The following is a 121,896-nucleotide window of genomic DNA, read 5'->3' on the forward strand; positions in this document are numbered from 1 at the left end:
ATTCACCCAGAATTAGGAATACCTACATACCAGTTAAGGAATCTATATAAAACATTATAGGGAGATCCTGATTTGAATTCTCCTGGTACCCTCATACCTGAAGCCCTTAAAGAGGTCCAGTTAATAGAGGCTGCTTTGACAGACAGATGTTTCGAATTAGTCTGATTGTGCCTTTTATGCTGATTATATTGCCTATTCCTCACTCCCCTACTGGACTCTTTGGTCAAATAGTGAACAATAAATGTCAATCTATTGAATGGCTTTATTTTCCTAACCAGCTTATAAAAAGTCTTCAGGCATATACAGATCAAATGGTTAGGCTAATTCAGTAGGCCCACCACTGCAGCACACAGTTCTTAGGATTTGATCCGGACTTACTATGCTTCCTGTTAAACTTGCACAGTATACTCATCTACATTAAACTTCCCTAGATAGGCAGGTAGCCTTTGCAGATTATATAGGATTAGTAGATAATCATTATCCTTTGGATAAGTTTGTACAGCTGTATTGTCATTATTTGTTTATTTTGCCTAGAAATATTCAGACAATTCTTCTTACAAATGCTTCATCTTATTATATGGATGGATCCTCTCAAGGTTTTGCTGCTTACTGGACAATGAAAAAGCACCAGAAAATTGCTACCCCTGGACTTTTGGCTCAAAGATCAGAATTGGTTGCTGTGATTACCGTATTAGAATGTACTTTGGCAGAAACTGTGAACATTTTGTGCGATTCTGCCTATGTAGTTAATATCACTAATCATTTAGAGACAGCCACTATAAAAAGCACTTTAGATCCTCCTCTGTTTCATTTGTGTTTGCAGTTGCAGGCAGCCATTTGGAATAGGACTGTCTCCTTTTATATAGGTTATGTGCACGTACACTCCAGTCTTCCTGCACCGATGGTAGGAGATCATCACATTGATAGACTCATCCCTTCAATTTTTCAACAGATGAGGCTTTCTCACTCTTATTTCCATCATAATACTTGAGCCCTTCCTCTAGCTTTAAACTTTCCAGATCACAGGTGCCACGTTGTACAGTCTTGTCCAACATGCCAAATTTTACCTACATCAGTTCCATCAGAAGGCTGTAATACCCGAGGCCTTCAGTCAAATGAGCTATGGCAAATGGATGTAACACATATATTCCAATTCATCAGACCTCAGTACGTGCATGTTAGTATAAATACTTATTCTCATTTTATGCATGCTACTTGCCATGTAGGTGGGACTGCAGGGCATATACAGCAAGATTGCCTCTCCACATTTGCAAAGATGGGAGTTCCCAAGAAAGCAAAAACAGATAATGGCCCTGCCTATACAAGCGGGAGCTTTCAAAGATTTCTGCAGTAATGGAATGTTAGTCATTCCGCTGGAATTTCTTATAATCCACAAAGACAAGTTATTGTTGAGCATGCACATTTAACATTGAAACAATTGGGAAAAAAAAAGAGAGAATAATAGGTCATAATAAGCCACAAGCTTGCCTTGATTTTACAACATTTACACTTAATTTTTTTAATCCTGTTGGAAATATAGATAGCACCCCAGTGGAATTACATTGGTCAAAAGTACAAGATATGGGAAAATGGGAGGGACCCATTACTCTGCTGGCATGGGGGAAGGGATTTGCCTGTGTCACTACAGGAAATGGACAAATAGGGTAGTACCCTCTAAGAGCATACAGCCACAGAGCAGTCCTCCCCATGATACATCCATGAAGGAACTCGACTCCATACTCCTCAACAGTGAAAGCCTTCCCTCAGAGGACAACTGAAGAAAATTTCTCAGGAGGTGGAAAGACTTGTTCATTGTCAGCACCTACCCAAGAGGAGAACCTCTGGCATCTATGGAGGACCCACTGAATAGACCCTGGAGGGTTTCTCTGACTGCTGATCACAAGTACACCCTTCTTCAGCAGGAAGTAGTTAGAGCAGTCTGCTCCCGAGCATTACCCTTTCTCAGCAGTTATGGGGTACCTCTCCAAAGGAGGGGACTGCTAAGTTAGTCACAACATAAGCAGTCAGATAGGGCTAGGCCCTTGAAAAGAATTAGTACAAATACATTACAACTAGGGGAGGAGGTATAGTAGTTAAAGTCTAGACCTCAAAACAAAAGATAGATTACTTAAACCTTCATACTTCCCCTAGGGATAAACAACAGTAAATGATACTCAATTGCTATTATTGTAAAACAAAAAGAGGAAAAGGTAGGAGACCAAATAGGAAGATTGAGGCCTAATTGGCCCCCTCAGTGAGCACTAAGAAGAAAGGTGCATGCAACCCTGTTGACGCGCTTACTGGGAAAAGTAAAAACAGCTGAGATCCTGTTGTTTACCCAGACTAGGGCCAGGGCGAGTGGGAGACGGATGAATCCTATGTAACTCTAATTGCTCGTACCCGAGTCTGAGTGAATAAAGCCCAGATATGCCAGTCACTCAGGGTTCTCTGTCAAATGGAGACAAGAGCCCCCTGGTTCTTCACATTTTAACCCTGATTTTGTGTCTCTTTACTTTTTATGCTCATCACCCTTTGGTCAGGTTCAAGCTCATAAACTGGTTCCTGTAAGGAAACCACATAATTAGGGAACAATTACAGCCCAGAGTGATAGCTAAAACAAGGCACCATGGTAGCCAGGGAAGAAGGCAATTGCATATCTGAGAAGCAGGGTGTACAAACTGGGTTTTTGAGGCTGAATAAGAGGTCACCAGGACAAGGCGGGGTAATGAACAGCTGATGGCAAGGCACACAGGTAGGAAATAATCGATATATTTTCTTCTGGAGATGATGTTATTTCCATTATTGGAACAGGGTGAGAGGGAGGTGACTGGTGGGGGAAAAGGCTGGACATGTGATCAGGAGCTAAAAGAAATGCTGAGGACGAGGAAAGAGTAGATATAGTTCATGGCAACATTAGGTTAAAATTAAGTTATGGATTTGGATGTAGGTTAAACAATTTGAATGCAGGTTATCAGTTTAGTCAGTAGCAGAATCATAAAAATGCATATGCTTTGCATGTAATATCTCGTTTTAAGGTCAGAACAAGCCTTCAAGGTCAGGGGCTGTTCTTATCTCCATCTTACACAAGAATAGACTGAGGCACAGAGAGGTCAGGGGACTTGCCTGAAGTCACATACTTGGTAAGAAAGAAGTCAAGAGAGTGCTGGACACAGATTTATGGTCAAATATAACATTTGGAATCAGACTGGCTTCAAATACCTGCTGTATTCCAGCTTTGAGGTCTCCAGGAACCCCTCTCTCTTCACAGAGGTTTAATTCTCTATCAGCAAATGGAAAGGACAGCATCTAACTTATGGGGCTATTCTTATGATTAAGATAACACATAAAGCACCATAACCAGTACCAGGTCTACTACCAAATGTCAGAAATATTATTGGGATGATGACTGGTTTGGAACCAAGTTAAATTAAGGATTCAAGTTCCAGGTGTATTTCCCTTCCACTAGAGTTCTTCCTGGGATTTGGGTTCCCCCATGAACTTAACTTTGCAGAAGTGCTCATGACAATCCTCAGTTCCCCCAAGCAGAGCCTAAATGGGTCTTTCAGTAAGAACAGCCAACCTAAACTATATCATTAGCCCATAATTCAGTTCTTCTCTAAAAAATATTCTGGATACTCTGAAAAGCTCAAAGTATCTGGGACATAAGTGGCAGATACAGAAAGGCAAAAAAAAAAGCTCAGTTTAAACATGGCCAAAGAGTTTGAATAGACATTTCTCCAAAGAAATAATGTAAAATACCAACAAGAGCATGAAAGGATGCTCACCATCACTCATCATTAGGGAAATGCAAATCAAACCCACAATGAGATATCATTTCACACCCAATGGTATGGCTGGTGTCAAAACAAATGAACAAACAGAAAATGAACAAAACAGAACCAACAAATGGTGAGGATGTAGAGCAACTAGAATCCTCATCCATTGCTGATGGGAATATAAAATGGTGCAGCCACTATTGAAGACAGTATAGCAGTTCCTCAAAAGAAAAAATTAAACATAGAATTACCATATGATCTGGCAATTCCACTTCTGAGTACATACCCAAAGAGTTGAAAGCAAGAACTTGAGCAGATAATTTGTATCCCAATGTTCATAACAGCATTATTCATCATAGCCAAAAGGTTGAAACAGTGCAAGTGACCATTGGCAGACTAATGAACAAAGATAATGTACAATAAACACTCCCATGAAATATTTATTACTCAGCCATAAAAAGGAAGGAAATTATGACACATGCTACAGCAATGGATGGACCTTAGGACATTATGGTAAGTGAAATAAGCCAGACACATGAGGTCAAAAACTGTATCATTCCACTTACTTGAGTAACCTAGAATAATTCAGTCCCAGAGAGACAAGAAGTACCAGCATGGTTGTCAGGGGCTGGCAGGAGTTAGCATCTAATGGGTGGTTTTAGTTTAAGAAGATGAAAAAGTTCTGGAGATGGATGATAGTGAGGTTTGGGGTGAATGCACTTAAAGCCTCTTACCTGTACAATTTTATTTATTTTATTTTTTTGCTTAAATTCTTTTATTGGTACATTTTAGGTATACAATACGTTTACATTTATCATTGGGTGCTTGTACCTGTACATGGTGTATCTTGGTTCTCATTTTTTCCCCATTACCTGTGTGCCCTTCACCCCTCCACCCTTCCCTATTTATATACTTCATTTCCATTTTTTTTTCTTTTCTCATAATTTTTCCTTTCCATTCTTTCCTTTCCCCATCTCCTCCCACCACCCCTACCCCTTTGGACCTTTTCCCATTTCAAAGTATCAATTATTAGTTATTAATTCTTTTAATCCTTATCTACACTCTGTTTCTCACAATAGAGAAGCTATTCGGTATTTACACATGTGTCCTATTTATTTCACTTAAGAGTATGGCCTCAATAGGCATTCATTTAGCTATAAATGTCTCTAGTTTCTCATTTTTTATGGCTGAGTAGTACTCCATTTTATAAAAAAAAACACATCTTCTTTATCCAGTTTCCAGTTGATGGGCACTTGGGCTGTTTCCAACCTTTAGCTATTACAAACTGTGCCGCTATAAACATGGGTGCACATATATTGATGTGGTATGATTCTTTTAATTCTTTTGGGAAAATACCCAGCAGGGTAATAGCTGGGTCAAATGGGACCTCCAGCCCTAGCTCTTTGAGGTATCTCCACACTGATTTCCACAGTGGTTGCACCAGTCTGCACTCCCACCAACAACGGAGAAGGGTTTCTTTCTCTCCACACCCCCGCCAGCATTTGTTATTGGTTGATTTCTTGATAGCAGCCATTCTTTGTGGGGTGAGGTGGAATCTCAGTGTTGTTTTCATCTGGATCTCTAGAATGACCAGCGATGTTGAACATTTTTTCATATGTTTATTTGCTGCTCTTACTTCTTTGAGAAATGTCTGTTCATTTCAGATGCTCATTTTTGAATTGGGTCTTTGAATTTGGGGGGTCTAATTTTTTTCAGTTCTTTATATATTCTAGATAGTAGCCCTTTGTCTGAGTTACAGCTGCTAAAAATTGTTTCCCACATTGTAGGCTGTCTGTTAGCTCTGTTGGTGCTTTCTCTTGCAGTTCAGAAGCTTTTTAAGATGATATCCCAGTTGTTGATTCTTTGTGCTAGTTCCCATGCTATTGAGGTTTTGTTCATAAAGTCTTTTCCTATGCCAATGTCTTCAAGAGTTCTCCCTAACTTATCTTCCAGCAAGTTTAGTGTTTCTGTCTTAATATTTAGATCTTTAATCCACTTCGATCTTAATTTAGTGCATGGTGATAGATACGGGTCTAGTTTTAATCTCTGGCAGGTTGAAATCCAGTTTTTCCAACACCATTTATGAAATAGGCTACCTTTCCCCCAATGAGGGTGGTTGGCTCCTTTGTCAAAGATGAGGTGGCTGAGTATGTTTGAAGTTGTTTCTGAGTCTTCCAATCTTTTCCACTGATCCTCGGGTCTATTTCTTGCCCAGTACCATGCTGTTTTTAATCACAGTAGCTTTGTAGTATAGCTTCAAGTTGGGTATTGTGATACCCCCAGCCATGTCTCTGTAGCCCAGAACTGCTTTTGCTATTCTAGGTCTCTTTTGGTTCCAAATGAATTTTTGAATTGTTTTCTCTAGTTCTGAGTCCTATACAATTTTAAATGGTTGACATGTTAAAATTTGTGTTACTTATATTTTCTAAAATAATAATTCTTTTAAAAAGATGGAGAGCAGGGGAAAATGGCACAAAGCATCTGTTTCAAGTGGGTGGGAAGACAACATTGTCCCCCAGGCTAGCCTGTCTGGCAGAAGAGGCAGACACACCCAGGAGGGCTGAGGCCTAGGCTCATATGCCACACACAGTGTGCCTGGCCACATTTCCCTTCCTCTCTAGGAAAGCAGGAAACTGGCTGATTCAAGATTTCTTCCCACTTCTGCATTCTGCTTCTGCCTTATAGACTTCGGTCAGGCAGAGGAAGAGGTAAAAGGGACAGAGTAGCGAGACCTTCACCATCCTGGACCTTTCTAATGAGGCCCGAGGACCCTCTGACTTGATAATTATGCTTGAGAAGAATGTGGCTTAGGGGAATTACTACAACAAGGAGAGTTCTGGTCCCAAACAGATGCCAACCTTAAATTGGGTCAGAGAAGATAGTTTAGCCAAGAGTCTACTTACAAAGATGTGGGCAGGGCTAAGGGAAACAAAAGGGTAGTACAGTCCCCAGGGCTTGCAGCAGCAAGACTGTCATCATACTTAATGCAAAAGAGGTTGTAAGAACCTCACAGAGACCATATAGGAAAGGTGGCCTTTGCTAAGGACAATCCTGCAGGAAGGGAGTGGGAGAGGGAGGGGAGGTACCCAGACCTTTCTTTCCTCTTGCAAGGGCCTCCCAACCGTCAAGCCTAAGGAGAAGCCGGAGGACAAGGAAGCCTGCTAGCCTCCAGGGTCAGAGCAGGATGGTACATGCTAGCAAAGAAGTCGGAGCAGCAAATGGAGGGTGAATTCAAAGTGAGTCAGCCCCAGATCATCTACATGGCCAGGCCAGGGACACTGAGAAGTGTCCTCTCCTGGCTAACTCCCAGCCTCTCTCCACAGCTGATTCCAGACTCAGGGTGGGCAGGAGCCCTGGGCTCTGTTGGGATAGGAGGGCAGTGTCTGGCTTGTTGGAAGAGCCCCTGCTTCCTTGATGTGGGCACAATGGCCAGGGCCTGAGCCTCCTCTCCATGCAGGCATGCATGCATGTATGCATTCATTCATTCATTCATTCTGCCAGCATCTCCTGAGGTTACTCTGCCCAGCCAGTGCTAAGAGGAGTACCTGAAGAAATGTGGAAGCACACCAGCCACCTGTTCAATTTGTCCAGTACTCCTGGAGCCAGAGAGACAGGGGTTCCATTCACCAAGCCCCTGACTCTGGACGCAGCTGTCTGTTGCGTCCTTTGTCAAACTGGATCAATCACCTTTTTCCTTCCCAGAGATGTCCTGAGGATTCAAGGCACAACTTTCTGAAAAGCGCGGGCACAGAGCCTGGGGTAGAACCAGTCCTCCACAGTGGGGAATCAGTGGCCTTGTTAACAAGCACCCCCTGCCCCTGCTCATACTCAGCACCCTTCCACCCTGATGCGTTGCTCTAGGGGCTGGTTTATTCTCCTGAGCATTTGTTGCTGTTTTTCCCTCCCTCACTTCCCATCTGCCAGACTGCAAACCCAGGAGATCGGGTCGCTGGGCTCCTAGTTCTCCCTGAATCCCCACGGCTTGGGGCGGGCTCACAATTACCAACATTTACAGGGTGTTTGGACACTGCCAATGGCAGTGACAGCTCCAGTTGGTAGGCAGTGACACTGGGCCCATTTTACATATAAAGAAACAACCCCAGAGAGGTTAAGCAACTTGCCCAAGGTCACAGAGTCATAAACTGGAGAGCAAGGATTGGAACCCGGAAGTCTAGCTCTCCAATCTGGCGCTGGACTGGGGCTCTCATGGCCAGCGAGCGCGGGAGCGAATCCTCTTGTCAATGAACGGACAGCAGGAGCGAGCCCATCCCCTTCCCCGGCGCGACGTCTCTGCGCGGGGACAAAGGCGCGGCGGGGGCCGGACGTGACCGGCGGGGCGGTGCTGGGCCGGCGCGCGGGGCCCTTTAAGGGGGGGCGGGCTGCGGGCGGTGCGGGGGGCGGGCCGGGGGCGGGCCGGGGCCGGGCCGCCGGGCGGCGGCGGCGCGGGGCGGTGGGAGGACGCGCGGAGCTGAGGGCGGCTGTGGCGACGCGAGTGCTCGTCCGCTTGCATCGCGCTCGGCCCCGGCTCCCGGCTCTCGGCCCGCGGCGCCCCCCGACCCTGCGCCCCCGCCCGCAGAGGACCGGCCATGTCGCCGCGGCGCAGCATCGTGGAGGTGAAAGTGCTGGACGTGCAGAAGCGGCGAGTGCCCAACAAGCATTATGTGAGTGCGGCGGCCCCCACGCCCCCTCGCCCTCCCGAGGCCACGAGGGCCCCGGCTCGGCAAACTTCTGCCTCTCGCGCGGCCTTCCCGGTCCCGCGCCGCTGCCCTGGTCCCCGGGTCCCCGGCTCCTCGGCTCCTCTCCCCTCCCCCCTCCCCCCTTGCCCCTTTTCCCTTACACCCCCCTTTCTCCCGCCTTGTCCCCTGCTCGCTTCTTGGCCGCACCCCTTCCCTTTTCCGTCCCCCCCCCACCACCACCTAGTCCTACTCATCCGTGGAAGTCTAGCCCCAGCCGGTGTAGGGGATCGGGAAACGGAGAAAGGGAGAAGAGACAGGGCACCCCGCCTGGTTCAGAGGTCCCCAGACCCGCGGTGCTCAGCCACAGGTAGCCTCTCTGGGGATCACCAAGTTTGCCTGGGTTCTTCTGGGAGAGCCAGTCCGAGCATGGCATGGATAAGATCACTGGAGTGCCCTCCTCTCTCGAGCAACTTCCTTTTAAAAACGTACCAAAGTTTCTTCCTGGCTTCTCCCTCTTTAAAATGAGAATCTTGTTTGAAGCCCTCAAGGACTTGAGAAATGAGCCAGTAGCATCATTTTGCAGATGGGCAGGCTGAGGCTCCAAGTAGCTGCAGATTCTAGAACACAGCTGCATTCAGGCCTTCCTTCCCTCTGAAACGTGTGCCTTGGATGCCCAGGGACCTGCAGGTGAAAAGGGGCTTCCACAGCAGCTTAGGGGCCATGTCTGCGGGCTCAGGTGGCCCTGGGCCCACCCTAGAGCTTGTAGGTGGTGAGCAGGCCTTGGGGAGGGGCTCCCTCCGGAAGGGAGGGGCTCTGGTGTCTCTGGTGGTGAGTAGTGGGCAGTGGCAGAGCTGGCTGGGAGAAGTTAACCAGGAAGGAAAAAAGAGCAAGAGGGAGGGAAAAAATCCTAACAAAGAAGTGCAGAACAATGACTAGAAAAGGGCGTTGGCTGGCCAAATTCAGTTCCTTGGCCTCCCAGGAAGCCCTCTTAGGATTTTTGATTTTTTAAAGAGACTCCTTTTTACAAAGCAGGTCTCCATGCCTTCCATGATGAACCTATAAAATTCTGAAAGGAGATAGTTGGGAATCCACTGTGCACTCCAGGAGAAAGGGTGTGCTGTGTGAGTCTGTATTGTTATTGGCTGGGCAGCCAACTATTCACCCCTTAGCCAGGCGGTGGGAAGCTATTTCCTGGACCTGTGGCATCTTGAAATAGATGAAGTTTCCTAGTACTGGGCTAAATTGCTCCCCCCTTTTTTGTTAAGTATTTAAAATGCTGCCAAATGCCAAATCATGGTTTCTTGTTGGAGCCTGTTGAGTATGTTGAGTTGCCTCCGTGTATGAGGGCAATTTTCACCAGCATGGCAACAAGAGGAGATGCTCCGTGCTGCCTCCTAGCAGATCTGTGAGCTGTGAGATACAGCCTCCAAGGATGGGCGTCTCTTCCACTCACTCTCTCCTGTCACATGCTTCCATGTGGCAGTGGTTCTTAAGCTCATTTGACAGATGAGGGGACTAAGGCTCAGAAAGATGAAGTCCTGTACCAGATATAAATCCAGATCTGCTAGACCCAAAAAGTGTTCTGCCAGACCACACTACTTCCTGGATCCCTTGCCCTCAGTTTCTCTGGACAGAGATCTCTCAAAAGCTAAGCAACCTGCTGTATCATTGGTGATGAGCTGGAGTGTTTGTTTCCCTGCCATGGGTTTTTGAAAGTTTTACAACTTTGAGGGACGCCTTTCTAAGCTTTCAGCCACTTTTCAGGGGCCCACTGAGAAAAATCTGTTAAAACACAGATTGGGGGAAAAAACACAGCTTGGGGTTCAGACTTGGCTGTGCAGCTTGCTGGCTGGTCTGAGCCTCAGTTTCCTCATCTGTAAGATGGGGGGTGCCCTCTTCCAAGGGGAGTGACCAAGTGACTGGCAGGAATGGAGTCCGTAACAGTTGTGTCCCTTGCCGGCCTGCCACATGATGTCCGCATCACTCTGAGAACACACTGAAATCAGACAAGGGCAGAGGGAGTTTCATCCAGAACTTGTTTTTCTGCATGTGGGTTTAGTCACTCCTGTGATTCAAGGGGCTCTCTGCTAGCAGGCCTTTGGGTTCATCAGATGAGGAGGAACAGTGGTGGTGAACTGAATCATCCATAGAAACAGAAAATTCACTGCCATAACAACAAGGGTCCAAACTCAACCAAACCAGACTATGTCACCCCTCCTCCTCCTGAGCGCCTGGCGCTGTCCCCACATACATACTCTAAAAGGAATGGGAGAGGGGACAGCAGTTGGCAGACCTGGACTTCACCTCCGATATGATGTCCCCCTGTCTAAAGGCACTCTGGAGAGTGAGTAGGGAACCTGAACAGTCCCAGGCTCTACCACTTTCTGCTGTGTCACCTTGGGCTGGTTGCTTTACCTTTCTGAGCTCTGGCTTCCACAATCTGCAAATTGTAAATTCTATTACAGCCATTTGGGGCCAAGTGTCTCAACTTCAACATTGCCGACATTTTGGGCCAGATCACTCTTTGTTGTGGGACGCTGTCCTGTAGATGGTAGGATGCTCTGCAGCATCCCTGGCCTCTGTCCACTGGATGCCAGTAGCAGCCCTCTCACCAGTTGTGACAACCAAACATGGGTCCCAGCACTGCTTGCTATCCTTGGTATTAGTCCATTTTTTGTTGCTATAATAACATACTTGAGGCTAGATACTTTATAAAGGAAAGAGGTTCATTTAGCTCACAGTTTGGGAAACTGAAAGTCCCAAGATTTTGGGCGGCCTCATCCATTTGCCCTCTGGTAAGGACCCTCTTGGCTGAGTCACAACATACTGGATGACATCATGGTGCGAGAGATCGTGTGGTGAGACAGGAAGCTAGAGAGACCAGGAGAGGCAAGTCATGCTCTTATACAACCCACTATCAGGAACTGTGAATGGGTCGGCAAGAACTAAAGGCAGCATCTGCTGACCTCATCACTTCCCATTAGGCCCCACCTCTTAAAGGTCCCTCCTACCACCTCTCACATCACCACCCTGGGGATCAAACTTCCCACACATGAACCCCTGGGTGGGGGACAGACCACAGCAGGGGTCATCACACACCCTCTACCCGAGTCATGGTGCTATAAAATATACAGTTCCATTATGGAGGGTCCTGATCCACACCCCCCACCACCACCACCATTTACAGCTACCTCAGCTGCCACTATCTGCTCATCATTCAGTTTCCTGGGCAGGAACAGTTCCTGGGTCCTATGGGCATCATCAGAGAGCTGCACCTGGATGGAACGCAGGGCTGAGCCACCAGAATGGTGTCTGCACGGCAGGATGACATCCACTGCTGCTCCAGCCCAGCTTCTATCACAACGGGACAGAGACATCCTTGGGGAGCCTCAGATCCTGACAGTGAGGAGGTGTCTGTCATGTTCTGTCTGAAGAGGGCTTCCCCAGAACCAGAGGTTTCGGGATGAATGGGGAGGGGCTTCCCAGTGTGAGTGCCCCAGGGAGACTACTCCATGACTGGTTGTCTTTCAGCTGGAGTGGAGAAAAAAGGAAGGGCTCTGTGGGACCTGGGGGTTTGTTGGGCTGCTGGAGAAGCATGCACAGAACACTTCTTTTAGCATGGAGTCACTGACTGAAGTCCAGAGAAGCTGCTGGCTGCTGGAGAGCTTTCACAATCGAGGGGCTAGCTGGTGGTAGGAAGCACAGCAGCAACCAAGCTGCATCTGTCACCCCAGGCCAGACACTGGATTAGGTTCTCTCTGCATATTTAGTTGTTAGATCAGCCCTTTAACACCACAGGTATTTTTCTGCTTCTATGAATCCAGTATTTCTAATACACAGATGCAGAAAGAATAAAATAAGTAGCTATCAATATGCCATCCAACCCAATGCTGTGGATCTCTGTTTGCCATATGCATTTCAGATCCTTTTACTTTTTAAGAAATAAACCATTAGCCTGGCACAATGGCACAAGCTCATGATCCTAGCTACTGGGAGGGTGAGGTAGGAGGATCCTAAATTTGAGGCCAGCCTGAACAACATAGTGAGGTCCTCATCTCAGAAAAGAAAGAAAAGCAGCAAGGAAGGAAACGTATTATAGCTGTAAAGCCCCCTGTATGTCCTCAACAACATAACCCCTCCAAAACCCAGCATCCTGCATTTGATTTTTATCATCCTTATGCTTTTTGTGGGGGGAGGGGTTACTGGGGATCAAACTCGGGACCTTGCACTTTCTCGAGGCAGGCGCCAGAAACACTGAGCTAAATCCCCAGCCCTCGTTATGCATTTTTAAAATGCAGACTACTAGATGCAATTTTTTTCTTTAACAGCTTTATGGAAGTGTAATTTTAAGTGTACAATTCACTGATTTTTTTAGTAAATTATAGAGCTAAGCAGCTTCACCACAATCTAGTGGTGATTTCTATCACCCTAAAAAGATCCCTGGTACTGATTTGCAATCAGTGTTCTTCCCACTCCAGTGTGGGCACCTTTTAATGTCTTTACCTTTAAACATTCCCCCAAATCTTGTATCATCCTGAATGTTTTTAAAACTGCACAAACACATCATGCTTTTGAGATCTATATTTGATACACATGTAGCTCTAGTTCATTTTAACTACTGTGTAGTATTCCATTTATTGATACACCCCTCTTTATTCAAGCTCTTGTTGGGGACTTTTAGAGTGTACCCAGCAGTTAACTTTATTGGAGCTACTTCTGTGTACACACACTGGCATAAAACAACTGGTGGGGTTTGTGTGTGTTCAACTTTGCATTTACATCTGGGGTCCCCTTTGCTTTGTACCTTGCTAACTCTCTGTCTTAGTAGACTTTAGTTTGTGTCCCTCTGATGGGTATCAAGTTGTGATGTTGTCGCCCTTTTCTTGCTTGCTAGTAAGGCCAAATGGTTTTTTCACACCTTTGTCAGCCATTTGAGATTTCTCTTCCATGAATTTGCCTGGATTTTGGGGTTTTTTTTTCTGGTACCGGGAATCGAACTTGGGTTCTTATGCTTGCGAGGCAGGCGCCAGAACCACTGAGCTAAATCCCTGGCTCTGCCTGTTTTTATCCTTTGTCTCTTTCAGTGTATTTTATCTTCTCTTGTTTTGAAGGATTTATATGTACACCTAGGGTATTCATTTTTCAGGAAGTTAATGTTTCCAGTTTCCCCTTGAGCAGACTGGAGTCTCAGGGAGGTAGAAGCACATGCCTGAGGTCACATAGCAAGGAGTGGCTCCTTGAAGAAGTGAACTAGATGTCTTTGTGTCTGGGACAGACAAAGAGGCCACCACTATGTCAAGTGACCTTGGTGGCTCACTTATGCTGCTTGGTCCCAGTTTCCCCTTACATGAGACGTCTGGGTCATCTTGCACTGTTGCCCATTCTCTGTTCGTTCAGCCTGGTTGATGAAATGCAGGTTGCTGGCAGCGCTTAGCCCTTCTACCTCCAGGGAGGCTCTAGGTCAGTTGTGCCTATGGAGGATGGGTTGGTAGGCCCAGAGCTGCCAGCCTTGCAACCCTCCCACTGATTTCCAGGTTCTGGGAGCCTGGAGTCACTGTGCTGAGCAATCTGAGTCTCAAAGGGTTGATTGTGCCAGTGTTGGGTGTTACCCACATCCTCGTCTCCATTGCATGGAGGGCCTCTGGCTGGTGAGCTCAGTAATCTGGAACAAAACCTGAATCTGCTGCCCAAATGAGCTGCATCCTGTTTTCCAGCCACCAGCTACCTTCTTTCCCTTCTTTGCCTGGTGGCCCTTCTGTGGAAACCCACAGGTTAGGGAGAGCAGTAAGCTTGAGTGGAAAGAACTTGGATGTTGGGGACAAATTTATCTAGGTTCAAGTTTTTCATGGCCTTGGGCAACTCAAGCAGCCCTCAGTCTTGGTTTCTACATTAAGGTGAGTTCAGCAACTCCTGAGATGACCATGCCAGGCTTTGACAATGCCCGCACTCAATCTGTACTCCATCCCTGCTGCCTGGGAGGAATACCAGCCACTGGCACAGTTTTGCTGACCCACTGTTACCTGCATGATGACAAGGCCTGGCTTTGAACCTTCTTGTGCACCCCTGAGCTGGGTGCCTTGCACACATGCTGCTTGAGTGTCTTTAAAATGGGTAGTCCTTGTACTCGCCTCCAAGTATAGGGTGGTTGTCAAGTTTCTGTCGTGACACTCAATGCTAAACCTGATGCCTCATGTTTGAAAGGCATTCAGTGAAGGCTAGTCATGAAAAATGCCATTGATGATAATAGCTGGGATCTAAATCTCTGCCCCTTTTCTGCCTGCTGCCTTGAGGACATGCTGCTGCTGGGAGAAGCCTGTGAGCAACCCAGAGCCATTTCTACCTACTCAGCAGATGGGCTCTTGTCCTGCACCGACCGTGTCTGTGTCACACAAAGGTTGTGTCCCCTTAAGGGCTCAGGAATGGTTTTTTAAGTGGCTGATTTCCTGTGGGTGCCTATCAAAGAAGCAAGCTGTGTCACGTGAATAGCAAGCAGAGGGCTTTTTTGTGTTGATATCATTCTTCAGGATGCTGTGCTAGGATTTCATCAGCTGTGCTGCGTCATCCTCATGTCCCTGCTCTCCTCCGCCCAGTGGCTCATGTCAGTGGGAGATAGCCAGCCTACTTCTCTCACATTCTGGGCTTCTACAGGTATCTCGAGAGGTGGAGCTATTGTATCTTCAAACTATTTAATTAAAATTAAACTATAGTTCAGACTATAGTTCACTATAGTTGAGACTTGGTGTCTGTGCTTCTGGTGAGCAAAGAATGTACATCAGACAGCTTGGGTTCAAATCTTTGCTACCTACCAACTGTGTGACCTTAGAAAAATTGCCTACCCTCTCTGTGCCTTGGTGTCCGCATCTATAAAATGGGATGATAATGGCACCCATTTCATAGATATAAAGTAAGGCTTAAATGGGCCTAGTCTCTAGTCTGGGCTTGAAAATAGGGAGCTAAATTAATGATTTATGGCAGTAAAAAGTTGGTAACCATTTAAACACCCATCAGTAGAGAACAAGATAAATGAAACGTATTATGCCCACATGCTAGAATCCCATCAAGCTGCTAAGAATGCAATCTGTCTTCTGTTGTGGGCCTGGTTGCAGTGTGGTGTGCACAGGCCTATCTCCACTTGATTACCAGTGAGGGCTGGAAATGTGTGGCTGCGAGGGTGCAGAAATAGAGCTGATAAAATATAAGGCTGCTTTTTTTTTTCTCTTTTCCAAATGTGCTGCAGTGAACACATAGCCTGTTTTTAGTAAAAATAAAAAACAGCAAATGTTCATTTTTAAAAAGAAGTAGTGCCAAGCTGTGGCAACTCCAGCAGGTTCCCACATCCTGCCGCCCACCCCTCCTGGCCCTCCTGAAGGATCCTTGCCACACACCTCTGAGAGCCCGTCCTCTGAGGTTTTTAGAGGCGGGCGCCAGCCTGGGAGACTCATTTCCCACTCCCGCCTTGGAGGGAGGTCTCGGGATGTGGCTTCCAGCCGTGAGCTGAAGCAGTGAAAAGTGATGACTTTGAAATACCATGGGGAAAGGCCAGGGCGGCATTTTCCGAGTTACAATGCTCCCTGCTCAGCCAGGCCAGGCCTTTCCCACAGTGCTCGCAGCTGGTAGGAGTGGAAGGAATTGCAGTCCCGAGTCAGGCCGAGACAGCATAGTCTGTACCCTGAGGTCACGCACCAGAAAGGTTGTGCAGGTTAGGGTTGTGTCCTGAACCCCACTTGCCTGTGCATTTCATGCATTCGCTTGTCATCATCCATACACACGCAAGCCAGCAAGCAGTGCAGTTAGCACACTGCCTGAAAAGGACCACGCCATTCAGTTGAATGTCTCGTCTTTGATACTCATATCCTGGTTGCAAATTATACATCCTCTTTTCCTTAGAGGGAAAACCTAGTGGGAGGGTTGGTCTTGCTTTGCATGACTCACTTGTCCCCTTCCCAGCTGTGGGTCCCTGCAGCTGCAGGAAAAGGGAGCTGCCAGCATCTGAGCAGCCGGTTAATCTGCTGGGTCCCAGCAGTGAGGTGACAAAGGAAAAGAAGCTTACTCAGAAGAACATGTGGCTTCTGCAGTCCAAAGCTGGATTCTTGTCTGGTTCTGTCCTTTATTTTCTGTGAGCCCTGAGCCTTCTCTGGAAAGTGATGGCCTTGTTGAAGGGATTCAGTGAGATTTTATGTAGAATGCCTCAGGACAAGCACTGCTGGGACAATTGTCCCTGGAGTTTCCTAGCCTGGGGTAAAGCCCCAAAGCCAAGGGTCCCTTTCTCTAGACCCTTTCCTGTAGCCCTTGGTAGTAGAGACAGCTATACCCAGGGTGGAGCTGGCATCTCTTGCCTCCTGCTATGACATGGGAACCAGCTGATGGAATAGACCCAGGAGGCTTAGCGCTACTACAGTGCCACTGTGAAAAGCCCCCTATACCCCTCCACACACACATACCGTGTCTTCTAGCAACCTACAGATTCCTGCTTTGCTACAAGCGACAATTCCTGTGCCTGGGATCCAAGCTGTAGGGCATTCTCCCCCTTGCTTGCTGGTCCATGCGCATGTCTGCAGATAAGGCCTTCTTCAAGTGATAAAGGGAAAAGGGACTGGAAGTAGACAGTATGGCTGCCTGCTTCTGTAACACGGTCTCAGGCCATCAGGTTGGCCAGTTTAGCAAATGAAAAAACAGGATCCCTAGCACAATTTGAATTTCAGCTAAACATGCAAGTGTGGGACATACTTATACTAAACACTGATTCATCATTTATCTGAAATTTAAATTTCACTGGGCATCTTGTACTTTCTCCAGTGCTGCCAGAACTACCACTTTGGAAACCATCAAAGAAGAACTTTCCTACGTTATGATATCAGCAGTATTAGTTGAGAATTTATGTTGTTGCAAAGGGCAAGCACTTCAAAGTACAGGGATGATGTCTAGATAAGCAAAGTAGAAGCAAGGTCCTGAGAAAGGGAAAAAAGCAGACACGTCATTGGGGACCTAGTCTGGAAGGTGGGGAATAAGCAGAGGCTCATGTCTTTGACTTCTGGGAGACTTGGACTTGGAGAAGGAAGACAGCACCATGGAGACCCGAGGCTGACCTTAAAGCATGGAAGCCATGTTGCCAAGCAGATGAGGGTAAGGGAACTTCAGGCAGAGAGAACAGGATAGCAAAAAAGTGGAAGTGATGGCAGGTTTTATCTTTATTCAGGCATTTAAAAAGCAAGAAATACTTGAGTGATGGAGATGAAGCTCGATGGATGAGAGGAGGAGGAAAGACCTGGGGGCTCCTGTCTGACCTAAGAGCCACAGAAGGCTAAACAGTCCTGCCCTTATCTTCAGGAGGGCCATGGCCCAGGCCAGTACTCACAGGCTGGAGCAAGCAGAGGCAGGCCAAGATGAAAGTCACCAAGAAGTCGAGAGGAGCTGATGCTCAGGGTGATCAGGAGAATGGAGAGGGCAGAGCACTTACAAACTTGGGAGTACCTGCTCAGGTGGAGCGCTGCGCTGCGTGTGGACAGTGGAGTTGAAGTTAGGGAGGGAGGGGATTGGGAAAGCCAATGGGAATTCAGAAATTTGAGGGGAGGGCAGAGGCTTGTTTTGTCCTCAATATTTAATAATAATGTTGTTATAGAATAGCTGTCATTTTTTAGTGCTTCTATGTGTGCGAGGGTCTTCGTGCTTTATGTCACTGAATCAGTGCAGCAGCTCTGAGATAAGGAGTTAAGATTCAGAAGTTTTGGTTACAAGTCACAGAAACAAACCTGGCCACCTTAAGCTAAAGTGAATATATTGGAAAGATGGGACTGGCAGAACCAAGGAAAAAGCTTAGCACTCAGTCTTAGAAAATGGCCAGTGGAGCTGTCTGTGGAATCAGCAGAGGCAGACATCTGCTTCATGCATTTTCGCACCTTTGGCCACTCAAGTCCAGTTCCTGGAAGAAAGCATCTGATTGGCCCAGCCAGATGACCTGACCATCTGCCAAATGGGGTTGAAATATTCGGGTTGACAGGCCCACTGACTGAGAGTGATGAGAGGTAAAAGCAGATTCAGGGCACTGTTTCTGGCAGGAGGAGACATGGAGACAGGGAAGGTGGGAACAGTAGGTGTTTGCCATATGGCTATGGTACCACCCCATTTCACGAATGTGGGAACTGAGGCTTAGATGAAGCAGTTTACCTCGGACTACACTTGTCCCTGCTTCTTATCACTAACAATGAATAACGGTATACCAGCCCCACCCTCACATCCTCACTCCACACTGGAGGGGAAACATTGCCGTAAAGCACATAAAGACGGTATATTAGGTTCTGCTTAATTAAGCAGAATTACATAGACCTCCACCCACTGTGCTGGCAGAGCAAGCTAGAACCCATGCAGTGATGTCACCATTTCCTCCTCTTTGGCCAAGGTGTGAATCAGCAGCCTGTGGCTTTGGGCCACCTCTGGCTTCCAGTCAGTTCTAGAGATTTGAGTTTATTGTCTTCTCTGGGCCAGCCCTGGTTCAAGGCCATAAAGAGACTGAGATGTCCCAGGCACGATCTTGTCCTCTTAAGAGGTCGCTCTCTGTTCGAAATACATTAGTCATAGGGCTAGGATGGGGCTATGAAGACAGGACAGGGATCAGAGGCTGGGCTACCCATCCGCCTCTAGGACAGAGAGGTGTGCTCTCAGCTGGGGTCAGGAGAAGAGGGGAGCTCTGGGATTGGGTGGGCCAAGTAGCAAAGAGGCTCTTAATGTGGTTCCTTGAACTTGTGGGAAATTTACACCTTAGTTTTCAAAAACTTCCAACTGAAGTTTAGCATTGCCTTCTATTATGAATGAAGGCAACAGCTTTCCTTGGTATTATTAATACAAGTGACTTTGTCCTCTAAGAAACTCAATGACATTTTCATTTTACTTTACAGCTGTTGCCTGGATCCTCCTACTTATAAGTATGCTTATCATTGCTTCAAAATTGTGGTGTCATTTGACCTATAAGTAGATTTTTTTTTGTTATTCTGTTGTTTTAATAAAGTATAAATATATTCACAGTTTTGTGTTTTGAAATGTTTATTCATTTTATTTGGAATCCTATGTGTTTTAATTTTAATCATTCTAGGAAGGGGTCCATTAAATTTCACTAGATTAATGAAAGAATCCATGGATCCAAAAAAGGACAAAAGATTCCAGGGTAGAAGTTTCGGAGGTTGGTCTTGGAAGCCAGGTGGCATGGCTTTGACCTGGCTCTTTCAGGTCTTGGCTGTATGACCTTGAATCAGTGGTTTAGCCTCTTCTATGAAAGGAAGATCAGAATAAATCTATTGTGGATTAATCATGTTAAGGGTTGAATGCAGTTTCTGGCATATAAAAATTCTGAATGAATGACTTTCTGTTATCATTATTTGTACCATCATCATCATCATCTATCTGACTAGTAACATACTTTTTTTTTGGTACTGGGCATCATACTCGGGACCTTGCACTCATGAGGCAGGCAGCAGCACCACTGAGCTAAATCCCCAGCCCAGCATACATTTTTAATAAGCAACCGCATATGATCATACAGAAGAGGTCTAGAATGACATTTAAAAACGTACTTTCTGTCGCCTGCCTCACAAGCGCAAGGACCTGAGTTTGATCCCCGGTACCAAAAAAAACCAACCAAACAAACAAATGTACTTTGAACTCGACCAGGACACACCTCTTAAAATTTAAAAGACTCATGTATCGGGTATTTATCAGGGTGGTATTTAACAACGGCTTAAAAGTAGCCCAAATGTTTATCAGTGAAGGTGTGATCGAATAAGTGAGATACAGCTTACAATGCACCATTAAGGATCCTTTAGAAATGGTTTGTCAAAGAATGCTTAATGAAATTAGGAAATGCTCACCGTATGATGCAAATGGAAAAATAAAAACAGGCTGATGTCCTGTATCCATGGGTTCTATCTATATCCTTGGATTCAACCAGCTGTGGATCAAAAATATTTTTCCCAAATACTTTTGAGCCACAAAAAAAAATATTTTTACTGATGTGGTCTATGTAATTAGGCCAATCATGGTTGTGCCTGCAGAATATGTACAGACTTCGTGTTGTCATTATTTCCTTAACACTACAATATGAGAGTTACTTCCTTGCAAAGCATTTACATTGTATGAAATATTATAAGTTATCTAGAGATGGTTTAAAGTGTGGGGAGGATGTGCTTAGGTTCTATGCAAATACTACTCCATTTTGTAGAAAGCACCTATGGATTTTGGTGTCTGCAGGGTTTCCTGGAACAAATCCTTTGAATATTGAGGGATTACTATATATGTTACGATCTTAATCTTGAAAATTATCTCTTGTGTATAGAAAAAGGGCCTGGGAAGAAGTATGGCCAATACATCATCACTGGTGGTGGAAACATGGGCAGTTTTAAAGACCTCTGACTCAGCTGACTGCTTACTAGTTGGATTGAACAAGTTACTTAACTTCCTTGTGCCTTACTTTCCTCTACTGTAGAACAGAAACAGTAATACAGTACAGTTTCATAGGATGGCACAGGTAGAAGGCATTTAGCACATTCTAGACACTTGAATGTTGTTAGTGATTATATTACATTATATTGTAATATATTGTAAATTTTCCCTAGAGAGGAGAGGACAGTGAAAGATAGCATAAAAGTCCACATAGGGCTCTAATTAGAATTGAAGGATTAGTCTCTGCCAAATTTGGAGCCCAGCAAGGCAGGGGTGGCCAAGGGTAGCTATAGAATCTGCTCTTTAATAATCATAAACATTACCTGCAGGGAAAGGGCTTGTTGACAGACTAAGGAGAAGAGAAAATGGGTTAGATCCTGTAGATATTGATCAGTTTTCCATTGCTACAAAAAATATCCGAGGCTGGGTAACTTATAAAGAAGGGTTTATTTAGCTCACAGTTTAGGAGGCTGAAAAAATCCAAATAGCATGACACCAGCTCTGATGAGGGTCCCCCAGCTGTATCACATCATGATGGGAGCATTTTTGAGAGGGAGATGGCATGGTGAGACAAGAAGCCAGCTAGTGAAAAGAGGCCAGACTTGCTCTTTTATACTAGCTCTTTTTATTTTGTTTTTTGTGTTGGGGATTGAACTCAGGACCTTGCGCTTGTGAGGCAGGTGGGGCACCACTAAGCTAGATTCTCAGCCCTATACCAACTCATTCTTGCAGAACTAACCAGGTCCCAAGAGAACTTAATCCTATCCAAGGATGTTCCCCTAATGACCTAGTCATTTTGCACTAGACTCCACCACCTATCACATCACCACGAGACTGCTAACACATGATCCTGTAGAGGATGAGCAGCATCCAAATCATAGCACCGTGTTATATCCTCATCCGGGTGAGCAGAGGGGCCGGGTGTTGGTGAGGAGGCTGCTGTCTGCACTGGGAGTGGGGTAGCCTGTGCCTGAGCTGAGGCTGTGTGATGTAGAGGAGGGAGATGATGCGGACCCAGAGGAGAACTAGGTGCCAGCCCTTCTTGTTCCTCAACATCTTCATAGCCTCTGGGACCTGCATCTCCTCCCCTGGACCCTTGCAACTTGGCAGTCTTTCCTTGACCTCCTTGTTTGGGAAGGTGCCAGGCTTTTAAGATCTCCTGACTCCTGGCTTATAGGATCAAGGTCTCTGTGCACATTTCTTCACCTTTCAACCCGCTGACTCAACTCAGATAGAGAGGAAAGGGAGCCGGAGTAATAACAGCCACCCTTTATTCAGTACCCATGTGTGCCTGGCACTGTCCTTAGAGCTGTGCATCTTGCCATCTCCCCGTAAGGTAGGCAGTATGATCACCCCATTTTACAGAGGGAATCAAGGGGGAGGTAAATATATGGTATTTATATGTTCCTGGCTTTTTAGCTCATTTCATCTGTGCATTGGACTTTCCTGGCTCTGTGCACACACATCCATCACCTCCAACATGTACTTAGAAGCCTCTCTAATGTTTTGAAATACACAACTAATTGTTGTCAACCTATTATCCTCCTGTGCTATAGAACATTAGGAGTTATTCCTCCTATCCAGCTGTACGCCAGTACCTGTTACCATCCTTTCTCCATCCTTTCCTCCCCAACACCCTTCCCAGACTCTGATAACCATTATTCTACTCTGTACTTCTGTGAGATTTACTTTTTTAGCTTTCACATTTAAGTAAGTATATGCAATATTGTCTTCCTGGGCCTGCTTTATTTAATATAATGTCCTCTTCCAGTTCCATCCATGTTGCTGCAAATGACAACATTTCTTTCTTTTTATAGCCGACCATTATTTTGTTGTGTATATATGCCACATATTCTTTATCCATTCATCCGTCGTGGACCTCAAGGGTGTTTCCATTTCTTGGCTCTTGTGAATAGTGCTATGATAAACACGCAAGTGCAGATGTCTCCTTAAAAGATTTGTTTCCCTTTGGTGTATATTCAGGAGTGGGATTGCTAGATCATACAGAAGTTCTATTTCTGGATTTCTGAGGCACCTGCCATACTATTTTCCATAACGACTGCACTAAATGACGTTCCCACCAACAGTGTCTTGAGAGTTCTTTTCTGCACCTTGCCAGGATTTATTTTTCGTATTTTTCACTTTTTGCCAGCATTCTAAGAGGAGTGAGATGACTTCTCCTTGTGGTTTTGAGCTCAGCTCTGCCATTCTTGGAGGAAGTTGGTGCAGTTACTATGGCCCACTCCATCCTTTGTCACCTGGTCCTTCTAGTTAGGCATGGGTATTCTGGAGTCAATCAAGCCAGAGTTGCAATTCTGGCACCCACCCTAACCAGCTTTGTGCCTGTGGGCAAGTGACCTAACCTCTCAACATCATTTTTTGTCTGTTGATGAAATAGGGAGCTAATAGAGTCCACTCCATATCATTTCCTAGGAGCAGAGTGCTGGGGATTTAGCAAGTGCTCATTAGGTGGTCTCCAGCTAGAGAATTCCAACTCATCCCTCAGATCCAGAGCAATTGTTTCATCCCGAGAGCCTCCTTGAGCTCCACTAGCAGAATTATCCCCTCTATAAAGTGCTTGGGTGGCCTATAGTCTGTGAGCAAATCCTGCTGTTGTCTTCTTTGTTAACCACACATTGTGCCTGGCTCTGTGCTGGCCTTTTACATGTGAACCAAGACCAATCTAACCACATATCCTGTGCTTTTCCTCCCATGTCACACAGCCTGTGTTCAGTTCCCAGCTCTGTTATATACTGCTGTGTGACCGTGGGTAAGTCAGTCACCTTCTCTGAGTCCCCAGAACCAGTGATATACCATAAACACAGTATTTAGTGTAGGCACAGTCAGCCCAATATATATGGTTCATTTTGATTCTTGCTTATTGCTTGGAGCACATGTGGAATTGCTACTTTTCTGTCTTGACCAGGTGCTCTTTGAGGACTGCTTTTTTTTTTATTATTAATTGGTACATTTTAGGTATACAATACATTTACATTTATCATTGGGTGTTTGTACCTGTACATGATGTATCTTGGTTATTTTTTCCCCCATTACCTGTGCACCCTTTACCCCCACCACCCTTCCCTATTTACATAGACTTTGTTTCCTTTTTTTTTGTTTCTCATACTTTTTCCTTTCCCTTCTTCCCTTTCCCCTTCCCCTCCCACCACCCCTACCCCTTTGGACCTTTTCCTGTTTCAAATTATCAAGTATTCGTTTTAATCATTTACATCCTTATGTACACTTTCAGTTTCTCACACTAGAGAAACTTCAGTATTTACACATGTGTGTCCTATTTATTTCACTTAAGAGTGAGTATGGCCTCAATATGCATCCATTTAGCTATAAATGACTCTAGTTTCTTGTTCTTTATGGCAGAATAGTACTCCATTTTATTAAAAAAACCACATCTTCTTTATCCAGTTTCCAGTTGATGGGCACTTGGGCTGTTTCCAAGCTTTAGCTATTACAAACTGTGCCGCTATAAACATGAGTGCACATATATCACTGTGGTATGATTCTTTTAATTCTTTGGGGAAGATACCCAGCAGGGGAATAGCTGGGTCAAATGGGACCTCTAGTCCTAGTTCTTTGAGGTATCTCCATATGGATTTCCACAGTGGTTGCACCAGTCTGCACTCCCACCAGCAAGGGAGAAGGGTTCCTTTTTCCCCACAACCCTGCCAGCATTTGTTATTTGTTGATTTCTTGATAGCAGCCATTCTTTGTGGGGTGAGGTGGAATCTCAGTGTTGTTTTCTTCTGCATCTCTCGAATGACCAGCGATGTTGAACATTTTTTCATATATTTATTTGCTGTTTTTTACTTCTTTGCTGAGAAATGTCTATTCATTTCAGATGCCCATTTTTGAATTGGGTCTTTGAATTTGGGGGGTCTGTTTTTTTTAATTCTTTATATATTCTAGATAGTAGGCCTTTTTCTGAGGTACAGCTGCTAAAAATTTCTTCTGACGACTGCTTTTGATTCTTACTGCCTGGGTGTCCTGCGCATAGTAGGTGCTGTCACTGCCTGCTGTTTGCTGTGGGCAGCCCTGTCCAGGCAAGGGGCTCCTACCTTGACATCTTTCATCTAGCTCTTTTCCCACATTGCTGGGCGCCTCTGAGGCCTGGCAGCCTGTGAGATCTCAACAAAGCCCAAGTGCCTGCCCTGGAGATTTTCCTAGAAAGCCAGCCCTCAGGTTGGTTTCGACCGAGCCTGGACTCCAGCTGCCAGCACCTCTACTTGCCATTGGAAAGTTCCCCATGCTGCCACAGGCCAGATGTGTGCGAGTTGGCAGCCAGAGGCACACGCCTAGATTAACCGCTGTTTCCACCAGTTCAGAGTCTCTGGAAGTGTGAACGTGCTCGGCCTGGCCAGCTCTGGGACTCCATCAAGCAGGGGCAGCACTATGCGTGTGGGTACACATGCTCAAAGTGGCTGCCGATGAAGTTTCTCACTGAGTAACATTATGACATTCCTTTTAACACATCTCACGTTGCAAGATTTGAATTGGTCCAAAGGAGATGGTTAGTAAGTCTGACCCTCCAGTGGCTCATCTCTGTGACATGGATATTAGTGATGGCTCAAGCTGTCTGTGACGGGGCAGTGTGCCAAGCACCTGTCAAACATCGGTTCCTTTAATCCTCAGCCAGTTAGCTATTAAGTAGGTACTATTATCACTCCCATTTTACAGATGAGGAAATCAAGGCTCAGAGTCACAGCAGCTTCAGCTGTAGAGCTGAGATTTGTATCCAGATACCCTAAAGCCAGTGCCTGTGTCTTTCTTTTAAATGACATTAAGGAGTTTTTTTTTTTTAATTTTATTTTATGTGCATGAAGTAAGATTCCCTCTTTTGGTATAGTGCTCTGTGATGCTTAGGTTTCTGTAGAGATCACCACAGACAGGCTACAGAACAATTCCAACACTCCAGAGAATGCTCTCAGGCTGTCCTGTCTCTTAAATGCCGTAGGATATGGCTTCAGTGTGGAGTTTAAATTGCTCCTTCCTCCATTATCAGCTCAGAGAAGCCTTGGGGTGGAACGTGGACTTCTCTTCCATCCACGCCTGCATTTTCCTGTGACAAAGCCAGCTCTGTTTCTGGTACCCTTGGCAGCTGAGCTGTTCATTTAGCCATTTCAAGAGCATTGTTGCTCTCCAGACACAGCCTTTAATGAGGTCACCTTGATGTTTGACTGTGTGACCCTGTTTTAGCTTTTTGTTTGTCTTCCACCAGATATTTCCCAAGAGTCCCTTGTTGCCAATGTTGCCAGGCACTGAGGTTGGGGCCGGGGGTGAAGGTGGGTAAGACAGACCTGGCCCTTGCCTCTGGAGGGGTCTCAGGGGAGTAGGGGTGGCAGGCATACAAATGGCCAGTGCCCCCACAGGAACATGTGCTGATAGGGAGCAGCTCTAGCAGCTGTAGGAACCCAGAAAATGGCAGCCAGACCTAGATTTGGGTGTCCAGTGAGGCTTGCATGAGAAAGAGACCTCTTCACTGACACTATAGAAGTGAAGAGCTAAGTAGAAGGATGAAGAGATGATGTTACCCCCAGAGGCTGTGGCCGGTGCAAAGGCAAAGAGAGCCAGCCATCCTGGAGCAGGAGGAGAGACAGATTACAAAGGCCCCCTAAACCCCACTATGCTTATCACCTTCCTTGGTCATGGCTATGTCCCCAGTCCTTGGAAAGGAGCCTGATACGGTACATTCCCATAAGTACACACCGAATGAATGAACAAATGAAGAGTGCGAGGCACAGAGAGCTAATCAGATTTTCTCTTTAGAGAGGATGCTCCTCTCTCCCATCTCCTATCTGACCTCCTGGCCCAGCACACCAGGACTCAGGGATAATCAGAATCCTCAGCCCCACCATCCTCCCTGCCTTTGGCACTGCCACATGGATAAAGAACAGTCAGAACACAGCCCTGAATCTGGAGCGCCTCTGACTGATGCGAGACACCACAAGCACTTTGCATTTGGGCCCCATTCCAAGGCATTCACTTAATTGAAAAAAAGGGAAAAATTGGCCGCCAGCCATCCCCAGTGTGTCACTTGCTGCGGCGCCTGAGCTTGGTGATTCCTGCCACTGACTTGGGGATAGGAAAGCTCTGGTCTGGGGCCAGGAAAGCTGAGGCCTGGCTTTGGGGATTTGGGAAAAGAAGGGACTCCAGAGGCTGAAAGGGGCTGGGATCAAATCTCATGTCATCCACTTTCCAGCTACTTGACTTTAGGTGTGTGTATGGATTTCTTCCTGTCTTACCTGTGGGCAACCCCACCTTGCTGTGGGTGAGGTGTAAGGATTAGACATGGTATATGTAATATGCCTAGTTGGTGACAGTGTGGAGCCAGCAGAACACAGCAGAGTGGGAATCATAGCTCCCCTCTCACCTGGGTCCCGCCCACTGTACCATCTTGGCCTTCCTTCCTAGCACTGTGCCACTTGGCAGCATTTCTCTCCAAGAGTAAATTTAACATGCTTTCATTTAGAAGAGAAATCCCCATTTCTCAGCACTTCTGGTGGCAAGGCTGCTGTGGGGTGTTGGTAAATCAAATAAACTGCAGGGTGTTGCAATTCCAAGACCTTGGAGGCACTGACCTACATAGGCCAGATGTTGGGCAGACAGCTGGGGGGAGTTGACAGATCAGAAGCAAAGGGGACTCATGGTCTTCACCAGGGGCTGTGGAATCATGTTTCCCATTAGTTAAGCTGTGGGAGCCCATCCAGCTGCCTCTGCTCCCTCTTCCATGCTTGCCTTTTTTCTTTCCTTCTCTCTCTCTCTCTCTCTCTCTCTCTCTCTCTCTCTCTCTCTGTCTCTTTCTCCCTCTCTCCCTCCCTTTCTTTTCCTTTCTTCATTTCCTTTTCTTTCCTCTCCTCACTATCTCTCACTCTTCTGAGGACTATGCCTAGAAAACCAAACTTATTCCTCCTTTCAGACTACAGAGCTGTGCCCATTTCTCTCTCCTCCCTGCCCCCTAACCTCCCCAGCCTCCGCTAATCATCTTTCTACTCTCTGCCTGTCTTATTTCACTTAATCTAGTGTCTTCTGGGCTGCATGTGCTTTTGTATTTAAGCTTCCTTTGGCTGCATAGCAAAATAGCTTTAGTTATCCTTCTGTAGAAACTGTCCTGTGGGCAGAAGCCATAGCCCCACAGTGTGCTGCACAGACACACTGGTTTCCTCCTCCCTTTTCTCAGGTAGAAACAGCAGTATTCTAGAGGGCAGGCCAGCCTCATCCCACCACCACCACCTTGTCCCAGTACCTCCACAGGAAAGTCTTGGCCCTTGGTCCCAACTGTCCTCCCTACTCATTGTGTGGCTGTGGATAAGTTTCTTCCTTCTCTGTCCTCACATCCCTAATTATAAAATAAAAGACAGTATAGATAGAACAAAGTGTTCACATCTTAAGGTCTTGGAACCCTCTGTTGTGTCCTTGAAGCAGGTAAGGCAGGGCTGTGGCCAGCAGAGAAGCCAGGCTGTGCTGATAGTTGCCTATGGCACCATGGACCCTCAGTGTTTGATGATGTGACTGCAGGCCCTACCACATATAGAGGAGCTATATGTGTGGCAGTGTGTTGTGTTGTGGAAGGTAGAGTGTACAGCCCAAAGGCCATGCACTTGCCTGTGCAGGATCCTAGGGCTTCTTGGAGTCCAGGTTGACAGCTGGCATAGGTCACTTGTAAGACCTAGTTATTGTGCAAGAGGCCCAGAGGATCAGAAGGAACTTGCAAGAAAATCCAGACACTGTCATAGACATGTCAAGAGTCGGCAGTGGAGGGTGTGACCCTGAGCTTCTCAGCCCTCAGAATCTCCATTTGTAGGAAGGGGTTAATCTGGATGAAGGATCCTATGTATGTACCACACATGTCACTATTTTGCTCCCTACCCTGTGGCAGACATTGCTAATGGATCACAGAGCTCCCTCTTGCTGAGGTTCCTTTCTCTCAGCCATGCCCTGGCCCTCTTGTGCTGGCTCATTAGATGTTTTCTTCCAACTCTCAAGTCATCTCAGACCTCTTGCCAGCATTGTACAGGCAAAGAAGGGCTTCTGACTTGCAAGGTGTTGTAGTCAATTGAACTGTAAACTGCAAAATTCCAAATACAAGGAGAGTGCAGGCCTGTCCTCATTGTGTCCTGTGGCACCAGCATAATTGTTTACAAATCCACAAACTGGCTGTATTGTATATTCCTAATTCAACATTCTTCCCATTGACTTGCTTTTTTTGCTGTTTTTTTACTTAAATCTCTTTTAAATGGAAACTTTAACCATCTACCATAAATGGAAAGCCAGGAGCACTTGCTAGAAATAGAAAGAAATGAAATTCAAAAAAGAAAATCAGTGTGTTAAATTCTTCCTGCCAAGGGAGGCCTGTGCTGAGGTCTTATGCCCCTTCTTTGTGAGAGGAGCCCAACAAGTGTTGGAGGGAGTGTCAAGAAACAAAACACAACACTGGCCAGCGCATCCCCCAAGTATGATAACTTAGGGCAAGCAGCCCCACCCCTCCTAATTAATGTCAGCCGGGTCCTTAGCCAACCCTAGAAACTCCACCAAATAGATTTGCAGACCAAAGCAAGATTGGGGGACATTCCACCGTGCCTCAGAGATTTTATTAGCAAGGCAAAAACACCTCATGTTTTTGAGTTCACATGATGAGAACTCATGAGATCATGGTGCTGGTGAGCCAGCCAGCAGCTGGTCCACATCATCCCACCCTGGGGACAGCCTGTCCATGTGGAGCTGCAGCCATGTGCAGGGATCCATGCCAGTGGAGCTGCATGAACAAAGTGTGTCATTTTACCCGGGGTCTTAGGGAGTCTTGCAGGGGCAGCTTGGCTGTTTCTGGCCTGCCGTTTGGCATGGCCCAGGCCAGTCCCTCTCGAGGGCCTCTATGCTGACCTCATGGTGTATTCTGGGAAGAACTGACCTCTTGTCTTTGACACTTGGAAATGAAGCCTGACTTATGGGGGCGCCCCTCAGGCACTGGGAACTCCCCTGTCATTGGATCTGCCAAGGGAGGTGAGGGTGAGGGATGGAGTGAGATCTAGAGAACATTTTCCTCAAGTCCCAGCCATGAGCAGAGTTTCTGGCCCCATCACTTCCATTTCTGGGTCCTTACCATAGCCGGTGAAGCAGGAAGGACCAGCATCCTTACACCACTTTTCAAAGAACGCAGAGCCATGAGGCAAGGGACTTACCTAACTCACACATTTAAGTTCAGGGCAGAGACCCCTCTCTTCCAACTCCCAGGCATGTCCCCAGCCCATGAGAGCCACACCCTCCCACCTCCAGGTGGGTGTCCGTATGCCATCAGCTGTACGCATACCCAGCACAGGGTGGGGCTGAGTGACAGAGATGGTGTTGGTTTGGGGCTCAAGAAAAGAACGTGCCCACAGATGGGTTTCTCCCAGCCTTCTAGGAATGGCATGTTTTTACTGGTCAGGAAATACAAGATGGTCCCTGACTTATCATAGTTTGACTTTAAAACTGTGTTTTGAATTTTGAATGTGGATCTTTTGCCAGGCTAGTGATATGTAATCCAACACTCTCTCGGTGCTAGATATCAGCAGGGAGCCATAGTTCCCTAACAGCCCTGTGATCACGAGGGGAAATGGGCAATGCTCTACAGCGCACTGTGTTGCTGAGCTAGATGTGTGGTAGGTTAGGTAGATTCAGTGCATTTTTGACGGGATATTTTCCACTTCGATGGGTTTATTGTGACATAAGCCATCATAAGCAGAGGAGCTTTCCATACAGTAAAAAAATCTGGAAATACAAGGAGGCATTACAAACAGAATTTTAAAAGTCCTCCATATTCCTATAAACCTAAAGTGAACCACTGACATATGCATATACACAAATATGTTTATATATAATGCAGTCTTCATTATTTGTGGATTCTGTATTTGTGAATTCACATACTTGCTACAATTTGTTTGTAACCCACAATTAATACCTGCAACACTTGTGTGGGCATTTACAGATGTGAGTTTGTGCAGAGTGTTGAAAATGTGAGTCCCCCCAGCACGCATGTTCCCAGCTGAGGTCAAACAGAGATGCCAAGCCTTGTTTCAGCTCTCATACTCTAAACAAGTGTCCTTTTCCTGGTCTATTTAGTACCATGGATTTTTTTGTTTGGTTTGGTTTTGATTTGGGTTTTTTTTTTCCTTTTTACTGATGATTTCACAGTTTAAAATGGCCCCAAGCATAGTGCTGAAGTGCTGACTGGTGTTCTAAGCGCAAGGAGGCTGTGACGTGCCTTACTATGTATGTTTGCTAGGCTTCAGTCAGGCATGAGTGATAGTACTGCTAGCCATGGGTTCAGTGTTAAATTTGTGATGTGTTTTTAAAGATGTCTTTAAAAGAAACACATCGAGCCAGGCGGGGTAGTACACACCTGTAATCCCAGCTGCTTGGAAAGTTGAGGCAGGAGGATCACAAGTTCAAAGTTAGCCTGGGCAGCTTAGCAAGACCCTGTCTTAAAATGAAAAAAAAAAAAGAAAGAAATTGCTGGAGATGTAGCTCAGTGCTCCCTGGCTCAATCCCCAGTATTGAAGAAAAAAAAAAAAAAAAGCCATGCATTACATAAGTGTCTATTGATCAGTCACATGATGAAAATGAAAAGGACTTGAAGGACCTTAACCCTGTGGTTAAGGAGTGTTGGTTAACCAAGGAGTGTTGATTAAGTATTTGCTAAATCAGTGTTCTTGGTGCTATAGAACATAACTACTGCCAATAAGAAGCAACTGTGTGCAGGTTTGTAGTATGTTCATGTGTGCATATATGTGTACATTTGTGTATACTATATATAATTATATACAATTATCCCTTGTTATTCATGAGAAATTGGCTTCAAGACCTTGCAGGTATCAAAATCCAGATACATAAAATGGCATAGCATCTGTACATCCTTTCATGTACTTTAAATCATCTCTATATTGCTTATAATTCATAATACTATGTAAATAGTTGTTACACTGTATTGTTCAGGGAATAAGACAAGAAGAAAGTCTGTGCATGTTTAGTATAGACACAGTTTTTTAAACATTTTCCATCTGTGAACGTGGAACCTGCATTACAGAGGCCAACTATAATATCTTTTGGGACTGAGATTACATTGTTTTAGCACCCAGACTTTCCCCTGTATATCAGAAGTATTTTAGTTCCCCAGAAACCCTTGTCATGCACAAAGGGGAATTAAGTGGAAGGCCCCAGTCCCTTCTGTGCGTCATAGAGGCCATAGACAGCCTGGGAAGCAGGAACTAACTGGAGCATGGACTGGAGCCAGGCAGGGTCAACCTGTGCCTCTGCTCACTACAGCTCCCCTTCAGCAGTCCCTCTCTGCAGACCACATGTCACCACAGCATGTGGAGATTGGTCTGGGCTCTAGTTCTTTGGGGTGGAGCTGAGTTGCTCAGGTCTAGTCCAAATTGCTGAGTAAAAAAGAGATCCTGATTACCTTGGCTTCTTGGATCAGGTGACTATCTCCATGAGCCAATCATCTCTGGCCACGGGGGGCAGGCAGGACAGGTGGTACTTCTTACGAGGGTATCCACCTACCGATTACTATATTTTTTCTTTCTCACCTTTTAAATTTTTCCAAGTTTAAGAAAAGTGGACGCCCCAGGACAGATTGGTCCTTAGAGGACCCTGGCCTTAGTGGCCCCTGGCCACAAGACACCTAACACCATCCTCCCAAGAAACAGTCAACATTCTTAGTCCTTTCAGTGGCAGCTCCCGACAGGTGGGGCTGACCTGAAATTCCCTGGTATGGTCCCCAATCCTAAGGAGGGTAGGAAGAGCCAGGGTAGATGAAGCTCTGGCACCAAGCAGGCTCACATACGGCAGTTGGCATTTGGGCCAGACGTGGCTCCCCTCCACTAAGGCTTTGGGGTCGAAGGGGGAGAGTCAGGGCCTTCCCCATAGGGACCCATGGGGAGGTGACAGAGCCCTGCCCCTCAACAGCCAGGAAACCTGTGCACGGGTTAGGTGAAGTGGGGGATGTATTCCCAGGACCCCATGGACCCAGGGAGCAGAGAGGAAGGTGGAAAGGGCAGAGCCCTAGGAACATGGGGTGGAGTAGAGAGAGGTGGAACAGGCTATGGATGTTCTTTGGGAGGGGCTATGAGCCTCCTTCACCTCTGCTTCCCTGTCCTTATTGTGGTGATGATGGTAAGATCAGGCTGAGGATGAGGATGATAGAGATGATGACAGTGAAGGTGATGGGGAGGAGAGCTTCTCTGTGTGGAACATTTGCCATATCCAAACACCAAAATAAGCAGTCTTCATGCATAGTCTCCTTTAATCTTCACCCTGACTCAGCTTACTACTATTACAGTTTCCACTTTTTATTGGTGTGGAAACTGAGTCATGGGGATGTTAAGCCACTTTTCCACGACCACACAGCCTGTTAAGCTGGAAACAAGATGTGAGTTCAAGCCACTGTAATCACTGGACTCCACAATCTCCCAGAATAGTAAGAGAATGTGCAGTTAAGCTCAGGAACAATTGAGAGATAGAGCAGGCATCAGCCCTGTGGCCCACAGTCCAGCAGCTGTGGCCAAGCTGCCAGGGCAAAAGCAGGATTCCCTGGTACGGCAAGGCTGGCAGAGTTAGAGACAGCCTGACTTAGAGGCCTCATTCTGACTTTGTAGCTGTATGACCCTACACAAGTGACTACTTCTGAGCCTCCATCTCTTACTAGGAAAAGGCAGGAAGGGCTAGCCTGGCCTACAGACTCATGGGGGTCAGGGAGAGACCAAATCTCTTGCCATCTGCCTACCTCTGGCCCAGTACCCTGGCCATGGTGTCGTTCCCCCCCTCCCCACTACCTCCCACCCTCCTCTGGCTGATAGTGTTTTCTCACCACCTTAAGGGAAGTAAAGAAACCCAGGACTTGGGGCCTGGTGAGGCTAGTGTTGTGATGGGGTTGGGGAGTCTGGGATGGGCTAAGCCACGCAGGCCTGCTGAGAGGTTGAGAAAGAGGAACAGTAAATGGTGGGAGCTGGAAATGCTCTGTGGCCTTCAAACCCCAGCTGTGGTCTCTGCTTCCTCATTCCAAGAAGGAGGAAATCCAAGCTGCTTCCTGGGACTCACTGCTCCAGTTGCGGGTGTTGGGGGGTGAGAGGGCAGGCTGTGGATTGTGGTGAGGCAGGGCAGGGTGTAGAGAGGACAGATAAAGAAGCAAAGTGATCCCAAGACATGGCCAGGGCCCTTGACCTCCTGATGTCTCATTTTCATCCCCATAATTCATTAAGCATATATTTCCATTGTGCTCAGTGCCAGGCCCTGACACAAGGGACAAGCAAGGTCTCTGTTGTCATGAAACTTAGAGTCCACTGGGAAAGGTGTGACTTTAGGCAACTATAGTAAAGTGAGATTAGCTTCATGATAGGAAATTCGCTGCCAAGGAGATACACAACCCAGCAGCCCAACCAAGTCCTGTGAGGAAGGAGCAATAACAGGACTTTCTGGAGGAAATAGCATTTGAGCTGTGCCCTGTTACTTGATTTATAGAACATCCCATGTTCTGAATTTTTCTGATTGTTTCCTTATAGTATTATTCAGCTTGTTCCCCTCTCTCATGTATTTCCTACAGATTGGAACTTAGGTCACTAAGCTTGAGATTCAAGTTAAGTATTTTTGGCAACAGTACTGACAGAAGATTTTGTAGACCTTCTACATATCACTTTGAGGCCCACACAGGATCTGGTTGTCCCTCTGTGGGTAATGCTAGGTTTGATCCCTTGTTACAGTTCTACAAGGTAACACATCTTCCCTTTGCTGGGAAAGTAATCATGGGTCATACTCTGACATTGTGTGACTCTCCTGTTCACCTGTAACATTTTACACAGTGATTCAGCATCCACTAAACATCTTTCCGAGCAGCTCTGAGATTTTCCTTTCCCACCAGCAACATAAGAATCCAGGTGCTGCACATTCCCATCAGTACTTGTTATAGTCAATATTTTTTATTTTAGTCATGCTAAAAGATGCATAGTTGTATTAGCTTTCTGTTACTATGACAGAAATGCCTGAGATAAACAACTTATAAGAAGGAAAGGTTTATTTTGGCTCATGGTTTCGGAAGTTTCAGTCTGTAGTTGGTTGTTTCCATTGCTTTTGAGCCTGTGGAAAGGGAGCACATCATGGTGGGAGTTCATGGTGGAGGAAACTACTTACTTTTTGGCAGGGAAAGAGATAGGAGAATTCAGGGACACACGGCCAATGATCTAACTTCCTCCCAATAGGCCCCACTTCCTAAAGAAGTGATGGCAAACCTTTTAGAGCTTTTGATGATAACAGCCAGCTGCTGCACACAGGCTATAGGTTCACCACTACTATCCTAATGATCCAACACCTTGTAGTAGTAGCTCCATGGACTGACAACCAGGCCTGCAGCACAAGCCTTTGAAAGTCACTTACCAATCATAGGAGCAGTAGCATCTCTTCACAGTATCAATTTGCATTTCGCTAGTGGCTAATTGTGTTGACCCTCTATTACATAATCGTCTTTGGTATCCATGCATTTTCTTCAATGAAGTATTGTTCAAGTCTTTTATCCATCCTGTAATCATCCTATACTGTTGAATTTTGAGACTTCTAAAATATATTCCCAAAAGAAGTCCTTCCTCAGTTGTGCTGCATACTTTTTACATTAATTTTATTGGTACATTTTAGGTATACAATATAAGGACATTCATCATTGGAAATTTGTACCTTTATGTAATCTATCTTGGTTCTTATTTTTTTCCCTATTCCCCTGCCCTCCCTTCAACCCCTCCATCTCTCCCTATTTACAAACACTTTGTTTCCATTTTTTCATTTTCTCATGTGCTGCATATGTTTTGAGGCCTGTGCCATGGAAAAAGTTTTAGGATCATTTCCTAGAAACAAGCAGAATATGTAAATCTGTACAAGAAATCTGCTTTTTTTTAAAAAAAAACCATTAGTTTTTTTACATCGTGGTAACATATACATAATATGAATTTACCATTTCAACTTTTTTTAAGTGGACAATTCAGTGGTATTAAGTACATTCACTTTGTTGTACAACCATCACCACCATCCATCTCCAACCCTGTATTAGCTATGGTTCTTTAGAGGAACAGAATCAATAGGAAATACATTTATAATTGTGCAAGGGGATTTAATAGTAGGCTTTCTCAGAGGTGGGAAGTTCTCAATGACTGTTTGCAAGATCAGAGGCAGGAGAGTCCACAGTGGCCAAAGTCCTGAGTTCGATCCCCAGTTCTGGGGGGAAAAAATGCAGGCACAAGGCCTGGTGGTGCACACCTGTAATCCCTGCAGTTGGGAAGCTGAGTCAGGAGAATCTCCACAAGTTCAAGGCCAGCCTGGGCGACATAGTCAAGACCAGCCTAAACTACATGGTGAGACCCTGTCTCAAAAAAAAAAAAAAAAAATGCAGGGCCAGTCCAAGGACAAAGGCCTCGAAGCTCACTGAAAGGTCACTGGTATAAATCTGCATTGGAAAGCTGAAGAAACTGGAGATCTAGAGACTGATGTCCAAATACAAAGGCCAAGATTGGAGTTCTTTGAAATGGCCATACTTCCATCTTTCCTTTTTTTATTCCATCCAGACTACAGGCCCATTGGTTGGTGCCACCCAAATACAACGTGGGTATTCTCCATCAGTTTGCTGGTGTACATGTCAGTCATCCACAGAGACACCCAGAACTGTGCTTCAGTAATCCGCTAGGCGTTTTCAATCCATTCAGGTTGACATATCGTGATTAACAGTCACAAAACCCATTAAACAACCACTCCTCAGACCATTCTATCTGGCAACCACCATTCTCCTTTATATCCATGAATTTGACTATTCTAGGTACCTTATATGATACAGCATTTGTCCTTTTATAACAGCCTTATTTCACTGAGCATAATGATAATGTCTTCAGGTTTCATCAGTGTCATAGCATGTGTCAGAATTTCCTTAAAGGTTGAATAATATTCCATTGTGTGTTATGCACACATTTTCTTTATGTGTCTTAGTTCAGTTTGTGCTGCTGTAGAATAATATCACAGGCTGTATTTATAGTGAACAGAAAGGCATTGGCTCATATTTCTCACAGCTAGGAAGTCCCTGATCACAGGGTATACAGTGAGAGCCTTCTTGTTCTATCATCCCATGATGGAAGGCATCACATGACAGAAGGGCTAATAGAGGATGAGGGAGAGACGAAGGGGGAGTCTTTTATAAGGAACCCACTCCTGAGATAACGTACCCACTCCCGTGATGATGGCATTATTTTGTTCATGAGGGCAGAGCCTTAGCCTAGTCCCCTCACCTTAGGCCCCACCTTCTAATGTTGTTGCACTAGGGATTAAGTTGTCAGCACCTGGGGGAACACATTCAAACCTTAGTGCCTTGCATTTATGATGGACACTTGCATGTTTCTACCTCTTGGCTGCTGTTGGATAATGCTGCTGGAGAAGTTGGCTTTTAACTCAACACCAAGCCACAGAGTATTACCTGGGTTTGGAATATAATCTCAGAGGCAAGTCAGGTGTGTCAGTTTTGGTTTGGTTGCACGTAACAGAAACTAACTCAGAACTGTTGCAAGCAAGAAAGAAAATGTGTTTTAATCAGCTGTTCATTACTACAGTGAAATATCTGCAGCAACTAACTTACTAAAGAAAAATGGTTCCTTTGGCTTACAGTTTGGGAGCTTCGTACCCAAGATCACGTCCCATTGGTTTGGGCCTCTGGCAAAGGTGCCAGATGGCAGTGGCAGGCTGTACTTCAGGGCAAGCAGTCACATCTTGAGCACAGAAGCAGTGAGAGATTGAGAGACCAGAGTCCCACAATCTTTTTTGAGGGCACATTCCCAAAGACCTAAGGACCTCCCACTAGGACTCACCTCTTAAAGGACCACAGCACCTCCCATCACCACCAACCTGAAGACTGAACTTTCACAAGGGACCTTTGGAGGATGCTCGGTTATGCCCAAACCGTAGCAAACTCTTTTGGTTCATGTCAGCAAATTGCCTGGGTTTGAGCTGGACCCAGTGTTTCAGACAATGTCCTCAGGATTCTGCCTTCCTGTATTAGTTCTGTCTTCTGGGTGACAGCTGCTTGCTCTGGAATAATTCCTGGTGCCAAGTTCCTCTAGCTGGCCATTGAGGGAAGTGGGGGAGACTCTTTCCTCTTGGAAGTCTTCCAATCAAAAGTCTTGGAATTGGGTCCCATCAGCCTTGCTTGGGTCAATTACCCATTCATGAACTATCTTTGTGGCTATGAATTGCTGTAATAGGCTGGGCCTGGGATATATGTCCAGCCCCATCACAAAAACTAGAGAAGGAAAGAGATGATTCTCCAGAGAACTATCCCCAAAGGAGGGGAAAAGATTCCAGACAAGCAGGAACATAGGATACCCAGGATGAGGAAAAAACCACTTTGTACTCCTGATTTGTTCCAGGCATTGGGCAAGGCTCTGTAATTGTTAGGTGCTTAATCAGCCAGGATGATGACTTCCCATTCCAGAGAAAAAAAAGCACTGCAGCCATCGGGGCGGGGTTGGGGTGGGGTGGGGTGGTATCTTGTGAGTCTTTGTACCCACAGTACAGAGCTGGCCTTGGAACCCAATGCATATTCCATCTTATTGGCCCCAAACCCTGGACTAAGGCAATTCTCATTAAACAGTTAGATGTGGACCTAAAAATTGAGGTGTCAAATCTGGTTCTGAGATTGATGCCAATAAACCAATTAGGCTTGCAGCAGAGCTCTTGTACCGTACATACAGAACTTTAAAAAATTGTAAACAAGCGGCCAAAAGTGAATTGTGTAACAGGATTTTGTTTCCACTAATGGGAGATTGCTTTGTTTTTGTGTTTTAAGAAAGCACACAGTATCTGATGATCTTTCTCTTTTTTCCCTCTTGTTTTTAAATTTTCATTGGCAGTGTCCTTGACAATCTTTCAAACTTTGCCTTAACATCCCCAATGATGAGAACCTTTGGTACAGTATTTTCTGTTTCTAGGCCTCAGTTTACCCATCTAGAAGGTGAACCATTAGCCTGTGTGAGTTCTGGGGTTTCTTTCAGCTTTTAATTTCTTGTTGGAGTTGCGAAAGTCCCCTTGCTTTTGTCCCTGCTCCTCGCCAAACCATTTTCCACACAGCAGCTGAAGGGATATATATGGATGTCTTTAAAAATACACAGTTGGATGGAGATTCTCACTAGTTTGATTTGATCATTGCACATTTATACATGGGCTACATTAACACACTGCACTCCATAAATATGTAAAATTAAAATCACAATGACATATAAATGGAATCAGGTTCCATATCCTCTGATTCAACCAACCTCAGGTCAAAATTTTTTTTTTAAAAATCCAGAAAGTTCCAAAATGCAAAATTTGCCACACACTGAATCCATACAAGTACGTAAAAGTAGGCATTGTGTTACATATTATAAACCCTTTTTTTTTTTGTACCGGGGATTGAACTCGGGTCCTTGTGCCTGGGCAACAGGCAGCGAAACCACTGAGCTAAATCCCCAGCCCTATGTTACGTATTATAAATACTCTAGCAATGACTTGTGATATATAGGAGGATGTATGTAGGTTCTATGCAAATGCAGTGCCATTTTATGTAAAGGACTTGAACAACTGCAGATTTTGATATCCACGGAGCTCCTAGAACTAGCGTCTCATGGATACTTGGTATAACAGTACATTAGATCAGTTCACATGCTTCCCTCCACCCATTAAAACTCTTCAGCAGAATAGCAGCCCCACTTCTGTCTGTGGCCTGCAAGCCCCTTGCCTTCCAGCTGTGGCCCCTTCTCAGCCTCTCCCTTCCCCAGCTCTGTCCTGCCACGGTGCTCTCCCATGCTCACATAGGCCCACTGTACTCCAGCCTCCTGCTGTTGCTCCTGCCTGGAATATCCTTTCCTTGGCCCTCCTGAGACCGGCTCTTAGTCCTTTAGTTCTCAGTTCAAAGGCCTTCCCTCCCAAGGCCGCCTCACCTAAGTAACCAGCCCCATTGTGCACCATTACAGCAGCCTTTGGGGGCCTTCCTAGCACTCACTGTAATTAATAATTAGTTGGCTTTCCATAGCAGAGGAGGATTGGTCCCAGGACCCTTGAGGATACCAAAATCAGCAGATGTGCAAGTCCCTTGTATAAAATTGTATAGAATATAGTCTCACAGAACCTGTGCATCTCTCATATTCTTTAAATAATGTCTCGATTATAATACCTATTACAATGTAAATACTATGCAAATAGTTGTGAAATCACTAAGGAATAATGACAAGAGAAAAAAATTGAGGCTACAGAAGGCTGATTGTATTTATATGCCGTTGTGATTTTAGAGTTGAACACAGGCGCACCCATGGTAGGCTTAACTAAGCAGTACCTGTCAGCAGCAGTGTAGCATTTTCAGTCTCTGGAGGTGGGGACCCTGGGTACATAGGGTGGATATACGGGTTGGGTGGTTTGCTGGTTTGTTGCCCATCTTCCCACTCCCCAAGGGCAGGATCTGAGCCTGTCTTGTTCCCAGTTGTATCCCAGCACCTAGCACACAAGAAGTGCTTAATAAATGTAAAATGAATGAATGAGTAGGAGCGATTTAGACCTCCATGCTGGAGTTGATGAGGGAGGGCTGAAGGCTACAGAGCAGATTGGAAGACTTCTTTAATAACACTTACTGTGTGTGTGGCCGGTCAGTTGGATTTGTAAGTGCAGCTTTCTTTTGGTCAGGAACTTGCCTTTCTGAGGTGATAGCCAACCCCTGCCTCCTGCAGGATGCCTTGGCCTGTTCTATGGCTGTGTGAGTTGCCTAGGAATGGTGAACAAGACAGAGGATGGGGTGAGCCAGGCTGCCTACATCCAGGGTGTAAAAACAGTCTTGTTTCTGTGAGCAGGACTGGAGTGCAGAGCTCTAGGACTTGTTGATTGTTTCCTGTCTGCCAGGAAAGGAACTCAGGGCTTCACATCTTATCATCAGTTTTACAGATAAGGAAGCTGAGACTGAGAATTGGGAAACTGTGAGTCCAGAGCTTCTCAGCTCCAGAGCTAAAGTTCCTTCTTCTCTGCCTGCTTCTTTGAGATAAAATCAGGTTGGCTTTAAAGAGGTCAGTGAGCATGTTTGCCTGGCATTCTAGGCTACCTCCCATCTTGTCCTGATTTATCTTTCAATTTTCATCTCTTCTTACCTAGATGGTGTCCATGGTGTTCATACTGGACTCTGGCTTCAGCCCCCTGAAGCTGTTCTCCTTTTTGTTTTCTTTTTTGTGGGGGGAAGGGCAGGGTCTTACTGTGTAATTCCTATTGGCCTCCAGCTCACTGTGGAGCCAGGATGGCTTCAGACTCACAGTCCTGCTTCAGCCTACTGAGTACTGAGATTACAGGCATTCACCACCACATGTGGCTCCTTTTTCTGTTTTGAATGTGGGTGTCCTTATAAGAGTTCACTTGAAAAGAGACTCTGCCTAAAACCACTTTGGAAACCCCTGCCAGGCACAGTACCCCATCATTCCTGAGCTGGTCCTTGTTCCTCAGTCCACCTACAGTCAGCCCCCATCATCTCCTCTCCATCCACAGTCTCCCCTTTCTTCCCCAGCTGTGTTAAGTCGTACATGTCTTACAAGGTACACTATGATGACTCTAGGCTTCAGAGACCTCTCTCCTGCCCTTCCTCTCTATCAGTCTAGACTGCATGATGTGTATCAGAGATCAAACTTAAACTGCCTCAGAGATAACTCAAGAGGTTGGATGTGCCTCACAACATAATTATAAACAGGATAGTTCCTTGATAGGCTAAGCTTCAAGCAGAACTAGATATAAAGGTCAGACTTTGTATCAGCATTCTACTGATAGTGGCTTTGTTCTTAGTCAGGCACCTCACAAATGGTAGGATGGCCTCATCCTAACAGCTTTAAAAGAAGAAAGCTTGCCTTTCTCAAGAATTGGAGCACTCAGGATGCTCAGGCAAGAGAATCTGAATTACAGAGAAGCTGATCCAGTCCCAGCACCCAGAAGGAAGCTCCCCGGACATCATCCCAAGCTCCTAGGGCAGAGAAAGTGAGCCCTGCGAGTGCCAGAAGCACACACACACACACCCCAGTGAAAATGAGAAGACACGTAAACAAGTCTCAAAAATAGACTTCTGGATCACCTACAGCAACCCCAAAGGGAAATGAGATGAAAAAATCTGATACTCAACCACCTGGACTCTCTGAACTGGCAACAAAAGAGGATCTGGGAAAAATGAAATCAGAAATAATTACTCAGATAACAGCAAAGATTTTGCTCATGGTGCAAGACATGATTAATAAATCTAGAGAGGACACAGATAAAAAAAATAGAGGATCTGAGGAACATGATGGAATCCCAACACAGAAAACAAATGGAATCCATAAAACAGATGCAAATGGATTTCCAGGAGATTAAAAACTCCATAGAAAGTCTGCGCAGCAGAATGAACCAATGTGAGGATAGAATTTCAGATATAGAAGAAAAGATTTCAATTAGTGACCAGGAAAAGAAAAATTATTTTAAAATTGTAAAGGAACACGAGAAATCAGTCCAGCAGCTGGTAGACAATGCAAAGAAGAATAACATAAGACTGATTGGAGTGAATGAAGAAAGAGGAGAGAGAGTGCAGATGACATAAAAAAAACTGTTCACAGAAGTGATGGCAGAAAACTTCCCAAGCAGGGGAAAAGAACTTGACATACAGATAAGTGAGGCATGTAGGACTCCAACTAGCCTTGATCAAAAAAAAATCTACACATAGGCATGTAATAGTTAGGATTCCAGACATCCAACAGAAGAACAAAATTCTACAAGCAGTGAGAGAAAAGAAACAAATCACATACAGAGGAAAGCCCATCAGAATCACAGCAGACTTCTCAGTGCAAACCCTCAAGGCAAGAAGAGCTTGGAGTGATGTATTTCAAGCCCTAAAGGAGAACAGCCTCCAACCCAGATTGATGTACCCTGCAAAACTATCTTTCAAAATTGATGGAGAAATAAGATACTTTCATGATAAAGAGCACCTCAGGAACTTCATGAATATCAAACCAGCACTCCAAAACATTTTAGACAATACCCTAGGAAAAGACAATGAGGTTCACAACTCCAGGAAACCCAGCAGAATGAATCCATTGGGCGTGACAAATTAAACACAAAGGGGGAGAATCCAACAAAAAGAAAAAGTCATGACAAGGCTTTTAAAACTTTTAACTTTATCTCCCTAGCGAATGTATAATTCAATCTTGTTATTGTACTGATTAGTATTTTTCTGATTCTAGAGTTGCACACCTTTCCTTGTGCTATATTGGCTATTTATCATCTTCTTATGTCTACATTTTAATTGGGTTGTCTATTAATGAGCTCTAAGAATTCTTTATATATTCTGGTCATAGGTTATATGCATTGTAAATATGGTCTCTTTAAGGACTACTTTTCATTTTAACGATGTCATTTAAAGTTCTAAATTTTGATGGAATCTCATCTATCAATTTTTTTCTTTTATACATCATATTTTTTGTATCCTAAGAAGTTCTCATCTACCCTAAATTCATGAACATTTTCCCTTATAATTTCTTCTTGAAGTTTTATAGTTTTAGTCTTTCATATTTTGGTTCATAGATCCTTTCAAGTTATTTTTATGTATGGAAATAAAGGGTTGAGGTTAATTTTTTTATATACGGATACCAGGTGTTCTAGTGCTGTTTGCTGAAAACACTATCTCTTCCTTGGCTCTTGAATTGAGTTTATATTCTATAAAATGCTACTGTTAAATAATCTTTCAAAACTCAGTGGACCATATATGTGTGATTCTATTTCTGGATTCTCTGTTTTATTCAAATGATCTATATGTCTTTCCTTACACTAACACTGCCTTGATTACTGTAGCTTTAGAAGAAGTCTTAAAATTAGGTACTAAACGTCTTTCAACACTGTTCTTTTTTTTTGTTTTTCTTTTTAACTTTTCTAGGTCCTTTGTACTCCTACATAACTTTTAAATTTCAATATCCAATTCTTCATTTACAGAAAGTATACACAGACCTGAATTTTTATATATACCTTGTGTTTTCTAATCCTGCTAAATTTAAATACAAGTTCTAGGGGCTCCTAGAGATTTCTTAGTATTTTCTCTGTTGATGATCATTTCATCTACATATAAAGATTTTACTTCTACCTTGCCAATCCTATCCTAGTTGTGTCATTTTATTGCCAGACTGTTTTGGTGGGGCCTAGGTTTCAAAGTTTAATGGACATAAAGAGTAAGCTTATCTGCCGTTGTTCCCCACCTTAAGGAGAAAGGATTGTATCTTCTCCATTCATATAAGGCATTCTCACTGGAAGTAAGGAGTACATCTCTTTAATCTGTTGAGAAGGTTCTGTTCTACTTCTGGTGTCCTGATAGCTTTTACCATGAACAGCTATAGAATTTAGTCTAATACTTTTTCTCCAACTAGTGACAGGATCATATGGCTTTTTCCGTTCTTCTGTTAAAATGATGACTTTTGGGGGTGGATCTTCCAATGCTGAACCAACACTGCCATCCCTATAAAAGAATCACTTTCTACATCCTGCCAGATCTGACTTCTCATAGTTTGTTTTGTTAAACAAATTTCTATCTATGTTCATACTTTTTTCTCCTATTATCTTTATCCAGTTTTAGGATTAGCACAATGTTGAGTTCCTAAAATGAGGGGAGAAGTGTTCCTTCTTTTTTCTGCTTTAAATGTTTGATATAATTTATCAGTTAAAATGTATATGAGCCTGTTGTCATATAGGTAGGTTTTCAAGCTAGGAATATACTTTCTTTAATAGGTGCTATTCAAATTTTATATTTCCTCCAGAGTTAGTTTCATTAATTTGTCTTCCAAGGTACTTCTTAGAAGTTGTCAAATTTATTTCAAAACAGATTTTTGAAATATGCTTTCTGTATCCTTTTAAATTTTGTATAATCTATGGTAATGTCTCCTAGATCTTGATATTGTAATTTAAGAAATGTGTAATTGATATTGTGTAACAGGAAGTAAAGGCCTAAAGGAGCAGGGGAAGTGGGAGGGGTGGGGGAAAGGAAAGAAGGGAAAAGAACAAATATGATAAAAGGAAAAAAATGGAAACAAAGTCTTTGAAATAGGGAAGGGTGGTGGGGGTAAAGGGAGGGCAAGGGAAGGGGAAAAAAAAAGAACCAAGAAACTCATGTAATGGTACAAGATCCCAATGATGAATGTAACTATTTTATACCTAAAATGTACTAATAAACTTAATGGGAAAAAAAAAATTGGAACAAAAGTCTCAGGACTGACTCCTACTGGCTCTGATTGGTCCAGTTTAGGTCACGTGTTCACTTTTTTTTTCCTGCTGTCCTGGGGATTGAATGTAGCGCCTTGTACACTTTTTTTTTTCTGCTGTCCTGGGGATTGAATGTAGCGCCTTGTACATGCTAGGCAAGTGCTCTACCGCTGAGTCATACTGCCAACTCCACACCTGTTTCTAAGGGGCTGGGCTGAGGTACAGAAGTAGGTTCCCTGGAGGAAAGTTGAGATGTTCTGGTTCAAAGAAGGGAGGGTAATCATTAGTGGGCAAAAACAACAGCTGTCCACGATCCACATGTTAGTCATCTTCATTGACGTATCTTTTGTTTCTGTTAGTCAGAAGTACCTAAGATAAATCATCTTATAAGAAGTTTATTTTGGCTCACAGTTTGCCAGATTTCAGTCCATGGACTCTTGGCTGTATTGCTTTTGGGCATATGGCAAGGCAGTACATCATGGCAGGGAGCATGTGGTGGAGAACTGTTGACCTCATGGAGGCCGGGAAGCAAAGACAATAAGGGGTTGTGGTCCCACTCTCTCCTTCCAGGGCATGCCCCAGTGACCTAACCTTCCTTCCACCCAGCACCCCTTCCTAAAATTTCTGCCACCTCTTAATAGTGGTGTAGCCTTGGACCGAGTATTTAATACGGGGCCTTTGTGGGACATTTCAGATCCAGATTCTAGCATTCACCAACAAACCCTAGCTTATGGCTCAAACACACCTGAGGCCCCTCATGTGCACAGCACATCCTTGTGTCCAAAGAGTTGTCACGTGTGTTTTGAATTGTCACAACTACTTTATAACAAGCCATGAGTGGCTTTCAGGTGTGCAGATCCCATAGTCCTTAGGTGACCAGCTGGTCTCCAGCATCACCACAGCCCCGGCCAGGTGCTTTTGACCTCCCCAACACCCACCCCACTTAGCCCAAATTTGTTGTCAATACATTGCTTCCTGTGTGTGCCTCAATGGTGACAAAGGTTGGGTTGGAAACAGCCCTGTGGGTGATGAAGTGGTTCCCTGAGTGCATCAGATCCTCACATCTATCCTGGGAAGCAGGAAGCAGAGGGAAACTGGGATTCAGAAGGAAGAAATGACTTGGCATGGATCCTCCTGGTAGAAATGGCAGCATGGCATAGCCTATACAAAATAGATTTCGAAGAGCTCAGGTCTCCCTCTTTCTCTTGGTAAAAACCAAAGTTTTACGTATGACTGGCAGAAATCCTGCCAATGCTGACAGTAACCCCTGCTCCTAAGCTGTTATTGCTGTCACTGCCCTGTACTTGATATCATTTAGTCCTTTGCATACCTCTGGAGGTGGAGATTATTGTACTCATTGTGCCCACTGTATTGAGAAGGAAACTAAGGCTCAGACAGCCAATAACTTGTCTAGTCACTTGGCAGGGCTGAGGTTGAAACTTGAGTCTTTTTGACTCAGAATCTTGTGCTTCTTGTGAGTGCTAGAAACAGAAGACCCCATCTTACTTCATTTTGTATTGCTATAACAGGTGGGTAATTGATAAAGAACAGAGATTTATCTCTTAGAGTTTTGGAAACTAGAAGTCCAAGATCAAGGGCCTGGCATCTGGAAAGGGCCTTTTTACTGTGTAATCCATTGCAGAAGGCAGACAGGCAGGATGTGGGAAAGAAGACAAGAGGGTCAAACTTGCCTTTACAATGAGGCTACTGTCATGATAACGAATCTCCTCTGTTCCTGAGGGCAGAGCTCATGACCTAATCATCTCCTGAAGGTCCTACCTGCCAATACTGTTGTGCTGGGGTTGAAGTCTCTAACTCACGAACTTTGGGGGACACATTTAAACCACAGCAGCCACCTTGGTGTTAACACCTGTCTCCTGTGTCCCTCCCTGCAGGTCTACATCATCCGTGTCACATGGTCCAGTGGCTCCACAGAGGCCATTTACCGGCGCTACAGCAAGTTCTTTGACCTGCAGGTAAGGAAAGAATTCATGGTTTCTGGTGAACTGCAGGTTGGGAAAGAATTTAATTGGACTTAATTTTCACTAAGACTTTAGGGTCTAGACTTTTTATTTCTTCAGCTTAAAATTACATCCATTTCTTTGGGACATGCTTTGTTGCTTTATATTTTGATATTTAATATTTTCCAAATAAGAGAAAAGGGTTTTCCACAAAGAGAGTAATACAGAAATCATTTCCATATGCTTTGGAGTGTGATTTTTGAACTTGAGGTTTGAACAGTAATTGTGTTTTCTGGTAAGCTACATTTGTTGCATTTTTCTGGACCTCTTAGATTCCCTCTCTCCCCATCCCCACAACCAGGCCTTTGCACTTGCCAGCTCTCACATGGACCATAACGTTATCTTGTACCCTTCTAAGCCACTCGTTGACTCAGTAACTCCTTCTTGCCTTCAGGACTCTGGTCCTCTGGGAAGCCTTGTCCCTGACCAAGAAGGGCCACCTGTTCTGTGCCCCTACAGCCCTGTGAGTTTTCCTGTAATGCAGTTGTCCATTTTCCTGTCTCTCCCTCTAGACCATGACCACATCTTCTTCATCCTCTCTCTCTTAATACTTTATTCAAGGCCTACCATACAATACATGTCCAGTTGGTGTTTGGTGGGTGGGTGGACGGATTAGTGAATGAATGAATGAACACCATCTGTATCTCCAGTCTCATAGTGAGTAGGGCAATACATGGACAGCTCAGTATAAGCCCGCCAAACGCTAAAGGGAAACAAAGCTAATTCTGGGACCAGTAGCTTCATCTTAATGTTACCAAAGGCAAGCAACTCAAAGCAGGTATGAGAAGTCGTAGTCCCTCAGGATATGATGTAGCAAAGTGCTTTAGGAAATCCTTGCCTCAGAGATGAGGGCAACTTGCCCTGTTTTCTAAACTTTTGTGCATCTTCCTGCCATGTTGCAAGGGGCTACATCTTCTCAGGCCAGTGCAAGTCTCTATCCCAAGATTACTGCCTTCCTTCCCTCTGTTTCAGTCAGGACATTTCTGTTGTAAGTGACAGAACCAACTCAAACTTGCTTAAGTAAACAAGGTAATTTTTTGTGATTGATGTAACTGAATGTCTTGAAAGAAGAAGCCTTCTGTGATTCAGGCACAGCTTAATCCAGGGACTTCACAGTATTACCTGACCTGACATCTTCCCCTCATTCCACATTCCCACTTCCCCTTCAGATCCCACATGATAGTAGAATGACTACAGCAGCTCTGGGCTCACACTCAGCATGAAAGACCAACAGTCACTTCTCAGAAGTCCCAGTGAGCAGGTTTTTGTGTGTCACAGGCTCATCTCATGCCAATCAATCAATCTAAGAGCAGTTTGTCAGCCAGTGAGCTTTCCTGGGTGTATTAGTCACTTGCTTTCCCATCACTGGGACAAAATAGCCAATACCTGAAACTTAAAGAGATTTATTTTGGCTCACAGTTTCTGTGGTTTCAGTCCATGGTTGATCAGCTCTAATACAGATAGTGTGGTAGAATAGCCTGGCAGGGGGGCTGGGGATTTAGCTCAGTGGTGCTGCACCTGCCTTGCAAGCACAAGGTCCTGAGTTCGATCCCTGGTACCAAAAAAGAATAACCTGGCAGAGAAAAGCTGCTTAACTATGGCACCCAAGAAGCAGAGAGAGAAGGGAGAAGCCAGGGAGAAGACTATACCCTTCTAGGCCACGCCCCAAGTGACCTACCCCTATCTAGGCCTCACCTCGTTGAGGAGGTCAGCTACTGACCTCATCGATGGATGAGCCCACTGATGAGCATAGCACCCCTATGATCCTTCCACAGACAGGATACTTTGGAGGCACTTTTTTTTTAGAGATAGAGTCTCACTGTGTAGTTCAGGCTGGCCTTGAACTCTTTTGTGATCCTCCTACGTCACTCGGGAGTGCTGGGATTACAGGCGTGTACTACCATGCCCAGCTGGACATTTTAGATCTACACCATAACATGGGCCGGGGATTTAACTCAGTGATTCCACTGCCTGCCTCGAAAGCGAAAGGTCCCAAGTTCCATCCCCAGTACCAAAAAAAAAAGTAAATAAACCATAATATTGGGTCCCTGCTTGACTCCTCAAGGGGGTGGGGACTGAAACCTGGAGAGGGTAGTTTTATGACCAGCTGTGGTCAGTCAAAGCTGATATTTCTAGGCCAACAGAAGTCAGCCCCTGTGCCCTGCATACCATTGTATCTCTCTGCTCACAGCTTCTCCTAAAAGGTTGGGTGAAAGTAACCAAAGGCATGCTTGGTCATATGGACCTAATCTGTTCCTGAAGTGTCAAACAATTTTCAGAGCTCATGTCCCATTATTATAAAGGAGGGAGATAATAATATGTTCCTAATGGCTTTCTGCAGTTATCACTACAACAATCTCAACCACCTTCATAACAAACTGCCAGGAGTTGTTGCAGCATGTAAAGCAATTAAGATAACAGTTACCTAATTATTTAAAGCATAATAATCTCATTTGTGATGTTTTGTGTTCAACAGTATGCAACCCTATCAAACAGTATCATATACAAATTATAATTTTCTTCTGCTCTGCTGCAAACATGAGCTGAATATAAATAAAGAGGCTATATATTGAAGATGCTAAGATGCCATCTAAAATGGACGGGGCAGGAGCAAACACTGGGGCCGGGAAGAGCTGATTTTTGGGGGAAAGGAATAGGAAAAGGAATCATGCCCAACACCTTCCAATACCATGAGCATGTTTGAGAATGACAGAGGAACCCATGGAGGGCAGCCATATCATTTGACCCTGACCCAAAGGTGATTTATGCAGATTCCTTCAGTTAGATCCTCAATTTTGAGAGCAAATGTTAGGTGAGCATTTTTGCAAATTGCTACACTGACCTTGCCCGCCATGGGTGTCTGAATAAGGAGGGGCCTCCTGCCTACCTGATACCTCCTTGAAGAAACATCAGGGCTTATTTACTTCCACAAATCAAAATCCTGCTCTGCTAATTTGTGCTTGAAAACAAGGGTGGGACTGGATTTATGAGAAGAGAAAGGTATGTGTCCTAGAATCCAGAGCAAAAACTGCAGCCAGCTTTGTAAGGGCCAGAATTGGCTGGCAGCTCCCCAGCCATCTGTCACTATAGCCTCAGGATTCTCCATCGAGCCTGCTTTGTTTGCCTGCCAGCCTCTGTGTATCAGGCTCTTAATTTGCCCATTTGCCCACATTGGCCAAGAGCATGCCCCTTTAGCACCACCTGGGTCAGCGCCTGCAGTCCCCATGAATTGAAGTGGCTTTCCTGTTGTCAACAAGCTGGAGCTACTGGGTCTCAGCTCCAGGCCCAGGAGGAAATCTGATGTTCTCAAGGGTCCGGGATCAGAGTCCACACCTGGGCCTGAGCCTGTCAGCTGTGGTGAGAGAGTTGGGACCATGGGTACAGCCTCTCCTGGAGGAGTGGCCCTTAGAGAAGGGGTGGGAAGGGAGGCCAGGAATCATGTAGGAAAAGGTGACATTCTGCTGACATTCTGAAGCTTGGGGCTACACTGTGTTATCTGAAGTCTCATTTCCACCACAGCCTTAAGTCTGAAGACAGACCTGGTCAAACCACAACTTTGCCTTTTAAGGTCTCAACTTGGTGTCACCTCTGTATGTTTCTGAGCTTCAGTTTCTTTGTCTGCACACTGGGAATGAAAGTGCCTGCCTCCTGTGTTTGTTGTGCCATTTAAATGTGATGTGCCTGACTCAGTAACCGTGTTAGGCATCATCTGTCCCTCTGCACAGATCTAACTTGCTCCAGGTGACATCCTTTAGGACTGCTTGGGCCAGAGTTTAATCCTAGGACTTCCAGACCCAAAGCCTATGCTCCCTCTGTGCTCCAGTCCTGACTGAACTTTATTTCTACCAGAATTTAAAAGTAAAGTTCTCTTCTCCACTGGCTCAACATAATTGGGAACAATTGAGGGTTTGCTGTCACATAAATAGCTGCCTCAGGCAGCTCTGTCCCTCCTAGAACAAAGTTGTCTAAGGCAGGGCTTCAGCTGGCTCTGAGGAGTCCCTGCTGCATGGCTGGGGTGGGAAAGTCATGGAATTCCAGAGGGTCAGCTCCTCCTGGAAGTGGTCCTTGCCCACCCCACATCCACACCAGACAGGAAGTGGGAAGAGGTGAGGGAAGGACCAGGCCCGGAGGCCAGCCTGTGTGGGGCTGCAACACCCTCAAGTGAGATGATTTCATGACTCCCTGCTCCTTTCCCTCCTGTCTGGCATGTAGCCTTGGGCTTTTTTTACAAGCAACTTGGCTCACAGTGTGGGAAGGGCTGAGGCCTCGTGGAGGAGGACCAGGGCCAGTGTGGTGTAATGGAAAAAGCTAAAGACTCAGTCAGGGGACCTGGGACCAAGCCACGCACCAGCTGTGTGGCCCTGGTCACATCCCTTAACCCCTCTGTGCCTGAGCACCTTCATCAGTGACATGAAGCAATGACAAGAAAGACAGCTGGCCTTTCTGGAGCAGTAAATGTGGGCCCCACCTGCTAAATATCTAAATGTAGCCTCATGTAATCCTCATGACCAGCTTATCAAAATTATACAGGTGAAGAAACTCAGGCACAGAGTGGTTCATTCATTTGCCAAAGTCACAAAGCTAGTGAGAATCAGATTTGAGGCTGGGCAGGTGACACTAGAATCCATGCTCTTAGCCACTTTGCTGTCTGGTGCTTCTCTCTCTACTGGCTATTTGATTAGGTTCTTGTGAGTTAAAGTTGAAGATTATCTTCAGAAGAGGGAAATTCAGCAGTAGCAGGTTTGTTGCCAGAGTCTAGGGGGAGACTGCTTCGGGGTATAAGAATGTTCTAGAATTAGTGTTTATGATTGCCTAACCATGTGAATATACTAAAATCCACTGATTGGACACTTTAAAAGGGCAAATTATTTTTTACAGAGGTGATGATATGCACACGAGCAGGTCTACTCTAAGCACAGAACAAATGTCAGGATTATTGATGGATGTGGGCTGCTGGGAGGAATTGGGTTGTATCTGAAAGGGCGAGACGATGCCAATCTATTAAGATCCTGGGCTTTGGCATCAGACAGAGCTGGGCTTTGATCCGAATTCTGCCACTTCTTGGCTGTGAGATCTTGTTTTAGTCAGGACCATTTTAAGGTGCGGAAACCCAATCAGAACAGATTATTTTAAAAGCCTATTAATTAATTGAATCCACCTGAGAAGTTCAAGGGTACTTGGCTTCAGATGTGGCTGTATCAGGGCCCACCATGTCAAAGAAGACTTGTCTCTCTCCACTTCTTGGCTGACTTTGTGTCCAGGCTGTGTGATGACCAGTGTAGTTGCCGGCACAGCTCCAGGGTGTACTTAGCAGATCAGCACAGTACTTGGAGGAGAAAGAGAACACTGCAGGAGTGTAGACAAAGGTACATTGACTCATCATGGAAACAGAATCAGCATCCTGCTAATGGACATTGACACTGGGTAGTAGAGTCCCCAAACGATATCGGGGAAATTGCCTGTAGGTAGCAGAAAACCATAAATGCCCCCCTGTGGTGAGGCAGGACATTTAGGCAGAGGAAAGGTCTATAGAGAAGCCCTTGGGATAGTCAGAGCATGGCTCGGGTTCCTTTATGGGTAAACAGTCTGCATCAGCAGGGAGAAGGTCCCCTTAAGAAGGACTCACCTTCTCACTTGGTTCCTAACTTGCTTGTCTTAGGAAAGGCAGCCCCTGAGGGTCAAGCCTGCCACTACCAGCTGACATCTGGTCACATATGTCTCATTCACATAGAGATGCAGGGAATGAAGTAGAGTCCTGTGCTTAGAATAGAAACACCTGGTGTCAGGTCCCGCCCCTTTGTTTTACCAACTGTGTGGCCTTAGCTAGGTCACTCAGCCCCTCTTTTCTGCATCAGCCTGAGCTCATGCTGGAGAGCTCACTTGAAGGTGGCAGTGGGAGAAATGCTTGTGAGGTTGTCGGAAAAGGAACCCTTCTACATTGTTGGGGAGAATGTAAAGTAGTCCAACCACTATCGGAGTCACTATGAAGATACCTCAAAAAAAACAAGAACTAGAAATTCTATTCAACCCAGGGATTCAACTCTTTCTGGGTATCTTCCAAAAAGAGTTAAAAAGACATCCTGGGGGGACTGGGGATTTAGCTCAGTGGTTTCACCGCCTGCTGTGCAAGCGCGAGGACCCGAGTTCAATCCCTGATACCAAAAAAAAAAGACATGCTGTTTCAGTGATACATGCATACCCATCTTTACAGCAGTACAGTCACACTAGTTATCAAGTGATGAATGAATGAAGAAAATATGGTATTCATACACAGTAGAGTACTACTCAGCCACAAAGAGGGATAAATTTGTGTCATTTGTAGGAAAACTGATGCACGTGGAGACCATAATGCTGTGTGAGATACATCAGACACAGAAGGTTAAATATCACATGATTTCTCTTTATATGAGAAACCCAAAGTATAAGTAATTTAAGGAGCAAAGTAGGAGATAGAGGAGATAGGAAAACAGGAGGGTACACCTTTTGCAGATGAGGAAGGGAATTGCAGAAGGAGGGAGAAGGGAGGAGTTAAAATCCTCAAAAAGGGGCCCATGCTTGCCTCACAAGTGCAAGGTCCTGAGTTAGATCCTCGTACCAGGAAAAATAAATCCTCAAAAAGGATTAAGATTTGATATGTATATATGCCAACTCCAAACCAAGAATGTATTCATTATGTATTGCAAACACACTATTTTCAAATTTCTAAAAAAGAAGGAGCAGAGTGCTGGCATCCAGGCAGGCGCAAGGGATGACCAGAATGCCTGCATAGCTGAGGGCAATGCCTGGTGGAAACATGATTTAATAGAAATAACGTCAGCTGCTGCTTTGCCAGATATTTGGCAGCCATATGTGCCAAAATCCTGATTTCAGTGCTATCACATATAATTCTTAATTGAAAGCATGAGGTCAATATTGTGTCCATTTCACAAATGGGACCCCTGAAGCTCAGAGAGGCAGTCAGGTGGCCAGAATGTAACAGGACTTGGATTCAACCCAGATGTGGCTAAGCATGAAACCTGTGCTCCTGCTCACTGCCTGTCCCTGCTTCCTTGGGACCCAGTATGCCTTTGGATCTGTCTATTCAGAGGTTGCCCTTTCTTAGGGCTGAATGTGTCTGCTCCTTTTTTTTTTCCGCATTAAGTTTACAGGTACATTTTAGGTATAAAATACAGTTACATTCATCATTGGGATCTTGTACCATTACATGGTTCTTATTTTTTTCCCCTTTCCCTGCCCTCCCTTCACCCCCACCACCCTTCCCTATTTGCAAAGACTTTGTTTCCATTTTTTTCCTTTTCTCATATTTTTTCTTTTCCCTTCTTTCCTTTCCCCTACACCCCTCACTTCCCGTGATCCTTTAGACCTTTTCTTCCTATTACACAATATCAGTTATACATTTTTAAAATTACAGTATCAAGATCTAGGAGACATTACCACAGATTTTACAAAATTTAAAAGGATATAGAAGGCATATTATGAAAATCTTTTTTGAAATAAATTTGACAACTTCTAAGAAGTACCTTGGAAGACAAATTAATGAAACTAACTCTGGAGGAAATATAAAATTTGAATAGCATTTATTAAAGTATATTCCTAGCTTGAAAACCTACCTATATGACAACAACAGGCTCATATACATTTTAACTGATAAATTATATCAAACATTTAAAGCAGAAAAAAAGAAGGAACACTTCTCCCCTCATTTTAGGAAATCAACATTGTGCTAATCCTAAAACTGGATAAAGATAATAGAAGAAAAAGGTATGAACATAGATGGAAATTTGTTTAACAAAACAAACTATTAGAAGTCAGATCTGGCAGGATGTAGAAAGTGATTCTTTTATAGGGATGGCAGTGTTGGTTCAGCATTGGAAGATCCACCCCCAAAAGTCATCATTTTAACAGAGGAAAGGAAAAAGCCATATGATCCTGTCACTAGTTGGAGAAAAAATATTGGACTAAATTCTACAGCTGTTCATGGTAAAAGCTATCAAGAGACTAGAAGTAGAACAGAACCTTCTCAACAGATCAAAGAAATGTACTCCATACTTCCAGCAAAAACATCTTATATGAATGGAGAAGATACAATGCTTTCTCCCTAAGGTGAGGAACAAGAGCAGATATGCCTACTCTTCATCTGTCCATTAAACTTTGAAACATAGGCCTAAACCAAAATAGTCTAGCAGTAAAATGACACAATTAGGATAGGATTGGCAAGGTAGAAGTAAAATCTTTATATGTAGATGAAATGATCATCAACAGAGAAAATACTAAGAAATCTCTAGGAGCCCCTAGAACTTGTATTTAAATTTAGCAGGATTAGAAAACACAAGGTATATATAAAAATTTAGGTCTGTGTATACTTTCTGTAAATGAAGAATTGGATATTGAAATTTAAAAGTTATGTAGGAGTACAAAGGACCTAGAAAACTAAAAAGAAAAACAAAAAAAAAACAGTGTTGGAAGACGTTTAGTACCTAATTTTAAGACTTCTTCTAAAGTTACAGTAATCAAGGCAGTGTTAGTGTAAGGAAAGACATATAGATCATTTGAATAAAACAGAGAATCTAGAAATAGAATCACACATATATGGTCCACTGAGTTTTGAAAGATTATTTAACATTAGCATTTTATAGAATATAAACTCAATTCAAGAGCCGAGGAAGAGATAGTGTTTTCAGCAAACAGCACTAGAACACCTGGTATCCGTATATAAAAAAATTAACCTCAACCCTTTATTTCCATACATAAAAATAACTTGAAAGGATCTATGAACCAAAATATGAAAGACTAAAACTATAAAACTTCAAGAAGAAATTATAAGGGAAAATGTTCATGAATTTAGGGTAGATGAGAACTTCTTAGGATACAAAAAATATGATATATAAAAGAAAAAAATTGATAGATGAGATTCCATCAAAATTTAGAACTTTAAATGACATCGTTAAAATGAAAAGTAGTCCTTAAAGAGACCATATTTACAATGCATATAACCTATGACCAGAATATATAAAGAATTCTTAGAGCTCATTAATAGACAACCCAATTAAAATGTAGACATAAGAAGATGATAAATAGCCAATATAGCACAAGGAAAGGTGTGCAACTCTAGAATCAGAAAAATACTAATCAGTACAATAACAAGATTGAATTATACACTCACTAGGGAGATAAAGTTAAAAGTTTTAAAAGCCTTGTCATGACTTTTTCTTTTTGTTGGATTCTCCCCCTTTGAGTTTAATTTGTCACGCCCAATGGATTCATTCTGCTGGGTTTCCTGGAGTTGTGATCCTCATTGTCTTTTCCTAGGGTATTGTCTAAAATGTTTTGGAGTGCCAGTTTGATATTCATGAAGTTCCTGAGGTGCTCTTTTATCATGAAAGTATCTTATTTCCCCATCAATTTTGAAAGATAGTTTTGCAGGGTACATCAATCTGGGTTGGAGGCTGTTTTCCTTTAGGGCTTGAAATGCATAACTCCAAGCTCTTCTTGCTTTGAGGGTTTGCATTGAGAAGTCTGCTGTGATTCCGATGGGCTTTCCTTTGTATGTGATTTGTTTCTTTTCTCTCACTGCTTGTAGAACTTTGTTCTTCCGTTGGGTTTCTGGAATCTTAACAATTTTATGCCTATGTGTAGTTTTTTTTTGATCAAGGCTAGTTGGAGTCCTATATGCCTCACTTATCTGTATGTCAAGTTCTTTTCCCCTGCTTGGGAAGTTTTCTGCCATCACTTCTGTGAACAGTTTTTGTATGTCATCTGCCCTCTCTCCTGTTTCTTCATTCACTCCAATCAGTCTTATGTTATTCTTCTTTGCATTGTCTACCAGCTGCTGGATTGATTTCTTGTGGTCCCTTACTATTTTAAAGCAATTTTTCTTTTCCTGGTCACGAATTGCAATCTTTTCTTCTATTTCTGAAATTCTGTCCTCACATTGGTTCATTCTACTGCGTAGAATGGAGTTTTTAAAAACTTTCAATGGAGTTTTTAATGTCCTGGAAATCTGTTTGTATCTTTTATGGATCCCATTTGTTTCCTTTGTTGGGATTCCATCATGTTCCTAAGCTCCTCTATTTTTTATCTGTGTCCTCTCTACATTTATTAATCATGTCTTGCACTGTGGGCACAATCTCTGCTGTTATGTGAGAAATTATTTCTGATTTCATTTTTTCCAGATCCTCTTTTGTTGCCAGGTCAGGGAGTCCAGGTGGTTGAGTATCAGATTGTTCCATCTCATTTCCCTTTGGGGTTGTTGTAGGTGATCTGGAAGTCTGTGTTTGAGGCTTGTTTACATGTCTTCTCATTCCCACAGGGGCAGGGGTGCTGCCGCAGGGCTTATCTCCTCTGCCCTGGGAGCAGTGGGATGGCAGCCAGGGAGTCTCCTCCTCGGCGCTGGGATTGGCTCACCTCCTCTGCCCTGGGAGTGGTGGAATGGTTGCCGGGGAGCCCTATAATGGCAGCCGGGGAGGCCATATGCTCCTTCTAAGAGGGGCAGTCAGTCCTGCAGAAGGGATTCCTAAGCAGGAGGAGTCCTTTGCTAATGGGCCTCAGACATGTGAGGGCTTCGCTTTATCCTGTGCCATCTGACCTTCACCTGAGTTTTCCCAGTAGTTCATGGTATGGTCGCGGCCATGACTGGAGCCAGGGCCTCCCTCTTCATAGAACACACAGTTAAACAATGGCTGACTTGGTCCCCAGGCTGGCACAGGGAGCCTGGATGAATGTGCTTTCTACAACCTCTCGGTGTTTTGGGGACAAGCATGTTACTCCAGCTAGGAATAAATCAGGATTCTCAGAGAGGGACCCCTCTCATAGCCAGGACACTCAGATAGGGCTTGCTTCCTGGCAGAGTTGAAATCTGAGCAGGGGCTGAGTAAGGAATTGACTCTCTAAGAAGACACATGCAGAGATGCAGAGGTTCAACTGGGTTTCCTGCAGAGTTCCCACAGCCATGGGCAGCAGCAGAGGGAGTGGGCACTGAGCCAGCTGAGTCATGCGGCTGGCCAGGGAGCTGTCTGGGACAGGCACCAGGTGCATCTATAAGGAATACTCCCTACCGGAAGTCCGTGAGTGGGAACCTGGAGGCCTTCCCCAACCCCTTCTGCTCAGGTGCCTCACTGCTGGGGACACAGAGGCTTCAGGTACCACCGTGCTTAGGCTGCATCTCTGTATCTGTGCCTTCTCTCCAGAGACAGAAGGGCATGTCTCACAGCATTCAGCAAAACTCATGTGTTTCCAGTTTCACTTCCACTCTGCCCTCTTGGGAATTTGACAGCCCCAGGGCCCCTTTTTGGAGACTTGTCTGCCCAGAACCACCACTACCCACCATCCTGTGCATGCCACCCCTAGTGTTGGCTTTTTTCTGCGACAGGTATGGCAGATGTCAGAACCAGAGTTCCCACTCCCTAGGCAGGCTTGCCTAGTTGGCAGAGCGTCCCAGTGAGATCCTAGCCAACACCTGGCCTAAGACTGCCAGCCACATGTGCCCAAAACCACCTTCCCTCCAAGCTCAGGCACTCTTCCCCACACATTGTCTTCTGAAACTTGAGTACGCCTTCGTGAACTGTTTTTCCCTTCCCCCTGAAAAGTTACCACCTTGCCAGGGGGGTATAGCTGAGAAAATACTGGCATTGCCCTTTTCCATACAATTAACAATTCCGTATTTGTAAGATCGAAAGAGGCATGATTATCTCAGGCAGTTACATCTAAACTCAACTCCAGGTCTTGTTGCTGCTCCCTGCAAGTTTCTCCTTTCCTAGACAGTGACTAACCAGACCATTTTCTAATTTGTTTATTTGTTTGTTCATTCATTACTTCATTTGTTCACTCGTTCTTTGCACAGTTATATACCAGGTACCTCCTGTATACCCGTGAAAAGATGGTGGGGATAAGCAGACAGATAAGGAAATCCAACCAGGAAAATGGAGGGATAGGCGTAGTAGAGCTGGAAGGATTGAGAGAAGTAGACAGATGGGAGGAGGTGGCAGGCTGTGTGTGGCATGTCCATCAGGACACCAGGCACACTGACACAGAGACCAGCTGATTGAGGGGATGAATCTCCAAAGACAACAAGCTGCCTGTAGAAGCATGGGCTGATATTATACTAGTATGATCAGGGCCCCAAAGCCCCTGCCCCAGGGAGCACCTGGCTTCCCCCCAGCTGCAGCTGTGCTCATTGGGCCCCCAGCCTCTCTCCACTTCCTGTTCCAGCTCCTCTGCTACTTGGAGCTTTTGTGATACTGAGGGAGTAAACCCTTCCCGAGTCCAGCTTCGATGGCTGCCGCTAACAGGAACCACGTGTGGCCTCCATGCCAGCCCCTGTGGTGTTTGCCTTGGACAGCATGGTTGCTTTCTCTCCGCCACCACCGCAGGCTGGGGGCTGGAAACTGCTGATGAAGTGTTCACTGGTCCCCTGGAGGCTTGTGATGTGGCAGCTTGCTGTGCCTCCCTCTCCCCTCCTGCCCGCAAAGCTGATTCATCTGCCTCCTGGTTCCTTTCCCTGAGCTCTGCTTCTTTGGTTATTTGGGACAGGAGCAGGCACAGTGGGTTTTCTTGTTATCCAGGATAATATCTGTGATTGGACTTTTGTTGGGGATGACAGCTTGGGGCTGAGTGTCTACATGGAGTCCCTAAAGGCCTTTGGATACCAAGTGTGACAATTTTTTATTATCTTATTTTGTTTTTTGGTACCAGGGATCAAACTTGGGACCTTGCGCTTGCGAGGCAGGCACCAGAATCACTGAGCTAAATCCCTGGCCCACCAAGTGTGACAATTGTCATTATAGAAATCACTTGTGGCCTGTGAACCTGGATACACTAAGCCCAAAAACACAATAGCTCTCGGGCCTCCAACCTGCCAACTTTCAGCACTCGGTGCTGGTTCTTCCAGATAGCAATTGCATAGACTGCTGTTAACATTCATAGGGTAATAAAATAAAACAAAACTGGACTGGATTGTTATAGCCCAGCCCTGTTTTGTCCAGTATAATAGCCACTAGTCACATGGGTGACTTAAATCTAAATTAAATAAAATTTTTATATTCAGTTCCCCAGTTGCAGAAGCTAGCTGCTTTTCAAGTACTCGGCACCTACTTGGGGCTAGTAGCTACCATATTTCACAGTGCAGACAGAATATTTCCACCTATATGCCAGCCCTGTGTTATACTTGAAATACCAACTTAGGTGAAGGAAAGGTTTATTTTGGCTCAGGGTTTCAGAAGTCTCAGTCCATGGTCACTTAGCCACATTGCTTTGGGCCTGTGGTGTCACTGGACATCATGACAGGAGCATGTGCAGAAGAGGCTTGTTCACCTCGTGGTGTCCAGGAGGCAGAGAGAGACAAAAAGGGACTGGGGTCCCTTCAAGGCATACTCCCCAAAGAGCTAACTTCCTCCTATAAGGCTCTACCTCTTACAGGCTCTACCACCTTCTAGTAGTGCCACAGGCTGGCAACCAACCTTAAAACACAGCCTCACAGGGAACATTATTCAGCTTTTAAAAGGCAGAAAATTCTAACACAACCTACAATATGAATGAATCTTGAAGACATTGTGCTAAATGAAATTAACCAGTCACAAAAGGACAAATATTGTATGATTCCACTTATGAGAATTATCTAGAATAATCAAATTCATGGAGACAGAAAGTAGAATGGAGGTAGTGGGGGGCTGGAATGAGGTACTGTCATTTTACTAGGGACAGAGTTCCTGTCTTCGATGGTGGAGGAGCACTTGAGGCAGATGATGGTGCTATTTGCAGAGTGATGTGGATGTGCTTGATGCCACTGACCTGTATGCCCTTAAATGTGGTTGGAACCATGTTTTATAATATTTAACACAATTTTTAAAAAAATACAGCCTCCTAGACTATTACAAGAAATTTCCAAGTTAACTTTCAAAATAACATATTCAGTGTGGAGAGAATGCAAAGAGAGGGGATTTCTTTTGAGCACTGAGTGTGTCCTCAAAGAGTTTGCATACAGCATTCATTGACATAGACCTCCCTCCTCCCACAGCAGGCTGTGTTCCCTGTTCCACAGTCAGCCCTGCTCGGCCCTTGGACAGGTGTCTGGCCAAGGACACCAGGATCTCACCCCAGGGCTGCTGGTTCCTAGGGGTGATATCTGTAGTTAAACTGCAGCATGTAAACCCAGATATGTTACCTTACTTACATACACAGATATGTTACTAAATAGCACTGACAGACCTTCCAGCTCTCTGGGCCACACTTGGGTGGCAGCAAGTCAGAACAAAGGATGGGAGGGTGACTGCCTAAGACCAAGCAGTGAAGACTGAAACTGCAGTGCTGGGTGGGAACTTGTTAGAGCATGTGAGCAACCAGATAGGGGTTTGAAAGGATGTCAGTAGAGTGGAGTAGTCTTGTCTTGTTAGTGTGGATGGATCATTGGTCTTGTGGGGTGTGTGTGTGTGTGTGTGTGTGTGTGTGTGTGTGTGTGAGTGATACTTGGGATTGAACCCAGGCCTTCACATTGAGCCACATCCTCAGCTTTTTTTATGTTTTCTTTTGATACAGGGCCTTGCTAAGTCGCTAAGTTGTCCAGGCTGGGCTTGAACTTGGCAGTCCTCCTGCCTCAGCCCTCCAGAGTGTGAGGATTACTATATCCGTACACCATTATGCTCAGTGCTGGTGCTTTCTTTAAAAAAAAAAAACTTTCCTTCAATGATATTTCAACACTATCTTAAAAACAAAATTGGAAAGGGAAATAGTGTTAGACAAAAACCTATAAATCTCTGAAACACTCTGCAGCCGAGACTGATTAATTGCTTTTGAAAAGAAAGCTTACTGTTTACGTTTGCACAGCATATTAAACTTACCTCATCTCAGGCTGATTTTTCATGTTCACATGACACTGAAGCTACCTAAAGAGTGATCATAGGGAAGAAGAATTGGATTTAGACAAAGATGCTTGACTGACTGCACCACTTTTTTGCTATGTGACTTTCAGGCAAGTTCACTGCCCTCTGCACCCCTGTTCCTCATCTGTAACTTGGGGATTTATAGCATTTCTTTCAGAGGGATGCTGTAATGCTATGCGATGTCAGTAGTGATTACCAATTAATTATTTTATACTTGTAAATATTCATCAGGTTGCCTAGCAACCATCTTCTCAAGCTGCCTCCCAGAAAGTTCTCTCCATTGCAGTCCTTGGTTTGGGCCAATTTTTTTTTTCATTAATAAACTTTATTTTTTAGAGTAGTATTAGGTTCACAGCAAATGAAGAGTACTGAGTCTTGCCACATTCCTTTTTCCCCATACACACACAGCCTCCCCTACTATGAACATCTAGTTCTGCCAGTTTTTATTGAGTGCCATCTATGTACTAGTAAAGAGCTCTTGGATTCTTAAAAGGATGCTTCCCTTTTCAAGAGAAAATCTTGAGTGGTCTCACCAGTATATGAAGGGGAGTGGATCGAGTATTTCCCCACTACCACACAGAACAGAGCAGGGATCAGTGACTGAAAACCACAAATAAAACTATAGATAATGGGCCGGGGCATAACTCAGGGATAGAGGGCTTGTCTAGCATGTGCAGGCCCTGGGTTCAATTCCCAGCACTGCAGAACAAAACAAAATACCTGTGGATAGTATGTTGAGCCCCGGCTTTGGGACAAACCTGTGAGCCCAGCAGCTTTTTAGGATACTAGCCAAACAGGCAGGCCCACCTACCTGAGGGGCGTCAGACAAAACAGCACAGAAGAGGCAGGGAGTACCAGCCTGGAAAAATGACCCTCTTCTCTTTCATTGCCTTCATAGCACTGGGGGTGCAGGATTGGGTGGATGATGTGATGACGAAGGAACACATGAGCTTCCATCTCTGTCCCTGCCACATTGCTGGCTCCAGGCCCCTAGACAGATTGCTTCACTCCCCTGGCCTGGAGTTTCCAGGATACTATTGTCCATGCTCAGGGGTATTCTGAGGATTTCACAAGGGAAGGTTTCTGAAGAATCTAGTGTATCCCTTGCATACAGTAGGTGCTCAATAGGCACATTTCTCTCCTCTTCCACATGGGAAACTGTTGCCCCTTCCAAATGCCTACCCAATCAATAGCTCTTCTCATTTCTTCTGGATTTTTCCCAGCTTCTTTCATTTTAACAGAGGGACAGATCTAGAGCCAGGGTAACTCTCTCCTTGAGGTACAGTCATGGTGGGCTTTTCACATGCCAACCATTACTTCAGGAGGGTCAGGACTCCTTCTCCATCTGCTTTGACTCCTTGACCCATATACCAAACAGAGTGGGTCACAGATTGCTGCTATAACAAAAGCCTCACTAGACAACAAAGGCATCTTGTGTCTTTCTGGTAACACAGCCATCAATGGTTTCTGCATGCCCTGACCCCTGCCCACTGCAGTGCCCCCACTGACAGAGTATCCATTGTCTAGACTGTGACCAGCCCCACCCATGGCAGAGGGAACTAGAGAATGTAAACCATGTACCAATCATAAATCTTCACCCTCATGTGACACATGTCTTCTGATCACATAGAATTGGCCCACTTCAAGGACATGGGGAAATTACAGTGGACCCTCGGATTATAACTGGCCTGACATATGAACAACTTCAGTTATGACCAGGATTTGAGTTTTAACTTACGACCAAAGTCTTGAATTACAACCAACTTGCGCTTCCAGCTGGTCTCAGATGCAGATTTAACCCTTAAAGAGCTCTGGAACGGGGCCGGGGATTTAGCTCGGTGGTTCCACCACCTGCCTTGCAAGTGCAAGGTCCTGAGTTCGATCCCTAGTACCAAAAAAAAAGAATTCTGGAAGGAACATTACAATATCCTTTCCTGTATGGGGCTAATTGAGAAATCCTATGCCAATGTCTCTCTAAGGACACTGAGATCTGCCTGTGTACACCAGAGAGACTTGGAAGGCTGTGTAGAGGAGCCTGAGCCTTCAGTTGACCAACTTGTGTTACAACCAGCCTTCTTGAATAAGTTGAGTTCATAAGTCAAAGGTCCACTCTATAAGTATCCTGTGCTAAGAAAAAGTACTAGGAATATTTGATGATAACATTAGTGACTATCACGGTCCAGTTTTAATCCATAGAGTAATGCTGTAAGTTGCTATCATTATGGCAGACTTAAAAATGAGGCCCTGAAAGGTTTTATCTCACACACAGGGAGTAAGCAGCAGATCTTGCAATTTTGAATACCAAGTGAAACATTACACATTAATTCTTTAAAATGTCAGAGATGCAGTTATGGTGCTATTAAATAAACCATGCCCCCTTCCTTCTCTACCCACTCTTCTGCCCCCGGCAGCCTACCCCTAGCTAGCTCATGGTGCCTCCAGCACCACCTTGTATTAACAGTGTATTTTGCAGGCTCCTCTTGAGACTACGAATCCTCTCATTACTGTATCCCCTGCATCTAGGGCACAGTCAAGTGCAAAGCTGTCTCCTGAGCCAAGCTGAGGACTTCTTAGAAAGTCAAGGGGTAAAATGATGTCCTAGGCATAACTTAATCAGAAAAGGGGATTCTTGATTGTTTATTCCCTAACACAACCTGACAGTTCTTAGGAAAGAGGATAGTCTTCTGTCCATGAAATTCTGATGGCTCTGAAGGTATTCTTCACACTTTAGGTCTCATGGCCAGAAACTCCCAGGAAAACCAAGAATGGCCTTGGGCAACTCTTAGCTTTCACAGTATGGCAGCTGTTGATGTAAGAAATTGTCTTAGACAAGAGAAAGAAATAAAAGGAATAAAGATAGAAAACAAAGAAGTCAAATTGTCATTATTTGCAGATGACATGGTACTCTATATGGAAGACCCCAAGAAGTCCACCAAAAGTCTTCATCACTGGTCATTCGAGAGATGCAAATGAAAACAACACTTGCGATTCCACCTCACCCCACAAAGAATGGCTGCTATCATGACATCAACCAATACAAATGCTGGCAGGGCTGTGAGGAAAGAGGAACCCTGCTCCACTGCTGGTGGGAGTGTAGACTGGTGCAACCACTGTGGAAATCAGTATGGAGATACCTCAGAGAACTAGGACTGGAAGTCCCATTTGACCCAGCTATTCCCCTGCTGAATATCTTCCCCCAAAGAATTAAAAGAATCATACCACAGGATATATGTGCACCCATGTTCATAGCAGCACAATTTGTTATAGCTAAAACTTGGAAGCAGCCCAATTTTGCCCATCAACCAGAGACTGGATAAAGAAAATGTGGGTTTTTTTACAAAATGGAGTACTACTCAGCCATTAAAAATGAAAAATTAGAGACATTTATAGCTAAATGGATGCACATCAAGGCGATACTCTTAAGTGAAATAAATAGAACGCACATATGTAAATACCAAATAGTTTCTCTAGTGTGAGAAACTGAAAGTGTAAATAAGGACTAAAAGGTATAATAGATAATGTGAAATAGGAAGAAAAGGGGGGAAGGGGAAGTAGGAGGGGAAGGGGAAAGGAAAAAAGAATGGAATTAATATGAAAAAATGGAAACAAAGTCTTTGTAAATAGGGAGGGATGGAGGGGTTGAAAGGAGGGCAGGGGAAGGGGAAAAAAATAAGAACCAAGAGAGATTATGTAAAGGTGCATATCTCCAATGATGAATGTCATTATATTGTACACCTAAAATGTACCAATAAAAGGATATACAAAAAAAAGTACCAATAAAATTAATTTTATAAAAGGAAATTGTTTTCAGAGCTGAGGAATCAGCTCAGTGGCACTGGGAGCACAAGGTCCTGAGTTCAATCCCTGGTACCAAAGAAAAAAAAAAAGAAAAAGAAAAAAATTGTCTTCATGGGGTCCCTAATCTAGATGAAATTGCTTTCCCCATTGCTTCCACTTTTTTTTTTTTTTTTTGGTACCAGGGATTGAACTCGGGACCTTCCGCTTGCAAGGCAGACAGCGGAACCACTGACCTAAATCCCTGACCCCTGCTTCCATTTTTTGAAAAGCTGGACAAAGTGAACTTTTATGTAGAACAGATCACATTTTCCCATAATTTCTTGAAAATGTCAGAAATGCCTTTGTTGCATTATGAAAAGTTTTTGCTTTTGGTATTCTCTCCCCATGTAGATGCAAATGTTGGACAAATTTCCCATGGAAGGAGGACAGAAGGACCCTAAACAGCGAATCATTCCCTTTCTGCCAGGTGGGTGACATGCATGCTCTCAAACAGGGATGCTGGGAACTACTAAACAGCTCCCATATCTCTCAAGACAGCTTAGGAACTGACCTCCTTCATCAGGGAACATTCCCCCCTGACCAGAATCCTGGTCATGGGCATAAATGACTAAGAATATGGGCTTTGGAGTTAGTTGCTACATCATTACTGGGTATGTGACCTTGGGCAAGACCCGTCACCTCTGGGATTCTCGGCTCCTCCCATCTCTCAAACTGGAATCACCAGAGCTTAAAAGTTTGTGGGCAGCTTCTATTAGTATAGCTATTGTGTTAGTTTTCCTGCATCGTAGATTATCACCAAATTAATAGCATATGAGTAAAACAACACCCATTTATTCCCTCACAGTTCTGTGGGTCAGAATTCCATACAGGCTCCCACAAAGCCAAACAAAATCAAGGTGTCGTCTAGGCTGAGCTCTTACCTGGAGGCTCTAAGGAAGAATCCACTGTTATCCTCACTCACACTGTGGCAGAATTCAGTTCCTTACAGCTACTGGACCAAGATTCCCCATCCATCTACTCATTGGCTATCAGCTGAGGGCCCTCTCAGTGTTTGGAAGTTGCCTGCATTCCTTATCATATGATAGCTTCACATTTGAGCCTACAAATGGGCCACTGGATTTTTCTTAGGCTTCAAATCCCTCTGACTTCTCCTTCTGCCACAAGTAAGGGAAAGCTGTCTCTTTATAAAGGCCCATGCAGTTACCTGGCTAATCCAGGATAATGCACTTCTCTTAAGGAGAAAGTGAGGATATAATATCTTATAACATACAAAGACTCTAGGGATTAGGACGGGACATTGTTGGAGGGGGTCATTGTAGAAATTTTTCCTCCTTGCCTACTACAGCTACCAAAAGCTTTCTGAGTACCAGATGTCACACTGGCTGCTGGGGAGGATTTAACGCAATTTTGGCTGATCTCTATTCTCAGAGCAGTCAGTATCCCACTGCCCCCACCCCCCCAAAAAAACTTTCTTACCAAAGAATGGCATGAAGGCTGCAGCTGGGGAAAAAAGGGGGATTATCTAAACCAGTGTTCTTGCTTCAAGTCCTAATAGCTCGCATTTATTGGCTGTCTACTCTAGGCCAGTTGCTGGGGTAAGTGCTTTATATTTATTACCTCCTTTAGTCCCCCAAGGACTAACCCTGCAAGGTAGGCATTTCTGTGACTGTTTCACAGATGAGGAAACTGAGGCTCAGAGAACTATAAGCGTTTGCACAGAGGCAGAACTGGGATTCACACACAGATATGGCTATCTCTGAATGTCACACCAGGAGTCAAAAGACTTGGATTCTAAGCCCAGTGTTCCCCACTCACCAGCTCTTTAAATGACAAGTGCATTAAGTTTTATATCTTCATTTGTAAACTGGAGATAATAATGGTCCTTAAATGATAAAGTTGTTTGAGCATTATGTAAATACCTGACAGATAGCTACGGGTCACCAAACACTATACTGGGTTTGGGGGGGCCGGTACTGGGGATCGAACTCGAGACCTTGTGCTTTTGAGGCAGGCAGTGGAACCACTGAGCTAAATCCCTGGCCCTCACTATACTGTTTTTATGTTATAGATAATCAACAAATTGACAGTCTCCCTAAGTCACAGATATTTCCAGCTGGAGGGACCCTTTAGATCTTTTTGCTTTTTCAGGCAAGGGAACAGTCCTGGGGCCACTTGAGTTCTGCAGTCCAGAACATCAATGGGTTCTTCCAGGTATCATCGTGCCTGAACAGGCTCAGAGGCAGGGTAGATGTGTCTCCCAGGCCCCATCCTTTGGGGGAATCCTTGCCCTAAAAACAGAGAGTGGCCATGCTGTGGGAAAGCAAACGACCATGCTGGAAATTTTTGCCTGCTGGAGAAAACTCTATGTGCCAGCTGCAGTGGCCAAATATCAGGGATCCGAAGCACATGTTTTGGAATCTTAACAAGTCAACCATGTGACTTCAAGCAGGGGACATCACCTCGGAGCCTCAGTTTCTCCCTCTTTAAAGGAGGACAGTGATCCTTGCTTTATAAGGCTCAGTCTCTGGCACATAGAAGTTCTCAGCAAAGCAGGAACAGAGCCCCGGGATACTCTGTTGGGATTTCTTTGTTTCATGTGTTGGAGTCATCTTTAAATGATTGAGAATTTAAGTGATATTCAAGTTAAACTGTGCTCTAAATGTAGGTTTCTCTTCAAGAAAGGAAGGGGAAAGCAGTAAGTAAGAGCTTTTTTTTCTGGGTGAAAGGCAAAACCACTACTGGAAAAACTTCTCAGGACAGAGAACTCGAGCCCAACCCTCTCCCAAACTCTTAAAAGCTTTCATGGTTATGTAATCCTTTTCCACCCAAGAATTAATAAAAACACTGTTCCTCAAAACTTGGCCCCTTTGTCCCTGCTCAGCACTCCTACTTGGAGCTTGGAGATTCCCCCTTGGGCCCCAGGACCCCTGGCACTTCCCTCCTGAGCCCACCTCCCAGCTTTTCTGGAGGCCCGGGGGCGGGTGCAGAGTCCCTCTCCTAGGGTCAGTTTTCTGCCCAGACTGCCGCCTCAGCAGAACAAAGGCAAGGCTCATGTTAGCGCAGGGATGGGGGAGGGGATGGCTTGTGCAGTTTTCCATCCCAGCAGGAGCTGGGGGAGCCAACTTGGCAGAGAATGCAGCTTGAAAAATAAGAATTACAGTTTGGCCTCCCTCCACTGTGGAAAACAAAAGCCGGCCCATTCCCCCCAAAGCTTTGCTCTCCTCCCAGCACCCTTTCCATCCTGGGAGGGCAGCAGGTGCTCCCTCCTTCCCCACAGAACCGCTTCCCAGCAGGCGCAGACAAGGACACTGACCCCCTGGCTGAGGTGGTGCCAGCTCTGACCCGAGCACACCTCCCACTCTCTGTGGGCAAATGGCCTGATGCCCACCAGAGGCTGGGTTCCAGGAGGCTGAGCTTGAAGAAGGAATTGATGTGCTCTCAATTAGAGTATCACAGTATCACCAAATCTGCTTTGGGGGAAGAAAAGTAATTATTTTCTGAGTGCTGACTAAAGTCCAGCCACTGTGCTGATTACTTCTAAGACAGAGGGGCTGCTCTCCTATTTTATATTCTCCCGTTTAAACGCATTCATTCCCCATGGCCTTTCTAGCAGGCTGCTCTCCTTCTGCCCCCTTTGCTGACTGGGGACCAGTTGTTCCCCAGAAAGCCCCATCCCACCAAGGCACCCAGGAAGAGAAATGGCACGTTTGTCCTGTGTCGCACCCCTGAAAACACTGAGGCCACATAAGTTTTCCATGCTTCTCTTTGGGCTCTTGCAGGTTGAGCCCAGTGCAGGTCCAACCCTGGGTGAATCTTTTCTTTTTGGTACTGGGAATCGAACTCAGGATCCTGCACTTGCAAGGCAGGTGGCAGAACCACTGAGCTAAATCCCCATCCCTGTCCTGGGTGAATCTTAGCATTGGGCTCTTTAATTGTGTGGTGACTTCAGGACAAGCCTGCCTTTTGCAGAGGGCCAGCGCTAACCCCATGCTGATTGTAAATATTTTGAGCCTGCTTGCTCTCAGCCTTTTCAGTAAGAAGCCTGTACACCCACTCCCTCCCTTCTCCTGATCTGCCCAAGGGATTTTGTTCCAAAATGAGACCAAACTATTTTTGGTTAGGGAGTCCTTTCACACTTGGAGGAATAAATGAGAGGACAGGAAGCATTTGCAGTCCAGGATTTCTCTTTAGGCATACATTTCTTATTTTTCCAAAGATACAGGACACTCCCAGAGGTTGCAAGTAGTCCCACCCATGAAGGCCAGTATAGGTGGAAATTTGGTTATCACATCCCTGAGGTGGGAAGGCTACCAGTTTTGTCTGGATTTGGACTAAGGATGCTAAACATCCTGTGGGGGGGGGGGGACAAGTCCCACCCAAGGGAGGGTTGCCCCACCCAGAATGTCAGCTGGGTCCTTCCCTGGTGGGGAACACAGTTGTCAGCTGTCCTGCTCCTTGCCAGTCCCCAGCATGGGCACAGAAAGGGGTCCCATAGAGGCTGTGCCCACAGAGCGAATGAGTAAAGGACAGAAGGCATCATCACTTGTGGGGAAAACAGGTTGTAAACACCTTTCCCCTTCCCTAAATAGTCTGAGTGGTTTTGTTTTTGTTTTTGCTTTTGCTTTTCATTTTGTATAACATGAAATTTTTCTGATTTTAGAAGTAATAAATGTTTACAGTAGGAGCTTTGGGGGACAGTATAATGAAAAAAACAGTCTGTTTTCCATCCCTCCAAAGACAAACATGTTGAATCCTTTGAGGCATTTTCTGGAGATTTTCTTTTCTAATAAGTGTAGAGATAGCAGAAAGACAGACCATCAGGAAAGAGCATGGAAGTTTGGGGGAACATGAGGTGGAAGCAGAAGGTGAATGAGGAAAGGGAAGAAAAGCAAGCTAAACTGCCAGGCTAGGGGAGACCTGAGTGTCTGTTGTTCTGCTCAACCAGTCTGAGGAACCCTAGGGTTGCAGAGAAGCTCATAACACCAGGTCCTCATAAGGTAGGAGGCCCTTCCCTCCGTGGGATGTTTCCAGCCTCCCTTACTTCATCAAAACCTCCTCACTGGAAGTCAGACACAGAAAGACAAATACTGCATGGACTCACTTACATGTGGAGCTAAAATTTAGTTGATCTCAGACATAGAGAGTAGAATAGTAGTTACAACAGTCTAGGAAGAGTGGATAAGGAGAGGATAGTTAGGGGACATGACTGCAGTTGAACAGGGGGGTTAGCTGCTGATGTTTTACAGCACAATAGAGTAACAATGGGTAAGAAAAATTAATTTTACATTTCATAATACTAGCAGAGAAGATTTGGGATGTTTCTAGCATAGAGAAATGATAAATGTGGAGGGGTTGGACCTGATAATTAACCTGGCCTGATCATTACACATTGTATACATGTATGGAAATGCCACACTGTACCCCATAAATATGGACAATTACTGTGTCTTAATTTAAAAATATTTTTAAAAACTTTATTCCTGGGTGGGGCTGGAGATGTAGCTCAGTGATAGAGTGCGTGTGCTTAGCATGCACAGGGCTCTGAGTGCAATCCCCAGCGCCAAAAATAATAAAACTTATTCACGGTGTCTCATCCTCCCAAGCCCTTGAACTAGAGCTGAGTGTGAACAAGGGTTAAGAGAACCATGCAGGGGGTGACAGCCAGGAATTGTGGTCCCACTCAGGGCTTCCCCTCTAAGGTTGCTGCTCCCTTATGGTGTTGTGTGTGCTCTCATCTTTTGCAGGGAAAATCCTTTTCCGACGAAGCCACATCCGGGACGTGGCTGTCAAACGCCTGATACCAATTGATGAATACTGTAAGGTAAGGCTGAGAACCGCCAACACAGTCTTCCCTGTGGGTGTTCTGTTTTGTTTTCCTTTCTGCAAGATACTCATTGTGAATAATTTATGCAGTTGAATGAAATTAGAAAAATAAATCACCTAGGATCCCTCAGCCCAGAAGCAAACATTACTAAAAGTTTCACATATTTTCTTGCCATCTTTTCTCCATGTGAGCATTTCTTTATGGAGTGAGAACATCCTATATAATGTATGTTCTTTTTCTTTTGTCTTATTATTGTGACATAAGAATTTCTCCCTACTATTAAGCAATCTTTATGAGCCTACTTTTAATAGCTGCATAGTACTTCGTTGTGTGTGAATGTTCCAGAAGTTATTCAACAGCCCTTGCTGTTGGGTGGCTTCCTCTCCTTTGAATGTGGGGGGGGTTTGTTTTGTTTTGGTTTTTGGTACCAGGGATCCAACTCAGGACCTTGTGCTTGCAAGGCAGGTGTTGGCACCAATGAGCTAAATCCCCAGCCCATCCCTTGAATGTTTGAAACAACAAGAGCCCTGCCTTTTGGTTATATTTCAATTGATTGGAGGTTGTGGTCAGAAAAGAACCCTGTTTTTTTAGCTTCTCTTGCTTTTAGTATTTATTTCTCCACCTTACATAGCAAGTTTCAATAGTGGGAATTGGAATAGATGCCTTAAAATGGAGCCATGAATGATTTCCACCTTTGATCAGGAACAAACAAGTTCACCCTCACCACCTCTGTTTCATATTGTGCTGAAGGAGCTAACCAGTGTCAGCACCTAAAAAAAGGTAAATAAAAGGCATCCAGATTAGGAAAGAAGGAGTAGAGTTTCCTTGATTAACAAATGTCATGATTTTGTCTGTTGAAAGTCGTAAGACGCATGCACGCACGCGCGCGCACACACACACACACACACACACTCGAAACAATAAAGGAGTTTAGTAAGATCATAGGATATATAATTGACAGAAATCAATTGTGATTCTATATGCAAAGACTGAATACTGCAGAAATGAAATTAAGAAAGCAGTTCTAGTCATAATAGCATCAAAAAGGATAAAATACTTAGAAATAAACTTAACAATAGAAGTGCAAGATTTGTGCACTGAAACTATAATACATTGCAAGAAGAAATGAAAGAAGATCTCAATTAATGAAGAGACATTCCATAGTAATGGATTGGAAGACCTGATTTTTGTTTTTGTTGTTGTTTGTTTTGCTTTGTTTTGGTATCAGGGATCAAACACGGAGCTAAATCCCCGGCCCCTGTTGTTTGTTTTTTGAGACAGGTTTTCACCACGTAATTCAGGCTGGCCTTGAACTCACTATGTAGTCCAGGCTGGCCTCGATCTTGTGATGATCCTCCTGCCTCAGCCTCTGAAGTGCTGGGATTACAGGCGTGTGCCACAATGCCCAGTCTTGATATTGTTAAAATGGCAGTTCTCCCCAAATTGGTCTCTATATTGTATGTATTCCCTGTCAAATCTTAGTAGGCTTTTTTTGTAGAATTGACAAGCTGATCCTAAAGTATATGTAGAAATCCAAAGGACCTCAAATGATCAAAACACTTTTGAAAAAGAACAAAATCAGAGGAGTCATAATAGCCATTTCCAAAAACTATGAAGCTACAGTAATCAAGACAGTATGGTACTGACATAAAGATAAACATATGAGGGGCCAGGGATTTAGCTCAGTGGTTCTGGTGTCTGCCTCATAAGCGCAAGGTCCCAAGTTCAATCCCCAGCACCAAAAAAAAAAAAGATAAGCATATGGGGCCGGGGATTTAGCTCAGTGGTTCTGCCGCCTGCCTCGTAAGTGCAAGGTCCTGAGATCGATTCTCAGTATCAATAAATAAATAAATAAGCATATAGATTAAGGACACAGCACTGGGAGTCTAGAAATAAACTCATACAAAATATATGGTCAGTGGGTACTCAACAAAGGTGCCCAGACAATTCAATGGGAAAAGGATTGTCTTTTTCATAAGCAGTTGGGATAATCAGCTACTAGCCATTGCATTAGTTTCATTAAAAAATGATCACAAAGTGAGTGGCTTAAACAACAGAAATTTATCACAGTTCTGGAAAACAGAAGTCCAAATAACAGGGCTTTTGTGGACTTTTCCTTGGCTTGTGGATAGCTGACTTCTCCCTGTGATGTCACATATGGTCTTTTCTCTGTATATGTCTATATCGTCACCTCTTCTAAGGACTCTGGTTATACTGGATTAAGGTCTATCTCTCATGGCTTTGGTTAATCTTAAATTACCTCTCTAAAGGCCCTATTTCTAATGCTCGTCACATTCTGAGATACTGGGGTTTAGGACTTAGTCTGAATTTAGGAATGAGGGGAAGACACAATTAAACCCATAACAGCTATATATATGCCAATAAATAAAATTAAGCCTTTATATCATACCATATAAAAGATCAACTCAAAATAGACCATAGAACTAAACACTGTAAACTGCTATAAGAAAACATAGGTGAAAATCCTCACAACCATGGGTTAGGCAAAGAAGTTATTAATATGCCACCAAAAATATGAGCCCTAGGGCTGGGGATTTAGCTCAGTGGTTCTGGCGCCTGCCTTGGAAGTGCAAGGACCCGAGTTCGATCCCCAATACCAAAAAAAAAAAAGTGAGCCCTAAAAAAGATTGATACAGCCGGGGATTTAGCCCAGTGGCTTTGTCACCTGCTGCGCAAGTGCAAGGACCCAAGTTCGATCCCCGGTACCAAAAAAGAAAAAAAAAAGATTGATACAATTGGACTTCATTAAATATACTTTGGAACTTCTCTGCTTCAGAAGATGCCATTATGAAAATGCAGTGATTGGGTAAAAATAATTTTAAATCATATATCTGATAAAGAACTTGTGTTAACAATACATGAAAAGTTCTTACAACTCAAGAAGACAAGCCAATATTAAAATGGGGAAAGACTTCAATAGTAATTTCACCCAAGAAGACAAAGAAATGACTACCACATGAAAATATGCCCAGCATCATTAGTCATTAGGGTCATTGAAATTAAAACCTGCACAGGCACTAGGATGGCTGTGATCAATAAGGCAGATGATAACACAAAATATTGGTGAAGATAAAGAAAAACTGGATCCCTTATTCTGGTGTGGACATAAAATGGGAAGCCACTTTGGAAAACATTTTGGCAATTTCTTCAAGTTATACTTTCCCCAGGCTGGAGATTTAGCTCAGTGGTTCTACCACCTGCTTCGCAAGCACAAGGTCCCAAGTTCGATCTCTGGCACCAAAAAAAAAGTTATACTTACACCATGACCACTCTTAGGTATATACTTAAAAGCATTGAAATTTATGTCCACCCAAAGACTTAGATGCAAATGCTCATAACAACGTTAATTCACAATAGGCCAAAGCTGGAAGTAATATGCATGTCTTGTCAGTTGGTGAATGGATGAAAATGTGAAATATCCATACAATAGAATATATTTAGCAATATAAAGCAATGAAATACTGATAAATGCTACAACCTTTATAAATCACAAAAGCATGATGCTAAGTGATCAAAGCCAGATGCAAAAGACTACATATGGTGTGATTCCATCTATGTAAAATGTGCAGAAAAGGCAAATTTGTAGCAACAGAAAGCAGATCAGTGGTTTCCTGGGCCTGAGGGCAGTAGTAGAGATGGACTGCAAATTAGGTGGGGAGAATTTTGAGGTGGTGGAAAAATTCTAAAACTAAATTGTGGTAATGATTGCACAACTCCATAATTTACTAAATATCATGGAATTGTGCATTTATAATGGGTAAATATGATGGTATGTAAATTATACTGCAATAAATCTACAAAAAAAGGTTGAATGAAAGGGGGCAATGTGGGGACAGATGACCCTTCTCTGGCAGGAGACTTCAAGGAAGGCCAGAAAACCACTCCCATTTGAGTGTCTGCTCTTTTCAGACATGACCTCATTTCATCCCTCTAGCAACTTTTCAGAGTAGATTTTATTATTCCCATTATGTAGATGAGGAAATGGAGGCCCAACAGAGTTACTTCCAGTAACCAGCATTGGAGAGTTTGAGCATTGAACCCGGGCCTTTTATACTTCAGTACTCACATTTCACTTAGGGTTACCTCTCTAAGAGAGTGACAGTGCAAGAGGTCAGAGTATTGAAGCATGTATCTCAGAGGCAGTGCTATCACTCGAGTGTGGTCCCTAAAGGTTCATGTCCTGGAAGCTTGGTCCCCAGTATGGCAGTGTTTGGGTGATAGAGCCTTTGAGAGTGGGTCCAACTGCAAAGTAGTTAGGTCGCAGGACATCACTGTTGGAAGGGATCAATGCCAATTTCAAAGTGAGATAGTTCTCTTGAGAGCCACTTATTATAAAGCAAGACCACACTGTGTGCTTGGCCCCTTTTGCATATGGCTAGTTCTCTTTCCATTTCTCCACCATGTTGTGATTCACATAGAACTCTTGCCAGGATGCCAGTGCCATGTTGTTTGGACTTTAGAGTCACCAGAATCATGAGCCAAATAAACCTCTTCACTTTACATAGTGCCCAGCCTCAGGTTATTTTGTTATAGCAGTAGAAAACAGACCGATACAAGCAGATAAACTCAGATCTCTCTCCTAAGTATATTCTTTAAAAGGGCTGAAGGTTAGGGGCAGAGACAGTCATTCAAGCACAAAGGCAATACTCCTGCGTTCCAATGCTCACGGGAAAATTTAGGTTTTCTTTTTATCCCTTTTCTAACTTCTGAAGTCTGGATTCCCCACCCTGGAGATGACATTCCTTTGTCAAGTCTCTGCTGGCAGGGACTTTGGACCTTGGGGTCATCTTGCTGGGAAGGTCCTGCTAGTACCTTCCCCATAAGCTGTTGTGCCTCAGCCCAGATTATCCTATCTGTTTCTTCCCCAGCCCACCTGAGGGACACCTCCTAGAGTCAGACTTTCCTTTTACCCAGGGCTTCCCCAGCCTCTGGACTCTTGATTTTGAAAAAGAAATTTTAGTGGCAATAAGGGATTAAAGCAGCTGCATGCAGCTGCATGGAGCTTGGAATGATACAGAGATCATGAATTCATCTGGATTAACCACAGGGAAGAAACTGCTTAGGTTATATGAGCCACATGGAACTTATCATCCCCTGCTATTAATGAATCATAAGAACAGAGCAGATATTTTTGGAGTTTGGTTGGCCATATTCCCTTGGCTCAGCTTCAGGGGAACTGACCTCCTGGAAGGAGATGAAACTGTCCTTTTTGTTGCAAGATCTGCAGTTTTACAGACTAATTAGGCTGTACTATAACATTTGGGTATCAGTTATTGAATCATTATGAACTGACTTAAGCCAGTTTGATCTATCACAATTAGCTTTATTTAGTAGAAACTGGCAATTTCCAATAGATGGAGATAGACAAGGGCTGTAGATATGATATCTTCATACGTACCTACCCGTTGAGTATTATAATGGAAAATCTTTCTTTTCTGTCAGACCTATTGTAAAGTTATGGTAATTAAGGGCTGGGGATTTAGCTCAGTGGTTTCGCTGCCTGCTGTGCCAGCACAAGGACCTGAGTTCGATCCCCGGTACCAAAAAAAAAAAAAGTTATGGTAATTAGCAGAGTGTAGTGTTGACACAAGGATAGAAAAGACACTAGAACAAAATTGAGAACCCAGAAGTAGATCCACATATATTTGGAGACTTTGATACTGACAAAGGCATCCTGGGAGATCATTGGGAAATTGATAGATTTGTCAATAAATGAGTATTAGTGTAGGGAAAAAACAAAAAAGATAACTAACCCCTACCTCACAACACACATGAAATCATTTATCATTTCTAAGAAAATTAAAGACGTAATTCTAAGAGGCACTGCTGCAAAATGTTTTAGAAGCCAAAAATAGGAAAACATCTTCATAACCTCTGTGCATAGAAGGATTTCTAAAGACAGAAAAAGTATCAACCATAAAACAATTGATGTACTTGCCTACATTACATTTAAGAACTTTTGTTTGTTGAAAGATACAATAAAAACCTGACTTCACTGACTCTTGCTGCACATACATGCATTTATTATCATGCAGCCTCATAAACAGCCACTAAGTTGTCCTGGGATCTCATTGAAATAGCAGCTGACTATCAGGCTCCATTCGATGTAAGTGATTACTTGAGGCGGATGGAACACATTCTGGGGGCAAGATCAGTTCATCCTAAGCATGGCCTGACAATAAAATCCTCAAGAAAAGGCTGAACACAGAACTAGTCCAGAATTCTAGACCCAGGGCATGATTCTGAAGGATGTATATGTGATACTGGGCTCACCAGCTTTTGTTTATGCAAGAGTCTGAGCAACTGAAAATACTTCTAGAACATTTCTCGTTTCACTGGTAAAAGAAAGAAATTGTTTCTAACAAATGTTAATGAATACAAGCTGTGGTTTTGATCCGAGATAAACAGCTGAAGTCTTGAAATGCCCTTTTCTAAAGTGAGACCTTCTGATTTAACCTTAGTCCATTTGCTGTGGCTATAACATAATACGCGAGACTAGGTAATTGTGATCTGTAAAGGAAAAGGGTTTATTTTGGTTCTGATGGCTGGGAAGTCAAAGAATAGGGTGCCAGTGAAGGCCTCATGCTGCTTCAACTCGTGAGAGCAGAAGATCAAGTGGGTGCATACAAAACAGCAGAACATGACAGGCGGCCTCACTGTATGTATAACAACCCTCTCTCATGGTAACTAATACAGACCTTCGAGCAAAACGTCACTCAGTGGGGGAAAAAGGCATTAATTTATTCATGAGAATTCTGCCTCTTTGACCCAAATAACTTGCATAAGCCTACATCCCAATAGTGCCACAATGGTGATTAAATTTCCATATGAGTTTTAGAGAGGACAAACTGTATTCAGCCTATAACAGAGTCTACTTGCTAAAGGACTTGTTCCCAAAGAAGGAACTTCAAACATTAACTAACCATCATGAGGGAATAGCTTAAATTGGACATGCACACAGAAATATGCACATGCGTGAGGTGTAGCCCTTGCTGTAGTACAGTATTTTAAAGAAAACTGTAGACAGAATTTACTAGACTCCAGTCACTAAAGAGCTCCCTTCCAGACTTTTGTCATATACTATTACTAATACTTTTTCTTAAATTAACTTACTTTTTATTTTTAAGTTTCTTAAAATGATATATTTTAGGACTGAAAGTGTACCTTTCTGGTAGAGCACTGTTTAGCATGTGCAAGGCCTAGCATTCCATCCCCAACAGCACCCCAAAAAAAATTATTTTAGAGGAAACTGTATATCACAACCATAATATAAAATAAGTGTTATGTACCAAAAGAGGAAAAATAAAAACAATAAAACAAAAAAAAATGTTTTTAGGACTGGGGATTTAGCTCAGCGGCACCACACCTGCCTTGAAAGCACAAGGCCCTGAGTTCAATCCCCGGTACCAAAAGAAAATGTTTTTAAATCTACCAAGCTGGTGTTGCGTGACTACCTGAGGCTATCCAAAGCCTGCTCCCGCTCTCAGAAAGCAAGCTAGGGATGTGTCACCTCTCTGGGGCATTCTTTTTGGAGAGAGAAACACGTGAAGAAAACTGAGAAACACATGCTTTCGAAATTCTTAGCCCATGTATTATTTAACAGAATCCTCTTATTGCCTCTTAAATTGCCTCTGAGAACCACCATATTATTATACAAAGAGCCCAAGAGTTGACTGATGTTTATCAAGCAGCTAGTATGTGACAGAGACCATACAGCCACTTCCTTGCTTATTCTGCAGCTCAGCCTTCCCAGGTGGGTATTTGTTTCCATTTTACAGATGACCAGACTGAGGCTCAGAGAAGCAATAGGACTTGGCCAGATTTACACAGCTAGGAAGTGACAGCCAGAATCAGAAGCTGCTTCTGTCTGCTCTTTTTTCATTACCCTCACCACACAGGACTTGCTGGCCTCTCATCCCTGCATGGATTGGCCACATCTATACAAAGGGCCACGATTGCTTCCTGAACAGACCTGAGTTTTCCTGGGCTTGTGGTGCTTTGTCAGTACTGACTAGACCCAGGACAATCCTAGAGGGTTTTGGAAGAATTCTTCCTTAGCCCCAGATCATGTTTTACCATTACCCAGTCCATCCTAAATGACAGGGCAGCACCAAAGCTCATGGCACTGCCTTATATTAGTAACTGGCTTATTGTATGGTTTGACTTTTGCTTCCTAGGAATAGCTCAAAACCAGAAGAGAATTTGGCATTGACAGGAGGTTTCCATGGGTTCATTGTCCCTTCCCTCACTGGTCTGATTGAGGCCTCTTCCCTCTTAGCAAGGAGCATTCGGGAGGCTCCTTCAGGCCAAGACAGCCCTCAGGAGCTCATGTGACCCACCCAGCTCTCCTCTCACAGGGCCCTCCCTCATGTTATTTATCCAGCAGACACTTTCAACCTGATACCACAGTATTCCCAGTGCTGTCTAGGTATTAGGGGGGATAGGGGAGTAGCAGCCATCATGGCACTATCTTTAGATTGCAGTCGGTCAGTCCTAGACCCTCAAATCCAAGTCACTACATCTCTAAAATGGGAAAATAGCCAGCTCTCCTAGGATTATGAAGAGTGACAGATCATGCATTTTGGGAGCTGTCAAGTGCTGAGCCAACCTCAAACAGTGTTGTTATTGCAGTCTGGAGGAGCCTCAGACCTACACACCAAGCAGGCAGGACACACCATCATCCTGCATGTAATCAGCTCCTTCATTATGTGGTTCCAACTGCGAGAACTAAAGGGCTTCAGAAGAAAAAGAGACCCATGGCGGCCCCAGACAGTAGTTCATCTGGGGCAGAAGACCACTCACTGCCCAGATTCAGAAAGAAGAGATGTTAGAAATGAATGGGAAGTGGGGGAGGAAAGTGCCTGCTCCAGACTCTCTGCCTCAGTCCTGGAAAACTTCAGTCCCTGGGGACCAGCTGCAGAGCAGGAGCCACTCCATGGCTAATAAAGTATCAGCAAGCCCATCAGTGCAGTGCTGGGTAAAAAGAAGATGCCCATCAAATCAAAATGAATGAATACCTGCTGGTATTGTGTTGGTAGATAAACCAACACAACCGGTGCTAGTCTAACTTTGTACTCTCTATCTGCCTCATCCAGCCTGTTGGCAGATATGATTGAGATACTGTCACGGGCCAGCTGATAACTCACTGTGGCAGGTTAGCATGGAATTGGCCAGTTGAGACCCAGCGTGTTAGCCCTTTATTAACTTGGAGACTTACTCAACTTCTATTCAAGTCATAAAACAGTCTCTTCACTTTAATGCTCCAGATCTAGGAATTAAGACATTTAAGCACGTGGACATAATCTAAATATCCACCTGTGGGTGACTAGTTGACTAAAATATGTAATATCTATACAATAGACGACCAATATCCAATAAATGAAAGTGCATGAAGTTCACAGTTCATTGTTAACAAAGTAGCATGGTCTGATATTGTATAAATACATATAATTTGTATAAATATGCCTGCAATTTGTATGTGTATGTATATATACATCTATTGTGTGTGTGTTCCCCAAACCAATAGCATCAGCATCACCAGGGAACATTCCCAGGCCCTACCACAAATCTACTGAATCAGAAACCCTGGGGCAGGACCCCACAATCCAAATTTTAACAAGCCCTCTGGATAATTCTGATGCCATCCCATGTTCAAGAACCATTGGCTCCAGCTGGGTGTAGTAGTGCACACCTGTAATCCCAGCACTCAACAGGCTGAGGTAGGAGGATTGCCATGAGTTGGAGGCCAGCCTAAACTACATAGCAAGACCCTGTCTCAACAAACCAAAACAAAAAAGAAGAAGAAGAAGAACCACTGGCTCATGGCACTTTTCATATTCGCTTTGCCTCGGACTCATCAGCATCTGCCTCTCTTCTCTAGGCCCTGATCCAGCTGCCGCCCTATATCTCTCAGTGTGAGGAGGTGCTACAGTTCTTTGAGACAAGACCTGAGGACCTGAATCCCCCCAAAGAGTAAGTTGGTGTGTGAACCTCCCCAGATCTGCCCTCACCTCCCTCCTACAGGACCAGCCAGCCCTAGGAGCGGTGGAGTCAAGCACGGTACGAAAGAAGCCAGGTTTCACCTATTCAGACCTGCAAGATCTCACTGCATATGGCCTTCACAGGTGGTGCAAGTGTTTAACTGCAGTCCTGTTTGACAGATGAGTACCTAGCTGAGGGCCCTGGTCACAAAACACTGTTCTGTCTCCCAGCTCTTCTCATAAGGTATTAGAACTGGGAAGACTATAAGTCTGGGAGGCAGGGACTGTGCCACAGATTCTCCGCACTGCCTCAGCCACAGAGCTAGTTGTGCTTAGGAGCTACAGGCTGAGTGTCCCTTATCCAAAATGTTTCAGATTTCAGATTTTGGAGTAGTCCCACATCCATAGTGAGAATAATAATAATAGGTATTTTGCCGGTCTATGGTGAGACATATATGTAACATAAGTGCATTGCTTAACACGTAGGTACACAGTCTTCACAGCCCTTCCTCTTGATGTCAGGGCCAAGATGCTTGGCTTTTGCAGTCATTATGAAGCAGTAACAGAAAGTAATTGGTCTGCTTGGTTTGTTTTAAGCCCCTGAGCAGAGTTGGATACCACAGTGGAGATGCTTATCTCCTGCGGCAGTCCTTCCTTGAAGGCTAAGGAGGAGTTGTGATTCTCTGGGCCTTCCAGGTGGATCCCCCTCCCACCGAGTCTCTGGGCTGAGACCCACGTGGACTGCATCAGCTCCTCCAAATGTCTACATTCCCCAGACTTCGTTCATCACCACCACCTGGGCCAGGAAGCCACATAGAAACACACCAAGTTCCTCCGTCAGGTGTCTTTGAGTTCAGGGGGACCCTTCTCAAACTAGGATAGGTACCAGCTGGCTTGGGACCTTCACTCCAAAATAGTCATAGTTGGAAGGGGAAAATCTCTTTGCTCATTTTTCTTCAATAAAACACTTTATTATTGATTTACAAACTCTTTAAATATTGAAGATTAGGTATACGAAACCATCACTGTGTACCCATAATTACAAGCAACTATAATTTGTCAAAAAATATAGGCCTAGGTGTGTAGTTGAGTACTAGAGCATGCATTTAGCACATGCAAAGCCCTGGATTTGATCACCAGCACCTAAATAAGTATATGAATCTTAAGATTAGCCTTTGCCATATTTGCGGTAAATATTGTATGTGTCTCTTTCCTTGAATTTATAATTTTTGGATTTTATACAACCTTTATGTTTTTATAAAGTCAAATGTGGTAAGCATTTTTCAAATGATTTCTTCCATTGCTTTCAAGCTTAGAAAGACAGATACCATTCAGACACAAGCTAAATAAATATTTACCTTAATTTTTCTAGTTAGTGACTCAGATTTTCTTTTTTTTTTTTTTTTTTTTGGTACCGGGGATCAAACTCAGGTCCTTAGCTTGCGAGGCAGGCAGTGGAACCACTGAGCTAAATCCCGGGCCCAAAAGTTTGAGCAATTTTTGGTTCTTTTTTTTTTTTTTGGAACCTGGGATTGAACTTGGGTCCTTGTGCATGTGAGGCAGGCAGCAGAACCACTGAGCTACATCCCCGGCCTAAGATTTACTCACTAAGTCAGAATTCATTTTACTTATTTATTTATTTTTTGGTACCGGGGATCGAACTCGGGTCCTTGTGCTTGCACAGCAGGCGGCGAAACCACTGAGCTAAATCCCCGGCCCTCTCAGAATTCATTTTGATGTAAGGCATAGGGTAAGAACCTAAAAATTTTTTTATAAATTTTGAGGCTTTGAACAGCTAGAAGAAATCTTATTGTCCTATGAGTTTAAAAAAAAAAAAAAAGCAAAACACTCCCTATAGAGTTTAAAGATCACTTACTTGCTGTTCTTCCCTCAGAAAGGATAGAAGGCAAAAAAGCCCCTCGCCTTTGGAGACTTCCACAGTGGTGGTAAAGGCTGTGTGAATATGGGAATACATAGGCACACAACACACACACAAATACAGAATACCCACTAAAAATACAAAACCAGCCAAGACTGTCCCAAAGAAAGCACAAACTAGCAGCTGAGGTAAGCTAACCAGCCCCATACCGGAATCCATGTATCTGGTTCCAAGGGACTTCCTGGAAAGAAGAGAAAGGTTCAGATCTCTTTGTCCCTTCACAGCTGTGTGACCATGGACAAGTGATTTCACTTCTCTGTGGATGCTGCTACCCTGGCTCACATCCTTGTTGTAAGGATTAAGCAACATCCTGCCAGAAAGGATAATGTTGCCACATGGCCAGGGCTCATCTAGTGGTGTCTTCCTGTCTTTATGCCAGGCTTTGAGGGAAAGGAAGGAAGGTGGGAAGGTTGTTGAGGATGCTCTAGGCAGGCAGCCTCAGCCAGGCCCCTGTTGTTGGCTTAGGTTGTGTCCTGCTCAGCGGGGTTGGTCTCTTGGTCAGGATCTGGACCCACGTTAGGGCTCCAAGTAGCAATGGGTTTTTTCCAGCCCAGTTTCCAGGTTGGAAACGACGGATTCTAAATAGTGCTCTTGGAGGGGGTTTGTTGCCGTGAGCAGGAGGACTTCGGAGCACCCCCAAACATCTCACATGTGATATGTGCCTGCTTAAGCTCTCCCATGCTGCTGCTACAACCCAAGAGGCCCCACTGCTCCTCAAGCCCCTACTTCGGCAGAAACAGTGGAAGGAATTAAAGTATATGGCAGAAGAGGACCCAGGACTAGAGATAGGCCAGACCATGGCTCAGAGGACAGGCCTGGATGGCCCCTGGGAGGTAGTCTTAGTCAGTGCATCTCAGAGCAGCAGGTGAGTGGGGTTCCACTCACGAGAGAGGCCAGGGCTGGCTCCAGCCAGACTTCCTGGGCCTCAGTGTCTCCCAGTATATAGCAAGTGCCAATGAAAGTGACAGAGACATCCCACTATTGCCCTTGCCCTTTCTTGGACAGCAGCTGTGAAGTTCAGCCTCCTAAAGACAATGCCTGGCTGGAGAACAGCGTGGTCGGCTCCCCACCCCCTCAGCCCACACCAGGGCCTGTCTCAGGCCCAGCTTCTCCTCCCAGACACTCAGACAGTGGCCTCAGCTTCCTGGGGCTGGTTTAGCTCCTTCCCCTCTCCTGAGGATGCCTTGAAGCATTATGACATGGTAGTTAAACCCAGACTTTAAAATCAGTCACTGAATAGACATTTCTCCAGGGAACATATACACATGGCTAGTAAGTGTATCAAAAGGTGCTCAGCACCATCAGCCATCAGGAGATGCAAATCCAAACCACAATGAAGTCTGCCTTCACACCCACAAGCAGGGCCATAATCAAAAAGACAGATAACAGGGCCTGGGATTTAGCTTAGTGGTTCTGGTGCCTGCCTTGCAAGCGCAAGGTCCTGAGTTTGATCCCCAGTACCAAAAAAAAAAAAGACAGATAACAAGTAATGTCTGGAATGTAGAGAAATCAGAATCCTTCCATATTGTTAGTGTTAAAATGGTATGGCTGCCATTTTATAGAAGCACCAAGGAGTTAAACCTTTGTGACCAAGCAGTTCCACTTCTAAATATTTACCCTAAAGAAATGAAAATGTATGTCTAACCCAGTGTGGTGGTGTAGCCTGTAATCCCAGTTATTCAGGAGCCCAAGGCAGGAAGGTTGCAAGTTGAAAGGCAGCTAGGCAACCTAGTGAGATCCTGTCCCAAAATAAAAGGGGCTGGAGATTAGCTCAGCACTAGAACATTTTGTGTAGCGTTCACAAGCTCCTGGGTCCAGTCCCCACCACCTAGACACAAAACACTACCTATTGTATGATTCCGTTTCTATGAAATGTCCAGAGAAGACAAATCATTAGAGATAGCAGCAGACTAGTGGTTGTCAAGGGCTGGAAGAAGGGAGGAAATTAATTCTAATGATTATGGAGTTTCTTTTGGGGTTGATAAAAATGTTTTGGGATTAGTAGTGATTGTTGCAAAACCTTGTCAGTGTAGTAAAAACTAGTGAATGGTATGCTTTTAAAAGATGAGTTTTCTGACATGTTAATTTTTTTTAATTAAATAGAACTGGATTCAGATTCTGGCCTGTACTACTTGCTAGCCATATGCCCTTGGGCAAGTTACTCTGTGTCCCATTTTCCTTATCTGTAGAATGGAGATAAAAGAGTAATTCTTTCTTAGGATCATTGCATTAAATGAATGAATTGAAAGTATCTAGCAGAAATTCAACACACGCAATAGCATTTAATAATTACTAAATGATGCTATTGTTGCCGTAGCATCTATCCCAACCCAACTACTAAAATCTTATTACTAATAAGGTCATTTACTTACAAGTACTTTGTAAACCCTGACTTTAATATTGTACTTGTAATACAGTTGTATTCAGTTCTCTGTGAATGCTAGCGCATAGTAGCTAAGGAGATGTCCTGTATGTACTGCTATCCAGACTTCACTGTCTTTAGTGTGCTTCTTTTGTCATTTCCTACCAAGCACTTTATGCTTCCAATCTGTGCCTTAGAGGAACCCAAGAAGTGGGGCAGGAATCCCTGTTCTGTATGACAAGATAGGGACCAAGCTCAGTGCAATGTGAGGGTCTAAGCCCTATTTTTGTACCATGTGACATCTTCCTGTTCTTCCCCAGGGCCCTCCATGCTACAAATATTGGGAGACACTAGTTCCCCCAGAACACTGGAGCACTTACCAGCTAAAAGGAGAAAATTAGGAGCAATTCTTCCTTTTTTAAGAGGCCTGGGTCCCTGGTTGGCTTGTTTTTTATTCATTCACTGATGCTATTGTGGGATAAAGAATCTGTTTCCTAGTGGAATACTTGCGGCAATACAAATCAAGTACTGACTCATTATTCTTTCTTGCCCCTATTCTTTCCTATACAGGGAACACATTGGGAAAAAGAAATCTGGTAAGAGTATTTCCCATTTTCTTTTCTTCCTCCAATGTTTAACGTATTCCTACTGAGTGTCTACTGAGTACATCAGGTGTTGGTTTCACACTGGGGATACAGCAATATGGGTAGGTGGGTGAGTGTGTGGATGGATGGATGAATGGATAAACAGATACTTGGATGAGTGGATGGATGGATGGATGGGTGGTTGGTTGGGTGAATGAATGGATGGATGCTTATTTGGTTGATACCCCACCCTGTTTCCCAGAAGGATTTGAGGTTGTGTTGTCCTGTATCAAGAAATTACAAATAAAATAAACTTAATGGAGAAAAAAAAAGAAATTACAAATGAACTGATAACCCTGAGATGGAAGTAGGAGAGACAGATGTCTTCCTACCCATCCTTTAAGGGGCTAAATGCCCTTGTTCCACTTCACACAAAATAATGTGGTAGCTTAGCATTGTTCTCAGGTGTTGGAAGGAGTCAGAAGGTAAAGACCTGGGTCATGAACATGCAGAAGTTTCCACTTAACAAAGGGCATTCCAGGCTGAGGGGACAGCATGCACTCAGGCTGGGAAGCAGGAATGAGGAGAGGCCCTGGACCTAATCCACTTGACATCCCCAGTACCAGACTCAGCCTCTATACTGCTGTTCTTGGTCAGCTGCTGTTCTGGTCAGTGACTGATGCAGTATGGAGCAATTCCTATGCTCCCTACCACTCCCCTTGCAACAAACTTTTCCTTCTTAAGAAACTTTCCCGGGCTGGGGATTTACCTCAGTGGTTTTGCTGCCTGCTGCACAAGCACAAGGACCCGAGTTTGATCCCCAGTACCAAAAAAAAAAAGAAGCTTTCCCTTCCCTAAACAACACAACTCTTGGGTTGGGGATTTAGCTCAGTGGTTCCGCCGCCTGCCTTGCAAGCGCAAGGACCCGAGTTCGATCCCCGGTACCAAAAAAAAAACAAAACACAACTCTTCTATCAGAAGCAATTATGGAAAGAGAGAAGGTGGGAATCTGTGTATGTTCAGAGCAGTGTTTGAGTTTTCACAGGCCTGGGCTTTAAAAATATTTAGATCAACAATGGCCCAACTTTTTCTTCCCACCATGCACAATTGTCCCCTTCATCTGCAAAAGCTCTGGCCTGTACCAAACCTAGAGCCAGTATGGTCTTCAGATTCCCAGATTCTTTTTTTTTTTGGTACCAGGGATCCAACTTGGGTCCTTGCACTTGCGCAGCAGGCGGCGAAACCACTGAGCTAAGTCTCTGGCCCTAGATTTCCAGATTCTAACCTCTTTAATTTCCTAGGACTCCAGCATAAGCAGAAATAATCAAAAGTAAAGATAGATGACTTCTCTCAGGGGCCTCAGTTTCCTTGTGTGTAAAATTGAGATTAAAAATAATCATCTGGGTTATAAGATTGTAATGGGATTTATAATAATACAGACTAAGCACTTAGAATAGTGCCTGACACATTGTGATATATGTTTGATAGTATTTTTATTACTATTACTATTAAAGCACACTAATGTCCCTGACCACAGATTCCAAATTCAGTGGCCCCTGACCTTTTATTGCCTCCTGGGCCCAAGGCCTATGGTCAGCTTTACAGGCATCAAGGCCATCTTGGAGAGGAATGTGTAGAGGAGGTGGATCTCTCTGCCTTGGGGAGGGCATCTGGAATTAACTCTGGCATTTGCTCAAATGGTCTATGTACAGCTCTCCTTCGGGTTTAATTGGTACTGGCCAGAGCCGTGGTATCCTACTAAAACTGCAAATAGTTCTTGAGCCCTGAGCATAATTACATATTTCCTAGAAAAGAGCAGAGAAGGGCTACCACTTGGGCTGGTCACAGAGTTCCTGGCTTTGGTGTACAGAGACTTTCTCTGGAAGGAGTGGGTGGGTGGGAGAGAAGAGAAGAAAGAGACTGCTCTGGTTTGTGCAAACATAAGTGTCCGGTTGGGACAGGCTTAATGAAGGGATTTGTCTGGGAAAGAGAGACGTGGCTCTAATTTGTGGCAACTGCTGTTGGCGCCATTTACCTGCAATGATGGGGAACAGATTTATTTATAGTTGAGCCTGGTAGAAAATGGCATCTTTCTTCATTCAGTCTAAGAACCCATTATGGGCTTGGCTTTGTTTTTTTATCTGACCTTTTGAACACTACCTTTATTTTAGAACTGGTCTTCTTGGTTGAATTTAAAAGGGATTTAAGATTAACAGATTTAACTCCTGAGATTTCTTTGGCTGAACCCTGAACTGGAGAAGGCTATCTATCCCCAGAATTTCCCAGTCTGGCTGGGTGGCTGGCTCCCACGACGTTGGCTAATGTGGTCTCAAATTCTGCTCATCCTGCAGGAAAACCATCTCACCACAGCTTAACATTATCTGATGACTTAAGGAGCATCTTTCTTCTTGATTGTTCTGCCCTTTACTTTTCAAAGTATTCTCTGGTTTATGGATTCTTTCAGCAAGCCTAGCAGTATAGTGAATTTATGGGAATTCCACTTTGCCACTACTCATTTTAAAAATTCAAGACTTGTCATCATGAAGAAAAAGTATTCAAATAGAAAACTTCTGTGGTAGATTAGGCACTAAACCACTTGAATATTTTTTACCTTGTAATGATAAAAATCACCCTTCCACTGTCAAGTCTCCTCCTTCTCTTTTATTTCCTGCTAGGCCACATGACATTTCTTGCCTAGGAAACCTTTGATTTCATACTTGGCAACTCCTAAAACTTAGATGCCTGGCTCAACTTTGAGGTATTGAAACGATTAAGTGTTGTAGAGCTTGGCTGCAGTATCATGCTCCACCAGTAGGTGTTTCCACACACATCCAGGTGTCCTGAAGCTAATTTGAGACTGTAGATCAGATGAATTAGATTCTTTTTTTCATCATTTTGGGTGGGTGGGTGGTTGGTTGGTTGTTTTTTTTGAGACAGGTCTCACTATGTAGTTCAAGCTGGCCTTGAACTCACTGTATAGTTCAGGTTGGCTTCAAATTCATGGTGATCCTCCTGAGTGCTGGGATTGCAGGCATCCTCCATCATGCCCAGTTTTTTTCATCCATTTTGTGAGTTGAGTGCCCTGAGTAAAGAGAAGGCAGTTTACTCAGAGAGAAGTGATGCCGGAAAGCAGCTCCATGAATCTTTGAGCCACTTCATGGCAGGGAACCACAGTCTGAAAGCCCCAAAGCTAATCTTGGAGGAGGTGCCAGCCCTGGGACCCAAGTTTGAGCCTGATCTGCTCTTGCCAGGCCAGATAGCTAACCCTGCTCTCTGCCCCACTCAGTCTCTGGGTTCCTGTCTTGCTCACAAGTCTCAGGATTCCCTGATTCTGTCATTTTTCATAGTTTTGCCAAATCTCATTGGTAGAGTGGTTAGGAAGTTGGTGCAGAAATAAATGGACCAACTGAGCCATTATCAAATGTTAAAACTGAAGAAATAGGACTTTTTGGACAGAGTAACTTGAATTAGATCCTCACATAATGAAAGCTGCTGTTCCTATTTGTAGGCAAGAAATAATCTCTGGTCTCCCATAAGATGGGCAAGTGCTTATTGATAGCTCTTAGCATGGGCTACTCCCAGGAGGAGGACTAGAGCTACACCTCCAGCCCTATTGAGTTTTATTAGATCATCCATAGACTAGGCCAACTGTTTCTTGGGGTTTTTTTGGTTTTTTGTACTGGAGATCGAACTCAGGTCCTTGCACTTGCGATGCAGGTGGCAAAACCACTGAGCTAAATCCCTGGCCCCAACTGTTCTTTTAAAAGGCCAGATGGTAAATGGTTTACAGGCCACATACAATTTCCATCCCCAATAATAATAACATATTATTCATATTCTCCCCATTCACTTTCTTCCTTTTCTTAACAACTCTAAAAAAATAAAAAAACATTCTTAGCACCCCTTGGACAAAAATGGACAATTGGTCTGTGAGCCTCTTGGCAGAATGAGTACAGCAGTAAGAAGAGACGGACTCCCTGACCTCAGGGGCTTCTATGCTAAGACAGAAAAATAAGCAACAGGGAAATGAATAAGTATACAGTATTTTTTTTAAAAACTATATGGTAAGGAATGGAAACAGGTGAGGTGGTACCAGGTGGTCAGGGAAGGCAAACATCATATGGCAGGAAAAAAAGTTTGCTTTTATGATACAATCACTCACTCAGTTAACAGTCCTTCTCCTGTGATACGGGCCTTACCCCACTAGAATTCCTTGGTAAAGGTCTTTCTTTCCAATACTGTCATACTGGCAATCAGTTCCAACCTGGGTTTTGCAGGGGACATTTGACCCATCTGTGAGCTTTCTCACTAGGCTGTGAGCTTATTTGAGGCAGGTACCATCTCTTAATCAACTTGGAACCCCCAATGCTTTTGCACGGTGTGGGCACCTGGTAAATTTTCATGGCTGAGTGAGCAAATGAATGAAAGAATGCGTGGAGAGGGTCACTCTTGAGACAAGTCCTGTAAGAGCTTCGTTATTTGGAAAGTCCCCTGACCCACACTGCTCCCCTGGCTCCTTCATGCAGGGGTGGTGACCTCATGTGACATCTGATTGCTTTGCTATCTACAGGTGGTGACCTGGCCTCTGTGGACCCCATGGTCCTAGAGCAGTATGTGGTGGTTGCAGACTACCAGAAGCAAGAGAGCTCGGAGATCAGCCTCAGTGTGGGACAGGTGGTAGACATCATCGAAAAAAATGAGTCAGGTAGTTTCCTATACCACTTACCTCCCACCCTACACTGTCACCAAGGCCCTATCACCAGAAGCACATGGGAACTTAAAAACAAATAAGCAGTCCAAGCTGTCCAGTCTCCCCAGCTCTAGCTGAGGCCTCAAAGCAACAGCCCCTGTTTGATCACAAATATCCACTTGTTCGCAGCTCACTAGCATCCCGATCAGATGTTACCAGTTTGTCCTTAGATTCATATTCCATAAACTTCCTTCTGGTTCTCAAGCACTTGGAGACAGTCAGGCAGTCCCACTGGAAAGTGTCTCATTGGTTGGCCTCTGGTTTCCTGTGGGGGTCTTCAGAAGGCTCATAGCTCTGGGGTCTAGTTGAACAGACGCACTCCCTGCCATCTCCCCACCACCACCCCTGCCCAGCAAACAGGCCACTGGTCACAACATTAGTGGAGTGCATGGGCATAATTGAGATACTTAACCTGGTTACTTCTTCTGTTTGAGCATCAATTTTCACATCTACAAAATACAAATCTTCCTCCAAAGGGCATTGCAGTGATTAAATGAAATAATGTGAGAAGGAGTCTAAACCAGTGCTTGGCACACAGTAGGCACTCTAAAATTACATTTCCTTCCCTTTTACTTTCTTAGTCCTGGGGCAGCCATCACATACCACTGAAGGCACAGAGCAGGGCGCAGGGAGTGAGCAGCTCCTCTCTCCTTTGGGGTTCATTGTGGCTAAAATGTGGCATTGACTGATAATGCCGTTGGGCACCAAGCTCAGTGATACCCAAGTGGCTAGTAGTTAAGGTCTAAAGAACAGGAGAAAGATGATGTTTCCAGCATCCTGTTATCATTATCCTGTTATCCTGAATCATGTTATCCTTAATCATATTAATCACTAGACCAGTGTTAGCCAAGCAGACCTCCTCCCTGAACTATGTAGTCTAGAAATTGTCCACATTCAAAGAAGGGGAAAAGACAATATTTGTGTTATCCTCTGAATCACATTGCCGTTAATCATGAGATCTGTGTTAGCCAACCAAATGTCAATTATGCAACCTAGGAATTGTTAACTCCAGAGATGAGGGAAATCCTACCCCTAATCTCCGTGTCTCCTACTACACACCCACAGCACAAGGCATTTCTGTGATCTCCAAATGTGTGGGGACACCAGCAAACAAGCAAGCAGTCAGCTCTGCAGCAGACTCTAGCCAGGTGTCTTCTCTCTAAGCCAGTGCAGTCTGACACTCTTTACCTGGAGAGAGTGTCAGATCCCACAAGTCGAAGACTCAGTCCTCTCCTACTTTCAGTGCTAGTCACAAGCCCCAGGTCCTTTTACCTGTGCTTCTGACCAGCCAACTAAAAATCAGGGTTCCCACAGCCTCCTCCTTGGGTTCCATTAATTTGCTTTGTGCAGCTCACAGAGCTCAAGGATACATGCTTACCAGTTTATTGTAAAGGATGTTAGGGCTGGAGATTTAGCTCAGTGGCACCGCGCCTGCCTCACAAGCAGAAGGTCCATCCCTGGTACCAAAAAAAAAAAAAAAAAAAAAGAATGTTACCAAAGATGCATAGGGTAAGTTATACGGGAGGAATGTAGAGCTCACATGCCCCCTCCAGGAGCTTCTAGTGTTTGGCTATCCAGAAGTGCTCCTAACTCTGCCCACGCAGACTTGATTGAAACATGGACAATTGTAATTGGATAAAGGAGTCTAGCCTGATGCTAATAGATTGGGTGGGGAGACCCCCACAAGGCCCATCTGTGCAGATTCTTGGCCTCTGCAACCTTCACTCCTCCCAGATAGGGGGCAGAACCCCTTCTGAAATGAGGTCTTATACCCACTATCAAAGTAGATCAAAGAGTTTCTTTATGGCCAACAGCTCCAAGGCAGGAAAGGTTAGAGTATATTTTTGGTTTCCATGACCTGCCTTAGGAAGAGAAGTTCTAGTCCCCATGACCTGCCTTGGGGAGAAAAGGGAGCAGGTGGAAGGAAGGCAGGAATCAGAGAGACTTTGCTTTCTGAGCCTTTCTTCTAGACCTGACGTGTCACAACCTTATTTCAGACTTAGGAAGTAACAAGGGCTATGGGAATAATGAGCCACAGATACAAACTGAAAAACATACATTATCTCACATTATCTCTGCTTCATGAATTTGTCACTCATGCTAGACTTTACAACTGTCGCTAGAGTTCAAATCCCATTCCAGCTGACCATAAGGCCATATGACTTTCTAATTCCTGAGGATAGATATATGCAGACTGTGTGTTATGGTGAGGATCCCAGATGGGGACATTAAGGGAAAACCCATCCCACAGGTCAACCAACTTGAGTAAAAGGAGGAAGAACAGGCTGCTAGGAGGAGGAGGAAGAGTCAGGAGGGCAGCCAAACAAAAATAGATGTTCAAATCTGCAAGTAGCCAGCACACTGGTAACATGTACTTTAAATTATACAGTTGTCCTTCTCTATGCATGGAGGATTGATCCTAGGACCTCCACAGATACCAAAATTCATGGATACTAAAGTCCCCTATATAAAACGGCATAGTATTTGCATATAACCAACAGCTGCCATCCCATATGCTTTACGTAGTCTCTAGATGGCTTCTAATACCTAATCAATGTAAATGCCTTGTAAATCATTGTTATACTGTATTATATAGAGAGCAGTTGTAAGAAGTGTATGTTCATACAGATATAATTTTTTTTCAAATATTTCCCATTTGGTAATTGGTTGAATTTGTAGAAGTGGAATCCACAGATTCAGAGGGCCAGCTGTATTCACAGGTTTTGGGGATAAGGATCTGGTCATCTTGTGAAGTCATTACATTATCTACCATAGGCATCACCCACACAACCTCCTACCTCTGGGGGATGCCTGGGTGTGGGAGTGAGGCCTCTGAAGCAGTCACATCCACGGCGAGATTTCCCTTGATCCACACAGATGCACAAGGGGTGTCCCAGAGAAGTTGTTAGAGAAGTGCCTTCAGTACCAAACAGCCCTGGCACAAAGCAAAAGGCTGCCACAACCCTGGTGAATATCAATGAGTCCATTTGCTCTTTGAGCCTCAATTTCTCCATGTGTGCAATAGGGATAATAATGTGAAGATTATTTAAAATAATGCAAGTAAAGCTGTCAGTGTATGACACGCACATCTTAGAATGCTGAATGTTCTTATCACTTAGGATGACCTTTTTCTCCCCTGTCCCAGGCTCCGAAGTTTCTTAACAGTTAACAGCTAACATTGGTAGTTGTGTTCCACCCATACAACGGTAACCCTTTAGTCTTACCCTAAGCATTAACCAATAGAGTACTGAGTATACAGTTGGCTTTCTGTATTTGTGGATTCCACATCCTCAGATATGGATCCTCAGACCATGGATAGAAAATATTCAAAACCAAAATTGAATCTGTACTAAACATGTACAGGTTTTTTCCTTGCCATTATTCCCTAAACAATAAAGCAGCTATTCATATAGTATTCACATTGTATTAGGTATTGTAAGTCAAATAGAGATGATTGAAAGTCTGTGGGAGGATATGTATAGGTTCTATGAAAACACTACACTATTTTTTATAAGAAACATGAGCATCTGCAGATTTTGCTTCCCACAGGTCTTGGGTCCTGGGACCATCCCCCCGGGTACCGAGGGATACCTGTATTTTATGCTCTTGACTGCTTAGCCCCACTAACATCACTCTGTACTCTCACTTCCCCAGGTTGGTGGTTCGTCAGTACTGCAGAGGAGCAAGGCTGGGTCCCTGCAACCTGCCTTGAGGGGCAGGACGGTGTCCAGGATGAGTTTTCTCTACAGCCTGAAGAAGGTAGGTAGGAATTCCCACCCCTGCCTGCATGGGAGCCTTGAGGCCACATTGTGTTGCTTCCTTACTTAGTCCCTTTCTTTTACCCTTTGCCTCTGGGCACCAGCAGCTCACTGGCTCCCAAACTATGAAAATGAAGCTAGGTTGGGGTGGAGGGGCAAGCCCCCTTTTTGGGGGGCCTCTGGGAGCCACCCAAGATGAGCCTGGCCATAGCTGTTCCCCTACACCCTCTTAGGACTCCAGGAGGGCTTCAGCCTAATCACTGTTCCTCCATAGAATTATTCTGGTAGCCAAGATAGTAGAACTGCTGGATAATGTACAAGACCTTTGACCCCATGTGTTTAAAGATGTCTGCTCTCTGTTGGTATAAATGGCCCTGTCCTGAATAGTGATGCCTGCCATGCCAGCAGTACCGACACTCACCCACTCCCTTCCCCCAGAAGCTTCCTGAAACCAAAGTATGTGTTCACCTTCATTAGCAGACAAGTGTTTCGGAGTCAGACCTGAATTTGAATCTCAGCTATGCCACATTCTGACTAAATGATCTTGGGGCAGAAACGTTGCCTCCTAAACTACAGCCTCCTTGCCTGAGAATGGAAATGATGATATCTGTATCATGGAAGTTGTAAAAAGTTAAATGAGTTTCTATATGCAAAGAACTTAGAGTAATAAACAGTTTAACAGTCATCAGATAAGCTACACTTTACCTGGGGCTGAGTGTTGGCTTGTAGCAGAGGTTAAAGCACAAAGCCACTTTAAGTACATATGTATCCAAAACAAGGGTGAGAGCTGGGCGTAGCTGCGCACCTGTAATCTGCACACTTGGGAGCTGAGTCAAGGCATTGAAGAGTTCAAGGTCAGCCTGGGCTACATAACAAGTTCAAAGCTAGCCTGGACTACATTGTAAGATCCTGTCTCAAAAAAAACCAGATAGCTGGGGATTTAGCTCAGTGGTTCCGCTGCCTGCCTTGAAAGCACAGGGTCCCGAGTTTGATCCCCAGTACAAAAAAAACAAAACAAACCATAAATAAATAGAGGCAATATTTCTAAATACAAGGATTAGCAAAAAAAAAAAATCGGATGTGATTTTGCATTTAGCAGTATTGCAGAGCTGGTTTGCTGTCTTGAGGGCCAGGCTGACACAGGGATGCCACAAGAAGCAGCTCAGAGGCAGGTGGTGTACAACATGGGACCAGCTCCCTTATAGTCAGTGCATGATAACCACCGTGGTTATGCTCTGTAACGGAATGGTTGTTATTCTCATTTATCCAAAATAGGCTCAGAAAAGTAGATTTGCCCAGCATCACAGCTGGAAGTTGTGACCTTTTCTTAAGGGTTTGGACATCTTTCTACCCCCTACTGTGAGGGATTTTCTTAGTGACTCTTTATAATCATGCTAGGAATACAGTTACATCTATTGGATGCCTCTTGATTAAGTTCAAGGTTAACACTCAGGCACTTGGCTTCCTAATATTCTGGGCTCAGAATAGACTCAGAAAGAGTGCTCTTCTAAGGGGAGCAGCATCTCAGGGGAGTCCCCGGGAGTGCTCCCTTCTCACCTCTGCCTTCTGCCCTCCCCTACACATGCTGCCCATCCAGTCTCGTGGAGGTACTGGTCTTTGCCCCGCCCTGCAGGTCGCCGCCACCGAACTCTGGGGGACTTGTACAGCATCAGCTGGCGCCAAGGTGTCTTCCTCAGAGTTCACTTTCCGTTTGGTGTTCAGAGCGGGTCCCTGCATCTGCATGAGCCTCCCCTTCTGGGACTTCCTTGCCTGCTGCATGTGAAAAACTGACTTGTCAGTATTGTGTGTGTGCTGGCATGAGGGCTAGGGAGGAGCATACCTGCAGTGTTTGGCGGCCTTGGAGCTCTGAAGCTTCCCAGCTTTAAAAAGGTGCCTGAGGTCTTCTATACTGTAGAACCAGTGGCCTTGTTCTTCCATCAGGCTTGCTGAGTACTAGGGGGAAGAAGCCTGCCTCAGCCAGGTTACGAAGAAGAGGAGGTGTATTGACTCATATCACCAAAAAGCCCAGGGTAGGGCCAGCTTCAAGCGTGGCTGGATCCTGGGGTGTGAGGGTGTCATTAGGGACCTCTCTCACCACCTGTCTGCCTCACTTCCTGCTTTGTTGGCACCATTATCTCTAGTGACAGCAGTTCCCAGGCACTTTTCATGGACATCCACCAAAGAAACAACTTCTAAAACACAAGCCTCTAGATTGGTTCTGACTGACCCAGCCAGTTCCCATGCCATCCCTGAACCGATTGTAGTGGCTGGGATTTGCAACACTGTGGCCAGGCCAGAATAATACTCCAGCCCCCTCCCTCTGGGAAGAAGGGCGCAGCCTCCCCTAACCACATGGATGGAGGCTGGTAGGACCGATAGTGGGTAGGCAGGTGGGAGCCAGGCAGACGGATCAGCAGGTGCCCATGATGCAGCCTGCAATGGCTTCTATCCTGACCTTTGTCTGGGATCACTGAGCAGCCCTCAGATCCCAGAGCAAACCTATTGGGTTCTAGAGAATGCCTGGGGACACAGGAATCCAGGGACTGTAAGACTGGCTGTACCTAGACTGACATCCAAGCAGCACCCCTTCCTACCTGGACCAAACAACTTGTGTACCTTCAGGGGGTTGAATTACCCCTTTCACAGATCACAGCCCAGCACCCCAACCCACAGCTTCTGTGAAAAAGGGAACAGCTGACTCCACTGAACCAGGATATGTGCCACGAGTCAGCACTACCCCCACTGAGCAGGTCAGCAGGCCAGATCAATAAATAAACAAAGGCCCTGTGTGCTTCCGCCTCCCTCTGCAGCAGCTGGCAGGCCACGGGCTGCCTATAGTGTTTGTCCAAAGACTCTGCACCAACATACTAACTGGGCTCCAGGACACAGCTGGCTTGAACTGACCCAGGAGCTGAAATGGAACCAAAGCAGGGCAGCCCGCTCCTCTCCTTGCAGGAATCCCTGGGGTGTGCTTCTGTTTTCTCCAGTTCAGCAGCCAGAGAGGAGGCCGTTGAGGATAGGAGCTGTTCCCTTGCCTGAGTGGCCATGAGCAGTCCTCCCTGCAAGCCCCTGTCTCAGTGGCTGCTATGAGAAGAACACAGCAGAGAGGCACAAAGAGGCACATAAGGATAGCCCCATGGCTTCCGGGCCAGGGGGTTTCACAGGGAGTGGGGTAGAAGGCGCCCCCACTAACATGAATGAAAATTAAAGCCTCAAGCCAGTCTGGGTGTCATTAATGAAAAGTGAAAAGTAGTTACCAGCTAGGTGATGTGAATTGCTGCTGTCTCCTCGCTGATGATCTTAGCTAGAAATCATCCACTGCCAATAGTCAGATTATCTCTGAACTCTGAGTCTCTGCCAGGGAGAATTGGCAAGGAACCCCTGAGAGCTTAACTTTTCTGTGTGAGCAAGGTGGCTCTCCCACCCAGCCCTCGAGACTTGTGCCTTTACTGAACAGAGACTAATTCTTCAGTTACTAAATCTTCCAGGCACATGTCCAGTGCTGGACATACAGGAATGAAAGGGAGAGACAAATTCCTGCCTTTGTGGAGCTCATATTCTACCAGAAGAAATAGGCATGAAACACAATAAATAAGAAAATGTTGTATTAGAAGGTAGTTCCTGGGATGTGTGGCAAAGTATTTAACCCAAGCAAGGGGGACAGGGATCCCATGAGACAGACTACTGCATAAGGCGGTCAAGGGCAGCACAATTGAAGCACCAACTTGAGGAAAGTGGGGGTAATGTGATACAAGGAGTTTCAGAGACACGGGGCCTGCCCTTTCTCCATGTCCTGTTGCTGCTGACACAAGGTGATCCAGAGCTTAGGGACCATGGGCCGGGGTGCACGGGAATCTCTGGTGGAGACTGTCCCTCCACTTCGTCACACAGATCACAGTGAGCATCTGGGACTCTTCATGTAGGTTTCTTATCCCGGCACTCTCTGTCCCTGCAGAGGAGAAGTACACAGTCATCTACCCATACACAGCTCGTGACCAGGATGAGATGAACCTGGAGAGAGGGGCCATGGTGGAGGTCATCCAGAAAAACCTGGAAGGCTGGTGGAAGATCAGGTAATCACTGCAGCCTCCTGACAGCTGTAGCTGGGTAGGTTTCAGTTATTTGGAACTCCAGCTTTACAGAGGTCTGTAAGGGACGGCAGATGGGTGGGATTTCTCTGCCTGTGCCATAAGATCTCTGTGTTGTTTGGCTTCCCTTCCTACCCATAGCTCTCTCTAAAAGTCCATAATAAGCAAAACCTTCTCCAAACACGCTGAACTACAGACAGCAGAAACCCTGTTAAGCAAAACTGGTTTCCACCTCCAGATGTGTCTTGGGGTGAGTAACCCAAGGTTGAAGGCACCCCATTGAGTAATCAACCACTCCAGCCTTATCGGAGACCAGTGTGATTCTTACACACCATCTTGAGGCTGCTCATTTCACCTATGTGACGAAGCATGAACAAGGCACAGTAATTCATGTGCCAACATGTGCAAAAGCCAACTCACAATAACTACAGAGTAGGGTGGGGAGAGGGACAGTGTGTTGGAGAGATGCTTGGGGGACTTGGGGTGCACAAAGAGGGGCTCTTAGTCTAGGGGTCAGGAAGAAATTTAAAGGAATGATATTAATGATAGTGAACGTATATTGAGCACATACAGTCATGTGCCAGTAATGTCCCTTCAGGCAATGACAGGCCACATGTGCTGTGCTGCTCCCATAAGGTGGAAAATTCCTACCCGCCCCCCCGTGACACCATGACTGTTGTATTGCAGTAGTGCACTGCACATTGAGCATATGCTTGTGATAATGCTAGTATGAACAAACCTACTTCATTGCCAATCATATAAGAGTAGTATAAGCCAGGCGTGGTGGCACATGCCTGTAATTCCAGCACTCTAGGAGGCTGAGGGAGGAGGAACGAAAGTTTGAGGCCAGCCTGTGCAACTTAGCAATTTTAATGAGATCCTTTTTCCACAATAAAAATGGATTGGGGGGATTAGCTCAGTGCAGAGGACTTGGGCTCAATCACCCCCCACAAAAGTTTACTATAGGGCCAGGGATTTAGCTCAGTGGTTTGGCCACCTGATGCGCAAGTGCAAGGACCCGAGTTTGATCCCCGGTACCAAAAAAAAAAAAAAAGTTTACTATAAAACAGAGTGCCCTGTCTTGTTGGCAGCAGCCTCATATATTCAGTATTTACACTTCTCGAGTCCATTGTTTTACTATATGGTTGATTTAATTGTGTATGTACATGTGTAGGTACATGTATATGTATGTATGCATGTCACACACAGCTAGATGCATACATAGCAGGCTACACCATCTAGGTTTGGGTAAGCCTGTTCTGATATTCGCCTAGTAATGCAGTCGCCTAACAGCGCATCTCCAGAAAGCATCCCATTGTTAAGTGACATCCAACTGTTACATTGTCTTGCTGCATAACAAATTATTCCAGAACTTAGCAACCCTGGAGTTCAAGTGGATTGATTGGGCTCGGGTTTCTCATGACATTGCGGTCCGGGTGTCAATGATGGCTGCTCTCAGGTGAAGGTTCAGTGGAAGTTGGAAAGTTGAACCCCTACCTTTTTCACCCAGAACCCACCTACTGGCCACTGTGTTCTCAGGCAATGACCTGTCTTGTTCTGAGTGTGTGGATAGTATGGAGCCTGACATTTTCCAATTAGGACAAGGTTTAGTCCCTCATGGAGGCTATTGAAAGTTGCTAGACACTAAAATGTATAGGTTTCTACCTTAGAAATTTGCTTCCAGTTCTAAAGGACCTATTTTTCATTGAAACTCAGGGCTAGTTAGTACTTAAAGTGATTCTGAACAAGAGATTTGGCTCTGCCATGTACTACCTCCAGTCAGTTGGGTCTGTTCAACTTTCCCCAAAGGTGTGAGCACCTATTTTGTGGAGTGCTGGCAAATGTTTAACAATTGATTTTTGGGGAGGAGAACGTTCTGACTTATGGTCTTTGCCTACTTTCATAGTCTAAACACTTCCACCATGGAGTTTCAAGCTATCAGTATGGTGTCAATAAATACTAAATACAGAGTTCAAAAGATAGGCACTGATGGCTGTCACCAGCTGGTGGAGGTTAGCTCCAGCACACCTCTCTAGTCCAGACCCTTCTGGCTACTGAGTTCTGTTGTACAGAGAATTAAGTGATGGTTATACTCACTGAATTCCCTTTTGGGAGGACGGTGAGCTGGTTCTGTCAGCGTCCTGATCATGCCACAGTTCAGTGACAGCCAACCCTGGACCTGCTTCATTCCCATGTGATGAGTGTTTAATCTACATATTAACCAACCCTGCCATATGGAACCCACCCTGCCAGTGCCAAGCTTTGCACCAGGAGCTGGGGCTATTAGGATAAGGCAGCAAACACAGGATCACTAGGTCTTAATCTAATTTTCCACAGACTTGCTTATAACCTTGGACAGAGTACTTGATGTCTCTATCTCTCGTCCTCTTATCTTTCAAATAGATCACTGTAAGGGTTAAGTGTCCCTTATCCAAAGTGCTTGGAACCAGGAGTATTTTAGATTTTGGATGTTTTCAGATTTTTGAATATTTGCTTACACCTAAGGAGAAATCATCTTGGGAGTTGAACCCAAGCTAAACACAAAATTCATTTATTTTGCATACACACCTTATAGGCTGAAAACAATTCTACACAATATTTTTAACACACCTGTGTTTTGACTACAGCCTGTCACGTGAGGTCAGGTGTAGAATTTTCCATTTGTGTCATCATTTTGTTGCTCAAAAGGGTTCAGGTTTTGGAGCATTTTGGATTTCAGATTTTCAGATTAGGGTTGCTCAGCCTATAGTGTCTCCCTCCCAGGGTTGGCTGAGTGAACATCAGTAGCTGTGAAGTGCGTCAGGCAGGACCAACACAGAGTGTGTGCCCACCAAGTGCTGGTTTCCATGGTCATTACTGTTATCGTCATCACCACAGTGACTCTAAGGTGACAGCACTATAACTGAGCTTTCCAGCCAGTCACTCTGTGCCACACCATTGGAGCTTATCCACTTGGACTTTTATTTCTTCATTCAACTCACTGGCACCAAGGCCACTGACATAGAGATGTTTTGGCTGCATTCCCTAACCCCAGGCACTCACATTCTAACTGGCAGACACGATGGCCACCACCAAGTATCATCTTAGGTTACATGTGCTGGGATAGCAGTATGCACAAGAGACAGTGGGATGCCATGAAGGTCAGAAAGGGCTTGAGGGAGGAGTGACATTAAGCAAAGCCAGGGAAGAGGAACAGGTGCGCTTAGCAGGAGCAGGACAATGGGGGTGAAAGGTCCATTTGAGAGACTGTGAGTTGGATTGGGTGGCTGGGATGTCATGATTGATATGAGGAGTAAGCAGAGACCAGGTTTGAAAAGCCTAGAATGGGGCTGGGGATTTATCACAGTGGTTCCACTGCCTGCCTTGCAAGTGCAAGGTCCCAAGTTCGATCCCTGGTACAAAAAAAAAAAAAGCCTAGAATGCTAAGCTAGGGACTTAGTCATCCGAAGGCAGTGAGCAGTGTGTCAGACTCTGTTCTGGATACTTAGGCCTCATTGTTCCTGCTGTCTAGAGCCTGAAGTAGGGTTCTCAGTAGAAGTGTGCTTTCCTCCCGTATGCCTAGCAGACCACTGTGACCAGCATTCTTCCCCTTCCCAGGTACCAGGGTAAGGAAGGCTGGGCCCCTGCCTCCTACCTAAAGAAGAGCAGTGGGGAGCCCTTACTTCCGAAGCTGGGCCCTGGCTTACCTGCCCACTCAGGCGCCCTTGACCTGGATGGTGTTGCCCGGCAGCAGAATGCAGTGGGCAGGGAGAAGGAGCTGCTCAACAACCAGAGGGATGGCCGGACTGAAGGCCGCCCATTGCACGAGGGCGACATTAAGCAGAGTAAGTGACACCTACCCAACCTGCTGATGGCTGACAAGCTACTGCATGCTAGGCTGTGCATGCAGAGCTTCTCACATGCTGTCCCTCTTCCTTGCATCAGCCCTGTTGTCTACCATCGTATAGATAAAAATAGAGGCTTAGAGCCTCAGGCTTGCACCATTCAGCCAGCAAGGTGCAGAATGTGAGTCTATGTATGCACTGCTTCCCTTCCCTTCCCTAGATTGAGTTTGTTCCACTATGTCATGCTGGTAAAGCACATACTATGTGCCAAGAATTGTCTCATGAGTCTCACTGACTCATAACAAACTTTGAGGGACTTTATTGCTTTTGTTGTATAGGTGAGGTATCAGAAAGGTGAGGTGATGAGTCCGGGGCCACCAGGGTAAATGATGGGGCCAGGACTTGAGCCCAGGCAGTACCTGTGCCCTCTCCATCTCTCACACGGCCTCATTTCTGAGCCAGAGGAAGAAAAACTTGACCTTGTATCAGTAGTGCTTTACATCTTCCTTTCCAAAGCCTCTTTGTATATATTTTATCATTTATTGTCCCCACACACCTGCATGTTGTTCTATTATTATCTGCATTGTACCCTAGGCTCTGGCCTCAAGCACAATGCCCATGATCCTTGCCTGGTCATGTAGGGCAGGAGGAATCTGTTGAGAAAAGATTCCAACTCCCACAAGAGAGGAGGTCACTGCCCGTGGCTGGGCTTCTCCTAGCTGTTTTTGCCCAGTGGCAATGAAGTCTTGAGTCATTGAAGCTTCATATTCTCTGCTTAGTTGCCCTGAAAAAATGATGATGGTATTTTCTCACATAATCACAGCTGGGTTTTGGCCTGCCCTGAGTTTCTTTAATTTTAACCTCTTGTAGTTAAGAGCATAGGAGGATTCCCATTAACATTGGAGAATCAAATGAAAAGTTCAGATGCTAAAACAAAAACTTCTCCCCCAACACATGTGCATACATACACCCCAATAACAGTAACTTAGATGATCTAGATACTTATTTCTTTTTCATAAAACAATCCATCGGTATGTTCAGAGCTTATATGGCAACTCCTTATAGTCAAGGTCTTGTCACTCTGTATCTTTCTTGTGTTGCCTTTACACATCTATTCACTATGGCTCACCACTGGTCCAGCCAGTGTAAAGCAGACAGGAAAAAGAAGTGGAGTACACAATTCAGAAGCTGCATATTTTCTACTTTCTCTGACATCCCATTGGACTTTGTCACATGGCAATACCTAGCTGCAGGGAAGTCTGGGAAATGTAGTTTTTGTATAGTAGCTAAATATCTTGACCAAACTCTGTTGCTGTTTAATAGTAGACAATAAATTGGCATTAAAAGGATTGCCAGTCTCTTCTATACACCAGCTTCCAAGTAACCCTGGTGTAGGGACCCATGCTAACCTAGTTCTGGCAGCACATGGGTAACCTGGTCAATATTCCTCCTTTAGCCAGAAGCCTTGGACCACTCAAAGCCGTCCTCCCCTGTCCCTGGGACCCAGACCTAGGGCTGCCCCAGCTCCAGAGTAAAAACCCCTGAAGTTGTCAGCCCAAGTCTGTTTGATCCCATTTGTTTATGTGTTGTTCAGTTGGAGCTTGTTCTAGAGCACAAAACCAGGCACAGTAAATTGATTGCATGCCTATAACTTGCCAAGAGTGTCACATCTGCCTTCCCTGTCCATCACTACCTTCTCTATAGAAGAGGACCTTGTGCCTCATCCTGTACCAGAAGTCTTTAGCCTCAAAGCTGGGTTGGGATCCATTTCTGTGTAATTCTGAAACCTATGCCTTTTGCCCTACAAGAAAGCTTTTTTCCAGTGCTCGAGAACTGGGCACCCTGCCCTTTTGTTCCTGCATAGAAAAGATCCAGGCAAAGCCACATTGAGAAAGGTTCCTGAGCCAAGCATGCACAGCTCCTTCCTGCTCAGACTTTTCTTGTAGGAAAGGCTATAATGGCAATCTGTCTCCTGGGCAGAGGTTCTGCCCCATCCTCTGTGGGAGAGGCAAGACCTTTCCTGGCATCTGTCCACATCAGAAATTTTACGTGTAGAACTCTGCATTAGTGAAATAAGTTTCGTTTCTCCATAGGATCACCCAAGATGAGGCAGAGACCTCCTCCTCGTCGCGATATGACCATCGTAAGTGGACCCTTGCTACTGGGGAGCTGGCCCTGATCTGACCACACTCAGGGATGCCCACTGGCCCCCACATACCCATGACCTTTCCAGAGATGCTCTTTCCTTCCATGCAGCGTCCTTATGAAGCTGGCTGTATGGCAGCCAGTCCCATTAACAAGTAGAAAGACTGGGATCTAGGCTCGCGAAATGCCTTGCTCATGTTCCAGAGAATATTTTTGATAGTTAGGCCTCGGGACCTCTCTCTGCTCCCTGAGCCCATTTCTCTTAGATCAGTCTTCTCAACTAAGACACCCCAACAGGTAAGTTTGGCTGAGACACAAATATCATTTATGGTGTCATTTATATTACACTCCCTTTCTAAATTCTCTGGGTACCTTTTTAACCAACATAGGTAGAGCATCTCTAATCCAAAAATCCAAAATCTAAAATACTCCAAAATCCAAAACTTGTTGAGCACTGTTGGAACACCCAAAGTGGAAAGTTCCACCCCTGACCTCACGTGACAGGTTGCAAGCTGTGTAGTATATATGAAATATAAATGAATTTAATATTTAAACTTGAGACCCATCCCCAAGATATCTTATTATGTGTGTGCAACTATGTAAAATGCAAAACACTTCTGGTCCCAAGCACTTTGAATAAATTTTAGGTTACTCAACCTCCACTTTGAAAAACAGCCCACCCCGGTCTACCATTTATTGAGCATCTGTTGGATCTCATGCAGTGTATCAGGTACACTACATTAATTTATTTAATACTTGTAGCAAGCATACCAGCTTGATAACCATTATTGTACCCATTCTACAGGAGATAAAACTGAGCTCTCAAGGGGGAGGTGATTTGCCCCAGGTCACATCCATCATCTGTATTTCCAGTCAAATGGATGTGACTTGCAAATCTGTGTTCTTCCTATGGCCCACACTGCACCTTAAATTCAGACACTAAAGTCCTGCTCCATATTTTCAAAATGGAGCCAAATGTCCCATGTTTCTTCTTATCTCTAAAGTTTCAGGCCAGTGAGATCTCTTCTAGAAGGTGAAAGTCAAGTCCTCTTTCTTTTAACCCTTAGAATCTAAATAGATCCACCAGCACCTGGTCTGTGGTGATTGCATGTCACAGTCTCTTAGTCCCACCCTGACTCAGCATCCCAGTAATGTGTTAGTCCTGTCTTTAATTATACCAGCCTCGAGGTCTCAACCTGCCAAAGCCTCCCATCCCACCACAAGTGGAAGAAGAGTATTACACCATTGCCGAGTTCCAGACTACCATCCCAGATGGCATCAGCTTCCAGGCCGGTCTGAAGGTTGAGGTGAGCACTCCTGCTTTCCCCTGTCTGCTTGTCATTCCTGATGATAGGAATCGCCTCCTACTTCTCTCCTCTCACCTACTGCATTTGGAAGATAGGGTAGGGAGAAGTTAACAGCTTTATTGAGATATAATTCACATAACAAGCAATTTTATCAATTTGAAGTCTAAAATAATTCAGTGGTTTCTTATATTCACAGAGTTGCACAACCAGTGCAACTATCTAATTCCAGAACAAAAAGAAACCTCTTATCCACTAGCAGTCACTCCCATTTCCCTTCAGGCCTGGACCCAACCATTCTGCCCTCTAGATTTGCCTATTTTGGACTTGTGATGTAAGTGGAATTGTACAATGTGTGGTTCTTTGAGATTGGCTTGTATTCTCCTTTTTTTTTTTTTAATCACCTGCCTCCTTTCTTGCTTCTCCTTTTCTTCTCATTCTCTGCATTTCTACTCTGATCCCTGGATTAAACCCAGCATAAATCCTTGCTCTTCTTGCATTTCTCTTTTCTGTTTTCATGAAGTTAAAGTTTGAAGGTGTTTCTCATGCTCTCAAGAAAGCCTGTAAGTAACGGGACAGCCATGGGGACTGGGGGTTAGAAACCTTTGGTGAAGGTGGTTCTTGAGAACATTTGCAGAAGCAAGTGAGCCAGTTATAGATACTCCACTTTCACTGTGTCATGAGTACGCAGAGGCCAAATGCTGCCCACACCATCTTGGGAGACAGATTTAATCTGTTCATCTCTGCAACAAATACACCACAGTCTGTCCTCTGTGTCTGCATTTTATGGATCTAGGAATCCAACTAACTACCGATAGAAGATATTTAAGGGGAAAAAAACTGTGTACTGAATATATCAGACACTTTTCTTGCATTAGTCCCTAAATAAAATTAGCAACTATTTACACACCATTTACATTATCTTAGGTATTACAATATAAATAAGTAACAAGAGGATGTATGTAGGTCATGTAAATATGACACCATTTTATGTTAGGGACTTAAGCATCCATGGATTTTGCTATCATGGGGGTTCTAGAACCAGTCCCCCATAGCTACCAAGGAATGACAACAGTATTCATGGAGTACCCACTGTGGATATGTGTGCAAGGTGAAGTTTTAGACCCTGAAGAGCCCTTACCTAACAGGCACAAGCCTAGGGTTCTGTTCCCTCCTCTTTCTTCTAAAGAACACAGCTCCAGTGTGTGTGACAGCCCAGGACCATGGATATCACTGACTTCCCCCCCAACACCTCCTTAGGACACCTTCCCTCTTTCCTTCCCTCCTTCCTTCCCTCCCCTCCCCTTCCCTCCCCTTCCTCTAGATTGCCAGTGGCACCAGCCCGTACTGTATCTGGCCTGAGCTTCCTGTACTTGGCACCAAGGTTAGCTTGGCATTCTTTGGCCACAGGGTCCTCAGAGCCCATGTGATCTCCTCTGACTCTGCTTCCAGGGGCATTGAGGCTTTTTTTGTGTGTGTGTGGTGGTACCAGCAATAGAACTCAGGACTGTGCACTTGGAAGGCAGGTGTGTTGCCACTGAACTAAATCCCCAGCCCAGGGCATTAATGCATCTTGATGTTTCATGAAAAGAAAATCCTTTTGTGTTTTTACTTTGCTATTATTTGCATGAGTGGGTGGCTATAGGGAGAGAATTTGGGGAAATTCTGAATTGAGTCTTTACCTGTTATAGGAGAATATGCCCTGCATCATTATTCATTATATACCCTTGTTCAATGCCTGTTATGGTTTATGTCTAGATGTCCCCCCCAAAGCCTCATGGTATAGGGCTTTTTCAGAGGTGGCTGGATCTAGAGTGTGTGATGATTGCTAAACCAGTACACTGATTGGTTTGGCACTGCCCTAATCCTGGTATTCTGGATAAGAAAAAAGGGACAGAAAAATGCTGTTAAGGTTCCCTTGTTGATTTTCCTATCTTCTGCTGCCATGAACTGTTGGCCTTCTGCCTTCTGCCTCCATGCCTTGGAGACTGCCAATTATTGCCTGAACCCTGTACAAACTGTGAACTAAATAAACCTTTCCCCCTTTAACTTCGGATGTCAGGCATTTTGTCTAAACAACGAGAAAAGTAACTAAGACAGTGCCTAACATAAAAATGTCAGGGATGTTTAAGATGTCATCTCAGCAAGACTGGTAAGAATAGGGTTTGGAGAAGACCATGAGGTTGGTATTAGGCATGAGGAAGCAGAGCTGCCTGAGGAACAGCCAGATGGTGCTGCTGATGGGCATCAGGATGTCATGTCTGAAGTTGAAAGAAGATCACCCCATTAATGGTACATAGAAGTTGTAGATGGATTAAACCAGAAAGGAGAGGACCCCCAGTGCCAAGGACCAGAGCCACTGCTAGCGCCAAGGAGGAGCCTTCTGGGCGGCCACTGTACCACCAAGGAGAGGAGCTGCATGGGTGCCAGCAACACCCCCACACACAATGAAATGAGAAGACACACAAACAAGTCTCAAAACCAGACTTCCAGATCACCTACAGCAACCCCAAAGGGAAATGAGATGGAACAATCTAATACTCAACCACCTGGACTCCCTGAACTGGCAACAAAAGAGGACCTGGAAAAAAATGAAATCAGAAATAATTTCTCAGATAACAGCAGAGATTGTGCTCATAGTGCAAGACATGATTAATCTAGAGAGGAGCTGAGGAACATGATGAAATCCCAAAATAGGTCACAAATCCATAAAACATGCAAACAGATTTCCAGGAGATGAAAACCTCCACTGAAAGTCTACACAGCAGAATGAGCCAATGTGAGGACAGAATTTCAGATATAGACGATAAGATTGCAATTAGTGACCAGGAAAAGAAAAATTTCTTTAAAATAGTAAGGAACCACGAGAAATCAATCCAGCAGCTGCTGGACTATGCAAAGAAGAATAACATAAGACTGATTGGAGTCAATGAAGAAAGAGGAGAGAGTGCAGATGACATAAAAAAACTGTTCACAGAAGTGATGGCAGAAAACTTCCCAAGCAGGGGAACAGAACTTGACATACAGATAAGTGAGGCATATAGGACTCCCAACTAGCCTTGATCAAAAAAAAATCTACACATAGGCATATAATAGTTAAGATTCTAGAAACCCAACAGAAGAACAAAATTCTACAAGCAGTTAGAGAAAAAAAACAAATCACATACAAAGGAATGCCCATCAGAATCACAGTAGACTTAATGCAAATCCCCAAGGCAAGAAGAGCTTGGAGTGATGTATTTTAAGCCCTAAAGGAAAACAGCCTCCAATCCAGACTGATGTATCCTGCAAAACTACCTTTCAAAATTGATGGAGAAATAAGATACTTTCATGACAAAGAGCACCATAGGAACTTCATGAATACCAAACCAGCACTCCAAAAATTTTTAGACAAAATCTTAGGAAAAGACAATGAGGATCACAACCACAGAAAGTCCAGCAGAATGAATCCATTGGGTGAGACAAATTAAGTGCAAAGGGAGAGAATCCAACAAACAGAAAAAGTCATGACAATGATAAGTCAATACATATCAGTTATAACCATCAATGATAACAGTGTTAATTCACCAATCAAAAGAAATAGACTGACAGAATGGGTCAGTAAGCAAGATCCAACAATATGCTGCATACAAGAAACACAATTCAAAAAGAAACTCATAGACTGAAAGTTAAAGGGTGGAAAACAATACTCCATGTGATAGGAACCCGAAAAAAAGCAGGAGTAGCTATCCTCTTTGCAGATCAAGTGGATTTCAAACCAACACTGATTAAGAGAGACAAAGAAGGTCACTACATCCTTGTAAAGGGAACAATCCAAGAGGAAGAAATGACAATCATAAATATCTATGCACCAAACACTAGTGTGCCCAACTATATAAAACAAATACTAACGGACATGAAAAAAATCAAGTAGGCACTAATACAGTACTAGTTGGGGGGACCTCAATACTCCACTGTCACAAATAGATAGATCAACTAGACAAAAAATAAGCAATGAAATACTAGAACTCAAGCAAATTCTTGACCAAATGAACTTAACATGTTTACAGAGTGTTCCACCCCACAAAATCAGAATACATGTTCTTTTCAGCTGCACATGGGTCGTTCTCCAAAAGAGACCACATACTCGCTCATAGAACATGATTAAGTGCAAAGGAATTGAAGTTATCACCTGTATATTTTCTAACCATAGTGCGATGAAATTGGAGATCAATAGCAAAAGAAACCACAAGAATTTCATGAACACATGGAAATTGAACAACACAGTTCTGAATAACCAGTGGGTTACAGAGAAAATTAAAGAAGAAATCAGTTCCTACAATTAAATGACAATGACAGTGCAACATATCGGAATCTATGGGACACAATGAAAGCAATCTTACAAGGGAATTTCATAGCAGTGAATACTCATATTAGGAAAACAGTGAGCCCAATTAAACTACCTGATGCTGAACCTCAAGCTTCTAGAAAAAGAAGAGTAAGACAAACCCAAAGCTTATACAAGGGAGGAAATTATAAAGATCAGCACAGAAATCAATGCAATGGAGGCCAAGAGAACGATACAAAAAAATCAACGAAGCCAAGAGTTGGTTCTTCAAAAGAATAAGCAAAATTGACAAACCCTTAGCCAACCTTATCAGAAAAAGGAAAGAAAAGGCCCAAATCCATGCAATTAGGAATGAAAAGGCTGAAATTACAATGGACCCAGCAGAAATCCAGAAGATCATCAATACCTACTTTGAGAACCTATATGCCAATAAGATGGAAAACAGAAGAAATGGACAGATTCCTAGATACATATGAATTACCAAAGCTGAATTAAGAAGACCTAAAAATTCTAAACAACATCCAATATCAATCAATGAAATTGAAAACAGAATTAAAAACTTACTAACTAAGAAAAGCCCAGGTTCTGATGGCTTCACTGCTAAATTCTACAAGACATTTAGAGAGGAACTACTGCCACTATTGTTTAAACTCTTCAGTGCAATTGAAAGGGAAGCAATACTCCCAAATTCATTCCTGGAAACAAGCATCACCTTGATCCCCCAAAGCAGAGTAAGACCCAACTGAAAAAGAGAACTCTAGGCCAATCTCACTAATGAACATAGATGCAAAAATCCTTAATAAGATACTGGCAAATAGAATGCAGAAGGTCATCCAGAAGATCATACACCCTGACCAAGTGGTATTCATCCCAGGGATGTAGGGATGGTTCAACATGCACAAATCAATGAATGTAATATACTATATCAATAGAGCCAAGGACAAAAACCATATGATCATCTCAATCGATGCAGAAAAAACATTTGACAAAATCCAACATGCATTTATGATAAAAACCCTACAAACAATTAGAATAGACAGTCTCTACCTCAATCTGATAGAAGCTATCTATGAAAAACCAACAGCCACTATCATACTAAATGGTCAAAAACTGAAATCCTTCACACCAAAATCAGGAACAAAACAGGGATGTCCACTGTCACCACTTCTGTTCAATATAGTTTTGGAAACATTGGCCATGGCAATTAGACAAGAGAAATAAAAGAAATAAAGATAGGAAATGAAGTTAAATTGTCATTATTTGCAGGTGACATGATTCTCTATATAGAAGACCCCGAGAAGTCCACCAAAAGTCTTCTAGACTTAATAACCAAATTCAGTAAACTAGCTGGATACAAGGTCAACACACAAAAATCGATAGCTTTCCTCTACTCAAACAACAGACTCACTGACAGAGAAATAGGGCAAAGAATTCCTTTCACAATAGCATCCAAAAAACTGAAATTCCTAGGAATCAACCTAACAAGAAATCAAAGGCCTCTTCTCTGAAAAGTATAGTACTCTGAAAAGAGAGATTGAAGACAATGTCAGAAAATGGAAAGATGTCTCTTGGTCCTTGGTAGGAAGGATCAACATAGTGAAAATGGCCAAGCTTCCAGAACTGCTATATAGATTCAGTAGATGCAATCCCAATTGAAATTCCAGCACCATACTTCATGGACATTGAGAAAACAATCCAAAAATTCATTTGGAGCAAGAAGAGACCTAGAACAGCAAAAGCAATTCTAGGCAACAGAGACATGGTGGGGGTATCACAACCCCCAACTTGAAATTATACCACAAAGCTACTGTGATAAAAAAAAAAAAAAAAGCATAGTACTGGCAAAGAAACAGACCCGAGGACCAGTGGAATACATGAGAAGATGCAGAAACAACTCCAGACACACTCAGCCACCTCATCTTTGACAAAGGAGCCAAACACCCTCACTGGAGGAAAGATAGCCTCTTTAATAAATGGTGCTGGAAAAATGGGGTTTCAACTTGCCAGAGATTAAAACTAGACCTATATATCTCACCATGCACTAAAATAAAATCGAAGTGGATTAAAGATCTACATATTAAAACAGAAATGCTGAGGGGCTGGGGATTTAGTTCAGTGGTTTCACCGCCTGCTGTGCAAGTGCGAGGACCTGAGTTCAATCCCCGGTACCAAAAAAACCCACAAAAACCCAGAAATGCTGAACCAGCTGGAAGAGAGGTTAGGAAGAACTCTTGATGACATTGGTGTAGGAAAAGATTTTATGAACAAAACCTCAGTTGCCCTTGAATTAGCACAAACAATCAACAAGTGGGATCTTTTCTTTCTAAAAAGTTTCTGCACAGCAAGAGAAACCACCAGCAGTGTGAAGAGACAATCCACAATGTGGGAAAAAATTTTCACCTGCTGTTCCTCAGACAAAGGTCTACTATCTCGAATCTATAAAGAAGTTTAAAAAATCAGACCTCCCAAATTTAGAGATCCAATCACAGGCACAGTAGTACATACCTATAATACCAGCTGAAGAAACTGAGGCAGGAAGTTCACAAGTTTGAGACCAGCCTGGGCAACTTAGTGTGATCCTGTCTCAAAATAAATAATAAATACAAAGACCTGGAGATGTACCTCAGTGCTCCCTCAGTTCAATTCCTAGTACTGAGGGGAAAGAATTACAGCCTTGAGGGCTGGGGATTTAGCTCAGTAGCATCATGCCTGCCTCGAAAGCATAAGGTCCTGAGTTCCCCAGTACTGGAAAAAAAAAAATTCCTATACAGTACAGCCTTGAGGGCCTGGAGGTGTAGTTCAGTAGTAGAACCCTTGCCTAGCAAGCAAAGACTCAAGTTCCATCCCCAGCACCACAAAAAAAAACAACAAGCCTTTGATAGTATCCAGCAGCTTCTACTAATACACATCATTGTTTGAGCATGCTGGCAAACTGAACATTTGCCAATAAGCACCACCAGTTCCTTGCTCAATGTTCAGATGTCTCCCACGGCATCTCAGGATGTCACAAACAGTGTGCTGAAGTGCAGGCAGATACAGCAGGCAACAGGGAGTGCATAAATCCCTGGCATTTTCTGGAGGTGTTAAGGAGTCTCCCTCTGAACCCACTGATACTTGTACCAGAACCAGTCCCCTTATTTCTTTCTGGATTTTCTCGTGCATTTTTGCTAAAGTTGATCGAGTGAAAAGCTCACATACTTGACTTTCCTTTCCAGGAAGTACAGGTACAACCCATTTTTGAAACTTCTTTCCTTTACAGTTCCATGATCTCAGCAGAGGCTCTGCCAGTAGGGACCTGAGGGACTTATTGGAGCAATTAGTTGCTAACTAAAGTTTTTGGCTTAATCAAATTTTCCTCTTTTAATAAATTCCATATGCTCCGTTTTTCCTTCTCAACGTTTCCTTCCTGGCTCATTTCAACTTCATCTTGGTCTTCAGAATTTATGAATGGAACCACAGCATCCTAGCAGTAGGGCTACTGGGCACACCTTGTTTCTTGTCTGGACTACTTATAAGACATGTTTTGTAGACGTTGACGGTGGTGGTGGTGGTGGTGGTGATGTTGACGATACAGGCACCTCTTCTGTGCCTCACTTAATTGATAACCTTCAGAAATCCTGAGAGGTCAATGTCATTAGCTATTTCATGGAGTACTTGAGACTCAGAAAGGGGTAAATTGCAGTGGTGCCTCAGTTCACAAACCTACTTTCTTCTACAATTTTGGAAAAAATGCCCACATTTATGTTTGTGTGGGAAAGATGGCAACGGTCCTGTTTGTCACCTGAACCAGGTTTTGCAAACAAAAACACAATTTTGTCAAATGCTTCTGTTTGCGAACCAGATGGTTTTGGTAGTTTCCCAAGGTTGCAGAGTTAGTAAGTAGTACAGCTTGGATTTAAACTCAGGTCTCTGGTTTTAAAGCCCAGGCTCTTTTCTTATCCCTCATTCTTGTGATCTTGTATTTGCTTTCATTTACCATAGTTCTTGGCCTCTCTACTACACAGAACTCCCATAAGACATGATAGGAACATAAATATCCAGAGCTTCAGCCACAGTCCTTCGCATAGAGTGTAAGCTTAACCAATCCTCATTGATAAATATACACTGATTATTGTGTTCTTTTCATTCTTTCATGTACATGACTTTGTTGAAGTTGTAGATGTGCTGGCTTGTGTAGATGTGATGCCTTGGGTGCCCTTTGTTAGCAGAGCTGTCCAGTGTTACAGGATGGTGATCTCCCTATGCTGAATAGAGTCCAATGGGATACACTAAGTGCTGCCAGTCCAGTGCATCCTGCTTTTCTCAGTGACCTCCACCTGAATTTAATAATAGATCATATTTACCAAGTGCTTTTGCATGCATTAACTTTTGTGGTCATCAATAAAATCTTGCAAGTGTGTGTTCTTATCATCACCCCCCCCCTGTGGTTGGAATCTGAGGCATGTGGCTTGCCCAGGACCAGTCGGGCAGCAAGTGGGGAGCCCTAGAGCCCAGCATCCTGGTGCTCTGCAGCTGACCCTGGCACCAGCCCTGCTAAGTGTTTTCCTCTGTCCCCCTCCCAGGTGATCGAGAAGAACTTGAGTGGCTGGTGGTACATTCAGATTGACGATAAGGAGGGATGGGCTCCGGCAACCTTCATTGACAAGTATAAGAAGACCAGCAGTGCCTCAAGACCTAATTTTCTGGCTCCCCTGCCCCACGAGGTGACTCAGCTCCGACTCAGAGACACAGCAGCAATGGAGAACAATATAGGCAGTGAAACTGTGGGTCCCTCTCGGCCCCTGCCCAGTGCACCTCATGGTGCCATGGATTCAGGGATGCCGTGGTCCAAAGATTGGAAATGTGGGAAGGAGGCCCTAAGGAAGGCATCTTCAGACACATCTGCATCAGCAGGCTATGAGGAGATCTCAGACCCTGACCTGGAAGAGAAGCCCAGCCTACCCCCAAGGAAAGAATCTATCATCAAGTCTGAAGGAGAGCTGCTGGAGAGGGAGCGGCAGAGGATGGAGCAGCTCCGGGGCTCTTCAACCAAGTCTCCTGGCATGATTTTGCCAATGATTCCAAGTAAACATGCACCCCCTGCCCGGGATAACAGGAGGCCCGAGCCCAAACCTGACAAAAGCAAATTGTTCCAACTCAAAAATGACATGGGGCTGGAGTGTGCCCACAAAGTATTGGCAAAGGAAGTGAAGAAGCCCAATCTCCGGCCCGTCTCCAAATCCAAAACTGAGCCACTGGAGGATAAGCCAGAAGCCATTCCCCAGAATCCATTCTTGAAGTCTAAACCTCAAGTTAGGCCAAAACCAGCTCCATCTCCCCGGACAGAGCCACCTCAGGGCGAAGATCAAGTGGACATCTGCAACCTCAGAAGTAAGCTCAGGCCTGCCAAGTCCCAAGAGAAATCCTTGTTGGATGGGGAGGGCCACCAGGCTGTTGGAGGCCAAGACATGGCCTTCAGCCGAAGTTTCCTCCCAGGGGAGGGACCTAGCCGTGCCCAGGACAGGTCTGGCAGACAGGATGGGCTCAGCCCAAAGGAAACATCCAGTAGACCTCCTCCAAAGGCAGCCAAGGCCACAGAGGCTGGACCTAAAAGTGTACCCGTCCCTCTCCAAGACTGTACCCATCAGAGACCTGTGGTCCCACCTCGAAGACCACCGCCCCCTAAGAAAACCTCATCATCCAGGCCCCTCCCAGAGATCAGAGGGCCACCACATGAAGCCGGTGAAATCAGGGTAGTTCCTGCCCCAGGCCGTGCCCTCCTCGTCCCTCCCAAAGCCAAACCTTTTCTCTCCAACTCTTCTAGGGGCCAAGATGACGTGCAAGGCAAAGGTGGGCTAGGGCCACGGGTAGCCGGCAAGATGGGAGAAAACAGGGAGAAAGCAACCACAAGCTCCTTCCCCAATGCCGATGGCCCAAAAGACTCTTTGTATGTGGCTGTAGCCAATTTTGAAGGAGATGAAGATACGAGCAGCTTCCAGGAAGGGACGGTATTTGAAGTCCGGGAAAAGAATACCAGCGGCTGGTGGTTCTGCCAGGTCCTTAGCGGGGCCCCTTCATGGGAAGGCTGGATTCCTTCCAACTATCTCAGAAAGAAGCCATAGCCTCCTGCCTTCCTGCCAGGAGGTCCTGCTGATCCCTGCTAGCTTTCCCTGTGTATTTAATGTGCATCCTAATTTATCAGTTTCCATGCAGTTTCAAAAAAGGAAGCTACTGGAGTGCTATTTTCTTCCCTCCTTGAGTGGAGAGTGAGTGGCTAAGATATCAGGAGCCCTGGGGTCTAAGCCTCCCATCACAGAATTCCTGGAGCTCCAAAACCACAGCCCTTGCCAAATAGAAATCCATATCAGCATCTCTTCCTTAAGAAAACTCCTCTTGGGCCAGGGATTTAGCTCAATGGTTTCGTTGCTTGCCTTGCAAGCACAAGGACCTGAGTTCGATCCCTGGTACCAAAAAAAAAAAAAAAAAAAGAAAACTCCTCTTTCTGGCCAGTGGCATTGCTACCCACCAGCAGGACAATGACACTTCGGCCAGGCCTCCAGGACTAGACCTGTCTACTGGAGAAACTCCAGACGGGGTCTCTCGTTGCTTGGACAAGGCATGGTAAGGGGCAGCCCTGCCAGTCCACAACAACTTGATCTAATTCCTTCATATGTCTAAAAGCCAGTGGCTTTATTCGCTGTTTTCAAAATGCCTTGTTGGGCAAGAACAGGGTCCTGTAGAACTCAGTTCTGTTGCCAGTCCCCAGGAAAGTGTGCTCTTCCCCAAGGCCTCCGGTCCTCCAGCTTCTGAGGCTCAACTGAATGCAGCTACCCCAGGAATGGGCTGGAAGTCCACTTGGCCATCCTGCCTACCATCTTCTGCTTTGAGACTATGACTGCTTCTGAAGGGGTGGTTCTACATTTCCCTGATGCAAGCTGCAGTCCCTCCAGGGCTTCTAAATGAGAGTTCATACCCTTGTTTGGGCCATTTCATTCTTGTCTACCCAGCACAAGAGTCTCCAAGTCTGTTTGGATCAGAGACCATTCACAAGGCACACCCCACATGGACGCCCCTTGGCTGAGTAGTTAGTAGGTGCCAAACAGTGTACTTGGCAGTTTGCATTTGTATTTTAACCCTCACAACTCATCTTTTTATATTGTACCCACTTTATCAATGAGGAGACTTGGGCTCCATGCACCTAAGGGGACACTAGCTTGGAAGAGGAGGAAAGAAGATTTGAATACCTGTGCCCTTGCCCCTGTAAGAGGCAAACTCTCAGGGAAGAGTTGGAAGCTGTCTGGGTACCAGGAGCAGATGGCCATGAAGCTTCCCTGGGTGAACAAGGAGCCACTTGTGGCTGCTCCCACACTACCTTCCCTTTCAACCCCTGTGGCATATATTGAGGTCTGCCTTGGACCCTCAACAACTGCTTCTCCAGGGCAAGGGATGCCCCAGGATCCTGATAGCCCAGAGCCCTGTTCCCTGACCCATGCTGGTGTCCCCAAGGAGGTAGGGCTCTGTTGGCTCTAGGACCAGCAACTGGGTCTTTACCAAACTAAACATACCAAGCCGTATCCCAGAAAGGAGACAGGCACCCAAGAGAGCTAAGCAGACTCCACCAGTACCTCCCTGCTTCGTTCAGCTTCCTGCTGCTTCCTGGCATATCTAGGGTAGTTGTCTCTGTGTGCACTCTCCCTGGGAGCACCTAGGGCAGCACTTCTACCCTTTTGGCAGATCTGGTTAAGTGAGATCTGAAGAGCTAGAATCAAAACCCAGAGTTCTAGCTCACAGCCCAGAGCTCGGGCCTGTGAACCAGCTGCCAGGAGGTGAGATTAGAAGCCCTTCATCCCACTGATCCTGCAGAAAAGGAGGGAGCCACATCCTACTCTGCCCTGCTTGCCTCAGGGATCTCCCACTCAAAACGTTTCATCTGACACGATGCTTTTGGCACCACAAAGCCAGTTTACCTGGGGTTGCTTGCATCCATGCAGTGCCAAAGATTTTGTGCAAAAAGCTCTCTTCTGCACCCCCTGCCCCAGTCCCTACCATATGCCACACAGGCTCTGGCTACTTCCACAGAAGAAGGTTCCTCTGGTCCAGTGTAGCATTAGTACCTTCCTTTGCTTAGCCTATATGGACTACGCCCCAGGGAATTTAGGATAAGCCTGAGGTGTTTCTTGCAAAGTCTCTTGCCCCTTGACCTGTGCCCAGGACCTTGGGGAAAGGTGGCAGTTGGGGAGAGAGAGCCTGAGAGAGGGGTATACCCAACTCTTCAAGATCCCCCTACTTGGAAGGAGTCCCCATAGCATGGTTTTCCTCAATTTTTGACCCACTTTGGCTTAACCTTTATGAAGCTGTTTTGCAGGGTTTGATTAACTTTCAAGAGACAAAACTACTTGAGTGGTGTGTGTGTGTGTGTGTGTGTGTGTGTGTGTGTGTGTGTGTGTGTGTGATTTGATTTGGGCTTTCAGTGACGTTTAAAGTATTGTGTGCACACCTACTATATGGTGGTGCTGGGCAGACCAGGGTGTGATGACTCCATCCTGGTGTCACGAGCTGTGAGTTGTGTCTGCCAACACTGCTGAAGGTGCATCTTTCACCTCACCTCCTTCCACCAGGTCAGCCAGGTGGGAATGGACCTCCGCTGACTTCCTGTGGGCAGACTTTTCCCTGCAAGTGGAAAAGTATTTGGTTTTTCTGCTACTATTAGAACTATGCTAATGTGAACTACAGATACAGAAGCCGCATTCCTTCTTGTTCACTGCTCTTTCCTCCAGTCACATTGATGGCCTTAGGACTATCCGCCACAGTGGTGGATACTCCCCACCAGACAACTGCAAGTACTAGGTCTCGATGGCCAGTGACTCTCCTAGCTGTCCTTGCCTAGGGACTTAAGTTTACAACATCAGAACCGTGGCTACTAGTCAGGGACCAATTGATGGAGCATCAGCAAAACTCCCTGGAGCCAGGGCCATAGAAAAGGTCCCGGGCCATTATAGCAATGTCCATACCAAGCTCCAGGCAGGTCACTGGAGCTTGAACATGCTCCCTCTTTAATCCTCTTGACAGCCTTATGGGGTGAATAGGATTGAAGCTGATGTGTAGTAAGAAATGAAGATGGAGTGAGTGAAGTCACAGACCTATCTTCATCCAGATAGTGGCCACACTGGGACTCAAATCCAGGGGGTTTTCTCCCTTGTGTCCATTATATTCTGCCACCATCAGCAGTGCAATGTGCATAGGATTTGCAGGGAATGGAGTAAATTGAGGTGTCACCCTCTGTCCCTTGGTCAGACTTTTCAGTAGGTCACAAACCAAATGCCAGCCCAAAGAGTGGCCAGGGGTGGAGGTGGCTTTTTCTGTCCTCACCTCTGCTCACTACCTTGTGATGACTACTTTATCTTACATCTACAGACAAATGTACAGCATGTTATAGAGCCACCAGATATTTAGGATATCTGAATGTAAGGACCAGCACTTGATAAAATAGGCCTTTTCTCAAATTGTTTGCTTAGAATCATTCTTTCCCATTTGGTAGGTGTTTGTCATTGAAATTCTAGAGCCCATGCTCAGCTTTCAGTAGTCATTTTAGGCCTCTGCCATAAGGCTGCTCCATAGAATTGATTTGTACGGCAGTCTTTGGCCTTAGACGATTCTTTGAGTGCATTGGAAGTTTCAGTACCAGGTGGAAATGGCAAAGTACACATGCCACGTTAAAGGACAGGTGCCAGATCTCCTCAGGACTTAGGAAGGTCCTTAGACTGAATTTAGTGGCCTAGTAATCATTACCAAGTACCCAGTAATGAGGGACAAAGCAGAAATCGCTCCTTCCTTCAAATAGCTGGCAACTTGACATCACTGAGAACAGGCTGGGAGTGTTGCTCAGTGGTAGTGTTTATCTAGCTGAGGCCCTGAGTTGGATCCCCAGCGCTGAGAAAAACAAAACACTTCATAGCTTGGTTCCCCATCCTTTCACTGTGCCAAGTCTCTCTCTTTCTCTTTTTTTTTATCGGGGATCGAACTCTGGACCTTGCGTTTGTGAGGCAGGCATAGTGCCACTAAGCTAAATCCCCACCCGTGTGCCAAATCTCTTAAGTGTCAGAGTAGGCTGCCCTATGGAAGGCCTAGCCCTTCTCTTTGGACTGTGACAGTGGACACCTAACAACCTGAAGTCTGTGTGGTGATGTTGGCCCCCTTACTAGTTGTCCAAGCCCATCCTTCAGTGCTTTTGTGTGAACTGTGGACGGCCATACCATACATAAGCCAAAGATTACTTGGTGTCAGAGGACTCTGTGGCCTCAGTGAATGGGAAATTGGCTAGCACTGAGGCCTGTACCTGCCTTGGACTGTCTTGGAGGAATTGTTCTTCACTTGGGTAAAGAGCTAGACTGACCTCTGTTGAGGGTCCCAAGCAGAGCTTCAGAGTTTAAATGGGGGCAAGGAAGGGCTTCCCTGCTCCTCACCTGTTGGGCCACCTTGTGAGCATCCTTTCCACAGACTGACTGTCCAGCCCCGTGGGGGGATGTCTGGTGCTATGCTGCCAAGGGATCAGGCCCTTCATCACACTTCAACATTCTGTCTTCCTCTCCCTGTCTGTCCTCTACTCCAAAGGAAGCCTTTTGAGCTCCAGAGATGAGGGGCTTAAGCTTTTTTGTCCTTGAAAAGACCAGACACAGTGGCCTTCACTTTCACTTCTCTGATACATTAAAACAGAAGGTGCCCCCAGCAGGCTTATACAGCAATAAGCAATTCTAATGCAACAAAGGTGTCCAGAGTTTACCCATGTATACCTGTTCATGCCTTTGTGCCCAGTAATTATTAATAACTCCTTCCACTTGGAGGAGTGATGATAACTCTGGTCACCTTACCTGCAGGCCACATTTCCTGCTTCAGGGAGCTATCAAGTAACTTGGCCACTTCTTACATCCCTTCAGGAACAGTGGGCTCTGGACAGCACTGTCCCACTAGCTGGTATCTGCTCAAAGGATGACGCTGGGGATCCCTGGATATCTCGGCACTTCTCACACCCTCTTGGAAAAATGACAGATTCTGGTGATGCCTTTTGATTCCTTTTAACACAAAACATGAGTATAAATGTGGGGGTGGGGGTTGATGAACAACTAACCGTAGCATGTAGAGAATATATACTCTACCATTAG

The 121,896-nt window shown here is 44.7% G+C and overlaps 1 protein-coding gene across 2 annotated transcripts; it reads left to right on the plus strand.

Annotated features, from left to right (window-relative positions):
* The first annotated feature begins 8,215 nt into the window (after window positions 1-8,215).
* Window positions 8,216-117,230, plus strand: Sh3pxd2b (SH3 and PX domains 2B). Of its 2 annotated transcripts, XM_087194832.1 has the most exons (14): window positions 8,216-8,437; window positions 47,056-47,136; window positions 66,243-66,318; window positions 71,597-71,673; window positions 81,578-81,669; window positions 86,549-86,574; window positions 91,133-91,267; window positions 94,967-95,071; window positions 96,668-96,754; window positions 99,026-99,143; window positions 102,756-102,982; window positions 105,076-105,125; window positions 106,309-106,434; window positions 115,321-117,230. In XM_087194832.1, the coding sequence occupies exons 1-14, from the start codon at window positions 8,363-8,365 to the stop codon at window positions 116,857-116,859; spliced, it is 2,814 nt and encodes a 937-aa protein (XP_087050958.1). In that variant the 5' UTR covers window positions 8,216-8,362; the 3' UTR covers window positions 116,860-117,230. The 2 variants fall into 2 exon arrangements, with proteins under 2 accessions (XP_087050958.1, XP_004836435.1); XM_004836378.4 differs by lacking the exon at window positions 96,668-96,754.
* The last annotated feature ends 4,666 nt before the right edge of the window (window positions 117,231-121,896 follow it).

Source organism: Heterocephalus glaber, unplaced genomic scaffold (genome assembly GCF_053883595.1).
Source record: "Heterocephalus glaber isolate CG9 unplaced genomic scaffold, H.glaber_assembly_v1.0 deba00001606, whole genome shotgun sequence".
In the NCBI taxonomy this organism is placed as follows: Eukaryota; Metazoa; Chordata; class Mammalia; order Rodentia; family Bathyergidae; genus Heterocephalus; species Heterocephalus glaber.

Coding starts and splice junctions, on each gene's coding strand:
- Sh3pxd2b (XM_087194832.1), top strand. CDS start 8,363: ATGTCGCCGCGGCGCAGCATCGTGGAGGTGAAAGTGCTGGACGTGCAG. Junction 71,674..81,577: donor CAATTGATGAATACTGTAAG/GTAAGGCTGAGA, acceptor TCTCTTCTCTAG/GCCCTGATCCAGCTGCCGCC. Junction 102,983..105,075: donor CGAGGGCGACATTAAGCAGA/GTAAGTGACACC, acceptor GTTTCTCCATAG/GATCACCCAAGATGAGGCAG.